Source organism: Aedes aegypti, chromosome 2 (assembly GCF_002204515.2).
Source record: "Aedes aegypti strain LVP_AGWG chromosome 2, AaegL5.0 Primary Assembly, whole genome shotgun sequence".
In the NCBI taxonomy this organism is placed as follows: Eukaryota; Metazoa; Arthropoda; class Insecta; order Diptera; family Culicidae; genus Aedes; species Aedes aegypti.
Window position 1 is genome coordinate 335,978,015 of NC_035108.1, and position 144,179 is coordinate 336,122,193.

Below are 144,179 nucleotides of genomic sequence, written 5' to 3' on the forward strand. Positions count from 1 at the left end.
GAAGTGATAACAGCGCTATGCAAAAACACTTGAGTTAGCTGTCAAAGTGTGTTGTGATTTTAGTTTCAAAATAGAATTCTCGGTTATTTTTTAATTTTTGCTATTCAATTGTTGTCAACGCAAGTTGGTAATGATTTCGATTTCGTACAGTTAATTAAAAATGTTACAAAGAAATCTACGTCATCGAGTGTAGTGTTATATCTTGTTGTTGCACAAGGTCATCGATGCCGGATTCAGGATTTTTTTCGACAAATGATAGGCCTGTGTGCGGTATGTGAAAAAATTGTTGTTCGATGAAACAGTTTTATAATAATTAATTTAGTGTGCGACCCAATGTAGGTATACAATTCGGTATGTATATTTTTATCAACATACAGGTGAACAATCTTTCGACAATGGCTGTTGATTTGATTAAAGCTTTAAATAACCTTTAATCAATATCATTCAGGTTGGCTGAACAAAAATTAAAACTGTAGATGAAAAATAGTTTGTTCAACTCAATATTCAGCTTTGAGTATACTGCTGAATAAGAGTGTTTAATAAGCTTTTCTTCAAATTATTGTTCAGCTGTCACGGTGTTCAGCCTTGTACACCATTGATCAGCCAATATTCAGCAAATACTCTTGCTGTTCAGCTTCATTGTTACTTGGGTACGCATAAGAGAAAGGGTAAATACCTGAATTGACAGCTTGTAACCGGTGGTCACAATATTCCTATTTGTTGCCTCCAGCACAAAGAAAAAATATTAGTAGAGTTTTCCGTGTATCCTATTTGAGAAGAAGTGAGTGGCAGCTCTCACGGGTCAATCCGACAGGTGGAACACTCACGTTCTAATTTCCCCAACATTCCATCTCTAACTTCCTAGTTTGTTGTCAGCGACTTACGCGTAGCGAAGCGAACGCTTGCTCACTACACGCAGAAAAAAATCACTCATAGGGGTCGTTATGTAAATTATCAAGATACTACAACCCCAAGGTAGGAGGTATTAAAAATGTCAAACTTCGGATTTGGTACGAAGTTTGCCCTCCGTATGTTCAACAATTAGATTAAAACTACTCGGCTGACATCGAAAAACCATCTTTTCTGTTTGAACCATTGGACGAAATAGTAGTGCGTGGCGTGATAAATTCTAATTTTTTTTCCGGGTGAGAGCGTTGCCAAAATGGCGTTTAAATAGTTTATTAACTCAATTATGTGTTTTGTATAGAAAAATTCCTAGGTGCTAAAAAGTTAACACCTAAAAATAGTACGACAGTTAAAATAGTACGGCGAAGAAAATAGTACGGTTGGTGTAAATTATCACTAAATATTGTAAATAGTTATATAATAAGTGTTTCGATTGTAGTACGTCAAAAATCGAGTTCGCTATTGTGAAGAATTGCTATTGTGCTAAAATCTTTATTGTGATCAGCAAAATCGGAAAAAGGTAATTAAAAGGTTTAAAAGAAGAATGAGTCAATAGACAGGGAGAATGACGTCACAATAGGGAGGAGACTAATGCCATGTGCCAGGTCCTTATCAAGGGCCTTTTTCTTTTTCATCATTCCGGAACTAGTTCCGGGTATTTCCGTAGGAATCTCCGGTGTCATCAAGGTTGGCTATTTTGCGCACTCGATTGGAAAACCACTAGCCATTGTGGTTGTCCGACCCGTTAGAAGTTCGGCAGAAAAGTTCCCAGCCAACCGATAGGAGTATTAGTGTCGGCCATTTTCTACGGCATCCAGACAATACTCCAGGCCGTGCCCCACATTACTCCATCGTTGAGCTGCAATACCGTGATTCCCAGACCTGTGACTGCAATATCGCCGCTTTGAACCGACGCCCTCTGTAAGCCATCCCGTTCATCAACGCTTGGGCCCCGCCGGCCCGTTTGTCAAGTTTCGGAGTAGCAGCTCCCCCGCTAGACCGTCGCAATCCGCACCATTCATCAACGTGACGGCACCGGCGGCCATTTTGCTAGGATAGCAGCGTCGGAGCATCCGCTCACCTGCTAGGCACCCACAAGACACCACATTCCGTCAACCCACCCTGCATGCATCAAAGCGACTAGGATCCGCACCCAGGCATGACGATGCCCACGGCAAGTACTCCCTTAGAAATTGTGACGTCAGATAGTTGACTTTTGAGCGGTGCCGTGTTATTTATGTGACTATGGCAACGAGTGAATTCGGCATCGCTCAAACGTCAAATTAGTGAACTCGTGCATCGGTCCATTGGGCAAATAAAACCAATAATGTATTAAGTTGAAAAGGTGGTCGCTGTTTTTCTTAAGAGGCGCATCCTTGAGGTAATAAGCTATATTTTGTTGATTTCGTTTCCCCGTGCTCAAAAGGGAGCAATCAATCCTCGTCTTCCTTTGATTTGGCGAAAAGTTGAGTTTTCGAACAGCCTTTGAGAGAAATAGTTGAAATACTTGGTAAGTACAAATTTTGGAGTTTGCATTCCCCCACTGTGAACAAGTGATCCGTTTGCTCGTGTTCCATTGATCAATGATGACGTTTTGAGAGAGTGTAGGGAAAAGGGAACTTCGTTCCAATTGGAAAAACGACCCTGATCTTATTTTCATTGAGCTAGCAAGTTTCAAGCTTCCTTCCAAAAAATTGGATTTCAAAAATGAAAGGAAGAACTTTTCTTTGGGATGCGCGACTCCTTATAAGAGAGAAATGGATAATGTTAAAAATTGTGTTGAATTGATCAAACGCATGAGATACATTTTCCGAACAGCAATCTTGCTCAGGGTTCTCAATTCATGTGAGGAATCAAATACTACCAATTATGGTCAGTATTTTCGAACTTGTTGGATTTGGACAGGACATCTTGACCATAAGGGAATAAAGGTTTCCTTCAAACTCTTGAAGAAGGGAGACTTTGCTTTCTATTTATTTGCAGATTACGAAAGATCTCTCCTAACGCTTCAAAAACTCAATTTATAATATACTGCTTCGCGTTGAAAAATGGGTTAACCAACGTGCGAAGTTTGATTTTTGACCAACTTCGTCGTGTCGAAACTCGATTCTCAATAGTGCGCATAATGCACATGGCGGAGGGCATAGATGCGCACTAAAGCGAAGTGACTCGCGACACGGCGAAGTTGGTCAAAAATTGAACTTCGCACGTTGGTTCACCCATTTTTAGACACGAAGCAGTATATGCCCACATAAATAAACATCTCTTTTTTTAAACCTTTAACTTAAGGGCTTTAAGTAGACATGTTGTGACGATGAGACGGGTTTCAATAAATTGATCTCATGATGTTAAGTCAAGGGGGTGGTCACTCTATACACTTCGTTGGCACATACTTTTTTCATGCTGTGCCTTCAGAGCGCCAAAGTGTGCCAAGCTTGCTATTATTCCAAGTGCTATAAAAATCCATTGAACTGAAATTACAGGAAAACATTCTCAGCAAACATTGACATCTGCAATTTTCTTTTCGTTTGCAGCTTACTCCGCAAAAATTAGAAGCCTTAGCTAGAGTCATGATCCCTTGGGTAGAATCACGGCATAAAAATTAACAAGGCAGGCTCTTTACTGATGTAAATATTAAGTTTTATTGTAAACATGTGACGTCACTCCTATCGTACCATATACCTTCCGGACCACTAGCTCATTTTTTTCGTAAATTTGTTCGAGGTGGATAGGGATGACGTCGTCAAGTAGCTGTCAGTTTTGGGAATATATCACCTTCTTAATATAGTACACCGTGGGTAGAATTACACGGTATTAATTACGATTACTTCGGAGGTAACGGATGGTTTTGCTTCACAAGGAAAGACTTTTAATAAGACGACGGCATTCCGGAATACGTTTCACATAATATCGATCAACTTACAATTACTTGTGTGACACATATGTTACTTCAATGGGAAGCTTTGGGAAGCGGCCCTGTTGTATTGGGCCGATAATGAAAGGGCATGGTGAAAAAGAAGGGGTTGTATGGGGATATGTGAGTGAATAATTGAATAATATCTCCTTTGACTGAGGAACGCAATGAGACGTAAGTCATGTTGGACCACTGATAACCGTTGGACACATAGCAACGTTTATACTCTCAGGGAGGCAAGGGACGACATTCCCATAGAATGATGGTCATATTTGGCCATTCGCCATATTATTTTGTGTGTTTAACTTGGTCTTAGATAACCCCCCGACTTCGGGATTCGATATGAGTTTCATCAAAAGAGAAAAAAAGACTACAGGGAAAAAGTGCAACTGGTGTCTTTTGTTCTCGTTCTAGAATAACTTTTTCACGTTTTAGCCCGCCTATCTCTGTCTGCAAAAGATGTTCTAGTTGCGTCGCTTGCGGTATTCTTCTTCTATAGTTTACTTTATCTATTAGTCTGTAACTTCGATCTGAAATAACAAAAATTGATAAATGGGAAATAAAAAACACAATTCTCGATTACTTTTTCAAATCGACGTAAGAAACTTTTATACGGTTTTGAGAAAATTAATTAAGAAAAATCACAATCTATTTTCTAAAACTGTTTTAAAATGAATCACCTTTTTAACATTTTTTTTGCCGTGTACTTCGCTCAAATTTTGCATATATTCAGCTCACGTGCAAAAACTAGGTAGTTTCTATTATTTCCCACAAAAATAATTATAAGAAAATGATAAGCCGTTTCATTTAGTTACTTTCGACGTTTTTCTACCAGTGTAAAATCGGCTCAAGTACACTGAACGGAATCTCCCGCCACAAATTGAATGATTTTTGACTCATCCGAGCCCCAAACCTATTTTCAGACACATTCAAGATGATTTTCATCTTTGTGGAAATCATCTGTTTACAAATCGCGCTGAATGAAAATCATCCAATCTTGAAAGGATTTTAGGCTTCCTAGAAGATGGATGAAATTGAATGATTTTCATATGAACATGTAAACAAACCCTGCTATGCTTGTTCATCATTTAGAATAATTTGAATTTCAAAAATAATGACCAATATTTGATGGTTTTACGTAAGATTAATTAGTTTATTCTATCGTTAGTTTCAAAAACATCATCTAAAATTGCCTGCAGGAACATAAGTTTTTATGCTACAAACACTTCGATAGTCCAAACACAGCTCCATGATTCAATCCAAAACATAAGCGATTTGTGCATTATCTAAATCAGCGGGTTGTGGGGTATCAGCGAATCTTGTGTCCTATAGGTTGATAAACACATGCTAAGAAAAGATGATTTTGCACAATTATTACAAACAACATGCACTTACCTAGTTATATTCACTCATAAATACCGACCGCACCACGTTGCTACCACCATGTTTGTTTACAATTTACAAGGATGATTTGATAACTTGGATCATTTGGTATCCATATGTTATTTTAGACGAAATATGAATGATTTTCGATATGGGACATGGAAGAAATTAAAATCCTTCATGGAATAGATGTTTTTCATCTGTGTTACCAATATTCAATAAGCTACTTATTTTCATTCGTTTGTAAATTGAAAATCATCCTAGAGTTGGATGATTTTTGTTCAATGGTCGTTGGATGCATCATATGTTTTCACATTCATTCAGTTTGAGGAACATTGAGATTTGCAGCCAAGTGAATTAGGAATCATTCAATTTGCGGCGGGAGATTCCGTTCAGTGTAGTGTTTTGTTTTGATTCGTGGTTAAGTCACTTTGTCTCTCCATACAGCGGGGCGGTGAAAGTAGTGGTTAGGTTGCGAAAATTGAAAATCTTACTTTCGTCGTTTTGTAAATCCGGAAATTAAACGTTCTAAAAGTGAAAAGTTGAGTTGGTACAGAGCGGTACGTGTAGAATTTCGCCTGCTTAACACGTAGGATCGATAAAGTAAGTTTGTATACTTTTTTGACTTGAGTCTGTATGAATAAGTTTTCGAGAATTATCACAATAAAAAAGTAAGTTTTTCCTGCTGAAACCTCATAATTTTTTTCTTCATTTGACGGGAATAAAACAACAAACAAATATCAATGGTTGCTAAGAACAAAATTTCAGTTCACTGTGATTTTTATAGCGAGATTTTATGGAAAACTGTAATATTTTATGGAAGTGCGCCTGGGTGTGCCCAAGCAGCGCCGGGCACATTGTGTAGAGTGACCACCCCCTTGTGTTAAGTATCTACACGCAGCGAAATGAAGGGTTCTTGGTTCGATTCTAGGTTGCCGTGTAAACTTTTTTTACTTTAAATTTTTGGTTTCTTACAGCAAAATGTTGAAATTCGTTTCCTTGTGGCGATTTTTCATAAGGGAATCCTATGTATTCCGATAGTCGATTTTCCTGCATGTAGGGCTAATGTGATTCCGATAGATGATATATGAGTACAGTCAACTTTCGTTCCTTGCACTAAACCTGTAGCCCACTAAGTGAAAGACTTTTACTAATCGGGCGGATTTTCGAGCTGTCAAATAACATAGAACAAAAGAAAAACAGAGCTACCAACATTGATTAATTGCGTCTTATGTCAGAAAATGACGTTTGCTCCCTTTTCAGGTGGGCTATAGCCCACCTAACGGGAGCCCAATTAAAACGTAGCCCACTTAAAGATAGTGCAACGAACGAAATTCGACTGTACTTTACATAGAGACATCGAAGCAGGCTCTGAATGTCAAACATGTTCTGATTTCACAAAAGGTTGATTCAAAATTTCAATTAGCACAATAAAAAATTGCCGTATTTAAATCTGATAATATGACGAAGCCATTTCAAATTGTTTGTGGAATTGGAGCATTTTGTAAGTTTGTTTCATGTTTCCAAATTACTTCGCTTACAGATATTATCTTGTTACAGTTGTGCTTATCACAAGGCTTCAACAAAAATATTTGACGGACTTGCAAACAAATTTAGTAATGAACTTCCAGAGTACACCAAGGGTTGAAAATGATGATTGTGAAAACATCAAGAAAGGACTAACATGAAATAGATGAATTATGAAAAATTTATCAACAACTTTGGAATTAAACTTTTTTTTTGTATTTTTACGTGGTTCTGAAATTCACAATATACGTTGTACTCCTTCAAACTTTCTGAAGGGAATCCCTTTGGCATTTAGTAACCCAAACAGTAGCGCCACCGTATGTGAAATTGAAGATTGTGACATCGGACCAGAGCAGATCTCATCAGAATCTGTCTCATCAACGGAACATCCTAGAATTGGAACTGTTTCAGGTAACACGTCTGCTTTTGATTTTGATATCTTATCTCATCAAATGATTGACGCAATGTTAAATCCCAAACAATGTCTGAGTAAGTCCAAGTTGGGTTAAGAGGCAGAGCCAGAGCAGAGCCAGAGCAGAGCCAGAGCAGAGCCAGAGCAGAGCCAGAGCAGAGCCAGAGCAGAGCCAGAGCAGAGCCAGAGCAGAGCCAGAGCAGAGCCAGAGCAGAGCCAGAGCAGAGCCAGAGCAGAGCCAGAGCAGAGCCAGAGCAGAGCCAGAGCAGAGCCAGAGCAGAGCCAGAGCAGAGCCAGAGCAGAGCCAGAGCAGAGCCAGAGCAGAGCCAGAGCAGAGCCAGAGCAGAGCCAGAGCAGAGCCAGAGCAGAGCCAGAGCAGAGCCAGAGCAGAGCCAGAGCAGAGCCAGAGCAGAGCCAGAGCAGAGCCAGAGCAGAGCCAGAGCAGAGCCAGAGCAGAGCCAGAGCAGAGCCAGAGCAGAGCCAGAGCAGAGCCAGAGCAGAGCCAGAGCAGAGCCAGAGCAGAGCCAGAGCAGAGCCAGAGCAGAGCCAGAGCAGAGCCAGAGTAGCTCATGAGCCCATGAAGCCGGCTCTAGCTCATTTGGAACTTAACGCTAAAGAGAAGAAGACAAACCTCCTAACCGCTGAGCTATGGAAGGCCTCTCTGTTCATAGTTACACAATACCAAAGCATAGATCAAGGAACAAGTTGTCACAATTATTTAACAGCTTCTTCTAAAAGGTAACAAAATAAAGCGACGAAGAGTTACGCTACTTTACAAACAACCTATTCAACCACCAATCCATCAACATCTCAACTCAACACACATCAATCACCAGAACAAATCCGTCCATTCAATCACATTGGACACCCTTGTCGTCAACGTCAAAACGTGGCGTCGTCGTTTCCATTCATCCAGCCTACACGGTAAAAAATAAGCACGATGCTATTAATAGTTCTGCACTTGGATTTGCACTACTGTTAAATCTTGACAATATCAAGGTAACATCACTTGAATTCAACGTTGCATGTTTTGATTTGAAATAAAAAAAAAGTTCAAATAAAAGTTTCCGCCTGAGCCAGATTTGAACCTTCAATCTTCGGAGTGCGAGCCTTGTATCTTACCTCGACACCAACTCGCATCTGTTGAAAGGGGTTGAATTGAACTCAATTAGTTTCAACAACGAGCTGTCAATGATCGCTTTCATACAAAAGACATGATGTTCAAAATCAACGACTTTTCACTTCAGAGTCTAGTGCTAGAGACGGTAGAGCAAATCCAAAGTTAGAACTCTTCAAACCATGGTGATTGGTGTTTTGAATTGAGTCAAGTGATCAATCCATTCAATCGAACGTGCTGATTTTTTACCGTGTAGTTTGTACTTTTACGACGTCAACCGCATCAATGCAACCGAGCAGCCGCACGCCCAACGTAATTAGAGTGCAAAGAGATAGAAATTTCTTCACTTTTCCCGTTTTGCCACATTACCAACGTTGGTGGATCGCATCGTTGAATGTATCAGCGCCCACGATCATCAGTTGAAACCACGATCATAGACAAACAGACGTAGCACTTAGAATGGTTTCGTTTAAAATCCATAGCCAAGATAGACGGAGCGGTAAACGCGCAGATACGGGATGGAAATTTAATCGACTTCGCTGGTAGTCATGTTGCACGAGATACGAATATGTGTTCCTGAAGAGGGCACTAATGTGAAATGTCAAACACGAAGCAAAACGAGGTGCACGCCTCTGGATGTGAAATACGAAACATCAGAAATTCGAAAAGATTGTTTAAAGTCTGGTCGATGGAAATTTGGTCTGCGTTACGTCTGTTTCTCTATGCCGAATTGATCATGGACTCCGTCCATCCCCTTGAACAGTAGACAGACAGGCCATAATTGTGGCCCAGTACACCTGATGGCAGCAACAGAATCTATCTCGTTCGCGGGTGGTTCATACAAAATTGAATCTTTAGCTACGCGAGTTCACGAATTACGATCACGGGTAACACACGGAAGTTGGTTCGATGAAGTTGATATGCTCGAGACAGTACATACGAGAAAAAGTGATCCTAGTCTTACGAACCTCACTTTGGAACTGGCGCCTACTCTCGAGCCTGGAGCGTGCCTCTGCTGTAACGCTGAAACTAAAGGCAAAGTTTTCACAAGGTTCGAGTGATCGGTGTCACGGTGGGTATGAAACAGTATTAACGAAAGAAATTACCATCAATTCTGCACCCACCATTCAAAAGCTATGGTATCCAAGCATTCTCTCCGTGAATTTGAAAATGTTTCTTCAAAAAGAAAGCATATCCTTCATGTTAATAATGGTTTTAGACACACCGTGGTTTGGGAAGGCGGGAAAAGCTCTCGTTGATTTGCGGGGGTTGCTACTCTTGCTTGGTCGGCGGCATGGCAGATGGAAGCGTTTTCCATGCTTTGTTGAAACTGGTGCTCTGCATTGCAGGGGTTTGGATGGATGGGTGTTGTTACTTATCTACCAGCAGATCACTTTCATGTGGCACAAGCGAGGCAGCCGGCCGCCCACGTGTGGATAGTAGTTTGTTGCACTCTCCAGCTCGGCTAGCTTTTGTAACAAGGGATCACAAAAATGATACAATGAGAGAGATTGCTTTCGTTTGAGAGTTGTAGGTATTGACACTTGCTTGATTCCAATTTAATTAAACTATGTAAAACTATGTATTTTATTTGAACTGTTATTATATGGTTATGTCACACTAAGTGACTGAGCAGAAAACAATGTAAACGTATTATTTATCATTTCAAATTTTGCTTAACTTTGGATGAAGGCCCTTGAGGTCGACCACTTTTTTTTTCTATCTTTATTAACTAGATTTTTAGCTCTAGGCTAGTTCATATCGGGACCAACGTTTTTACTTTCCCTCCGAAGGAAGTCGTTACTACAGTCCCTCCATGAGTCGATGTTCCATTACTCGATATCGACTCATGGAACCATACTAAAAACATAAAATCATGGTTACTATGATGGTCCCTTCAACCAGCTTTCCAAAGAATAGCTGTTCCATAACTCGATATTTCCATGAGTCGATGGTCCCTTCAAGATCGACTCATGGAGGTTTGACTGTATAACTTATTTTTGTTCTATTAAAATGCAACACGTAGTGGCCGATAAAATAAATCATTGTGCGCTGATCCGATACAATGATTTATTTGGTCGATTTTGTGCGCTTTTTGAACAGCGCGCCCAAGCCTATGATTTTAGCGATATACAGTCGCCTCTCCACATCTCGATAAGGAAGCGACCATCGAGATAGGGAGAGATCGAGACAAAGAACAATAATTTAATGAACACTAGATTGAAAATCACTCTGTTACTAGGAAATAATAAACAAACAAACTTCATTTCGATTTTCCAAATCGTTCTGAATCGCTCAAATCTGGTCTAGTAACCTTTGATTATGTTCAGATCGACATATAGAGAGAAAATTGAGAACAAACAGTCAACAGGAATACATCGAGATATGGAGATATCGAGATATAGAGGATATCGAGATATGGAGAGAGAAATCGTATGTAGAATGAAGGGACCGCAATAATCATCGACATATGGAGAGATATCGAGATGTAGAACATCGAGATGTGGAGAGTCGACTGTAGTGTGTTCGAAGAAGATGATTGGTATATTGAATTTTATGAAAAAAGTTGTATGATCCATTCACATAGCAATGAGATAGAAAAACTTTTTTTTTTTCATAAAACGTATCTGAATACGAATCTTTGACAATGTTACAATCTGATACAATCTTTGACAATGTTAAGGTGATTATAGAACGAAGCCACACCTCAAATTTTCAAGAGCACAAGACTTGAGAACGAAACAGCGCTCCGCGTAGAAAATCTATCCCATTGGTCACCGCCAGCAAGCAAGCAATTTGATTGGTTTTCGACGCGAACTGTTGTCAGATTCTCTCGTCTTGTGCACTTGAAAATTCAAAGTTTGGCTTCGTTTTATAATCACCTTAAAGAAGTGGAAAATTGGAACAACTTTGCCGAATATACAATTTTCACACTTTTTGCAATATCCTTGGTTTATTCATATATTTCATATATACCCTTGTAACGCATTTTGTATGAATATTTTTCAAATTTTGTATGAGCTGTAACATCTCAAGGACACCCACCCGCCCCCTTGAGCGTTATGAAATGTGTGCCTTGGACAGATTGAATTAAAAAAAAAACTAATAAATCCATGCAAAACAGCAATTTAAATCAAACTGCGGCGTTCGACGGCGAATGAGGCCGATGAGACAACTGTGCAAAATTTCATGGAAGGGGTTAATTTGAAGGCACGGTAGTTCCGATTTGGCTAACCAAAATAATGAACGAACATTTTTCTCTTTAAGTACATGAAGCTATCAAAAGAAAATAACAAGGTTTTTGTATCTTAAATTTTGACTAAAGGAAACGATTTTTTTGCCGTCCAAATTTTGCGTGTTCCAGTCTTTAATTCATGTGCTCCTTTTTAGTACACGCAAAAAAATTGTGTGGTAAAAACTACCATTTTAGGGAGTTAACTTAAGCGCTCGCACCGGCAATTTTCAGCAGACCAGAAATGCGCTTGATTTTACCATGTCTGCTGTCGAAATCAGATTGTTGTAAATTATTTCTGTCAAGTGCACCAGTAATGTGGTGGGATGTACCGTAAACATAGTAAATTGATCTAAAATTCCATGGTAATTTCAAGAATGGGCGTAGTCAGCTACAATAGTAATTTTTACCACAGATTTTTTTCCCGTGTATAAACCTTCTAAAGATTGGACTCGGAAAAAATGCGACACTTCGTTTTGGGTGTAACTTTTTAACGCGTGGGTAAAAAATAATTAAGTTTCGGGTAATACTAGTTAAGAGTGTTATGTTTATATGTGCAAATTTTTATCGCGATCTGGCAAGTAGTTTTCAAGATGCATTCGAAACAAGAAGAGCTACGCCAGCAAATCTTAGGCGCGGTGATCGATAATCCAGGTCAGTCGCACAGATGGATCGGCAAAAGGCTTGGAATCCACCATTTCACCATGTCCCGTGTTGTGAAGATGTTCCAGGAGACGAAGTGGCGCGCTGGAAGGGGCCGAAAACCGAAAACGGAATACCCAGAGAAGGCGCGGAAGATAATGCAGTACCGTCCTGCGGGGTGACATTGGGCCATAAGGGTGACTTTGGGCCACATTTTCTACAGCAAACTAAAACCAAAATCATGAAAACAATGTGACAAGTTTCAAGAATACGTTATGAATAGTCACTGGATAGCCATGGATTAGTTTTTCGATACCCATATTGGCCATGAGATGCATCGAAAAGGGCGGTCAAAGTCACCCCCTAGGTCTAATGTCACCCCGCACGGCGGTACTTTAAGAATAACCCGAACCTTTCCACTCGAGACGTGACTAAAAAGTTCAATTCGGGTTACGTGATTTTAAAGTCAGGAAGGTGCCAAACCAGACTGACTAGAAAAACACAGTGGCCAAATTGCGTGCGTGGAAGCTGTACCGTGAGTGGCTGATCAAACCAGGCTGTTCCTTCATGGACGAAGTGACTTACATCAAGGGGGACACCATACAAATTTCCAGCGTTGAGTTTTTTTTTTGTCGGTACGTCCCGCAGGTTTCGGAAAAGTTCCGGAAGAGAAAGATGGACAAATTCGCGAACAGCAAGCCGTTGGTTACAACCGGCTCCATTATGAGGAAAATAACCATAATCGTTTTTCTAATTTTCGAAACCTGTTTTTTTGCTCAAAAATTTAAGCAATGCTTAAGAAAATCTATCATTGCATTGTACTTGCTAGCTTTTTTGCAATGATAGATTTTCATGGGTATTTCTACAAATTCGAACGATAAAACTGGTTTTTGATAAATTATGATTGCTAATGATTGAATGATGGATTCTTGAGCTTTAACTGGCAGATTTATCGAAATTAATGCTTGCAGAAGCGCTTGCTGCCCTTCCTTCGCTCTCACGGTGGCCCCACGCTGTGTTCCACGGCTGTGCCATTACGCCAAGCCTGTAATGGATTGGTACGAAGCGATGGGCATCAGTGTTAACCCACCAAATACACCTGAGCTTCATCCGATCGAAAAGTTTTCGGCGATAATAAAGAAAAAGTTGAAGAACAGCGGAAAAAACATTCAAAACCGATGAAACTTTGAAGAAAAACATGGAAATTTGTGTAAGAAAGATGGGCAAAGCCTCGCCCAAGATCTCATAAGCAGTATTAAGAGAGAAATGCGAGCATTCAGCTTGGGAGAGGAAATTCAATAAATAAATTATTATAGTTACCGTCGTGCGGGGCTACTTTTGATTCGAGGGGCTACTTTTGATTCGAGGGGCTACTTTGGAAACTTCCTTTCTTAAAGTGTTTTTCTTAAACTAATGCATAATTCTAAACCTTTAATTGTGCTAGATGAATGTTTACGCCCTTAACTTATGTTTTTCATACGCCATTTTTTAAAGTAGATCTTGATTATCTGTCAAAACATAACAAATACCTGATGCCTCGTGTACAGTGATTTTGCAGAACAAGAAAACATACTCTTAGAATACGTGATCTATCTGTAAACTTGTACAGTAAACTCAATACGATTATCGAAGGTAAGATAAATAAGTGGATTTCATGCAAAAATTATCAAAATACCATCAAAAACTAACTAAAAATGCGAAAATGTGTGAACTTCAAATATGGCTGAAATTTTTTTTTTCTGACGACTTTCAGAGTATGATTCGTGAACATGGTACGCTCATACCGGAAATTGAGTAGTTCAAGAGCGTATTCTTTCCTGTCCTCCGAATCACTCAAAGAGTGCATGGATGACGTTACAAAAGGGCGGAAAACAATAGTGCAGGCATCGAGAGTGTTTCGCATAAGTCGCCAACAAACTACAAGGAACCCACGTAAAATCGCCTGGCCATCAGAAAATATTTTCAGCCGAGGAGGAACAATCGTTCGCGGACCATTTGTCGCTGCTGTCGGAATGGGAATTTCCTGTGGGAGCCGACGATCTGCGAGAAATTGTTAAGATCTATCTCACCAAACAAAATCGAACAATTTCAGCGTTTAAAAACAACAAACCGGGCAAGGATTGGGTGAGTCGATTTCTCCGCGATCATCAAGAACATAGAAAGAGATTTGCACAAAACATCAAGATCTGTCGAGCTAGTGTCAACACGAACACAATCCGAAGCTATATGAATCATCTTTAAAAAACTATTGAAGGCATCCCGCCGCAAACTATATTCAATTATGATGAGACTCATCTTGCTGATGACCCAGGCAAAAAGCTGGCGATTTGTAAGCGTGAACTAAAATGTTTCGAAAACATTTTTGAACTTCAGTATATCGGCCACATCAGTAATGTTTTGTGCCAATGCTGTCGGAAATTTGATCCCTCCTTACGTGGTATTCAAGTCGGGACACTTGTGGGATTCGTGGACTTAAAACGGACCAAAGGGAGCAAGATACAATAGAACCTCTTCCGGTTGGTTCGATGAGCATGTGTTTGAGGATTGGTTCACCATGCTCTTCCTGCCAGCAGTTCGTCATCTGACAAGACCCCGTTGTAATTGAAAAGTGTCAGAAAGAAAATATTAGGTTCATATGCCGTCCGCCTAATTCTACACATCTGATGTAGCCCTTGGATGTTGCATTCTTTGGCTCTATGAAACGCGAATGGAGAAAAAATCTTGTCGAGATGGCGTAATTCACGCGAGGGCACAAACAAGTCAACAATACCCAAGCAAAAGCTTGCTTGTTTCATGAAAGAACTTCTGCTGCATATGTCATATCGCCAAAAACAAATTCTGAGGTCTGGCTTCCGTAAATGTGGAATTCATCCATTGGACCAGGAGCAGCTTCTTAGCCGTCTTCCCCGGGCAGAGGTTAACACAGAACTTGTTGGTGATTCATTCAAGGAGTTTCTGGTTCAACAACGAGAGAATACAACTGAACAAGGAAACGAAAGAGAACACAAGAAGAAACTGAAGTCACTCCGGACGATATTCAGAAGCATATCCTAAAGGATCACAACAAGGCTGCTACAGAGAAAAAGCCGCTGACCCGAAAATCAGGAACAGGAAAACAATCCAACAAAAAGTGATTTGCTATAATTGAAATTGATGGAATTGATTTTTTTTTTGTAAATTTCTCAATAATGTAAGAATAAACGTAAGACTAAACGTGAATTACCATTCTGAGAATGAATAAATATGTATTTACCACAAAATATTGCCTTTCGGCATTGTGAGAAGTTAGTTTAGAAAACTGTCCAAAGTAGTCCCATTACTTATACAAAGGTGGTCGTGCTACTCCTTGTTCTAGAGCCAACATTTTAGATCAATATCTTGAGTTGACCAGCTGGTATTAGGATCTTGAATAGATGAATTTATGTATGGGTAAATTTATTTTAGTCAAAAATTCATAGGACTGAAAATTTTAAAATGCAAACTTGAGAAATGAAGAAAAAATGTCAAAAGAAGCCCCGTCTGACGGTATTTAATCCCTGATAAATTCAGAAGTATCCGTTTTAAAATAATTTTTTTGTGATCATTTTTGTGTGTCTCATTTTTTCTGAGTCCAGTCTTTTTTCTTCTTCTTCTTGGCATTACGTCCTCACTGGGACAGAGCCTGCTTCTCAGCTTAGTGTTCAATGAGCACTTCCACAGTTATTAACTGAGAACTTTCTTTGCCAAAGTTGCCATTTTCGCATTCGTATATCATGTGGCAGGTACGATTATACTTCATGCCTAGGGAAGTCAAGGAAATTTTCATTACGAAAAGATCCTAGTCCGACCGGGAATCGAACCCAGACACCTTCAGCATGGCTATGCTTTGTAGCCGCGGACTTTAACCACTCGGCTAAGGAAGGCCCCTATCTTGATATATTGATAGAGTCCAGTCTTTACTGATCACTAGTAATCCTTGGGGATGGTACACAAATTATGTCACGCTAAATTTCAACTTTTTCGACCCCCTCCCCCCCCCCTTTGTCACACTTTTTGTATGAGTCCTCCGAAAATTTTGTAAGGCTTGTCACGCTTGGCTCGACCCCTCCCCCCCTTGAACCGTAACGTAATTTGTACATGACCCCTTGTAGATCTGAAGACCTGAACTCCAAGGCGTTTTTTGGTAACCTTCAATTGTCTTTAAACTCAAAACTCGATAAACCAAACTATGTTGATCAGTGTGGATATTATCCTTAATTGCAAGGTTCTGAAAGGTCACTCGTTGCGCTTGTAGATCTGATGACATGTACCCATTTCGTCTTTGGTGGAATAAGTGGACACTCAATACGACCACTAAAGTACGAAAAGCGGACAATTTACTTGTACTAAAAGTTAGTTTTTTCTTCCTGACATTACGTCCTAACTGGAAAAATCCTACTTCTAATATTATTTTATTATGAGATTTTTCACAGTTATTAACTGAGAGCCTTCCCAACAATCATTAAACTGAAGATATATGTGTATTGCGCCACTATTGTTGAATTACGATTATAAGCATAACTTTAATTCAACAATATTGGCTCCAACATCAATATTGAAAAGAGTTATACAGTCAATTCTCCCTAACTCGATATTGCAGAAACCATCGAGGTAGGGAGATATCGTGTTACACAACACAAAATCAGTGCAACTGCGGGTCAAAGGATAATGAAAACCAGCTTTTTATATGGTTAAAAATTCGATATCGAGATTCAAAATATCCAGGCATATAGTTGATATAAATTATTGTTACCAACGTTCTGAAGTTACATTATGAATGAATTGATTGTATTTGAACAAGGTAACGTGATGATTTCTTTGTTTAACATCAATTCCCTTAGATGAAACGTCACACATAAGAATATAACTGATGTCACCAGATCACATAGTACATCAAAATCAAACGTCTTGAGATATATTTTGATGCATAATTTTATTTTTCACTAAATTTTAGTCTATACTTCGATACTCATACGCTATGCCCAGGAAAATCGAAGACGAAATTCTAATTAGACTGAGGTTCCTAGATCTAACTGGAAATCAAAGTTAACAAATTTTATTTTATCCTCTGCAACAACTTGAATGCAATGTTTTATGAAACTTTTAGGTAAAGTTCATCGCATTCATTTTGTTACCCTTGTAAACATGAATGATTAAATTGTGACGAAATTTGTTTATAGCATTTTTTATATTAAAAGTTTGGATTGGAGATTTCGATACATTTGTTGAGAAGTAGCGAATGTGTAAAATGTGTTTCATGTTTCTTTCAGTCCAACATTGACATGCTTTGGCTATACTTTTTCTTTGAACTACATTTAATAGAACATTCCTTGTGATTACTGTCTTGATATACTTAACACTTTCCATAGTTCAGGACTACCGGCATAAAATGTTTACAAATTTACTTTATTCATCAAGCACAGCTGATTCGATGAATTCATTTACTGCAGCAATGAACCTAACATAAAAACCTGCAGGCTGGTCAGTTTCAGCTGACAATTTGTCGCACCAACACTCTGTACGAGCTCAAGTAGCGATAAGGGTTTCCTCTAATTCATAGCAATTTGATAAAACATATTTTGGTGATAAAAATGAGACAAATTTTCGCATTTCTAGCGTTATTGCTAGCTCTGGTTCAGATTTCCGGTGGCACTCTGACGCCATCGGATGTCAAGGGGAAAGGTAAGAAGGTGAAGGAGCTGAAAGTGAAGCAAGGACCGCAACCGTCCAGTGTCTTTGATCGGGGTCTAATTCAGGAGGAACCATCCGCCAAGGATATCCTGGTGGAGAGTGGTGCATATTACGAGGAGACGGCACTGAAAAACTTCAAGGGGACGGTGTTGGGGTATGTCACACCGGTAAGTGAATATTTATTGATGGAAATGGGGTCGGCTGTCTGAAATAATATTTATGTTTGGATTTTATTTTAGTGGAATAATCACGGATATGACGTGGCCAAAATTTGGGGAGGTAAATTCAACTATGTTTCACCGGTCTGGTTGCAAGTATTGCGGAAAGGACCAAAGCAATACGAGCTGGGTGGAGCGCACGATATCGATGCCGGCTGGGTGAAAGATGTAAAGAAGGCAGGAGAGGCGATCAATAACAAAGGTAAATGTACATTTTGTTTTATCTTTTAGGCTATTGCTAATATTACTGAAGAGATATTTTAAAGTTTATTCAATTTTTATTTGTGAATATTATTCTTAACTGAATCATACAGCCGACCTACATAAATGGATACGACACAGATATGGACTAGAGTTGGATAAAACACTGAATTATGTACTCAATAATTAGGTTTATAACCATGCTAAAAGTTCTTACATTTGTGAAGCAATCAAACACTTTACTCTACTAGATCTCGTCTCCAACCAAACATTGTTATCATCTTCTATATTCTATACCTTGTTTCATTTTATCGTGTGCAAGAGGATGTTGGCTCGACAATACATGTAGGACAGTTGAGCTTTTTTGAGCAATAAATATATAGAAATTGATATGAAGAAATGTTGAAGAAAATGCTCTAAACATTAAAGTACAGTAATGTTAATTCAAACTTATCATCTCATAGTGAAAAATCATCCTTCAAACCATATTTAAGAAAGTTGCCTCTTCTCCCATCCGTCGAATTGAAATGCTTTCTTCAGCAAATAAGAATTTACCATAAGATGATGAATTTGTCCTTTCATTTCAGTACTAATGCGTTTGGAACATATTCAAAATTTCTATAAAGTACTTACTTGATACTTGATGGGCTACAATTCGCTACGATTAATCTGCTCAGAATGGATGAGTCTTCTCCGCTGGATTCGGTCCTGGACCAATCGTTTCCAGTCGCCCTGAACGTTAAGTGCCCTTAAGTCCTCCTCAACTGCAAAAAGCCATCGTGTGCGCGGTCTTTCACGAAGTCGGCGGCCTCGTCCGGGTTCTCTGTTGAATATTATCTTTGCTTGTCGTTCTTCCGGCATACGGGCAACGTGACCAGGCCGACACAGCCTACGCTTGACAATATCCACCTCTGTATACACTTGGTACAACTCGTGATTCATGCGACGCCGCCAGATGCCGTTTTCTAGTTTACCGCCGAGTATTGTTCGCAGCACTTTACGTTCAAACACCCCGAAAGCTCTCCGGTCGACTTCCTTCAATGTCCATGATTCATGGCCATATAGGACAACCGGAAGGATCAGTGTCTAGCTATCATGTACTACGTTTTTGTGGTGTTGATGGCGAGCCCGATCCTCGCTGTCTTCCTCTTGAAAGGCACGAACGCCTCTTCCACTGCCCGACGGTCAATCCCGATGATGTCGATATCGTCCGCAATGCCAAGGAGCATATGAGAACGTGTGATAATGGTACCGCTTCTCTGCACACCGGCTCTCCTGATAGCACCTTAAACCACTATGTTAAACAGCAAGTTAGAAGGAGAAATCCATCTAAGGTTACGAACGATGACGAAATCTTGTCCACCACCCGCACACTTGTTTTCGATCCATCAAGCGTTGCATGAATCAGTCTAATCAGCTTCGCCGGAAAGCCATGTTCGAACATAATTTGCCACAACTCGTTTCTCTTCACTGAATCGTACGCTGCTTTGAAATCTACAAACAGATGATGAGTCTGCAAGTTGTACTCCCGGAATTATTCTAGGATTTGACGCAGGATAAACATTTGATCCGTCGCCCTCTCGAAAACCAGCTTGGTATTCGCCGACAAAGGACTCCTCATACGGTCTCAATCTGTTGAACAGAATTCCAGATATGATTTTGTACGCCGAATTAAGGAATGTTATGTAATTGGCGCACTCCAGTCGATGCCCTTTCTTGTACAAAGGGCAAATGAGACCTTCCAACCAACTTGTGTGCATTTGTTCTTCCTCCCATATCCTCGAAATGATACGGTGAAGGAGTTCGTGCAGCTGCTCACTTCCGTGTTTGAGGAGTTCGGCCGAGAGCTTGCCCTTCCCAGCAGCCTTGTTGTTCTTCAGCCCATTGATAGCTTTCTTTACCTCATCTAGCGTTGGAAGTTCCACAGCCTGTCCATCGTCATCGATTTGGATTCTGCTACCAGATCCACTTCCGTAATCTTCATTTAACAATGACTCGAAGTACTCTTTCCACCTGGCGGCCACCATTGTTTTATCAGTCAGCAAGTTTCCTTCACGGTCGTTGCGCATGGCGGGAGACAGCGCTGTTTTTCTCCGCACACCATTGACGGATTCGTAGAACCATTGTATGTCGTTCTGTTCCATAGCTTTTTGCCCCTGAGCGATTGCTGCTTCTTCATGCTCTTTTGTCTTTCTGCAATGGATCCGTTTTTCGGCTGCCCTTGCTTCCTTGTACCGCTCTCTGCTCTGACGGGTACCAAACACCAGCATCCGGCTTCTAGCCAAGTTCTTCTTGTTCGTCATTCTCTGGCACTCCTCGTCGAACCAACCGTTCCTTGGACTTAGTTGAGCAGGACCTATCACTTCTCACGCTACCGTGCTCAGTGCTCCGTGGACTGACTTCCACAGATCGCTAAGGTTGACGCTTTCGTTGATTTCGCTAATCCGCTCGTCGCAACGATTGTCGATTCCTAGAATTCGAAACGGTTGATAATCGCTGAGTCGATATTAGGACCCCTGAAAGTTCTAACATCGATAACATCGGAAAAATGTCGGCCCGATTTGGTTGCAAAGTTCGTTATTAGGGTGATGCCAGGTGTGCTTGCGGATATATTTGCGTGCAAAGTTGGTTCTACTGATGGTCGCGAAGTTCACTAAACGTAGGCCGTTGTCGTTGGTAACAGAGTGAAGGCTCTCTTTACCAATGGACCGATGCACGAGTTCACTATCTGACGTTTGAGCGGTGCCGTGATATTTACGTGACCATGGCAACAAGTGAATTCGGCACCGCTCAAACGTCAAATTCATGAACTCGTGCATTGATCCATTGATAGGGCGGAAGAAGTCCTCTTTTCCGACCTGCGCATTAGCGTCACCGATGAAAATTTTCACGTCGTGCTTTGGGCATTCTCCATAGGTCTTGTCGAGACATTCGTAAAACGCGTCCTTCACGTCATCGGGTTTGTCGTTAGTCGGTGCATAGACGTTGATCATGCTGTAGTTGAAGAACTTGCCCCGAATCCTCAATACGCAGATCCGCTCGTTGATCGGCCTCCACCTAATAACGCGCTTCACCTGCTTCCCGATCACTATGAAACCGACTCCGTGTTCAGCTTTATCGACACCGCTGTGGTAGATGTTGTATTTGAATGCGGTGTAAGCGACGGGGTCTACCGCTCTGAATTCACGTTCTCCAGATCTTAGCCAACTCACTTTCTGTATAGCAGCCACGCACACGCCAACTTCTCGTAATTCACAAGCCAAAAGGCTCACTCGTTCAGGTTCATTTAAGGTCCTGACATTCCAGGTACCGAGTTTCCAATTATAGTTCATATTTCGTTGCCAGGTCGGTTGCCGAAAATAAAGTTCGTTTTTTATTCTTTCTCCATTTTTCGTGGTGGGTAATGAATTTTATATGCTACCTTACCGGGGTCGCGCTACCTACATCACGTTGATGGGGCTGCCGTAGCTGACGTGATACAGCATTTCATACTCAGCCGCTGGAAGCCAGAACAGACGCTGTTTGAGCCGCACCTCCTGGTGTACAGACGCTCAGAACGTACCTCCTCTCTCTAGCTGATGTCAGAAGGACAACAGCGCCCAGGCTGCACTACCAGCTAAGTACGCAACCCTTAGCTGGCGGTCTTTGTCATCATTTGACCCGTGGAAGCGCGAGGTAGGGACTTGTGAGGACCAGAGCTGTGTTCGTCGCTCCTTCCTGATTGTCGACTCACCATTTTGCAACCATTTTGCAACCATTTTGCAGCCCATTCTATAAAGTCTCGCATACTCTGAGATAACGCCCTAAAAGCCATTGGTAGCCACGTGTGTAGCTCGTTGTTTTTGAGCAAACGAAAGAATAAGCATCCAAACCAACATCACGGGCAGGTAGATAATGATCCTTACTTTCCCATAGCGTTGTTAAATAACATGAAAATCCATTCAAATGCTCAGAAACAACGAGCTACACACATGGTTACCAATGGCTTTTAGGGCGAGATCAGAAGTTATGCGAGAAGTAATTTCTATGCAAACCTACATCGTCTTTTGGTAACATTGAAATGAGGATTGTAAGGAAGATATGGAAGATTGAATCGCCCAAATAGAATATCTTTGTGCTTGCCATACATTATACAAACGCAACAAATGGTCAATTGGTATTGAAGGCTCTCCGTATCAGTGCACACAGAACACTATTGAGCATCAGGCTTTTCCCTTATAGGGACACAACATCAAAAAGAAGAGAAAGATCATCGCTAATGTTCTTCTTTTGGAATCTGTTTGAGAAAAAATCTTGTACTCGACGCACCGCAGGATAGCAGGGTTTAAATGTGAGAGCTTTTCGTGTGTAGACTGTTTGCGCGCCTAGACTGAAAGCTTGCTAGGTGAAAGGTACAGTCGATTCAAGAGAAAATGCAGCTGGATGGAAGACTTGAATGAACAGGCAACAGTCCACTAGCAGACTTCGCGGAGTGATATTCTCGCGGAAAAATCAAAGTTAATAAAGTTAAAGTTGTCTTGAAAATCAACCCACGCGTTTCAGTGCAAGTTAAATTCAATCCGGAGAAAAACCAAATCCCCTGAGCTACCGTCGGAACAGAATCCTTGATCGATTGTTCCTAAGATCATAGGTCGATTTCTCCAAAAGTTGATGATGGGTTACTCAGACGATTTTTCACTAATTTTTGCCCAGATTTGTGGCTTTTTATTTTCGTTCACTGAGGCAAATGGACTATAGAAATACATATAAACCCTTTATGAAAATTTGTCACAAGAAATTTGGTTGAAATTCATAAATTTGCCTTATGAAAGCAAAACATGTTTTCGCTGCATTCTGGAATTTAACCAAGAACCTTGCCATCGATAGGCCAGTGCGTACATCACGCGCCTATCGGCGCATTGATGTTGAGTAGTGTTAGAACGATACATAAAGCGTTCGTATTGCAATAATCGTTCCAGCTTTCATAAGGCAAAATATATGAATTTCGATAGTCCAGTTCGCTGCGTATAAGATAAATCTTTGAATAATGTACCATCTCCAAAAGATACAAAAACCAAAAAAAAAAATCATGTTGGAGATAAATGGTACAGTACTGAATTCGGTTTCATGTTAACTTCTCACTAAATTACTCTAAATTACTAAAGCTAGCATGGAATGTGAGATCGTTTTATGATAATTTTTTACCAAAATGAAGCAACAAATGCAAAAACCTGGGTTATTTTCCAGGGAGCGATGATTTTAGATATTTGATCGCTTTTGTTAGTAGTTTTGATTAGAAGTTTAATTTTAAAACAATGGCAACCTCTTCTTCTTTTTTTTTTTTTTTCAAAAATTCAGATTTTTTCTTCTGATCTGAAGATTTTGGTCAAACTATTCCATACTACGGCTACCATTCATCAAAATCACTTATATCTCGAGACAGTCAGTCAGACCCTTGAATGTGCAGTATGGGATAGTATGTGGGAATGCCATTGACGGTTTGTAATCTTCTACGAGGTTTTTCGAGAACCGCGAAAATTTTGAAGTTTTTGTTCCCCTATGCTTGAACGATGTGAATTATGATGATAATGATCCTTGAAGTGATTCGGAAGAAATTTGATTGTGAACACGCTATTTGAAGTTTATATGGAAATTACTATGGAAAAAGCAAACCTTTTGTATTCAGAGTTACAGTATGGCCCATAAAAAAATGCAAAAGTCGTCATATCATGTTTTATGATAGTTTTTACATAGAAAATGTGAATGAAACATAAATATTATTCATTACTTGTATTGTTTAATCTATTTAAACTCAGTTTATCGCTTTGTACATGATTTTTATCTGTTACTTTCACCTTACCAGAGAGGAATTGGAAGCATACCTTCAAATTTTATCATGTGGACGTCGAGTTCAATATCTGTGTGATGAAAGCTTTTAAAACATCAACGATGGCGTGAGATTCTTCACAGGCCTTGTCTACAGCATACGCTCATATCAAATAATAGAATCGGTTATTTAATAGATACCTGGGTAATTGGAGACTTAAACATATTTTCGAAAAAACGTTTCATATTGGAGAGCTTTGATTGCACCTTCATATAAGTGTGATAAGCGGCTCCGTTTTGCTCAAAACCTATGAGCTAGTATTGATATAAGTTGTCTCTAACCGAAGGAATAAATTTTATCCTTAAAAATCTGTTCTAGGCATCCGTATTTATTTTTTATTCAACTTTAACAAAAAATAAAGGCATATCATACCTGTAAGACGCAAATGCTCTCAAAACTATGACCCTTGCAAAATATTTTATTGTGATTATGAAGAACACGTTCTCTAAGAACTCCTCCATCCTCTGATACTGAACAAACTTAAATTTTCAACAATAAAGTGTGATTTATTAAGGTGGAAAGTTTATCAACAGAGTATACGACAATCACACGCTGTTTCTAGCTTTGAGCGGAAAAAACCCTTTGAACTTATTTTCTTTATTACATTTCTTAGAACAGTAAGAAAAATATGACAAAAATTGTCCTGGATAGCGAAGTTGTGTCAGAATATACAACAATAATCAAAAATTACATTCACTATCAAAAACAATGAAAATAACGTCTGTGGATGCTATATTCACGTTCAAACAATTTTCGCATTTTTTTATTGGCCATACTGTAGAGAACTCGTCATAATAACCTATGGAAAAGTGAACACAATCATCTCATGTGAAATCTTTCCAGCTACAACTTTGCCCAAGACCACATTTTGATGGGACGTAAGGATATTTGTTATTATCGATAACAAAGTCTATATCATGTTGAGATGATCATTCAATTACTTTCAGAGCAACACTGCTTTTTTTGCTGTTGAACATAGTAGCCTGGATTACCGTTTTGATTCATATTACGGACACTTACGGCCTCAGTAAAGTATAACTTAACATAGAGCATACAAAATAAATCATTATGTATGATTCCTCAGCATTATCGGGCGTCGGAAACCCTAAACGTTCGAATGATGGGTGAAGAATACACTTCCGCAAGTTGAATAATTTTTAATAAATCAAAATGTGTGACATTTTCATGATTCTTATTCCGGACGCTTCCTCACTTTTGCCTCATATTCCGGACACTTTGATTCGAAATCCGGACAGCTCATGAAAATCATTAATAAAAAAGTCAAATCATCAATAGAAATCGTCGAACCACTAAAGAGACATCTGAGCCAGTTGGGCATTCTAAATTTGCATACATTTTTATGGAAAAAGCTTATTAAAACGAGCCTTGGAAGTGAGAACTTTTGAACGGCAAAAATTGAAACATGTCGTGTGAAATGTTTCCCATACAAAGTAGAGTGTCCGGAATTTGAAGCTGTCCGTAATATGAATCAAAACCAATCGAAAAGTGGTCTTCGGAAAAGTTGTAGCTGGGAGGATTTCACATTAGAAGAGTTTGTTCACTTTTCCATAAAATATTATGACGACGAGGTAGAGGGCTGAGAACATAAGATTAGCGTTTTCCATAGTAATCTCCATATAAACTTCAAATGGCGTGTGCATAGTCAAATTTATTTCGAATCACTTCAAACTTTGAGAGAATGCTATTTACCATAATTAAAACCGTTTAGGCATGGGAGAGCCAAAAATTAAAAATTCACATCACTTCAATATACACATACCAATGTTAGACATAGGGTCATGGCGAGCATTTGATATGTATGGTAGTGACTGATTTCTACATAATAGGGACTACTCGGACAATTTCTAAACAAATTATTTTAATACATCGGTCTTACGATCCAAAAAGCTCAGCCATGGTGTAATTTCGTTCTTTTGAAACTACTCATCAGTAACTGTTATATACCTGTCGGAACGCAAGAGTGAGTGTGTTATTTTTGGGACATATATGACAGTAAATGGGGCACATGACTTCCTTCAGACCTAGAGCAGTAGTACGACATAATAGGTTCAACTTTACATAGATATATATAACCATATAACATATAGCCTACTTTGTACGAGAATCCGAAAATTGGCACAGAGAGTGTTGTTTGATCCTTCGACCTTGACGCTTGCTTCTGCGGGGGCGGGCGATGAGGGCAGAATCAATCGTGTTGCGCGCTGCTCGCGTAGCACGGTGGAATAGCGTTAGTAGTGTATGATCCTTTGATCTTGTCACTTGCTCCTATGGGGGCGAGTGACAAACACTTGTTCGGCGTTCAATGCGTTTATCGAGTAATATCGTGAATCCGATTAGGTGCATTCATTTCAAATTATATAATTATCGTTTACCAAAACGAATCCTTACCCCATATTCAAACTCCCAGTGTTTACTTGTGGAAGTGCAGAGGAGTCCTCGGCTTCCATAAAGCAAGTAACACGTCAACATTTCCCTCCCATCCCAAATTGATCTGCATTTGAACGCAGCCGGCGCCGTTATTGATTATTATAATAATAAGAGCACCAGTACTTACACATTGAGGATGCTACTTATCCCGAATAGCGTTTGTTGGTTCCCTGTGTAAGTACAGTTCTTCTTTCAAAAACGGAGTAGTATCTGCGGCCGGTCAATCATGCTCATGCCCATGCTCAATCCGAAAATTGGCACAGATTTCTTGTAGGTCGAAAATTGTGCTTTTCCGCTATGTTTTAAATTCCATAATGACAACAAACATTCAATTAGTCAAACAATACTTCATTAAGAAAATTACATTACAGTTCAAAATTCTCCTACATTAACGACAACCAAACTAGACTATTACGACCATTACCTATCCCTGCCCCCGGCTTTGGGCTGACGTGCGTTCTCATTACCCCACCGAACGCTTCAAAATGAAAATGAAAAATGGAGCAATAAATACAAATGGGTTTTCTAGTTTTGCATATGCTACTGTAAAAGATTGTTCAATGCAATCTAAATATGTCCTCATATTTAGGGGTCTATTTTGTAAATCGAGCAAATCCAAGTGACTCATCTGTGGTCACTGTCGATCAAAGTAAGCATGCATATTACAGATGTCACCCGTCGACTCCCATAGTTATCCAGTCACTTAAAGTGACAACTGTCGAAAAACTCGAGTGACAAGGCCGTGTCGAGTGAAATTTTTGGTCGACAGTGACTCCAGTCGAGTCACTTTGGTCGACTCGACTTATAAAATAGACCCCTTAAACAACATTTTTCCCTTTTTTTCAGTCGTTCCCCGCGTCCTGTTCGACAAATTTACCGACAAGGATTTCTCCCAGCTGCTGACCTACAGCGAGGAGCGTACGATCGCAGCCAAGCTGATCCTCAACACGGTCCGAAAGTACAAATTTGACGGAATCGTCCTGGAGGTGTGGTCCCAGCTGGCAGCGCGAGTCGACGACGAATACCTGGTCGGGCTGGTCAAGGAGATCTGCGAAACCCTGACGGGGGCTAACTTTGCTTGCATTTTGGTTATTCCTCCGGCACGGAAGGAAACCTACGATCTGTTCTCCCGGCGCCATTTTGAATCGCTGGTTCCGGTGGTAACGGCCTTTTCGTTGATGACCTACGATTACTCGAGCATCCAGCGGCCGGGTGCTTGTGCTCCGCTGTATTGGGTGAAGAACGCCGTGCAGCACATTTGTCCGGATACGGCGGAGGACGTGAAGGAGAAACGGGCGAAGATTCTGTTGGGGTTGAATCTGTATGGAAGCGATTACACTCCCAACGGTGGACAGCCGATCGTGAGCCATGAGTATTTGGCCTTGCTCAAACATTTGAAGGGTCACCTGACATTCGATGACCACGATGTGGAGAATTTCTTTGAAGTGAAGTGAGTATGAACTAGGGCGAAAAAATTGACAATCCAATCTCCCATAGCTTGCTTACAATCCTTAAGCCTGATTTGCTACTGAAATTCTTTTCAGTAGTTTCGCTAAAGAAATTTCTCGCCGATTCCTTGCAGAAATTTTCTACAGCGACTCCCATTTGAAGTGACAGTTCTTTTCAACTGCGTACTGCGATCAGAAAAAAGCGCATTCTTGATCGATTCCTTGCAGAAATTTCCCATGCATCAAGATAGGCCGAGAAATTACTTGTCAGCAGCGAATCAGGCTTCAAAGCTAAGTATTGTCTGTTTCATTCACAACAAAACGCGCCGCCAACTTTCGAACAGACTGAAAAAAATCATCGCCAGCAAACCAATCAAAGGAGGTGCTTTGCTTTTGTGTTGGCAAGACTGGGGAAACGTCAAATGCCAGAAAATAAATCAAAGGAGGTGATTTGCCATTGTGTTGGTAAGACTGGTGTAACGTCAAATTCACAGCGGTTGCTTGGCTGGCGACGATTTTGGCGACGGTTTCACCGGCGACGATTACAAATCATCGCGTCCGATAGGGTGCAAAATTTACAATATGCACTTCAACAGAAAAGCAATCGCCTATCTCGATCTAAGAATCTCGATGCGTGGGAAATTTCTTGCAAGAAATGCTCAAGAAAAGCATTTTCTTTGATCGCAGTGCGCAGTTGAAAAGAAATGCCAATTCAAATGGAGCTCACTGTAGGAAATTTCTTGACCATTTCTTGGGCAGAATTTTTTTACTTTTCTTGAGCAGAACGGCATACTTAGCATACGATATGAATAGTGTTCTGTGAAGTACCTAATGTCCTACGTGATAAAAAATATGTTCTAATCAGTCCATAATTAACTAAATAACTGAGATCTAGGTTACAAAAGTTAATCATTTTGTATAGAAACGTTGAAAATTTGTCCCATACTGTACATCTCTGCACTGAAACTTCAAAGGCACAAATCTCGCGAAGAAAGCATCCAACAACAGTGAACTTTTTATTTTGGTTTTGTGCACTAGCAGAATGCTTAAAATAAGAAGATCAGAAACGTTTGCCAACTATTTCTCCAGTTTAGTGCCTTTGAAAACGTGAGTAGGTGCACAAGTCGGCCATTGTGACGGCCATCTTTGGATTCCGAGATGTTTCACCTTAAACCACCTATGTGATTTCCGGACGATTTATATAATATTTTTTCCTTTCAGAACTTCCAATGGACGGCATATGGTATTCTACCCGACGTTGTTTTCCATCAACGAACGACTCAAATTGGCCAAGGACCTCGGCACAGGAATTTCCCTGTGGGAATTGGGGCAAGGGTTGGACTACTTCTATGATCTTTTCTAGTCAAGTTGAATAATTTTATACCTACTAATAACGAAGAAAAAAAAACGCAGTAGAAATTAATTTTCGTTTATTTGAAATTACTTTAAATTTTAAAGTAGTTACAGTACGCCTTACTCTCTAGAATGTCGGTAAATAATATTTTAGATTGTTTCTTCTGCATAAAAGATAAAACTCTGTATTACTAGAAAAAATCTTCTTTTTGAGTCGATATTATAAATAATTTTATAAAAAAATCGAAATAAAACTTTGAGCATCTTCGTCTGCGTTCGAGCCGAAGAATCCCGCGAATCTTTAAGTAGCAGCCATAGGTAATAATTTATTTAGGGAAAGAACAAAGTCCCCATCGTTCCCCCCTTAGCCAGCAGTGGCCTTACCCCGTCCGCGGAATCCCATCATCGTCTGGGGTCCCTTCATGATGCGGCTCATCATCTCCCAGCAGACCTTGGCCGGCAGGAGGCATTTCAGGGGCAAGAAGACACGTACGCTGTCCGGCAGGGTGCAGTTAACTTCGTTCTTCAGGATAGACTTGACCATACTGTCGGCAACGTGTTTGGGTTCGAGCATGGGCAACAGCCGCGGTTTGCAGCCGGCAAACATTCCGGTGTTGATGTAGTACGGGCAGACCAACGTCAGGTGGATGTTGTCGTAGCCATGGGTCTACAAGGAGAAGAGAGAATCCGAATATGAGCATAGTTGAGGAGTCATTTAGGTAAGTTAGTTGTGAAAACGTTAGAGTAAGATGGGGTAAAATCAAATTCAAATCAAATATAAAAAAAATTGGGGGTTCGAGTATTCAAGCAAGAAACTTGCACTCCAAAAAATATAGAAATCGATGAGATTTACAAAAGTTAAAGCCATTTGTTGTTGTTTTTTTGACACGAATATTGTTTCGGTTCAACTTCCATGAAACAAAAAGAAAGGAAAAGTTTGTTCGATTTTGTTTTAGGTTAGGGCATAGCTAGGCCTATTGTTAAGATTGAAGCATCTTGACTTAGTTTTGACATGAATTGATGCAGTAGTTCTCAACCTTTTTGAAGCTCCCCCTTAGAAATCCTATAAACAACTCGCGGACACCTAATAAAGGATATTCTTGTAATCAATGTTCATGAAAACCTGTCAAAGATCTTAGAATGATAGGATGACCATGATTGCCCTTCCACATAGCAAGAACATAGGGACCCGACAAACGCTACTCAGGATCAGTAGCATCTTCAATGTGTAATAGATTTAACGGATCAAGCACTAGGGTAACGGTCGTATTTTGGACCCCCTAAGAAAGTGATTTTAGTTTTGTGTCCAATTAATTATTTGCACAGCGTAACCAAGTCAAAGAACATGTCAAAATGTAGAGAAAAACTTCCTCTGCGAGATAAAAATGCCCATACGGTCATGTAGGATCCAAAAATCATCGAAAATAATTGAATTGGGAAGCACTGTTTTTCATTATTTTGGACACACCAATACATTTTGGACCCTTAAAGTATATATTTTGGACCCCCGGTTTTTTTTCGTTTGGCGACAAAGTCCATGACACTGGATGTATAATATGCTTGCCCATAGTCTAATCAATCGATAGACAATGGAAAACCGAACAAATTCTACGCTTTTTGTTCAGAAATTTGAAAAAAGTTTTTGTTTACATTTGAGAAATTTCTGACGGCTTCAATTTCTGTGTGTAACGTGTTGTAACGGTTGCATGGATGCACCAATTAAATTAAATTAATTTCAGATAAAATAAACACATTTGCTTTGTACAAATGGTTGATGCAAGTGCGGAATAGTCCTATCTTTCCAAATGGCATGCAAATTTAGTTGGTCTTTAGATTTAAGGTGAAGATGAATCGAAGCCAAACCTCAAATTTTTAAAAGCACGGATCTGGAGAACTAAACAACCGTTCAAGCTGAAAACTTAATCGATTGGTCACTCGCTGGTGGTGACCAATCGATTAAGTTTTCAGCTCAAACGGGTGTTCCGTTCTCCAGATTTGTGCTCTTGAAAATTTAAGGTTTGGCTTCGATTCATCTTCACCTTAAACTGGGAAAATTGCAGGAAAATGGACAACGGGTCCAAAATATATAGGGGTCCAAAATATATTGGTTACCCTAATCTGTCAAAGATCTTAGAATGATATCTGTTAAATTGGGTAACCAATATATTTTGGACCCCCTTGGCCATTTTCCTGCAATTTCCCCAGTTTAAATCTAAAGACCAACTCAATTTGCATGCCATTTGGAAAGATAGGACTATTCCGCACTTGCATCAACCATTTGTACAAAGCAAATGTGTTTATTTTATCTGAAATTAATTTAATTTAATCGGTACATCCATGCAACCGTTACAACACGTTACACACAGAAATTGAAGCCGTCAGGAATTTCTCAAATGTAAACAAAAACTTTTTTCAAATTTCTGAACAAAAAGCGTAGAATTTGTTCGGTTTTCCATTGTCTATCGATTGATTAGACTATGGGCAAGCATATTATACATCCAGTGTCATGGACTTTGTCGCCAAACGAAAAAAAAAACGGGGGTCCAAAATATATACTTTGAGGGTCCAAAATGTATTGGTGTGTCCAAAATAATGAAATACAGTGCTTCACAATTCAATTATTTTCGATGTTTTTTGGATCCTACATGACCGTGTGGGCATTTTTATCTCGTAGCGGAAGTTTTTCTCTACATTTTGACATGTTCTTTGACTTGGTTGCGCTGTGCAAATAATTAATTGGACACAAAACTAAAATCACTTCCTTAGGGGTCCAAAATACGACCGTTACCCTACCTGGCAAACACACATAAACATCATGCCTGTAATCAATTACAGTTATTGCACTGATCATTGAACCAGGTGTCTCCAAGTGTTTGATTAAGGAACTCTCATAGAGGATCTTGCCAAATTCAACCAAATACGTGCAGGATGAATAGGTACAGAATTATTGTAGAACCTTCAAGATTCACTGGGATATTGTTTTTTTTGGCTATAAGATGCTATTATTGCAAAATATAAGTCCAGTAGCGATAATAAAAGCCCCTGCCAAAGTGAATCGAAAGAGAATAAGACAAGCCTCGCTACTTAAGAACATTCCTACAAAAAACCCTGCCAGCTTTTCGTCAAAAATATTCCCAGGATTTATTTAAAGGTTGGGGTTATTGTTTACAACGTTATCCTCAAAACATTTTACCAGAAATCAACGAAAATCTTTCAATAATAATTCAAGCATATTGTTAGAATACTTTAAGAAATTCGCAAATGGCCCTTTTTGAAGCCATAGCCGTGGAAAGAATTCGTTGTAAATTTATCCAGAAGGTCTCTGAAAACGACAGATACCAATCAAAAATCCTACTTCACATACTGATGATAGATAGGAAGCTGACAAAATCTGTCAATGATCAAATAAGGCTCATATATTTTACAAATTTCTTATGGATATCCCTTGGAACGATCTTACTTTCTTTTCCTATTTCGCACTGGATTTATTAGAGGAATTCTCGAGGTGAACGGATAACCTGACAAAAAGGAACAAGTATCACTTTATTATTTGAGGATTATTTGAGAAAAGTTTTTTTTACCGGGATTACCGGGATTATTTTTATTATTTTTGGAGGAATATCTGAAACTATTTTGACTTGTTTTAAATTATTTTTCAGCAAGTCAGTTTGCTTCAAATGAATATGCTGTCTAGTGCATTGAAGGCAGTTAAGAAAGTAAATTCAATTTAAATAAAGCATAAGCAGAAGCATTGCTGACCGGGCAATTCGTAGTTGCTACTCCGTGATTAACCGGAATATTCAAAATTGTACAGGGAACCAACAGATGAAGCTTGGGAGTAGCATACATCTTCAATGTACAATTTCAAGAACTCCAATCGTCCACGTCCTTACGGTCATCGGGGAAGGAAAGGAATGATAGAGTGACGTCTATTGCTACTAGAGACCGAGATCACCTCTGCATCTCCGTAGTTGCACAGGAAGGAGTATTGTTAGTGGGAGGGTTCAAAAGCTACATGATCAGGATTCACCTTGATAAGTGATGCGATTCATGTAGCTTCAATATGAAAAAAAATTATCTATCTGTGCGTCGACAATTTTAATGTCAATTTAATTTCAAAGGTTATTTTTTGTTTATTGCGACAAATATATAAAAGTAGGTACATGCTCATGCAGCTCAAAATTTTTAAAACAGGAATGAGGGCTTATGTTGACACTTCCATACCATCCATAGTTTGGTTTATGATTGAATAAATGAAACATTACCATGATGCAAATTTTTGTTATCATAAGCATGAAACGAACTGAAGTGCGGAATAATGAAAAGGAATGGTTTTACAAATAATACAACTGACACCTTCAAATGCAATAAAGTAGAATGATAAAAGGAAAGTTATCACCGAATGTCAGAGCATGTCTTCATGGGAAGTTCATCCATTGTAGCTGCCGAAGCTACCTTTTTTCAGCTAACAAAATGCAAAAGAAACCCAACTCGAACAATGCTCTTCTTTATCTCGCGAAGGCTACGATTTCACAAATCTTGACCGTTGAGAAACACTTTTTCTTTTTTCAATTTCTTTTTCTTCAGATTGGTATCGTTGATCTTTTTTCCCTGCATATTTACTACAAAGACGTTTCAATATGTTTACAAATTTTTAATAGAATTACAATGGACCTATGCACGAGTTCACTATTTGACGTTTGAGCGGTGCCGTGTTATTTAGGTGACCATGGAAACGCTAAAATTACAGAGTGAAAATACGTGACAGGAGGAATTTTGCGACTGATTGATAGCGCGGCTTACTGCGATCTCTATTATAAATTATTTTTCTGCAAGTCAGTTTGAAGCAAATGAATATGCTGTCTAGTGCATTGAAGGCAGCTAAGAAAGTAAATTTAATTTAAATGAAAAGAAACACACAAATTATGAATACGGTTTATGTTTTACAAACCAATGAATTTTCAGATCTTCTTCTTCTTTCTGGAATTACGTCCCAACTGGGACAAAGCCTGCTTTCCAGATTAGTGTTCTTATGAGCACTTCCACAGTTATTAACTGAGAGCTTTCTCTGCCGATTGACCATTTTTGCATGTGTATATCATGTAGGTACGAAGATGCTCTATGCACTAGGAATCGAGAAAATTTCCTTCACGAACAGATGCTCGAACAGCGGGATTCGAACCCACGACCCTCAGCATGGTCATACTGAATAGCTGCGCGTTTACCGCTACGGCTATCTGGGCCCCTAATATATGAGATAATATGAAATAATTTCACAACCAAAAATTGGGTGCCCATTAGCCTGGGACACGGTTATATGAAAAATTTAGATTCTCGCTCCAGTCCACTTTTTGGATTGCATTTAGGTCCCATAACAACTGTGCAAAATTTCAGCTCGCTCGGAGAAACTATATTTTAGCGCCAGCTGTTCAAAGTTTGTACGGGATTTAAATACTATGGGAAAACTTACATTTGCAAAGAAAAATCGCCAGGGGTCGCCCATTGACCTCTATAAAAATTCTGAACACAGATCTCAATAGGTATTTCTACGATAAACAATATTGCCGAAGACCGCAAAGCAGTCCGATGCTTGTGAAAAAAGTTATTAAACATAGACTATTCAGTAATTTTGCCCGATTTTGTTACTGTTATTATTCCTTTACGAGTTAATCAACGTCGCGTTGCCAATAGGTTTTCATTGAATAACTTTTTTCACAAGTGTCAGATTGTTTTGCGGTCTTCGGCAATATTCTTCATCGTAAAAATTCGTAAGGAGGTCTGTGTTCAGAATTTTTATAGAGATCAATGGGCGACCACTGGCGATTTTTCTTTGCAAAAGTAAGTTTTCCCATAGTAAATCCCATACAAACTTTGAACGGCTGGCGCTAAAATATAGTTTCTCCGATCGAGATGAAATTTTGCACAGTTGTTATGGGCCCTAAATGCAATCCAAAAAGTGGACTGGAGCGAGAATCTAAATTTTGTCCCACACTAGTGCCCATATCACTCTATTGATAAAACATTGACTCGAAAAATGACATGGTCCTAAAATGTTTAATGAATTCTCGTTTTTATTCAATAATACGAAATAGCATGTTCTTGCAACTACTTTAGCAAGTTTTCCCGCTCAAATAACGGCTATATCATTTTTTAACTTCAATTTTAAAAATGGTTCCAAATATCAACCTTTACACTTGTGATCTTGTTTGACATTCACTTTTTCGAAAAATATAGGGCATATAGTTTAACACTGGGGTTGTTCCTATCTGACATTTCGGAAGAGACACGGAAAACAAAATATACCCAAAATTCGAGTTTAAACCAAGGGGTGTGACAAAATCTCAAAAATCATAAAAAAAAATGTTTTTTGTACTTAAACCAATGAAAATCATTTAAAAATTGAGTAAACATGTGTTTCTGCCCTAAACTTAAGCGTTTGGTAATAAAATTGAGACAGGGCTTTGGGACCCTATTAGAGTACGTTCATACTGGATTATAATATTCAAAAATTATATTTGATACCATTATTAATGACAAACGTTTTAAGGTGAAACAGTTTGGAATCAACTTCTAAGATTGCACTAAAACTTCAAAGGCACACATCTCGCGAAGAAAGCATCCAACAACAGTGCATTTTTTATTTTGGCTTTGTGCACTAACAGAAAGCTTAAAACAAGAAGATCAACTACTTCTCCAGCTTTGTGCCTTTGAAAACGTGAGTAGGGGGGGGGGTTAAGTCGGCCATTGTGACGGCCATCTTTGAATTCCGAGATGTTTCACCTTAAGCGAAGAACCTCCAAAAATCACACATTCAGCTATGCGGCAATGATTGGTACCGTAAATTCTGGTGAAATTGATCAGTAGGGTGAAATTGATCACCGTGTCGCGCGATTTTGTTTCTTACAAACAGTGCACCAAAATGGATGCAACCTGGGAGGGAGAAACCGATACGAAATTTATGTACGTCATGGTAAGCCGAGATTCTGCTATCACGAACTGTCACTGTTAGCCCCGATCTAAAACAATAGACAAACATGATAAAAGCGCGTAATTAATTAAAACACATTTTTGCATTTTATCAAATGTGACAAAAAAATCGTTGAAAAGCTATTCATGCTTATTCAAAAGTAATGTCACAATAGCACCTTTTGTTCTGATTGAATATAAAGTATTCAAGTACGCATCATTTTACTTTTTCCAATAAAAACGAAAATGAAATGCATAGAAAACTTTGGCCCTTTTGCCATGTTTGTTCAGAACAATCGAAGGAACACAACAAAAGAAAACTAGCGATTTTCATCAAGTCGCATCTCGCAACGGCTTCGTGCCGCGAGCCTAGATATGCAGGGATGAGGATAGGAGCATTTTGACGGACGAGCGTGAGGTGAGCGAAAGGTGGAAGCAGCACTTCCACGAACACCTGAATGACGATGAGAGCACAGGCAATGAAGGTCGGGACAACGGAGGATATGCCTTCGTCAGTACTGCGTGCGATGGAAACCAACCAGTCCCATTTTAAGGAGGCTAAGGAAGCCATTCATCAGCATAAGAACAATAAAGCTGTTGTTATAGATGGTACCGGAGCTGAACCCATAAAGGAAGTTATCAAACCGGCTTCGTTGACGGCCGATCGACAACGGACCAGATCTTTACTGTACGGCAAATCTTCCAAAAATGTCGTGAATATCAGGTCCCAACGCATCACCTTTTCATCGATTTCAAGGCGGCATATGATAGTATCGACCGCGAAGAGCTATGGAAAATCATGGACGAGAACAGCTCTCCCGGGAAGAAGCTCACGAGACTAATAAGAGCGACGATGGAAGGTGTGCAAAATTGTGTGAAGGTTTCAGGCGAACATTCCAGTTCGTTTGGATCCCGCCGGGGACTACGACAAGGTGATGGACTTTCGTGCCTGTTGTTCAATATTGCGCTAGAAGGTGTTAGGCAGGCTCAACAGCCAGGGTACGATCCAATCAATTTGTTTGCTTCGCGGATGATATGGACATTGTCGGCCGAACAATTGAAAAGGTGGCACCCGCCTGAAACGCGAGGCAGCAAAAGTTGGACTGGTGGTGAATGCGTCCAAGACAAAGTACATGCTAGCTGGTGGGGCCGAGCGCGACAGGGCCCGCCTAGGTAGCAATGTTACGGGATCCTACCTTGGATCCTTGCTGACGGCTGACAACAACGTTAGCCGTCAAATACGGAGGTGCATCATCAGTGGAAGTCTGGCCTACTATGGCCTCCACAAGAAGCTGCGGTCAAAATAGATTCACACTCGCACCAAATGTACCATGTACAAAACGCTCATAAGGCCGGAAGTCCTCTACGAGCATGAAAAGTGTACACTGCTCGTGGAGGACTTGCACGCACTTGGAGTCTTCGAACATCGGGTGCTTAGGACGATCTTTGGTGGTGTGCAGGAAAACGGTGTGTGGCGGCGAAGGATGAACCACGAGCTTGCCTAACTCTACGGTGAACCTAGTTTCCAGAAGTTGGCCAAAGTTGGAAGGATACGATGGGCAGGGCATGTTGCAAGAATGCCGGACAGCAACCCTGCAAAGATGGTGTTCGCCTTGGATCCGGTCGGTTCAAGAAGTCGAGGAGCGCAGCGAGCTAGGTGGGCGGATCAAGTGCGTATCGATTTGGCGAGCGTGGGCCAAAACCGAGGATGGAGAGATGCGGCCACGAACCCAGTATAGTGGCGTGAAATTATTGATTCAGTGTTATCAGTTTAGATGTTAACTAAATAAATGAAATGAATTATGTGTTGCGGATCATGATTGTTACAGAGGGCGTTAAGTGAGAAATACTCTCAATTTTCTCAATCCTTGCTAGTAGGTTGGTTGGTTTGACTTTATTAACGAGATTTTTAGCCCTGGGCTAGTTCATCTCGGGACCAACGGCTTTACTTCCCTTCCGAAGGAAGTCGTCACTATAACTTTTTACGTCATAAGTGACTATGTCGGGGATGGGATTCGATCCCAGGTCCTCGGCGTGAGAGGCGAGAGTTCTAACCACTACCCCAGGTCCGTCCCTCCGTCGTTGCTAGTAGGTATTAGGCGTGTAAAATACAAGACCTCAGTGGGCTGCTCACTAAGTGCGAATGTCTGAAGAAAGAATTGTGAAAATAAAACTCCCCTAAAAATAAGACCACGAATTGCCTGTACGCAGTGGAAGAGAACCTGGCAACTCTGAACATTCGGGACAACTGGAGGAGTATCGCCCAAGACCGACGAAGATGGAGCTTCCAATACGCTCGCAATGGCGTGACGTTACGCTGTAGCCATCAAAGTACACGGTACACTCTTAAAAATAATGAAAATTACTCTGGACGTAATTCTGGTTATGACTGAATGACACATGATGTAAGTGATGGAACGGCACAAAAACGTGTCCTTGAAGATGTATTGAACAAAAAATGTAATTTTAAATGTTAAAGGACACGAAAACGATGGAACTGTGATCGACATTTGCCGAATCAGACACTAACGCATTTGAAACTCGACACAAATTTACGTCATTCGGCTCGCTTCTTTTATGTGCATCCCAAAAGACGTAAATCACATTATTTTTTGGTACTGTGTAGGTACTACACACTCCGAAAAAATCATGCGATTTTACGTCTTTTGGATGCCTAAAAAAGAAGCGAGCCAAATGATGAGAATTTGTGTCACATTTTAAATATGATGGTGTCTGATTCGGGAAATGTCAATCATTGCGGCATCATTTTCATGTCCTTCATAATGTAAAATTACATTTTGCTTTCAATACATCTTTCAGAACCCATTTTTACCTCATTTCATCATTTACATCATGTGTCATTCAGTCATAATGTGAATTACGTTCGGAGTGATTTTCATTATTTTTAAGAGTGTAGGGTACTAATTCAGCATGACTTGTTCCTGGAAAACTATTTGTACTTGTTGTCATGTGGTTGACTAGTTTCCGAGAACGAGCTTGCCCCGGGATGTTGAGAATTAATGGCTTTCTGCAAATTGTGACAGCCGACGGTATCCTTTCTTTGTAATTTGGAACCTTCTCCCCTGAAAATAATGAGAATTGCAGTGGACCTGATTCACACTATGACTGAATGGCACATGATGTAAGTGAAAAAATGATACAAAAATATGTTTTAAAAGATGTGGTGTACAAAGAATGTTATTTTACACGTTGAGGTTCCTCCCGTGTAAAATTGAAACAATGTCACTATGATCGGCATTTCCACAATTAGTCGTTATGGTATTTAAGATGTGACATAAATTTATGCTTTTTTTATGTGCTTCCAAATGACGTAAAATTACATGACTTTTTGAGTGTGTTTTGAATCCTATAGTAGTGGAGTTTAAAATATCCTGTCTGAGTCAGATAATAAAATACTGATCACTATTCGCAGCATTCTTCGCATTATCAATCAGGCAGGACTAGAGGCTGCTTCGAGTTGTTACTCGGAAAGATGATTGATTTTGCTCACTAATAGTTTTTGAACCCACTTTCTTCAAATAAAGTTTACAGTGAATTCAAAGATTTATATATCCTTTCGTTCATGGTAGCAATATTCAAAAAAGAGACATTCTGCAATTTTTTTTGTTTTGTACAAGACTGGGCTGAATTGTAGAGTTCTTATTCAATCCTAATCCGTCCAACTTACCCTCAATTCAGTAAAAAGCGCCTCGTGGAATCCGACGCAAGCGAACTTGGTGGCACTGTAATCGGTACATCCGTACGTTCCGAGCAGTCCAGCAACGGATCCAACTGTTACGATGTGCCCCTTGTTGGAGTTCATCATTTCCGGTAGGAAAGCTCGCGTCGTCTGAAATGTACGAGAACAAGGTTATCAATACAATACTCCATTAGTCTAACAATCAATCATTAAAACATCGTACTAACCCAATAGTGGGACAAGATGTTCACGGCGTAGGTGCTCTCGATGGCTTTGTCCGACAGATCCCACAGAGTCCGGCAGGCGACGATTCCGGCATTGTTGATGAGGATGTCCACGTTGCCGACCTCCTGCTTGACCTTCTTGGCCACCTCGTACACCTGCTCCCGATCGGAGATGTCCACCAGATAGGTGTGGCAGAAGAAACCCTCGGCTTCCAGTTCGTCGGCGGTGCCTCTCAGTGCTGTGTGAAGATAAACGAGCAAACAAATGCGTCAAGTTAGTTAGTTGCGTTAAGTCATTTAGCTGGAGGACGGACAAAAGGGTCTCTTGAGCATACAGATGGGCCGTTTGCTTATGGCAAATTTGCGCGTCGGACGTTTATTTTTCAGTGGAAAGTCACGTAGTAGCAGCGTGAAGGCGTCGTTGTCTTCGTCTGAAAATGGGGATTTCGTGATCTACAGTTCGGTCCGCATTGATTGAGATATGACAAGGTAGCAGTTTGTTCGAGATGAGTTATGCAAATTGTAATCCTCTGGCAAACACTGGTTGCAAATTCACGTCTTGTTGACTGTTTATGACTGTCCTGATTGTTGGCGAAAAAGGTGTGACGAAATGATAAATGAGTTGGAGTTAGTGCCCAAGGGAAGCGACATTTGTTTTGGAAGTCACGACAATGTCTGAAAATGCTGTGATGAGCTCATGCAGATGTAGCAACTTTTCAAAAGTGTATATTTCTAATAAAAAGGGTTTTCTTTGAAATAATTCAGCGTTAAATTGCTCATCTTGACAAACATCTTGTAAAATTATATAAGATTGCTATAAGCTTGCTTTGTGCCGTACCCGAGCAGAAGAAAATAACTACTGAATACCAAATTGAGGTATTCCATACCAGATAATTTCCAATACTTAATACCTAAATGAGGTATGAATTAGCCCTGCATAAGAGGTAAAATACCTCAAATAATATCTCAAGCATATTCTACGAACACCAAACTGATAACTAGATCAGGTATTGTAATACCTCAATAATACTTGATGGATTTTCATATAAAAATGAAATTTTTCAATTGTAGTTCAATACCTCCAGCAAACCTCAATAGCTGTTTAATACCTCAATGAAGTATTTTTAATTGTTTTAAAGATTTTTTTCAATACCATTACAATACCAAATTGAGGTATTGACAACTGAAAAATACCTAATTTTGGTATGATACCAAAAAATGGTATGCATAAGTTATTGGGGAGTTATTTGTTCCTGCTCGGGTAGCCACTGAACCAGGAATAGAATTCACCCAGAACCTCCAGCGCTCTAGGAGACATATGACGCATTTAGAAAGAGTCGAGTCTAGTACACGACACTGAAGACGGCCTTACAGTTGAGGTCGAAATACGCGTATCTGTCAAAGGATACATACTCTAGTGGAATTAAATGGTATAGTACTAAATTTGGTTTTTTCATCTACTTATAGGTATTCTACTAAACAGCTCGAAGATTGATTATCAGTTTTTTCTTATTTTTACCGAACAAACCATATTGTCTCGTTAGTGCAGTTTTCTTCAAAGATCATTGGGAAATATGTTGAGAATCGATATCGACTCAATTTGGAAGAAAATGCAGATGGTCTGGCGATTATCAGCATATAATGATATGCTGCGCCTGTTCAAAATTCATTTGTACTACTATGTATATCTCACCATCAAGAGATTCGAATCATCCCCAATCCAAACGTTAATGTTTTCTCTCTTACTATTCGTATTAAAAAGTTAAATTCGCTCAAATGCTATAAAAATAAATTAAAATTGTCGTTTCGGCCGTTGAAAGAATGAGTCAACATACCGTTGTGGATCTCAGATTAGTCGATGGACCGGACGGCCACTGATTAGGTAGAAGGTGCACCTTGAGTGTCATCTCGTGTCGTCTGAGCATAAACGTGCCGACGACGGACGCCTCTTCCAGTGTAACCGGTTACACCCATTTTCATAGTGGACACACTTTGGGTTACGGTTCGGGTTGTTGTAGGCTCGACATCACAACACACACATGATTCGGTTGCATAATGAGATTTCGCTTTTGTTTTCTCTTTCGATGATGGGTGGTGGTTGGCAGCGTAAGTATAATGAAGAGCCAAAAGGTGGCTTCTAGAGCAGGTGTGTCGCGCTTGCTTATGCACTGTGTGGAGCACAGTGGCGCATGGCCAGACAAAACCTCAAAAATTGAAGTTCTCAAAATTCCATATTTACATTTTAGTTGATTTTCCCTCAAATTTTCAGATTTATCATCAACTACAGCTGCCCATAACTGCATATTTGTCACAATCGACATTTTTGACAATTTCGAGTTAATACTGGGGAGAGTCATCAAATGATAAATACTTTCGATCAACTTACTGAAATTTGTGAGATTGTTCTAGAAAATTCGAAAAAAATACCAAGCTATTTTGTCACACTGGCAATTGTAACCTTATAACAGTCACATTAAGATTATACATGAGCCTCGTAATGTAGTAGCAACGAAATTTCTATCAGAATTATTTTCTGACTATTCACCTAATATGCGATATGAGTTGTACAAAATTTCAGCTTCAAATAATCACTTTTGAATTTTTAGTGATTTTTAGAAATTTTAGTTTCCTTCCATACTGCAATAGAAACACACTTGGTATCCCAATTTATCAATGCCTACTTTTGTCGAATGTTACAAATATGCAGTTATAGGCAGTACAGTACATGTTTCTTGCTTACTCCAAGCAGCTGCATCTCAACGGAATATCACCAAATTTATTCTCAACTTATTTGTAAAGTATGTCCCATTCCTTTTTTTATGATACTCATACAGTTTTCCACAAGTTATGTACCTAATTTGAACAAAAGAGGTATAATTAAATCGTGTATTAAACTTTCAAAATTCTATCCTTTCCTGACTTGAATCTTCCAACATGATTATAACACATTTCTATCAATAGCAGTTAAAAATAACGGTCGACAAACGTCAACGAGAAGGCCCAGAACGATATGATTCCGAGTATTGAATCAATTTATTGAAACAATATTGAAATCTACTTGCAAAAGATAATAGGGGAACGGGAGGTAAAATTAACACTTTGAGCAATTTTATTGTTTCCTTGCTTATAATGCTGTCAGATTCTTTATAAATTGCTCAACATTGAAGAAGGTTCATTTGACCCCCTGATGAACCAACATCTTCAACACAGGCCTGTGTTTGTAGCAAAGCTCAAAGCTTTGAGCCAACCCTTCTCCAGAAGAGAAGCTAGGTAGAATACAGGACGCTTCGATGCTTACTGACTTTAAAATGGCTTGCTCAACATTCACCTCCCAATAAACTTTAAATCTTGTCTTAAGTGACCAGATGTGATTTTCTTCAATGCGTGACAAAAATAGTAAACTTTTGAAAATTAGTGTAAGGAATGCTAAAAAGTACAGTGCCGGTTCGATTTCATCAACATGACACAAATTTTCATGTTCCTTAAATTGAAACGTGCCAAAATGGAACTTTTATCAACGTTATAATGACCACAAACTGAATTTACCTGTTTTGAGACATACAAAAGGGCCCACAGAAACATTTAGATTAACAGTACCTAAATCAAACAAGCGCTGTCTACACATTCTTATTTTTTTTACGTTATAAAAAAGTAAAATTTGATGTGAATTTTTAAAGGTTTAAGCTATTTATTTATGAAGTTTTAAATTTAGCAGTAATTTTCTAATTTGCACTTTTGCTCAAAATTTCGCATGTGTTTTTCAATATTTAGTTGAATTTCCATAATCTGTTTTAAAAGAGTTAATATATAATATTTAATAGATGAAAAATGACAAAATTAGAATAAATTTAGATCTGGATCGCTTGATATTTTTGAACCAGAATTTTGAGTGAGTTGCAATCAGAATTTTGTAATTGTATGGTGTTTCGAACTGAATTCTTGTAAGTATTTTAGACTGATTATAATACAAGAAAGAATCTAGAAGAGTTAAGGTGAAGATAAATTGAAGCCAAACCTCAAATTTTCAAGAGCACAAATCTGGAGAACCAAACAACCATTTGAGCTGAAAACTTAATCGATTGATCATTTGATGGTGGTGACCAATCGTTTAAGTTTTCAGCTCAAACGGGTGTTCGGTTCTCCAGATTTGTGCTCTTGAAAATTTGAGCTTTGGCTTCGATTCATGTTCACCTTAAGAGTTAAACACGGTGATTTAATTTGCTTAACAAAATCCTTCAGACTTGATTACGATCAAAATTTGTGCAGAAATAGAAAAACCATTTTGAGAACAATTGGAACAATTGAAAATCAAAAGTAGATTCTGAACAGGTTTCTTAACAGTGTCATGGGGAAATTCTGAACCACACCATGAGCTGAAAATACAGTTAATAGAAAATTTATTGTGAATTTTGGGAAAATTTTGAATTTTACCCGAATTATGTAAGGATTCTGATAATAGGAAAATGTGTAGATTCAATAAATTTAGATCAGAAATCGGATATTTTAATTAATTTTGAGTGCGGATAGAATTAAGTTAAGATTCCAATAATATTTTTCAGCATGAATTTTGTTTTTGGTCGGACTATTGCTGAAAAATCCAGTATACCATATTAGGTCGCAGTCCCATAGTTTTTCCTAGGGCTTTATTGCAGACCCATAGGGCCTTAGTACCCTTACTTATGACCTTGCTCAGATGAGAGTTCCAGTTTAATTTCTTATCCAAAGTAACCCCAAGGTGTTTAACATCTTCCGAAAATTTAATTTGAACTCCATTCAAAGAAGGCTGTGTAAGCTTTACCTTTTTCCTTCTTGTAAAAGGCACGATTATAGTTTTTGAAGGGTTTACGTTTAACCCCTCTTTCGTACACCATTTGAGAGTAATGTTTAACGCAGTTTGTAGCCGATCGGAAATCGTGTTATCAAACTTTCCACGAACATCGGCATATCCAATTACCTCAAAACCTTGATCTCTTAGATTTCTAAGGAGTTCGTCTACTACAAGATACCACAGTAAGGGCGATAACTCTCCTCCTTAAGGATAGCTACCATGACCTCACAGTTAAGGATCAAATAGTGCGGAGTCCAACCTATAAAATGCAATAAAACGACATGGAAAACGTAAAATTGTGATTTAAAAGTACGAATTGAATCGTTGCAAACTGGAACTTTGGTTAGTAAACTGTTTTGAGTGTAATATTTACATAAAATGCATAACATCATATTACATCTATATAAATAAAAATGGAGTGATGTTTGTATGTCACGAAATGGCTTGAGAACGAGTCAACGGATTTACCTGATTCTTTCCCTGTTACATTCGTCAAGTGTTCCGACGAGTTTGTGTGAGAAAAAAGTTTAGGATTACTCTGCGTAATAGTTGAAAAACGAGAGAAAACGAATCTGAGACTTTGTATGGGAGTTTTCAAACGTCTTAAAACAGCCTAATTGATGGCAAGACAAAGTTTACCGGGTCCACTAGTAAAAAATAAAAATTTAATCGGTTTCTGAAAACCATATTATGGATCAAACTGGGACATATTACGGATCAGTGCGCAAAATCAAGAGGTTTTCAACTCAATGCATCTGTATTGCATGATTTGGCGAAAGTTAACAATGTGTCACATATTACTGTAAAAAATAGCAGTGTTTGAGCTGGAAACAAGGGTAAAATGCCCTTTTTTGTGATACTGCATTGTAGTAGCTGAGACATGAACTGTTCTCGCTTTACACCAAGTTTTACACCCATTTTTGTCTGCTAAAAATAAAATTTACAAACCTTGATGTTTTATTAGTTTTATCCTTAGTGCTATTGTCTGAAAATGTCGAATCCAATGCTTAAAATGGCAGAAATCTACATTCTTGGGAGTGATCCATGACCGTGGTAAACAATCATTTCCTAGTCCATATTATGGATCACTAGTTAGAAGTGCTAATATTCGGTATTTAGAACCAAAAATTTAGAAAAATATTTTGCAGAGATGAATTTATACTAAATCGAAGCGAATGAGCATGTTTTATGCTATAATTTATGAATTTTAGCACCTGTAGGAGCTTATGAATGCTGACGGCACTTCTTACAGAAAACGACCATATAATGATAGCTGTGTGGTACCATCTAAATATTTGTCAAAAACACCGTTATTTAGCGGTTGAATATTGTGCTTAACATTACAAATGGTAGAAGACAAATAGTATGACATGGGAAAAATACGTTTTACGTCAACATTTATGTTTTGAGCGAGTTATCCAATGTTGAACGCCAAAGTGATCCATAACTGTGGATGATCCGTAACTATGTGAGCAGTTTAAATTAAGTAGCGAGCGATCGGTTGTGCGGTAAAAAAATGAGCTTATCTGAGTGTGTAGCAAATAACCCTTACTTTCAAATATGCAATAGTTTTACTTTCCCTTTTTTTGCTCGAGAGGAGAAAATTTCACATTCGTGTTTCGCTATTGGTACCATATCCAGTGTAAAATGCAGAATTGGGTCCTAAAGCCCTGTCCCAATTTTAGTATCAAACGCTTAATTTTAGGGCAAAAACACATGTTTACTCAATTTTTAAATGATTTTCATTTGTTTAAGTCAAAAAAACATTTTTTAATGATTTTTTAGATTTTGTCCCACACTTTGGTTTTAACTCAAATTTTGGGTATATTTTGTTTTCCGTGTCCCTGCTGAAATGTCAGATAGGAACAACCCCAGTGTTAAAACTATATGCCCTGTGGCATTTTTGTCGAAACTGTGAATGTCAAACATGATCACAAGTGTCAAGGTTCATATTTGGAATCATTTTTAAAATTGAAATTTAAAAATGTTATAGCCGTTATTTGAGTTAGAAAAAATGCTAAAGTAGTTACAAGAACATACTCTTTCGTATTATTAAATAAAAACAAGAATTCATTAAACATTTTAGGACCCAATTGATTATTAATGTTCATTTTTTGTATTTTATTTGATTATTATTTTAAAGAAGCCTTTTTTATCTGAATTTGGAAAAAAATACACCGAAAAATCAAAATTGTTTTTTTGTTTATTTCCATGAAGATTACTTTGAATGTCAAAAAAGTTGGTAATAGTATTTTCTGCAACAAGTTGCTGAATATTGATTTTAACAGCAGTAGTCGTACATTTATCCAACAAGGCTTTCCAAGTTGTATCTAGTACACGATACTGAATACGGACTTACAGTTGGTCGGTGTTCAGACAGACTGGACCAAGTGTGTTCCTGAAACCAGTGAAGCATTTTAAACTCAGCCAAAAGTGAACTGAACGCGTTCCAATTTTGCACTTGAACGCAGCAAACAATGAACTCTCGTGCCAGATTCGAACGCTGCTCACGAACGGCCCGTTCACTTCGAAATGCACAATGAAGCACAAAACTTGAAGAAACTACTTTAAACTCAATTTAATCCATAACATGCATAATATATGAAACCTTGAATGTTTCTTGACATCTTTCGTAAATCGTTCTGCATTGAAATGTGTTTTAAATCTGCCATGAAATCAATTATCCTTAAGCGTTCATTTTTCAGCTCTTTCGGGTTCACTATTGGTGTACTATTCAGGTTTTGTTCAGCCTTTGCAATGAGGACGCGCCACTGTGTGACATTGTAAGAATGTCACCCAAGTCCTTGGCCCTTATGGTACTTGATGAGATCAGACGCTTCAAACAAGGTAATTATGTTTAGGAAACTCTCGGAATTAATTGAGCGAAGCGTGAAAATTTTAGGTTAGGTAACTTTTTCTCATTACGCAACAATTAAAACTTCGCTCGAGTATAAATAATTTAGTTCGCCACAGAGGCGTTGACGAATGCATTGTCTTTGATGTGGCCCTTCACATCAATCTTGGTTGTTGTGCTGTAAGTAGCTTGGTTCGTGCTTACCGTGGAAAACTTAACGAGACAAGACATCTAAAGATTTACAGTGTTCAGTTCATCGTTGCTTCAGTGCACAGCTGCGAGCGGAAAATGTGGAGCCGAACGGTTGGTCGAGTTTCGACATTTTTGCTGTACCACTACAAAAGGTTCAACTACTTTTCCAACCATACGGACTGCTTTGCTCATGTTCGCTATTTTCTTCATTGTTTCGGTAAGATATTCATGAGCGATGTTTTTCCAAAGACTGTCTTTTAAAAGTAAACGGAATTACTGAAACTACATGGTCAAATATTGTTTGACAGAAATTTATGGTATTATGAAATTTTTAAGTTTTATCTAAGATCCTTCAATATTTTTTTACATGTAAATCGTTATAAATTGCTGGAATCTATCACTCAGCAATTTTACTTCGCACATTAAATTAGCAATTTGTATAGATCACTTTTGTTGAAGTGAACTAAATAATATTCTTGAGAAAACGCTTTCCGACGAATGCCAGATTGGATTCTCTTTTTCATAATGATTACTTGGACTGGATTACTTCAATTAAATCATTTATTCCATTTTTAAACTCTGCATTAGACTTAAAGTCACTTGAGAGACTTTTCTAGACGTAAGACGTCATAAGTAAAAAGCTGTGCTTCTTCTCTTCAAGATGTTTGAGAAGAAGTTCGCGATCTTAAAGAGTTTCCGAAAAAACACGACAGTCTCCTTTCTTTGCGATTTGAAGCAAACCTTGATTCTTCTAATGGAGTTCAAGATCTCCTGCCTGAATCCTCTAAATTCGGAACAACTGACTACGATTAAAGGCATTCTTTGTTTCCTCAGTTGAATCAAAAAGCCTGGGCTAGAGGCTGTTACGGTTTGATGTTCGGAAAATTTATCTAGAGCATCGAACTAATTATTCATTTTGATGTAATTAACTGCACATACTCGCATAACAGTCCCATATTCTATGGGATTTCCTATAAAAAATGGAACTATTATGCGAGTATGGGCAGTTAAAAACCTTAATCATTTCACTTTTGTAAAAAAATGCGTATTAATCAATCAATCTAATCCTTGTTTTCAATGACGCAAAGCCATGGACGGCCGCCGCAACCTGCGCTGGATCCTCGTCCTCATCCTCCTATGCCCTCCGGTGATCTTCGTCATCGTACAAATGTCCGGTGAAACCACACTGATAATGCTCGGTTACTGCATCATCTCGCTCATGTCCTACCTTCTAGTTGCGTTCAAGATGACCGTCATTCGAGTCACATTCGACAAGTCGCAAATCCTCATCGACTATTTCAACGCCCATGTCTTCCACCGGGATGACCCCGTTTCGTATCGGCTCCGTCGCAGGACCTACTTCATCACGTGGAAGATTTTCTTCTCCGTCGCCGGCTTCAACGTGTTTTACGTGGTGGCCTTCATGGCTCTCACAAGCCCGACCAGTTCGTACGTGGGCTTTGGGGCGTCGGAGGTCAGCTGGTATCACATGATGCTGGTGCAGGCGAATGCACTTCTCTCGCTGTTGCATCACGGAGTTTACGCAACTTCGATCCTGGTGGTGTCGTTTTTGATGCATTGGTTCCAAACAGAGCTGGAAATTCTGGCGAAGGCGTTTGCAAAGATATTTCATGACAAGCCCCCGATTGCGTTGCGGAGGAGCGAAAGACGTCCGCAGGTTTTTGTGAAAAAGGAGGAAATCTTGTGGACCGGAATCGAGCGGCGGTTGGTGTACTGTATTAGCCGGCATGGAGAAGTTATGGAGTTGAGTTAATTTTAGTTGATTTGGTGGTAATTTTCAACTGATGTGTCAACTTTTTGCAGGTTAGTTGCCCTTTTGCGCAACATTGTCGAGCCCATTTTCTTGGGACTGGGATTCTACATTGTGACGACGATTTCCACCCTCATCTTCGTTATGCTCAAGGACCGCGTATTCAATTATTTGGGACTCATTCACGTGGTGGTTACCATCATCGAGTTTTACTATTACGCCCATCTAGTGGATGACTTGGATGAGAAGGTAAGTAGTACCTACATTAGGGCGATTCAAAATTTAATAATGTTTGAAAATTTAATCTCCCATATCTTCCTTACCATCCTTACCATAAAAATGGTGTTCTGTGAAATTACTATGGAGAAATTTGAAAAAAAAAATCTCCAAACACGTCAGTACTGGAATGTAAGTACAAACTTATCATCCCATAGCGAAAACTCGTTATCCAAATTTTAATGAAGGATGTTGCTGAAGAAACACATTTCTTTTGCGCTAGTTTTGTTTGGGATTTTTGTAGATGTTTGCAGGGCTATAATCGCATATCAGGCTAAATAAGAGCAAACAGACCTATGAATATCTCTTCTCCTATTCGTCATATTGAGTTGCTGTCTTTAACAACTTTCTTTACTATGGTTTGAAAAATGAGTTTTCACTATGGGACATACATTCCAGATCTAACGTAATTAGAACATTTTTCAAAATTTCTGCATAGTAATTTCCATATAAACCTATATTGTCTTTGGGCCACCTTTAAATCACCACCGAAAAAGCTGAAAATTTCACAGAACCCTATTTTTATGATAACGATGGTAAGGAAGACATGCACAAGAGATGACGTAAAACTTATTGCAATTAATTATCATGTGACTTACATAAACTCAAAAATAACTAAATTTCACGTTTTAATTGATGTATTAGAATATTTTAGTGTTTTATAACCCAGTTTTACATTACCATTAAAAAAAGTGTCAGGGTACTAAAAACAAATATTAGAAGCCATTAAAGTTTGTCGTAACACTTAAATTTGAGTAAAACAGAACGTGAATTTACATGACTATCGACTTTGTTGATAGCGTCCTACGAACCGTCAAGTTTGTTTTCGAACATGGCCGCGGTAAGACGTTCTCGAGTGTATCATTTTTTTTAAGCGGAAGTTATTTATCAAAATATCATCATTATTTGTAATAACTTGATAAATATCTGCAAAAAATCATTTCTGGTGATTGTTGTGCTGTTTTTGCTACCGGTGCGCGAGTGGTTAGTGAATACGTTGGAGATTAAATTGAGAAGATTCAAAATTTCGCTTTGTTCGGCTGTAAAGGCCCATGTTGCCCTGTGATGTTGGTTTGTAAAATGTGTTGTAGTGAAGCATTTGGATGCATTTGGATGACCAAAAGAAATTACCAACAGAATTAAAGTGCAGTGTTCTTCGCGAAGACAGATATTTTGTGCATAATAACCGCCAGATCAATGAAGGATCTTCATTTCGAGAAGCCCAGCAAGCGGGTACAGTTTTCGCATAAGCAAAGTGTTCTGGCCTTTTTTTTTTCGATTTTCGAGAAGATCAGCAAGTGGATCCGATTTTCGTACCGCCCTATCGCAGGAGTGGGAGTTTGTTTTTTTCCCGGGTTTTGAACAGTTTCGTAGTAACTCGCATAAATAATACTCAATAGTTAACGGTGGAATAGTTCGACGACATCGTTTTGACGACCAGCTACAAGGATAAAGAAAACCGGTGAGATCTTTTCATGATGAATTGTATTATTTGATTATATTTCCAATGTTTCATGCATTTTGGGTTGGGTGGGACCATCAGGGCACCCGATTGAAGCGAGATGGATAGGAAGAGTGAAACTGTCAACTTCCTATTGCCAACATTTCGTGGAAAAAGGGCGGGCTCTTCTTCCCATCTATTGGGTCATTCTGACAAGCAAGGGCTTGATTGTACGACTGTTTGTGTGAACTTACTTTTGGAAGGAGATTCTTTTTCCCTTGCGGGTTTCGCGTAAGTGTCTCTGCTTACGGGTCTACCATTCGTTTTTGGCCCTTCAGTCAGAAGTATGATTGAATACAAATAGTCATACAATCTTGAACAAATTGTTTTGTTAGAACAGGCCATTGCTACCGGTGGATACCTTGCTACAATAGATGGCAGCTTATATCATCATCATCATCAATAACCGCCAGATCAATGAAGGATCTCTTTCAGTTCCATCTTGATTCGAATGGAAATTTAAATGGTTTCAAATATCTGTTATGTGGTCGAAAATGCTGGGGCAGTTTTGCTAATACAACTCGATAGCTTGTAGCGGATATTAACGGGAGGCAGGATTCTCGTTACTGGTTATTAGTTGGTAAGTTTTTCTATTCTCTGTTTGTACATTATAGTACATTATTTATAAATGTGACTCGAAAAAAGCCTCTAGCTAGAGGGATTACACGTCGTGATGTAAAAGTAAGTCCTAAATCTTACTTTTATGTCTCGGCGTGTATCTTTTTTTTTTGGCTTTTCTAAGTCATGTAATTTCAAGAACGGACGTAAAATAGCGTCAATTGGTTCACTTCTTTTATGTGCATCTTAAAGAATTTAAATTTACATGATATTTTCAAAGAGCGTGGGAGATTGGATTTTCATTTTTTTTTAATTTTGAACAGCCCTAACCTACATGGTGTAGACTTGTAACGATTGTTTTTTTTTTCTTCAATTTCCGTTATATTGTTAAAGTGACACAACAGAGTAGCTGATGTTTCGAAAATACTCATAAATTCCCCAAATATTTCCCCAGAAATACCATTTTGTATTCTTCCAAGATTTTTTTCTGGGAAGCCCTCACGAGAATTTTTCAAAACATGGTGTTCTTTTAAGGATTTAAAAAATCCTCCATAATTTGCACCAAGCACTGTTTCATTGAGTTATATTGCATTACCATGACTTTTTAATGAATTCTTTTTCATATTAAAGGATTCTTTCCAAGAATTCTTGCTGTGATTATTGAAGAATTCAAACGGAAAATTATTTATCCTATAGAGGATTGAATATTTATTTTCTGAAATTTCGTGGGAGACTCTGAAATAGTCCCAAGCAATATTAGCTCAAACGATCTATTCAATAATTTCTTCCGAGATCCCTCATGAGATCCTTCTAGTAATGTTTTTGAGACGCTAGATTTTTTTTTAATAAACACGAGCTTTAAGGAAAATCATCAATAAATTTTCGGGTACCTTGCATTGTCTTTTTCGGGAAGCTCTCCCTTTCCAGAAAACCCGCTATTGCATCTTGGAGGGGTTCTTTTCAGAATCTGTCCTCTGTCCAAAACGCCTCCCAGCATTTTTTGTCATTGCTCAATGTGAAGATATTGAAGTTCTTTCGAAGATTTCGACGAGACAAATTTCCGGTTTCCGGGAAAATTATAAAACTTCCAATGGGTTCATTCAAAATTTCTATAGGGATTCATGCTAAAAGTTTTAAAAATATATTTTGACGGCGTTTACCATTTATTCGTCTAAACAATTTTAAAGAAATTTATTCAGTAATGATTCCCAGAAGTTCCTTCGAAAAACCGTTGCCGATTGCTTCGATGGTCACTTTCAAACATTTTTTAGTGGTTTTTACATTAGAATATATTAGGTATTTTGCTTCATTGCAATTCAATATTATTCCGAGAAACTGTTCTACGTATTTTTGGAACCTCTGTGGATAATCTTCAAAAAAGAGAATAAAATGTAGATTTGAGTATTTTATATTGAAAGGTAATAGGTTCCATATAGAAATCCCTTGAGGAATACTATGTGATGCTTTGCTAAAAATTTCGTCAGTAATTTCTGTTTAACTTCCTTAACCCTCTAATACCCAAATTTTCATTTTCGATCGCTATCTTAAATCGATCTAAACACGTTTTGGACAATGATTTATTTTTATTCGTAAATTTGTGGAATTTGGTGGTTGATTTTTTTAATTGTTATTTTTGAGCATCCCTATCCTCTTTCGTTTTCTATTGAAGCCTCTTCTGGGTACAGGTTTTTGATAATAATTAATATTTGAGTTTTTGCAGTACTTTTGAAAATGTCAATTTTTTTAAACATATTTTATTATCCGTGTAACTAACGAAAGCTCTTCTGCTGTGATAGGGATAGATTGAATGTAGAAAAATATAAAAGGTACAAACGTTTGTATTACATGTTAAATTAGACCCAGGCATTTGTAGGATATAAAATAATACAATTTCACAAACATTTTTCAAAAATACAAAATTGTTTCAAAAGTCGCATACAATTTTTCTTATATGCGTGGTATGGCCCAAAGGCCAATACGATTTTTTTTTTAATTTTTTGTCCCATGAATCTTTGGATGATCAAAGGGGGATAATAAAAAATAGGCAATAAATTGAGGATATATTAAAACTCCTCGGATTTATGAAGCAATATTTTTAAAAACCTTCAGGTTTTGCTAAATGTTTTTTGAACTGCCCCCGCATAATGCCAAACTGGGCCCAACAATGTTGAAGGGGAGGTTATGCAAAAATTCAAAGTTAAATTTAAATTGGCTCTATTTTAAAATTTCATTCAATTCCGCTTTCAAGCATTTCTGTAGGTATTTTCCTAAGATTACTATGAATGTCGGATGTCGTGCACTGGAAATATCATATTATTTGAAAATTTTTCTAGTAAATGGTGTCAGTTTATTATTACGATTCAAGTTTGAAGATGACAAAACATTCTTTTACTATTTAATGAGTGTAACTATAAAGAAAAGCCTATAATTTAAAGAAGGGATAATCTCTGATGGAAAATGTGCCAGTTATGTGTACAATCAAACTCAAAATATGAGCAGCAGTTACAGCGTCGTTCTTATTCTAGGCCCAACACAAGACCTTAGCTTAGTGTTCTAGAAACACCTCTACAGTTATTAACCAAAAGTTTGCTTTGCCAAAGTAGCCATTTTGCATTCTTATTTATGCATGATACATGCGCACGCTTATACTTCATGGCTAAGGATCCTGGGTTGACTTAGAATCGAACTAATATACCTCCAGCATGGCTTCGCTCTATGGTCGCAGAAAGTACCACAAAGCTAATGAAGGCAATTTACAGCATTTTCATGCTAATCATGTAATCAAGCTTTGTCATAGAAATTGCCCTCAAAGAGTTCACAACTATGGGACGACTGCAAGGCAATCGTATTTTAAAAGACACACTTTTGATCTTTGAAGCCCTTCACAATTAGCAAAAAAGTCAGCTCACTTTTCACTCAAAAGATTTCGATTTTCATTTTATAAATTATGCCTATCGTCCATTATGCCTATCGCATTTATGCCTATCGTACTTATGCCTAACGTCCTTATGCATAACGTATTTATGCCTAACGTCGTGTACCCACTGGTAACACTGCTTAAGAAGAATTGAAAAGATCCAAATCATAAAATTTGAGCGGAATATAAAAATAGAATGCTCAGCAATATAGAAATACTCTACAATTGTAGTACACTTTTCCATGAAGGGTGTAAATTTGAGTCGTAGCTGGCAACCAGAGTTGGGAAAAGTTATGAGACTCGCACTATAGGGGACTGCACGCCGCGGTTGCTAAGGTAAAAATTTCTAAGTGTTTGACGTTTCGTGGCCTTGTTGTTTACGGTTCGGACTTAGAAAATTTCTGTCCGCGTTGGTGAAGCAACTTAGCTATGCAACGCTTCCTGAGATGAGATTTTCAAGCGCGTGGGCACATCCACGTGTTCACTTATGTTGATCGGCCTCTATCAGGACAAATGAACTTGACATTAATACGGGTGAAGTAGCGGAAAATCATTTGAACCACTGGTTGGAATTACCAAAATCTTGGAAGCATCCACGCATTGTGCGTGGATAATTCTAGAGAAGTGATGTGCCATTTACATGTTCACTATCGACCACAAAATTTGCCCATCTCCCGCTAGTTCCGTGTAAGCTAGTTACTATTATTGGGGACGGATTCGACCATTTAGATGGGTATTGTCTTCGGGAGAGTTGTACAGGACAGTGCTCGCTTCCTTTCAGAATATGTCATTATAAAAAAATCCACAATTATCTGGCTTTTGATCATGTTGATGCAGACGAGATGTAGCCCATCTACGAGACAATGGGTTGTATGAACAGAAAGCGTTGAACTTTACTACATGTAGCATCTTAGCTTAGCTTAGCTTAGCTTAGACTGACTACACATATCAATGGTTGCTATTCCGTGATTGACCGAAGTCAGTGAAAATGCACAAAGAATCAACTAGAAGTTCGGCTGGGATTGGCCATAATCTTCTTCAGTGTGCATAATTCAGTGCCTCTATTTATACATGGTCAATAACGGCGCCGGCCACGTCCTTGCAGTCAGGTGGGATAGGGGAAAGGAATGTTAGTATGTAACCTTTGCTATTTGGAGACCGTGTTTGCCTCTGCATCTCCACAAAGGTTACTGGGAGGGATGTTTGTTAATGGGAAGGATCGTTGGGTCACAGGATTCACTTTGATAAGCGATTAGACCATAATAAATAATTTTTTGTGAGATATAAACATGCTTATATGTAAATATAATATTTTCATTTGATATGAACAATATCTATGTAGAGAAAAATTATGCCGACACTTGAGGTGACGAACCATTCAAAGTTTATTGAATAAAGTGAACCTTTCGGAAGTCTACACTTGAAGTGTCGAACCATTCAAAGTTTTATTTTTGATTACAAAATTAAGGTAAAAAGAAGAAGGTGTATTGAATAAAAAAAATTTAGACATAAATAATTTATGAATCAGAGTTTATGTCGACACTCACAGTGACGAACCATTCATATTTTTTTGAAACAACATATTTACATCTCACCGTTGTAACGATTAACGGTTCAGTCATACATATTTTATAGAATAGGAACAGTAGCATGAAATGAGCTCACCAATTGATCCGTCATCATTGAGCAGCAACAATCCACTTTCAGCTTCAGTCGTTTGCTCGGCTATATAAAAGCACTCAGAGAAAATAGGCGCGCGACCCGTGATGGAAAACAACTGACGACTACTCGGGCTTTCTTGAAGCACTGCCCAGGATCAAGCGTCAATGTTGGAAGATCATAAAGAACTAATCGAAAGCGGCACTTTTTCGCTTTACTCGATCGACGCGCGACATGTTTGATCCTGCCCTCATCGCCGGCCCGCGCAGGGGCAAGCGTCAAGGTCGGAAGATCAAACACAACTAAGCGATCGCGGTTTTTTTTTCACTTTTACTTGACCGACGCGCGACATGTTTGATCCTGCCCTCATCGCCGGCCCCCGCAGGAGCAAGCGTCAAGGTCGGAAGATCAAACACAACTGAGCGATCGCGGTTTTTTTTCACTTTCACTCGACCGATGCGCGACATGTTTGATCCTGCCCTCATCGACGGCCCCCGCAGGAGCAAGCGTCAAGGTCGAAGGATCAAACACAACTAACGGATCACGCCACTTTTTCACTTTTACTTGACCGACGCGCGACATGTTTGATCCTGCCCTCATCGCCGGCCCCCGCAGGAGCAAGCGTCAAGGTCGAAGGATCAAACACAACTAACGGATCACGCCACTTTTTCACTTTTACTTGACCGACGCGCGACATGTTTGATCCTGCCCTCATCGCCGGCCCCCGCAGGAGCAAGCGTCAAGGTCGGAAGATCAAACACAACTAAGCGATCGCGGTTTTTTTTTCACTTTTACTTGACCGACGCGCGACATGTTTGATCCTGCCCTCATCGCCGGCCCCCGCAGGAGCAAGCGTCAAGGTCGGAAGATCAAACACAACTGAGCGATCGCGGTTTTTTTTCACTTTCACTCGACCGATGCGCGACATGTTTGATCCTGCCCTCATCGCCGGCCCCCGCAGGAGCAAGCGTCAAGGTCGAAGGATCAAACACAACTAACGGATCACGCCACTTTTTCACTTTTACTTGACCGACGCGCGACATGTTTGATCCTGCCCTCATCGCCGGCCCCCGCAGGAGCAAGCGTCAAGGTCGAAGGATCAAACACAACTAACGGATCACGCCACTTTTTCACTTTTACTTGACCGACGCGCGACATGTTTGATCCTGCCCTCATCGCCGGCCCCCGCAGGAGCAAGCGTCAAGGTCGGAAGATCAAACACAACTGAGCGATCGCGGTTTTTTTTCACTTTCACTCGACCGATGCGCGACATGTTTGATCCTGCCCTCATCGCCGGCCCCCGCAGGAGCAAGCGTCAAGGTCGAAGGATCAAACACAACTCTGAACTTTACTACATGTAGCATCTACTCAAAAACGAAATCCACAAAGTTTACTACACTTTTGGTGTGAATAAAAAGCCTTTCGAACATGCAGTACTGATGCTGCATGTAAAGAAAAATCCATTCAGAGTGACGCTCAAAATTAATACAATCATTCATATGGAATGTAATTCGCAGGCATCCCACCGAAATCAGATAGATTGTTACAGAAATACCTTCTCAAAGATACCCACAGAATTCCAAGAGATTTATAACCGGAATCTCATCCCCACCCGAATTGTTTTTTTTTGTTTGCCAAATTTCTAATATTTCCGCAATATTCCTAGAACGGTTTTCAAATTCCAGAATTATCATTAAAAATCCGACATCCCTATTGGAAACCTAAAGTTCCTATATGAATTCCGGATTTCCGAAGGAAATCTGAGATGTAAGAATTTACTCGTAAAATTCAGAATTATTTTATAAATATCTGAATACCCACCGACATCCCTAAATTTCTAAATAAAACAACATAATTATCGTAATTGGCCACATCCCCCGGGGCACCTGGAAGCTACTATAAAGTGGTCATGGCAGCCGGTGATGCTGGAAATGCTTCGGAAAGCATAACCTTTGAAAATCATGAAGTTTGATGCCCATATTGATATGGTTCCGGATATGTTCCTAATTAACCACTTCCCCCAGGGTACCTGGAACCTTCTATAGTGTGGTCTGTAAATCTAATAGTTCTGAATACGCTGCAAGAAACATCATTTTTAAGGTTGGTGTCCGCTTGGATATAGCTCCGAATGATTTCTTGATGGATTCATTTTTGATTTTTTTATTTGGTTATATTTATATTTATTTTGCATAGAGCATAAATAATGATCATACATATTTTAAAAAATTTAATACAACTTATTTCTGCAAGCTATATTCATGATTATTAGACTATTTAAAAATTTATTTCAATATAAAAACACGTTGAAAAAATTTAAAACAAAAATTTCTCTTCAAAAATATTGCATTGTACATTTGGCCCCATAATCCCCTAAATTTCCATCTTTTTATAACGTTCTCTGTGAAACATTGTTGAATGGACTAGAAATGATGGACTTCATCGGAAATAATCTCCACAATAAAACAGTTTTACTCAAAACATCATGAAAATCTAAAATTTTCAAGGAATCGGGGCAAAACGGGCACCATAGCTTATCCCAGAGTGGCCCCACATTCATGAAACCATCACCAATCGATTCCTGAGAAAATTTCCTTTCGAATGAGCTATAAAACTTATTTTTTATCTTTCTATTGTGGAAGTTATCAATTTTTTCCACCTTTGGGGAATTAGTGATGAACTAGCCTTAAACGTTAAAAATCACTATAATAAAGAAAAAAAAAAAAAAATCCACCTTTGGGCTCGGAATTCCCTAATGTGCAGTGGTTCGAATGATTTTCCGCTACTTCACCCGTATTAATGTCAAGTTCATTCATCCTGATAGAGGCCGATCAACATAAGTGAACACGTGGATGTGCCCACGCGCTTGAAAATCTCATCTCAGGAAGCGTTGCATAGCTAAGTTGCTTCACCAACGCGGACAGAAATTTTCTAAGTCCGAACCGTAAACAACAAGGCCACGAAACGTCAAGCACTTAGAAATTTTTACCTTAGCAACCGCGGCGTGCAGTCCCCTATGGACCAATGCACGAGTTCATCTTTTGACGTTTGAGCGGTGCCGTGTTATTTACGTAACCATGACAACGAGTGGATTTGGCACCGCTCAAACGTCAGATTAGTGAACTCGTGCATCGGTCCATAGTAGCCAAGCAAAGCAAATTACAGTCAGCGAAGCCAGTGACACTCATGCGTATCGCTGCTGTAGGAAAAATGCTTTGAAAGTAGTGAAACACCCGTTGCTAAGGGCAACCTAAAGTTGCTGTAGAAAAATGTTCTATTTCCCACATTTACAGCCTGTGATGACACTTCCAATTCAGAAAACTCACGCACTTAAAATAGGCTGCTTGATGAGATTCGCGTTTAAAAACTACTGTAGTGAGGAGTGTCACGTAAGTTTCGCGAAATTCGAGTAGTACTATTCAGTGTTGTGAAAAATTCAATTTCTCATAACTCACGCTTGAAATTTTTCATGTGTAAGTTGTCAATCACGCAACTCAGCAGTCAAAAAATAATGGATGAGTTGGCTCACCTTTTTGACTCATTGTCTCATATTTTCACAGTTTACTCACACACGGCAATAAATTCTTGTTAATCTGGTAAAATTATAGTAGACTTTTCTAACGTAAATAACAACATTCGGGTTTCACAAGTTTTTGGCGGGTTTTGCGACTGAATCATTTTTTACGGTTTGAGTTGATTGAGTGATTTTGCACCAAAATCTCAACACGCTAAACTTCATCCGCTCAAAAATGAGTGCAGCGCGCACAATATCGGCCTCTCCTCATGCAGCACATATTCTGTGTAAAGGGGGCTGTACACAGTTTTGTGCAAACGGTGATAAACAAGTAAATGCGCACAGAGGAGGAACGCTTGGAATGCGAAATTCGCTTCCATTTTTGTTTTGCTTCTGAAAACATTAAAACAACATTCAAATTTCAAAGTTTTTCAGAGATTTTTTCATTCGAATAGTCAAAGCGGAAACAAATGGGGAAAACACTTTTGCATTTGCGACCATCTTCCGGCTTTTCGCTGGAAAAATCCCGAAAAACTCCCAATCTCACCAACGGCTAACTGTTTGCTGCCGCGCGGGAGATGATTGACAGTTCCGTTTCCATCGATCCCCGCACAGCCGAAGGCCAACACGTCGGCTACTCACAGAATGAGTGCGACCTACACAGAATTTTCACTCAGTCAGCCAGTTCTGCATTGGTTGCCTCATTCTATGTAGTTTTAACAAATGCGCTGCGTGGAGCAGTCTTAGCGTGAAGCGTGAGATTTGCGAGATCTCTAATGAATTTGCTCTCACGGGAGAGCGTATTGATTGAGATTTGAGTGTGAGTCTATCAACACTGGTACTATTACCATTCCCAGCCCTGCTTGAAACATTGCTCTACTTAAATCAGCACGACACAATACAGTCATGTTTCCTATTAGACGCTGCTACCCACAATGTATCCATCGCAATTTCTCAGCTACCTCAGCTGTCCTATCGATTCTGATGAAATTTGGTAGGTAGCAACTTGAGCATCCAAGCGATTCCGTACAATATTGGTAGCGGACGACAGTTGGAAAACGTCGCAGTTTGACAAGGAGGTGTTTGTTGAGGCGTTGAGGTTGGAGCACAATGCTCAGCTATTTACTGCGAATGAGTTGACAGCGGCATTAGCACGATCGTACGATGTAATGAAAGAGGGTAAACCGAGACATAGTCACCGTCCAGCCTACTGGTGGAACTCGACTATACTATACTCTATTACTTATATTTCTATGGGGCTTTGCACAAAAATCAGTCCCTCTTTTTCACTCTACCATGACATTAGTAAACAACAAGGCCAATAAACGTCAAAATCCCATACGAAATCAAAACAGTGCAGAGCCCTATAGGCCAGGAGAAGTGGATGAACTTGTCATTCATTTTTCTGTCAAATCTCATACAAAATCTACTTTTTCTTTGACAGAAATTCACTCTAGGTGAACCACTTCCCCTGGCCTATTGGCTAGGAGAAGGATGCAGAGAGCCCGTAACGAAGCTGAAAGAGCAAATGAACTAATCTACGATGACGTCACGCCGCAACTTCCAGCGGGAAGAAAACCATTACTGCGGGGCGTGTTTACAAAAAATGAACAATTTCGCTGCACATTCATCCACTCAATGTTCATCCGGTGAACATTCATTCACTGGATGTTGGATCGGATGTCATTTTATGTAAACACGGCCCGCATTTACAGCGGAAAAGAAAAAAGAAAGTCGACAATAAAAGAAGACCGTGGATAAGTCCATGGAAGACCAGCCTACACGGCGGCAAAAATCGCTCTTAACAGAGAAATCAGACTCAGTAAGAAAGCCTGTCTGAAGGAGCTCTGTCGCAACGCTAATTTTAACCCGTTGGGTGACGCCTACAGTGTTGCAATGACGAAGTTAAGGGGCCCAGCTGTGTCACCCGATAGGTGTCTGGAGAAGATGAAGACTATTATTGAAGCGCTATTACCGCGGAACGAACCGACCAGTTGGCCGTCCACACCGTACGGAGCTCAGGATACAGAAGAAGAAGAAGCCCAGGTAACGAACGATGAACTGATAGCGGTGGCGAAAGCCTTGAAAACCAGGAAGGCTCCAGGACCAGACGGTATCCCCAACGTAGCTCTGAAAGCAGCAATCCAAGAAAACCCGGATATGTTCAGGATCGTGCTGCAATAATGTATCGATGAGGATAACTTTCCCGACATTTGGAAGCGACAAAGGCTGGTGTTGCTGCCGAAACCAGGGAAGCCTCCTGGAAATCCTTCAGCATATAGACCACAGTTGGCAATGTGTAAGAACGAGTAATCCTAAACAGGCTTAAAAAATACACGCAGGGAGAAAACGGCTTGTGCGACATGCAGTTTGGCATTCGGAAAGGTAGATCCACCGTTGATGCCATCCAAAAGGTAGTGGAAGCTATGCAGACGGCTCGGAAGCAAAAGAGAAGAGGTAATCGGTACTGCGGAGTGGTCACTCTGGACGTAAAAAATGCCTTCAACAGTGCCAGTTGGGCTGCGATCGCCGAATCGCTGCACAGATTGGAGGTCCCCGAGTATCTTTGTAAATTTTTTAGGAACTACTTTCAAAACCGTGGTCTACGAAACAGACACTGCCCAGATAACCAAAATGTACGTATAACGAAATCACCTGGAGGCTTTGTATGTGCAAAATTTCACTTATAAGATGTCGCGAAAAGGCCTTCTACGTACGAAAGTGGAGGCAATATGGGTGCATACATTATGTGATGAATAACAACATACAATGCGAGTGTATAAATATTCTACCTAACTAACCTGTGAACTTATGCGACTTAACTTATGATAACAAATGTTGATTTGACAGCTGCTTCGGATTGATTCGACTTACTTTGTACGAGTGTACGGGACGAAACAAAATGTACAAATGAACTCAGAAAAGAAGTGTTTTATGCGAGGAAGCTCATCAATCCGACGAGTTTATCCACGGTTTTTTGCGGGTTTGATGTAATTAGTATGAATAAACGAGTTGAAACGTGAACTTTCATGCGATTTCTGGTTGTCTGGGTGGGCAAAAGTGCACAACAATCACGGCGGGCGTCCCATAGGGTTCTATTCTTGACCCGACTCTCTGGAACGCTATAGGGTAGGTGTACCAGTTATGGCCATAGGGGTTCCCTATTTCGCCATACGTGATATCTTGAATGCCTTCACATTTTGAAAAATATTTTGTGTTTTAGCAGTAAGATAAAGGATAAATCTTGATGTTAAATCATTCAGAAAGATTAAAAATTTAAAAGTTATCCATATTTTGCATTTGGCCAAATAGGGAACCATAACTGGCGATAACTGGTACATTTTCCCTATATGACGGAGTGTTGGAGCTAAACTTTCCCCGGGGTGTGAAGATCGTCGGCTTCGCGGATGACGTGGTGCTCGTAGTCATCGGAATATCACTAGAGGAGATAGAGATACTTGCTACCGATGCAGTAGACGCCGTGGAAGAATGGATGCGAGGGAAGAAGCTTGTGTTAACCCATCACAAAACCGAAGTAGTGATGATAAGCAACCGAAAGGCAGTGCAGCATGCGAGAATCTTGATTAAACAGTGTACCATCGACTCAAAGCGGGAAGTTAGCTACCTGGGAGTGATGATGGATGATTAGCTGAGCTTCAACAGCTATGTTGATTATGTATGTGAGAGGGCCGTGAAGGTAATATCAGCTCTATCCCGGATCTTGCCCAACATTTCAGCGATCAGCAGCAGCAAGAAGCGACTACTGGCGAGCGTATCCACATCGATACTCAGATACGCTGGCACCGTGTAGGTGACTGCACTGCAGACGAAAACAGGCAGTCTTTGTGATTGCAGGATTGATCCCTATAAACCTTCAACTCGAAGAGGACAGCGAGTGTTACAGGGACCGCGGCACGCTGGACAACAGCAGTGAGATAGCGCTGAGAACGGTAGATGGACCCAACAACTCATTCCGTGCCAGGCTTGAGAACTGTGATCACAATTTGCCACAGTTCATCGATTCTGCCAGTCAACCAAAACACAAAGCAGAAGCAGCATCAATACCATCAGGTGTTGCGCTGCCAACGGTTCACACACTGCTTGACTGTTTTTGTCTCTCCACTATGACCGTTTTCGGGCAGCCATCTCGAGGTGAATGATTGGAAAAAATGTAAAATAATTCAATCGCTAATATTTCGCTTCTGTTTTCTACTAATTGATATCTATTAGCGTTAACAGCAAGAGCAATCATTCCGTTGCGATACATATAAACAAGTTCAATTTCATGCTGCCTTTATCTAGCAAAAATGCATAACCCCGAAAACCGGAAAAATCGTGTCACCACTGTGCTCGAGTCATTTCGCATTCGAGTTTGAAAAAACGTTGCGAAGAAGAAGATTACAGTTTTGAAGAGCCGTGACATTTTTTTGTTTTGAACGGTCATGGTTTGCTTCGGATTTTGATGGTCGTGTAGAAAAATGTGAATGTCGAGGTGGTAAATGTTTGCTACAGTACATTTCTCATCCCTGTTCCGTGCCTATCGATGTGGGTAAATAGAAAACACGCAGTTTTTGTCTAGTCATGGCTGCCTCAAGAAATACCTGAATAGGATTGGACACCGTTATGCACCGGGTGCGACGACGTTGAGGAAACCCCTGAGCACGTGGTTTTGAATATCCGCGCAGCATGAGCATGAGCATAAGCGAGCTGAAATGATATCTGTCGTTGGCAATGACGTTTATGTGCACAATATTGTCCAACGAATGTGTGCTGACGAAGAAAAATGGGACGCGGTAAACAGGACAATCATCCAGCTGATGTCTCTGTTACAACGAAAATGGCGAGAGGAGTAGCGGTACGTAACGCAGCGTAGCTTTGAGTCGTTGGGGCAGCCGGAATCCCCGAACCGAACTCGGCACTCGACAAGCCAGTCTGAGGAAGCGAGTAATAATAAGTCGTCGAGGCTCCAGCAAACCGGAAGTTACCCAAGTAACCACGAAGCTGTATATGAATACTTTATGTTTGCTCTATAGTGTGCTATCAGATTTTGTTTTAAAGTTACATAATCTTTAAGAGCTTTATAAAGCATAATTAAAGTGAAAAAGGGCCCCACAACAACCAAATTAATGCAATACTTGGTAAAGCAGTTTTAATGCACAAGCCCTACTAAAGCATTTATGGTTGTATTTTTAGGGTTCATGATGTATATTATCTTAAAATTATGTATATTTAGGGCATGCGTTGAAAGTAAACAACAAAATAATGAGTGCAATGGTTTTGTTACCATCTCAATGATTGTTTTTTTTTGCTGGAATCAGGATTTGAACTCACAACTAGGATGATGGTGTGCTGGATGCCTGGCGCGTTGGTGTCCTGTGCTAAAGCTGCTGATGTGATGAGGTAGGATAAAAGTTCCTTATAAACAAAGCCACTGTATGTGTTAACCATTACTATTCGCCCAGTTTTTACGTATAGAAAGAATTCTCTTCGGCGATTGAAAAACAGTGATTTCCTTTCCTCACCAAATGAAACATCAATAGAAAGAATTTGATCACCATTCTTTCTCGTGGAAGAAATAACAGAACTTAACCAACAAAACAAAGCCCAAGCGCATTGAAGAGATTTCAGGGGAAAGATATTGATCAACATTTCTTCTCGCTCCATATGAATAGAAGAGTCTCATAGATAAAATACAACATAATTCTGAATGAATACATATATCTTTAGATCATGAAATAGGGGTTAAAGATGGAAGAAATTCATTTCATTACAAAAATTGTTCTTTCATATCCCACAAAACGTAATGAGCGAGTGCAAACGTGCTCGATCGTCTTACTTATTTATTACAGATTCGAGTGCGTTTAATGAGGTTACGTAATCTTGTATGACAGCATAACTGTATATTCACTCTAAACGCTTAACATAATGCTGAATTAAAATAATGCCACAAAGCATTTATAATGTTAATCAAATGGGTCATTGCTTGACAGTTATTGAATAAATGCATGATAACATTATTAATGCAACAAATGTTGACTTCCGATCAAATTAATGTAATGATTTAATGCTTGTGGTTACTTGGGTATCCTCCAACCGGAATTTCAGGACCGACCCCGGCACTTAACCGACCAACATCGCATCGGAGTAGGCTATGTCCTTCCGCCGGGGACTAGCTGAGTAAATCGCGAATCAGCACCGGTAAATGGACGTCAGGGCGCATGTGAACCGGAAGTTTCCCTCCACCGGAATTGCAGGACGGACCTCGGCATCTGCCCGGATAGCATCGGTTCGGGAGATCTTCCACCGTCGGGTAAATCGGAGTAGGATAGATTCACCGTGTCAGGCACTATTCTGATTAGTCCATAGCGAGTCACCGGCTTAAGTCGTCGGAGTACAAGTGAACCGGGAGCCATCCTTAAACCGGAATCGCTGGATCGACTTCGACACTTCACCGGTCAGCACCAGTGAAGCGAGAACAAACGTGTTACGTTAACGGTTTCGGGAGATATTCCTACGTCGGGAACTCTTCGCTCTAGCTCCACCGTCGGGGACTATGCCGAGTAGCGATCGTGACAAACCACCAGTTTTGGGTCCTCGGGGCGCCAGGGAACCGGAAGCTACCCTCCAACCGGAATCGCTGGACCGATCTCGGTGCATCTTACTCTCCAATTTGTTTATTTTTATTGCTTCCTATTTCTTAGTTTATCATCTTGTCACTGGAAACTATTCTTGCCCTTTTTTTTTTTTTAAACAAAAATGCTTTTCGGGGATTTGATTTTTCAAGGCATTTTGAAAAAAAAAATGGTTCTGGAAAATAATTTATGCAACATTCTAGAATTAGTAGTATAATAAGTATATAAATAGTGGTATAATAAGTGTAACACATACTTATCGCTCAGTTAACCTAATTTTTCTCCCCAATCTCATTCTACAGAACCACCTGACCGCCAACGCCCTCTACCAGCAGGACTGGCCCGGACAGATGAAGTACCGCAGTCCCATCGAGAAGCACTACCGAAGCGTGAAAACCATGATGTTGATCGTGATCATGCACTCGCAGCGCCCGTTCCGATTCACCTGCGGAGGACTGTACAAGATGTCGGTGCCCGTTTTTACCACCATGATCGAGACACTCTACTTTGCGGTCACTTTTATGATGAGAACGATTAAAATTCAGCGCTAAGTATGGCGACATAGGGAAGCACTTAGAGAGGCAAATCTAGGAGTTCAATGACCGGATTTTGTAGGATGGAATAAATTATCTGTTCGTTTTGGTTTGAGTCATGCCCATTTTCGCTTGGTAGTTGATTATCACCTAGCTGCAGTCGGAGACCGTAATACAGTGACTCAATTTCATAAACGTACAGGGGCATTCTTTACACATGAAGTTGGTTCAAAAAGTATCAAATCTCGCATAACTTATGATCTCGCCCTAAAAGCCATTGGTAACCATGAGTGTTGCTCGTTGTTCCTGAGCATTTGAATGGATCTACACGTTATTTAAAACCTCTATCGTGAAGGAAGGATCTTTCTCTACTTGCCAGTGGTATTGGTTTAGATGCTCATTCATTTATTTGCTCAGAAATAACGAGCTACACACGAGGTTACCAATGGCTTTTAGGGCGTTATCTCAGATTATGCGAGAAATGATGTATCAAACATAAATTATTCTATCAATAATGAAGATCATACACACTAAGCTCATTTTACTCGAATCCGTGAATTTAACCGTAATGGTATGAGGTTTCTTACACATGTTATTTGAAACAAGATTCTAATTTCAAGGTTGTCGATACCAACTCGTAGCTACTCTAAAACTGATTATAAGTTTTTGGAGCTCACTCAGCTTTCGAAGATTTCATTCCTAGGAAAATGTTATTTAAAAAAATATATGTTGCTGTTCGTCTTACTACACTTTATAGATATACTAATTGAAAAATGGTCATACATCCACTAAAGTTTCATTTATAAATCTACTCTAATACAACTGAGCAACGTTACAAAGGACTTGAGAAACCATATGGATCATTGAAATCACGTTTTAAGTGTTGTTTGAATGTTGAATGTGGAATGTGAAATTTGGTAAATTTTAGACACAAATTCATTACTTTTTCCAAAGATCCAAGTAAATGAAAACGATTTGTTAGAATTCGTTATATTATTTTATAGTTTTTTTGTCTCATATACTTCGTATGTACGAATATGAATTTGAATCACTGTATATGCTAGAACATATTGTAGCTAGGTACTTACCATCCTTATTAATATCCCAAATGACGACTCGGGTTCGGAGTCTGGCAAAGTTCTGCGCCAAAATTCGCCCCACTCCGCCGCCTCCTCCGGTGATTAGTACCACTTGGCCGGAGACATCCTGAAACAAACAGAAGAAGATGTTTCATGAGCAAACAGCCGTATAACGCTATGATTATTGTTTGAACAGTTTATTGCATATACATTTATGGCACCCCCATCTCGTGCGGTGCCGTATGTAACCATCAGACCATGCAAGCAACAAGCAGTTGGTCAGTTTTGTGCGATTTTTCTCACGATTCGTTGCATGACTGTTATTAGACATTGAATATGAATAAATATCAATTTATTAATTCTGTAAATGCTTAGACAGGTGCGCTTGAGTGTCAATTTGTCGAACTTGGCTCGAGGCGTTCGATTTGCGGTTTAAATTTGGAAACAATGTTCACACCTTTCCAGTAATTAAAATACACGCATGCAATATTGAGCAGTTTTTATTTTGTTTATTTTTGTCTTTCTAGGAAAGTTAAACAAAGTCTACAGAAAACCTTACCTCAATCAGGAAAAAAAAAATTCCGGTAGGTGTAAATCCACATGGAGTTCGAGTGAGGCAATCGTATCTTCATGAGATTTTTGCGAAAAAAATCTCATGAATAGCACTCGTCTAATAAAGTCCTGCCGTTGGAACGGCTTTAAGATTTTTTTTCACGAGTGATATTTGGCATTTAGACATTTAATCTCCAATGACAAAAATATTAGACTTATTGCGAGTCAATTTCCGCAAGTCAGCTTGGAACAAATTAAAATGTTGCCCACTGCATTTAAAAGGCAAATAGGTAGCTATGAAAGTATATTACGCCAATCTGTGTTTCAACAGAAACATTCATAGTTTCAAAAACTTTGGTTTCAAATGACAAAAAAACTTGAAGTTTAGGCGTATGTATGAATGATGATTGCATCCATACCACATGCTCCATTCAGTCGATCATTACAATAAACAAAACAGTTTGGATCTCTTTTGAGTTCGTATCGAAGTGTCAAATATGTTTCGGTTATAGCTAAGTAGTACTATATGTATGTTATTAGCTGTTAGAAAACTAAACGGCTCGTCCTCTTTACCATTCAAGAATAGAACATTCCAATTAAAAATGTAAAGAAAAACAAATGAATTCATTAGAAAAACGTAATCCAATAACAATTTCATTAGTAAAATTAACACCAACCACAACTGAATCAGCCATAGTGGTGGTTTTGAACATGGCTTCAATCAATTTATTCAATTGTTCAGTTAGAAAATCAGAAACAGAGGGAAACATGTTGTTAGAAGTAGGTAATTTTTTTGAGGATGTTCTACTGATGAAGAGGCGAAATAAAAATTACCTGCGGTTGCATAAGCAGGAGTATTACCATTTGATTTGAAACAGTTTGAATGGTTACCCGTATGAAAAAAGAAGAAAAACAGAAATAACCTACGACAACATTGGTATAGGAAAAAGGAATATGAGGAATAAGGAAAACTTAGACTTATGGTTGCCTCCGCAATTTGCACATACAAACTTTTTGGTATCTTGGTATTAGGACAGCCGTCCTTAGCATGAGAAGAACCTCCGCGAATCATACATTTTGCCTCCATGCGGCAATGTTTTGTATCATGACCCCACTTTTGGCACCGACGGCACTGAGTGGGGTTCTGGAAATTTCTTCTAGGTTTTTGGAATTGATTCCATGTCAAACGGACATCGAACATAAGTCTTACTTTTCTAAAACTTTAATATTATTTAGATCACTTTTGTTAAAGTGAGCTATATAATATTCTTGGGAATGCCGTTTCCAACGAATGTCAGAATGGGTTCTCTTTTTCATAATGAATTAATGATTACTTGGACTGGGTAAAAACCAAGTAAATATTTTATTTCATTTTTAATTTTTTCTCTTGAATCAAAGAACCTCGGCTAGAGACTGATTTGATTTGATGTTCGGGAAATTTGTCTAGAGCAACTCAGATCAAAGCTCTCCGAATGCAATAATCAACACTAGTTATTTCGCCCTTGTCGGTAATGATTGTTATCTAGGCCATTTGCTTAAGCCTCAATGCAATGAAAAATCTCGTCTCATTAGGCAACCAACAAAACTATAGTCACCTTCTTATAACATTGAAGCAAAAACGCAAAGTATGTGATATTGCACTGGCATAAGAAGCCAATGATTAGGCACCGATGGGCCGTGACATCCATACTCAGTGGCTTGCAATAATTACTCAACTTTTTTTGTCTACCATCTAACATTATTTCCTCTTCAATGATACTGACTATGGCTATGGTACTATGATTGATCTTCCTCCTCCAAGTTGTGTTGAACAAAAACCTTACAAATGGTTAGGTGGTTTAACATCTGAATAGTTTATCATAAATTTCCAACCTCTATGGAATTTACGATGGGTGTGTTGTAGGTCATGCTCTGCTTATCTGCCAGCGTTTGGTGTCGGTTTGGCGTTCTTGATCACGTATCTCAGCCGCATTCAAGATCGCTAGTTAAATTTCTAGCACCTCGAACGGAGATACTAACGAATTTTATCACCCACCCCACGCGAAACATGATAGGCGGCTTATTATCTAATAAATCACCGTAGATTATATTCACTCCAACGATGGATCAACTCCGGTTGTGGTTATGAATCGTCAATTTCGCGTTAGAATTGTAAAAATTACAATAGCTTTGCTAACTTCACATTCACCGGCACGAGGTAAGCACTCGGCAAATGGTCGATTGTACTCGCAGTTCGACTCAATTTCGCTGATAGTCGAGCGATTTGAATAAACCACGAACGGCTCTGAGGCCAAATCTCTAGCTAACAATGTCGATAGGGGGACCTGTGGTAAAACGCACCAGTTAAGGTGAAGATGAATCGAAGCCAAACTTCGAATTTTCAAGAGCACAAATCTGAAGAACCAAACACGCGTTTGAGCTGAGAACTAAATCGATTGGTTACTAGCTGGTGGTGACCAATCGATTAGATTTTAAGCTTAAATGGATGTTTGGTTCTCCAGATTTGTGCTTTTGAAAATTTGAGGTTTGGCTTCGATTCATCTTCACCTTAAGGAAGATGTGCCGAAATGAAGTGCATGTTACCTCAGGCACCCCTTCAATGCATTGTGTGTGCGATGCGATCGTTTCCATATCAAGACGCCTTTGGAAGTGAACGACCGCATGTGACGCATGCCCGTGTCTTAGTAGTCGGAGACTTGAGCCGTGGTAAAGCTACGAACCCTCTGATTTGCCTTTCAATTAAAATCGCGGCGCTGAGCGTTCGGATCAATTAGTTGATGCGATACTTTTCCTAAGCAGCAAGTGGAAGTGGCTGTGTGTCTTAAACTTAGGAAATTAGATACCAGAGAAAAAAAGACCAAAAAATGACCTAAAAGGAACCAAAAAGAGGCAGGAATTCTTTCAGGAATTCTCCAAGGAATGGCCAAGGATTTTTGACTTGTTTGATAACGGCTGATGAATAGACTTGAGCCCCTCAAGGAATTTGGGATTTCTGTTGAGGAAACGTGGATGAATTCTTGACAAAATCCGCATGAATAGGCGGAGGAATTCTTGCAGGGTTTCTTAAAAAATAAACCTTAAGCTTTTTTTTTCAAACACTCTGGAATGAACCTTTGTGGGTTTCCTCGGAAGAAATTCTGTAGAAATCATTGGAAGATCTTCTAGAGTAGCAACAACCGAATTCGGTTGAAGAATTAGTGAAAAAATATCTAGAAAAAATTCCAGGATAGTTCAAGGAAAAAAATATTACCTGAGGAAATTAACGGAAGTAGTAGCTTTGAAGTTCTCAACAATTTCCTGGAGCAAATCTGGGGATATTCTCCTAAGCACCAATTGAAAAATTGTTGGAATAATTTCTGGGGAAATTGGTAGAGCAACCTCTAGAAGAAAAAAGTATTCTACATAAAATAACTGTGATGTGATAACTCCTGAATTTTTTCCTCACGTAATCTGAGTCGAAATTCTTTAAGAGCCTATTGAACCCGTTATAGTCTCTGAAGGTTTCTTTTGAACCTGCACTATTTTGCATCAGGATTCGCAGCAAGAACCATTTTGGTTATGATAGGTATTTTAAAAACATCCATTGAAATTAGAGACTTTTTAGAAACTCTATTTTAGACCAAGTCCCTAAAAAGAAACTTTTTATCAGTCCTGTCATTAGGATCATTCATTGGATGAACTTTGGTTATAATACATATTAAATAATATAAATAACTTTTATATCTATAGATTCTATTAAAATCAATTTTATTAAACAAGTTTGACAAAAATCTACCAAACTGTTTGCCTTTGCAATGAGGTAATGTGAAATTGTTCTAATTTCCTCATCTATTTCTAGATAACAAATGGATGAATCGTGGGTAGGACAATCCTTTGACTGTCCTACCCAGGTGTTTTTGTGCGTAGTACATGTCCTACCTGTCCTACCCACTTCCCGCGCCACTGCTTCAAATGTACCGTTTTGATTCATATTTCGGACAGCTTCTAATTCCGGACACTCTACTTTGTATGGGAAACATTTCACACGAAATGTTTCAATTTTTGCCGTTCAAAAGTTAACAATATCGAGGCTCGTTTTAACAAGCTGTTTTCATAGATATCTATGCACACTTATAATGTACAACTGCCTTAGACCTCTCTTTAGTGGTTTAACGATTTCAATTGATGATTTGACTTTTCCATTAATGCTTTTCATGAGATGTCCGGAATTCGAATCAAAGTGTCCGGAATATAAAGCAAAAGTGAGGAAGCGTCCGGAATAAGGATCATCAAAAAGCTATACATTTCGATTTATTTAAAATTATTGAAGCTGCGGAAGAGTATTCTTTACCCACGATTCGAAAATTAAGGGTTTCCAGCGCTCGATAACGCTGAGGAGTCATACAGAATGATTTATTTTGTATGCTCTATGCTGTGTTATACTTCCCTGAGGCCTTAAGTGTCCGTAATATGAATCAAAACGGTATCTGATAGGCATGAATTAGGTGATATCAGTGAAAATTTTAATATTTCCGCAATGTCTAACTGTTAGCTGTTGGGTGTACTGTTAAAATCGTTAATTTAAATTTATTTAGTATTGTTTTTACGCACATGTATGAAACAACATTTTGATTCAAATGCCGAACACAGTTCTCATTTTGTCCGAACACCTTGATTCAAATTCCGAACAGCACGATTAAAGCGTATTCAAATAGATAATTTCGCAAATAAATTTATGTAAGCTAGTTTTACTGGTCTCGAAGTAGAGAATCATCACAACTTCTGAGGTATAAAATAGATTGAAAGACGTTTAAAATGAATTACAATTGCTTGCCATTTCCTTGTAATTTGATGACATATTTCAGTGACACATTTCAACTGAATCCCCACACAAAAACGAAGTGTTCGGGATATGAGTCTGTTCGGAATTTGAGACAAAACGGTACTCTATGCCTAGGGAAGTCAATGAAATTGCTATGGGGCTCTGCACAAAAATGTACCTCTCCCTTTCACTCGTTCATGAATTTTGTAAACAACAAGGCCAGTAAAAGTCAAAATCCCATAAAAAATCAAAACAGTGCAGAGGCCTATTACAAAAAGATCCTGGCCTACTGAAAATTGAGCCCAGACATCTTTAGCATGACTTTACATTGTAGCCGCGGACTCTAACCGCTCGGCAAGGGACAATTCTCAAAACAAGATTTCTCTTCTAGTGATAGTGGCTAGAGATGCTAGTATTAGAAAGTCAGCAGAAATTAATAACGCCAAACAATTTTTCGACTGGGCTGTGTTGCAAAAGGTGAAAGACCAATTTAAAAAAGATTGGGAATTTATCTATGCTACTGAAAATGACTATTCAGAGGCTGAAAAATTTCTTCAGGAAAGATTTTCTAACCTTGTTCCAATTCCTGGAACAAAAAAATATCATTCATTTATACCAAAAGACGAACGAAGCATTTTTGCTAGTGAATTCTCAGATGCACATGAAAACCAAGAAAATGCAGCATGCTTTGTTCTTAATAATACAAAGAAACGAAAATCTTCTGGTGTTAGCAACCAAAGACAATCTTCCCGGTTGAAAAAATAGATAGTATTAAGATGAAAATGTAAGTTATATACTGAATAATTTAATGAATAAATTAAAAAAAAATAATAATCTCATTTGTTCCATAGAAAAGAAAGAATCCCTTTTCAGTGTTATAAAAATTGAGGCAGAAACAGTTTTTTTTTTTCAATTTTTCTTAGCGGTGTAATTTTTCATGAAAAATATCCATTCCGACTTATACTTCATTAAAACCAATCCCATATCTTTTTTTCAGATGTTTTAGAAAATTTGCAATTGCTTTGATAAAAAATCTTTGTTTTTCCGATGCTTCGATTGAAATATGGGTTTTTAAAGAAAAGGCTTATATGGTCATTTTCCACAAAATTGGCCATAACTCAAAAACGAAAAAAAAGTACATTTCAAAAATTTCACCGATTAAAGCTTATGAAATTACCTTCTCAAAAATATATTTTTGAAAGTTTTCCACTAATTGGAACATAGATTTTCCGGCTTTTCTTTACGAATTTTCTCAACGGTGGAAATTTTTGTGGAAAACTGTTTCCAGTTATTTTTTTTTTTATTCCTGAGAAAATTTGCTTTCATTTTTATAAAAAAACTTTGTTTCTACGATGCTTCTTTCTTGAGTTATGATTTTTCAAAGAAAAGGCTCAAAATGGTACATTTGCACATTTTTTACAAAATTGGCCATATCTCAAAAACGATAAAAATACAATTCTAAAATTTCAGTTAAAACTTATGAAATTATCTTGGATTATTGGAAGTGAAGAACTTTGGTGATAAGGTATGGCCAATTTAGAATTGGAACATATAACATTTGGGATAATTCGGATACAATTTATTGAAATTGAATTCTGTTTCAACCAAAATGTTACATTGCATGTACACTTCAAAGGAAAAATAATTAAAAAATATTCATACTTCTTTCGCAGAAATTTTCGAATTTATCCCGGAATCATGATTCGGCACGCAGAATCGAGTCAAATTCGATATGTCGAATCGATTCACCGATTTAATCGATTCATTTTAATCGATGTTTTTGAATAGATTCGATTTTTAAGCTCATATTTAAAATTTACAAAAAAAGTTCTCGAAATAAAATCAAAAGCTATTGTATTTGATCATTTAATTCCTTCTAATAAGGATCATTTAATTCCTTGAATAAGAACCCTTAAAAATCATCTAAAAATTTTACCAGGATTAATCGAAGCATCTTATTATAAATTTATCCATGAATTCCATTTAGATGATTTTTCTGAAATCCTTTAGAGGTTCGTGTAATATTTCCTTTTCAAAGTTGTATGAGTTCTATTAATATTAGAAAAAATGATTTAAGGAGTTGATTCGAAAATTTCACTAGAGGTCGTCCTAAAACAAACAAGAACAGGAATTACTGAAAATGATTCTATCCCATTACCCCGAATGATATTTCCCCGAATTTACAATTATCTTGACATGGTGGCATTGATGACATTTCCACATGATATTGGAATTCGGGGTACTGACATTCGTGGTTAATGACTGGACAATGCGTACCATTGGTACTTCGTGTACCTGCAGGTATAAAATAGATCCCATTTGTGGTCCTTAGCCTCTTGTCCAGTAACTCCTATCCCTACCTCCCCGTGGTACCGCCTGGGGTACGAGTAACCGTAGGGAAGATCGGGTAACCAACCCTGGTGGGACCTTGGTCGTATGCTGACAGGGAAGGGGGGCTCCTCTCTTCTGAGGGTGTAGCTTATCAGAGCGTATGTTCTCCATGTTAGGGGCGGCTCAAAACAACGTCTGTTCTCCATGTTAGGAGCGGCTGATCATCGCCCTAGTGCCAGCGTGGGACTCTGAACAGTGCTGTGCACGATGATCCTTCGGCGAGACAGGGTAAATGTAAATTCGGACCGGAACAATCAGCATAGACCCAGGCATCGAAAACGGACTAACGATTGGAAACTCGGATCATGGAACTGTAAGTCTCTCAATTTCTTGGGAAGTACCCGCATTCTTTCCGAATTATTGAGGATCCGCAAGTTCGACATCGTAGCGCTGCAGGAGGTTTGCTGGAAAGGGTCGAAGGTACATACGTATAGGGATGGTTATACCATCTACCAGAGCTGCGGCAACAGACATGAGCTGGGCACAGCTTTTATCGTGATGGGCGAAATGCAGAGGCGCGTGGATACGACGGCTGCCCAAGCCGGTACCGATGCCCGCCACGGTACAATCTGGAACAACTCAAGCTACCCGAAGTCACAACTGATTACGCGCAAAGCCTTGAAGCAGCGTTGCCGGAAGAGGGAGAGCTCACCGAAGCTCCTCTTGAGGACTGCTGGAGTAGTATCAAAGCAGCCATAAACAACGCATCGGAAGTTGCCTTTGGGTTCGTGGAAGCAAATCGACGGTACGGTTGGTTCGACGAGGAGTGTCAGACGGTTTTGGACGAGAAGAATGCAGCGTGGGCGATGATGCTGCAGCAAGGCACCCGTCAAAACGTGGAACGATACAAACAGAAGCGAAAACAGCAAACTCATCTATTCCGGGATAAAAAGCGCCGCCTGGAAGAGTTGGAGTGCAAAGAGATGGAGCAGCTGTATGGTTCGCAAGAAACACGAAAGTTCTACAAGAAACTAAATGCATTCCGCAAAGGCTTTGTGCCGCGAGCCGAAATGTGCCGGGATAAGGATGGAGGTATCTTGACGGACGAACGTGAGGTGATTGAAAGGTGGAAGCAGCACTACGATGAACACCTAAACGGCGCAGAGGAGGAAGATCAAGACAGCAGGAGGAATGGCTTCATCAGTACGGCGGATGAGGGAGACGTGCCAACTCCCACAATAGGTTAAGTTAAGGATGCTATCAAACAGCTCAAGAACAACAAAGCAGCTGGAAAGGATGGTATTGGAGCGGAACTTATTAAAATGGGCCCGGACAGGTTGGCCACTTGTCTGCACCGATTGATAGCCAGGATCTGGGATACAGAACAGCTACCGGAGGAGTGGAAGGAGGGAATAATATACCCAATATACAAAAAGGGTGACAAGTTAGAATGTGAGAACTATCGAGCGATCACCATTCTTAATGCAGCCTATAAAGTGCTTTCCCAGATCATCTTCCGCCGTCTATCGCCACTGGCAAGCAGATTTGCTGGAAGTTATCAAGCCGGATTTGTGGACGGGCGATCGACGACAGACCAAATCTTTATGTTGCGGCAGATCCTCCAAAAGTGTCGCGAATATCAAGTCCCTACGCTTCACCTATTCATCGATTTCAAAGCGGCCTATGATACCATCGACCGCGAAGAGCTATGGAAGATTATGGACGAGAATGGTTTTCCCGGGAAACTGACTAGACTGATCAAAGCAACGATGGATAGTGTACAGTGCTGTGTGAACAAAGAAGATATCGGGTGCATTATCGGACCCGTTTGAAACACGCAAAGGACTTCGACAAGGCGATGGTCTTTCCTGCTGTAGTGTCTCACTGGACGCTTTCGAGAATGAAATACTTTCAGTGTATTATATTGTATTTCGATTATATTAACTTTACAGTGTATTCAGCTGATTAACGGTGTGCTAATGAATTGTAACGAATTGTAACGATGTTGTAAGTGAAATGGAATAAACAACCGATGAGCTGTGCTCATTCGAGTTCTAGACGTTAACAAAACAAGTCCTTTATTTTAAGACATATCAACTGGCGACGACAGGATAAAAAAGAGGTGCTTTTTACATAGTTCTACTATTGTGTGGAAAATCGTACTTTCCATTGTGCAGTGGATAGTGGCCATCATTTCGGAGGAAATCCATCAAAAAAGGCCTATACTTGCAAGTTGGGACCGGAATTGAAAGAAGAGTAAGGTTAGAAGGAACGTTTTTGGACCTAAGAGGAGTGCTTTGGACCATCCCGAGCCATACTCTTGCGCTTGGTGCCCGTTTGTAAGCTGGTAATGTGAGTATCTAGTTGGTTGGACTTTTGTTCGACATTTTGGTGCTCAAGTTGAAGCTTTTTGTTAGGAAAAGACGCTTTGCTTCTTTTGTTTACCATAAACAAAGGTGACATTGGTGTCTGTAACAAAAGCAGTGAGAATCAATAGACACTTTTGTTAAAAAAAACCCTTGTATTAAGTGAATAATAAGCACATTTGATTAACGTTTGTTTTCTATATCCCGTTATCTAGAATCGAGAATCGTCTGCTAACTGGCACGATACCAGCGGAACAAGGCATTTGTTCGTTAAGCTGAAGAGAATATCCGGATTACTGTTCGGACGAGTGCGACCGTGCGCCCATTACGATCTGTTTTGGAGTTGTCTCTGGCTAACTGGCTTGTGAAGGTTGAACACCGGAAGATTTGGTAAGCTACCCATTTTTTTCTCATTGTCCCCGGTTGTGCCTAGGAACTTTCAAAATGGCTCAGGGTACCCTAGCTACCATTATGGAACCGTATCGGAAAGGAACGTCCTTTTCTGAGTGGATTGAACGATTGGGATCCGTGTTTCGGTTAAATAAAATTAAAGAGGAAGATAAGAAAGATTATTTTGCTACATTATGCGGTCCGTCCGTGTATAGTGAGGTGAAATTATTGTTTCCTAATACTAACTACAGTGATATTAAATTCGATGAAATGGTGACGAAACTTAAAAGTAGATTTGATAAAACCGAATCGGATTTTATCCAGCGGTTTAAATTTAACCACCGGGTACAACAACCCGATGAATCTGTGGAGGACTTTGTCCTCTCTGTAAAGCTTCAAGCTGAATTTTGCTCATTTGAAAACTTCAAACAAAAAGCCATTTTAGACAGAATTGTTGCTGGAGTCAGAGACAAGGCTCTACAACAGCGTCTTCTTAGTGAAGAAAATTTAACCCTTTCAAATGCCGAAAAAATAGTTATTACTTGGGAGATGGCTAGCTCTAATGCGAAGAGTATGAAAGACAACTCTGATCAAATTGGCTTAATTAGACACGATAGATCAGCAGGTATAGCTTATAAGAAGTTGGAGAAAACTTTAGGGTTAGCCAGATCTTTGAATGGAGACAATGAGAGAGGCCCTGTGAAGGACAGGCTTGGTTACCGTCCATATGGTAGACAGCGGCAGGTTGATTGGAAAAGGGACAATAGTAGAAATCAACAGCCATATGAAGATCGCGTTTGTGGATTTTGTGGATTGAAAGGGCATTTAAAACGTAAATGCTTCAAATTGAAAAACCTTAAAAGGGACACCGTAAAGTTTATGGACACTTGGCAAGCAGAGCATGGCAGCAAGGGGCCTTCAGATGAAACAACCATTAGTGGGCTATTCAACAGGCTTAGAACCGACAAATCTGAAAGTGAAGACGAGGAATATGACGCAGGTGGAAATTGGAAGCGTGCAAACCACTGCTCATCGCACACAGATCCGTCTGTTTAATGACCCGGATTCAACAAGACCAAACATCTCGCTTCCTACGCCCAGCACACAAGACATGGCCATTTCAAGTACCTCTCCGATTAATATCGGCAGTGAACATCATCGAGGCCCTCAAGATGATCCTCCCAATCCGGGAGTCAAGCGTAAACGCGAGCAACATCAGTCGAGCTCAGAGCTGCGACGGTCTAAGCGAATAAAGCAGGTCAAATCTGATTCGGATTTTGTATATTACGATCGATAGTAAGATATTTTGAATTCCACTGTAATGTAAAGCCAAGTTCATTCAGAATCAATTATAGAATCACTTCGGAAGGGGGAAGAAGTTGTAGTGTCTCACTGGACGCTTTCGAGAATGAAATACTTTCAGTGTATTATATTGTATTTCGATTATATTAACTTTACAGTGTATTCAGCTGATTAACGGTGTGCTAATGAATTGTAACGAATTGTAACGATGTTGTAAGTGAAATGGAATAAACAACCGATGAGCTGTGCTCATTCGAGTTCTAGACGTTAACAAAACAAGTCCTTTATTTTAAGACATATCACCTGCCTCCTGTTCAATATTGCGCTAGAAGGTGTTATGAAACGGGCGGGCTTCAACATGCGGGGCACGATCTTCAATAAATCCAGCCAGTTCATCTGTTTCGCTGACGACGTGGACATTGTCGGAAGAACGTTCCAGGTGGTTGCTGAACAGTATACCAAGCTGAAACGTGAAGCAGATCGGGCTGGATTGAAGGTAAATACGTCGAAGACGAAATATCTGCTGGCTGGAGGAACCGAGCGCGATAGAGCTCGCATAGGCAGACGCGTGACGATCGACGGGGATGAGTTCGGGGTGGTGGACGAATTCGTCTACCTCGGATCATTGATAACGGCGGATAACAACTGCAGCAGAGAAATTCGAAGACGTATCATCGCCGGAAGTCGTGCTTACTATGGACTCCACAAGACCTTGCGGTCTAGTAAACTTCACTTCCGTACTAAGTGTGACATGTACAAGACGCTAATAAGACCGGTAGTCCTCTACGGGCATGAGACGTGGACAATGCTCGAAGAGGACCTGCAAGCGCTAGGAGAACGATGAACAACGTGTGCTTAGGACGATCTTCGGCGGAGTATGTGAGAACGGCGTATGGAGGAGAAGAATGAACCACGAGCTTGCGCAAATCTACGGTGAACCCAGTATCACGAAAGTCGCCAAAGCTGGAAGGGTACGATGGGCGGGACACGTTGTGAGAATGCCGGACAACAATCCCGCAAAAATGGTGTTCAACTCAAATCCGGCCGGTACAAGACGAAGGGGAGCGCAACGAGCTAGGTGGTTTGACCAAGTGGAGCAGGATCTTGGAAGTGTGGGGCGATCGAGGAATTGGAGGTTAGCAGCCATGGACCGAGTTTGTTGGCGTAACATTGTGGCACAGGTCATGTCTTGAAGGACGTAGAGCCAGCAAAAGTAAAGTAAGTAACATTCGTGGTAACGGGTCGTTCGGGGATTTGGAATTCGGGGTAATGGCATTCGGGTTAGCGGCATTCGGGGTAATGGGGTAGAATCATTGAAAATATTCCCTTATGCGTTTTTAAGATTTCTTGCTTCAGAACTCTTCTGATAGTATCGTTCAATAATCGCCAATAGATGTAAATTCCTCAAACAAAAAAAAACTCCATCTTGAATATCTTTACTTATCTATATTTCGTCACAAATTCCATTAGGAAAAATATTATCTTTTATCTATTATATCATGGCTGAATTGTAAGTTGTGAGTGCTTCGTGAAGCCCAAGCAGAACAGTTCGGTTTTGCGTCGTCCGATTGATTTTGGTGACGGATTCGCGCGTTTTTGTTGCCGGAGAATTTTTTTCCCCCTGTTTTGGAGCGTCTTGCTGGGTAGTGCTTCGTGAAGCCCAAGCAGGACAGTTCGGTTTTGCGTCGTCCGATTGATTTTGGTGACGGATTCGCGCGTTTTTGTTGCCGGAGAATTTTTTTCCCCCTGTTTTGGAGCGTCTTGCTGGGTAGTGCTTCGTGAAGCCCAAGCAGGACAGTTCGGTTTTGCGTCGTCCGATTGATTTTGGTGACGGATTCGCGCGTGTTTTCGTCGCCTGAGATTTTTTTTTTTTCACCTGTTTTGGAGCGTCTTGCTGGGTAGTGCTTCGTGAAGCCCAAGCAGGACAGTTCGGTTTTGCGTCGTCCGATTGATTTTGGTGACGGATTCGCGCGTTTTTGTTGCCGGAGAATTTTTTTCCCCCTGTTTTGGAGCGTCTTGCTGGGTAGTGCTTCGTGAAGCCCAAGCAGGACAGTTCGGTTTTGCGTCGTCCGATTGATTTTGGTGACGGATTCGCGCGTTTTTGTTGCCGGAGAATTATTTTCCCCCTGTTTTGGAGCGTCTTGCTGGGTAGTGCTTCGTGAAGCCCAAGCAGGACAGTTCGGTTTTGCGTCGTCCGATTGATTTTGGTGACGGATTCGCGCGTGTTTTCGTCGCCTGAGATTTTTTTTTTTCACCTGTTTTGGAGCGTCTTGCTGGGTAGTGCTTCGTGAAGCCCAAGCAGGACAGTTCGGTTTTGCGTCGTCCGATTGATTTTGGTGACGGATTCGCGCGTTTTTGTTGCCGGAGAATTTTTTTCCCCCTGTTTTGGAGCGTCTTGCTGGGTAGTGCTTCGTGAAGCCCAAGCAGGACAGTTCGGTTTTGCGTCGTCCGATTGATTTTGGTGACGGATTCGCGCGTTTTTGTTGCCGGAGAATTTTTTTCCCCCTGTTTTGGAGCGTCTTGCTGGGTAGTGCTTCGTGAAGCCCAAGCAGGACAGTTCGGTTTTGCGTCGTCCGATTGATTTTGGTGACGGATTCGCGCGTTTTTGTTGCCGGAGAGTTTTTTTCCCCCTGTTTTGGAGCGTCTTGCTGGGTAGTGCTTCGTGAAGCCCAAGCAGAACAGTTCGGTTTTGCGTCGTCCGATTGATTTTGGTGACGGATTCGCGCGTTTTTGTTGCCGGAGAATTTTTTCCCCCTGTTTTGGAGCGTCTTGCTGGGTAGTGCTTCGTGAAGCCCAAGCAGGACAGTTCGGTTTTGCGTCGTCCGATTGATTTTGGTGACGGATTCGCGCGTTTTTGTTGCCGGAGAATTTTTTTCCCCCTGTTTTGGAGCGTCTTGCTGGGTAGTGCTTCGTGAAGCCCAAGCAGGACAGTTCGGTTTTGCGTCGTCCGATTGATTTTGGTGACGGATTCGCGCGTGTTTTCGTCGCCTGAGATTTTTTTTTTTTCACCTGTTTTGGAGCGTCTTGCTGGGTAGTGCTTCGTGAAGCCCAAGCAGGACAGTTCGGTTTTGCGTCGTCCGATTGATTTTGGTGACGGATTCGCGCGTTTTTGTTGCCGGAGAATTTTTTTCCCCCTGTTTTGGAGCGTCTTGCTGGGTAGTGCTTCGTGAAGCCCAAGCAGAACAGTTCGGTTTTGCGTCGTCCGATTGATTTTGCTGACGGATTCGCGCGTGTTTTCGTCGCCTGAGATTTTTTTTTTTCACCTGTTTTGGAGCGTCTTGCTGGGTAGTGCTTCGTGAAGCCCAAGCAGGACAGTTCGGTTTTGCGTCGTCCGATTGATTTTGGTGACGGATTCGCGCGTTTTTGTTGCCGGAGAATTTTTTTTCCCCCTGTTTTGGAGCGTCTTGCTGGGAAGTGCTTCGTGAAGCCCAAGCAGAACAGTTCGGTTTTGCGTCGTCCGATTGATTTTGCTGACGGATTCGCGCGTGTTTTCGTCGCTGGAGATTTTTTTTTTTCACCTGTTTTGGAGCGTCTTGCTGGGTACGTATTTGGGAAGGCCCAAGCAAGACGGTTTATTTTCGGGACGCCAAGAAGTTTTGCTGTCAGTGTCAGTTTTGTGTTCAGTCGAGAATGGATTACCAACTGGTGAGTTCGTTTCATGCTTATGATAACACATATTTTCTTGAAAGCGTAACTTTTATGTAATATTAAAACAAACTTTGTATGGTTCGTCACTATATGTGTCGGCATTATGCTTTTTTCTTATACAATTTGAATATACATTTGAATTGTTCGACATTGTGAATGTTGACGTATTTCCTAAAACTTCTACCATATCGAGACAAAATGCACAGTAATACTCATATGTAATTTTCAAACAAACTATGTATGGTTCGTCACTACAAGTGTCGGCATTATTCCTGTTTCATATAAGTTAAAATATATACATGTAATTTTCAGTTTTCGTCATTAATAAAAACGTCTTTTGAATTGTTCGACATTATAGATGTTGACGTATTTTTCCAAAAACTTCTCGAGACAAAAATACAAAACTAGCTTTAAATACAAGTCGTATATTGCCCCCTTGTCCATGGATCGCATCACCGACCAGAGGTGACTCCCAGATCTTTTCCTCCCTCACTAATAAACACCCTTCCCGTGGTGATTGTGGAGATGCAGAGGTATTCTCGGTCTCTAGAAGCAACAATCATTACACCCTAACATTCCTTCCCCATCCCAACTGACTGTAAGGACTTGGCCGGCGCCGTTATTGATCAATAATATTAGATCTGCTAAAATTGCACTTCGAGAGTAAGCGGAAACTCCCATCCCTTATTCATTTGGATCGTAGTGCAATTCTTACCAGTTCCGATCAATCACGGAGTAGCAACCATTGACATGTACAGTCAGTCTATGCTATGCTATGCTATGCTATGCTATATCATGGCTGAATTGTAAGTTGATAAACATTTGTAAACTGTAAGTACGAGATTTCTTCCACAGATTTTTTAAGTGTATTCCAGTAGGACATGCTCACTGAATCCCTTGAAAGACTTCTGTAGGAATTTATTCAAATTTCCTGACATTTTCTTGAGATAGTTCAGTTAGTATTACGCAATTCATATTATGCATAATTCTCAACCAAAAAATCCAATTGAAAACGGCTGAGAAATTGCGATGGAAGGAATATGAGTGGCAACGTCTTATAGCGTCTTATACCTAACTGTATCATTCAACAAATTTCAAACATAATAGTATCCTTCTAATAAAGGTAATAATTGCACTGATAGTTGTTCAAAAGTATCGAAAAAGTTAGATTTTATTTACAGAATCCGTAGATACGTAGATCTATACCTATGTCTTCAATTCGTAGATTTATGGAAATTTCGCGTACGTCAAGCATCGCTGCTTATTAGTCGAAGACTTGAGTCACCGAGTGACTAACCATATCGATTTACCTTTCAATTAAAAATGCTCACCAACCATGTGCTGAGCTACGTTCGGACTAATCAGTGATGATAGTGGGGTAGCGCAAGTGCAAGTGATAGCAAAACGATTTGATTGTGTCGCCTAGATTGGCACGAAAAAAAAAAAACGCCAGACAATTAACACACGTAGGAACAATTTGCATTTTTATGCATGAGGCTGCAAACGGATGTCAATATCATAATACGAACATGTGTCAACGTCCAATTAACCCGAGGGGTGTTTGTCTAGCCGGTATTAGGTGAACTGTTGTTGGGTATGGAAAGCAATTATTTGCATAAATTTTCCTAAAGTTCATCCGATTTCTTCAAACTGGTACGAATGAATTATACAGTCTGAAATCGTTGCATAAACGGACACATTAGGCGTGTATCAACTCGGTCAAATGCGTTATCTGATTTCAAAGTCCTCTCGATTGCGAGTTCAGTAATTTCTGGGCTATAGGACAGAAGAATGGGGCCTTAGTCATGCTGAAGGTGTCTGGGTTCGATTCCCGGTCGATCCAGGATCTTTTCATAATGGAAATTTCCTTGAATTTTCTGGGCATATAGTATCGTCGTACCTGCCACACGATATACGAATGCGAAAATGACAACTTAGGCAAAGAAAGCTTTCAGCTAATAACAGTGGAAGTGTTCATAAGAACACTAAGCCAAGAAGCAGGCTCTGTCCCGGTGAGGGCGTAATACCACGAAGAAGAAGAAGAAGAAGAAGAAGAAGAAAAAGAAGAAGAAGAAGAAAAAGGACAGTAGATTAAGATAATCTTGTACATTTCCGATGCCCTTTTCGCCATAAACGCGAACGCCTTCGATAGAAATTACAGCCCATACAAAGCTCAATATCTACCTCTACACTGAAAGAATTTATTTACGGACTTTTGATGCTAATCAAACAGACCTTTAGCGTGGAAAAATCGCCATTTCGGTCGAGCGATGGGTTCGATCCCATCAATATTTATGTAACCATCGAGCGCCGATGGACGAACGATGTCAAATGAGTTCTACATCGTATACAAATATTTACACCCCTAGTTGATTTAGCGTTTGCCGTCGTTTAGGTCCGCCCATGTTGTCCGCTCGGGAAATCTAGGTGAAGAAGCGGCATTCGAGCGGAAAGGTGCGATCACGGTCAATATCTTTCCCACAAACATAAGACGAGGTGGCGACAGTCGAAGGTTGCCAGTTTGAGTGCCCTCAAGTTAGGGGGTTTGGTTGCGTGACCACCGCATGCTTCAACCACAGATAAACGGACGCTGTTCTAAGTGTGATTTTTTTAATTTTTTAATTACCTAGATGAGCTAGCTGTTGATGCATTGAAAAGGCATATAGGCATCTAACTCCCAAGGATTCAAAAAGATTGGTTTCCAATGACAAAGAAAGTTGAAATTTTCAACGCCTTTGAATAAAATGAATTGATCGAACCAAAGACGAACCGAAATGTAACAACTGGAATGACCACTAGGCAACGGTATTAGTACGGTACACGTGTACTGATGATACTCAAATCAGTTTCGCTGTCCAGCGTCCATTTGTCTGTGACAGAGACTTGTGAATTTCACGATGGAAAACTTGAAACATCTCCCGAATGCAGAGACGTTCGAGTTGTTTTTTCATCGATGAACTCGTAAGAAGCTCCACATCTTTTTTTTTTTTTGAGGGGCACGTTTATTGACATATTCGACACAATCGGTCGTGCATTGATAATTCAATTTTGGGCCACACACGCGAGTGCTTGCGTGAAAGCGAAATGAGTTTCATGACTTCGCACATGCGTGTTTTGCATTGGGTGATGGATGGATCGTTTGATTGATGATAATTGTGCTGTTAACATGTAATAATGATTGACAATTGTTCCCGCGGTGTTGGATTCAATTTTTGAACCGTTTATCACAGTCTCAACATTAAATGGGAACTGTGTTTAACCCGTTAACGCCCAAGGTATCTGACAATTGAAATTCAGCTTCGTTTTTGTTATTCATAGTCGTATTCCCATAAATTAAACCTAATTTCACCAAAAAATTTCAAGTCTATGGTGGGGATCCACAAAAATTCTTGAAAGTGTGTCGTCCATATCTAGTTGTTTTATAAGTTTATTTTCAAGAATAATCAAATACATTTTCATGCTCTTCGACCCATTACAATGTGAACGAGTTGAAAAAAACTGCAGTTGAGAGGAAATTCCTAAATTACGTCACGTACAGAAGAGGAAGGAGGGGGTTACAAGGAAACGTGACTACCCATATAAAAATTGAAATCTACACAAAAAGTGTAATATAGAGAAAAATTGAGGAGGATGAATATGGCCAAACTTTGCGTGACGTAATTTATGGACGTATCGTGATAAAGAAATTGCAACATAAAGAATAAAAATTTCAGAGGCGAAAGATGCATGCCAGAACTAAATCATTTAGTGACTTCAATTCAATTTTCTGCTCTACCACGTAAGTAAGATAGAGACATACATACATTTCCATACATGTACATGTACAATTATGCCCACTTACACCCTTTATACCAAAAACAAAATAAAATATTACGTCAAATATTTTGATTATAAAAAAAACCTACATATGTTTCAGAATAGTCTTCAAAAAGATTCTATTAAACTTGCCAGGTGACTATCAAAATATTTTTTCTGGGTCAAGTTATTAATATCAGAATTTTGTTAGTGCTAATCAAAAATTAGTCCAATGACAGTCAAATATTGCACTCCAACTGTTGCATGCTTTACAGACGAGAATATTTGAAGCCAACATTATTCGTCTATAATGTTGAAGTTACTGCATATGGTCTTATCCACCGATAGAACCGAATACACGCGGTCCAAGATTTTTGACACTAGAGCGGGTCAGAATACCTGGGGAGCATACGGAAGCGTGCCCGCTCAAATGTCACAATTCCTGGACCGAGTGAGTTCAGCAAGGGAGGCTCTTAACTGCTACCTCAACGTGTCACTGGTTCTCAAAAGCAAACAACCATACAAAAATACAACCAAACAATGGCGTAATCAATTTTCTCGAACATTCATTTTAGCAATTTAGTAGAATTTTCTGATTAAATTGGCAACAACGCACTGCAGTAGCGTGTAGTAAATAACTGCTGGCAAACAATATCTTTCAAGCGCATTTATTACCCGTAATTTTTGCGAATAATTATTTTTACTTTTCCACGTTAAGGTGAAGATGAATCGAAGCCAAACTTCAAATTTTCTAGAGCACGGATCTGGAGAACCAAACATCCGTTTAAGCTGAAAACTTAATCGATTGGTCATCACCAGCGACTGACCAATCGATTAAGTTTTCAGCTTAAATGGATGTTTGGTTCTCCAGATCCGTGCTCTTGAAAATTTGAAGTTTGGCTTCGATTCATCTTCACCTTAAGCCATAAAAATGGTTCTAGACTTAGGTTGGCGGCTTTTTAATTTTACTCTCATTTGACAGCCGCCCTTCACCCTTACAGTTCAGTTCATGGATGGATAAGTCAATTTATCGGTTTTTTCGTTCTTCACTTCCTTCAAAAGATCACCTTTTTCATTCGACGGCTAGAAAGCATGTGTTTTCTTATTTTAGCCTTCAATAAATGGTGTCAATGTTCATCTAAAAATGTAAGGAGCATTGCAATCCGAAAATCTAGGCAGACCAATTTCTTATTAGTTATTTCCTTGATGTTTTGCACATAAAAGCAATTCTCAGCTAATAAGTTTTTTTTTTGCGAAAATATCTCCTTTAGTTGATCATCGTTTTCGAAGATACCAAATTTTTCATCACTGGACTTCAATATAGGCGAATAAAATATTTGACGACTAGCGCCATCATGAAAATGACTTCCGAACTACCCAGGTAACCATTTGAAGCTGCTCAAACGCTTTTACAACTATTTAAAATCAGCCTTTGTTTGAACAAAAGCTGTTCATAGCCTCCATACACTGTTGTTCAGCTATTTAACATCTAATTCTGGCGATTTTATTCAGCCTTAAGCTTAATTTAAGCTATATGAAAGGCTAAATAAAGGTCTAACATGCGCTTATTCAAGCCCCTTTTAATAACGAAAATTCTATTTTTAGAACAGATGACAACCTTCGAAAGCTTAACAATCGCTTATTCATCCATTATTCTACAATAAACCAAAAAATGTTAAAATATTTACAGATTATAGTTTTGTTTTTTTTTTTTTCAACGCAACTAACAATTTCTTACATATAGTGGAGATATGTGCTGGAATTTAAAGATAAAGATTAGTAAATATGAGCACTTGGGAATTGAACTGGGATTCACTGATTTAAAATCACTTACCTTGACATCTGCTTCACATGAGACCGTGTGAACATGATGAACAGCAAGGGAATAACTTATTGACTTGTCTGAATACAGTGCGCATCGTACCTTCGTGCTGTGCGTACACGAATTCTCTCTGCTCTTGGAAGTTTTCTTTAAAACTACCTAAAGCAACAAAACAGTACTTTTCAGTGCTACACAAACAGTACTTTTCAGTGCTAAAATTAAAAACGGTACTTTTCAGTACTACTTAAACAGTACTTTTCAGTACTATTTTTTCTACTATTGATCCCTTTACGATCCTTGTTTGGACCCGTGCCTTCGATTTTTCGTTGGACCCGTTGGCGAAAGCTAGCGGTGGTAATCCTTCTTGGACACCGTCTAGGGAAAAAACCTCTCGAAGGTCACATCTTTCTCGTTTATTAACTAAACATGGTATCAACAACTAACAAAAGGAAGGGTGAATCTCTGAATTCACTACTTCCTTCCAAAAAAGTGGATCTTAAAACTGTCACTACACGTGGCAAGAATGGAAGAAAGGACGCTTCCCCGGAATGCGAAGTTTCTTCCAAGGGTGAAATGAATAATTGTATCGAAATCAGCAATCAGTTCGATGCTCTAGACAAATTTTCCGAACACCAAATCGAAGCAGCCTCTAGCCCAGGCTAGGAAGCAAAGAGTACCGCCTATCGTGGTCAGTTATTCCGAATTTAGGGGATTTAGGCAGGAGATCTTGAACTCCATTAGGGGAATCAAGGTTTCCTTCCAAATCGCAAAGAAAGGAGACTGTCGCGTTTTGCCGGAAATTATTAAAGATCGTGAACTTCTTCTCAGACATCTTGAAGAGAAGAAGCACATTTTTTTTTACTTATGACGACAAAACTGAACGTTTGTTCAAAGTTGTCTTGAAAGGTCTCTCAAGTGACTATAAGTCACCTGAAGAGATCAAAAATGGAATAAATGATTTACTTGGATTTTCCCCAGTCCAAGTAATCATTATGAAAAAGAGAACCCAATCTGGCATTGTTCGGAAAGGGCTTTCTCAAGAATATTATTTAGTTCACTTTAACAAAAAAGAACTAAATAATATTAAAGCTTTAGAAAAAGCTAAACTTATGTTCGATGTCCGTGTGACGTGGGAACATTTCCAGAAACCTGGAGGAAATTACCAGAACCCCACTCAGTGCCGTCGGTGCCAAAAGTGGGGTCATGGTACAAAAAATTGTCGCATGGATGCTAAATGCATGATTTGCGGAGGTTCTTCTCACGCTAAGGACGACTGTCCTGTGAAAGAAGATACCAGAAAGTTTGAATGCGCCAATTACAAGGGCCCTCACAAAGCTAACTTTTGAGAATGCCCTTCACGCAAAAGAGTCGTTGAGGCTCGTGCCAGGCAGATGAAGGATAATATCCGTTACGATAACGGTCGTTTCCGGAATTTGCCTGGTAGAGTATCGAACAATGCTCATTTTTCAGTTAACGATCGCTTGATTAGGAATCATACCCATCAGGAAGATCATAATCATGCTCATTCACAAACTAATTTTAATCCGTCGGGTAGCCGTTCGAATGTATCTACCCACGGTAAATCCTTTGCCGATATCGTAGCAGGTAATTTGAACTCTTCCCCTATTCGTTCCATGAGTACCCATTCTACTTGTTTCAAATCAAATGGAAAAAAACCCTACCACCACAGGTAACTCCTACCCCGCTTTTTCGTCTACCGAAAATTCCAATGGGAAATCATCAGATGATATGTCTGCCTCTGATTTTAATTTTCTAACTGAACAATTGAATCTAATGATTGATGCAATGTTCAAAGCCTCCACTATGACTGAAGCAGTCCAAGTAGGTGTAAAATTTACAAATCAAATTGTTATCGGATTACGTTTTTCTAATGGATCCAAATAATAATTTAAACATTTTAAATTGGAATGCTCGTTCTCTGAATGGTAAAGAGGACGAGCTGTTTAATTTTCTTACAGCTAATAACGTGCATATAGCAGTTATTACCGAAACTTATTTGAAACCTGGATCTAAACTCAAAAGAGATCCTAACTTTTTTGTTTATCGTAACGATCGACTTGATGGTGCATGTGGGGGAGTTGCAATCACCATTCATAGGCGTATAAAACATCAACTGTTTTCGTCATTTGAAGCTAAAGTTTTTGAAACTTTCATAGCTGCCTATTTGCCTTTTCAATGCTCTGGACAGCAAGTTAATTTGCTCAAAACTGACTTGCGAAAATTGACTCGCAATAAGTCAAAATTTTTTGTCATTGATGACTTTAATGCCAAACATCGGTCATGGAATAATTCTCAAAGTAATTCCAACGGCAGAATTTAATTTGATGAGTGCTCTTCAGGATATTTCTCAAATCAATACCCTGATAGCCCTACATGTTTTTCCTCTTCTAGAAATCCATCTACGATTGACTTGGTCTTAACCGACTCTAGTCATCTTTGTAGCCAACTGATTACTCATGCTGATTTTGATTCTGATCATGTCCCTGTTACATTTCAAATATCCCAAGAAGCGATTCTCAATCCTATCAGCTCCACTTTCAATTATTTACGAGCCGACTGGAATATATAAAACGTATGTTGACTCTAATCTTGATGTTAACATTTCTTTAGAAACTAAACTTGATATTGACAATGCTCTTGAAACTTTAACAAATTCCCTTGTTGAAGCCAGGAACATTGCAATTCCAAAATGTGAAGTAAAATTTGAATCCGTGATTATAGACGATGATCTTAAACTCTTGATCCGTCTTAAAAACGTGAGGAGAAGGCAATTTCAACGCACTCGCGATCCTGCTATGAAAATTATATAGCAGGATTTGCAGAAAGAAATCAAGAAACGTTTTGCAGATTTAAGAAACAAAAATTTTGAAAATAAAATTTCTCAATTGGACCCTGGCTCTAAGCCCTTTTGGAAATTATCTAAAATCTTGAAAAAACCTCAGAAGCCAATACCGGCATTGAAAGAGGAAAACAAATTATTACTAACTAAATGCGAAAAAGCTCAAAAACTTGCTATGCAGTTTGAAAGTGCTCACAATTTTAATTTAGGACTTACTAGTCCAATTGAAAATCAAGTTACTCAGGAGTTCGAAAATATTCTCAATCAAGAGAACGTTTTCGAAAATGCCTGGGAGACTGATTTGGAAGAAGTGAGAACTATTATTAAAAAATTCAAAAATATGAAAGCTCCTGGCGATGATGGAATTTTCTACATCCTCATCAAGAAACTTCCAGAAAGTAGCTTATCATTTTTAGTTGATATATTTAACAAATGTTTTCAATTAACATATTTTCCTGACAAATGGAAAAATGCTAAGGTTGTTCCAATTTTAAAACTAGACAAAAATCCTGCAGAAGCTTCTAGCTATCGTCCAATCAGTTTGCTTTCCTCCATCAGTAAACTTTTTGAAAAGGTTATTTTGAACAGAATGATGGCCCACATCAACGAAAATTCAATTTTTGCCAATGAACAGTTCGGATTCCGCCTTGGACATTCGACCACTCATCAACTTTTACGTGTAACAAATTTGATCCGTTCCAACAAATCTGAAGGCTACTCTACTGATCTTGCATTTCTAGAAATAGAAAAAGCATTCGACAGTGTTTGGCATGAAGGTTTGATTGTAAAATTAAAAAACTTTAATTTTCCAACATACATTTTTAGAATAATTCAAAGTTATCTGTCAAATCGTACACTTAATTATAATTAATAATTAATATAATTATAATTAATTATATTAATTATAATTAATTATAATTAATAATTAATATAATTATAATTAATTATAAGAACTCCAGATCTGAAAGACTTCCTGTAAGAGCTGGTGTTCCCCAAGGCAGCATTTTGGGACCAATATTATACAATATTTTCACATCTGACTTACCTGAGGGATGTCAAAAATCTTTGTTTGTGGATGACACAGGCCTCTCCGCCAAAGGACGAAGCCTGCGTGTCATCTGTAGTCGATTGCAAAAAAGTTTGGATATTTTTTCTTCATACCTGCAAAAATGGAAGATTTCTCCTAATGCTTCCAAAACTCAACTAATAATATTCCCACATAAACCAAAAGCTCTTTATTTGAAACCTTCAAGTAGACATGTTGTCACGATGAGAGGGGTTCCAATAAATTGGTCAGATGAAGTTAAGTATCTAGGGCTCATGCTAGATAAGAATTTAACTTTCAAAAATCACATTGGGGGCATTCAAGCCAAATGTAATAAATATGTAAAATGTCTCTATCCCCTTATTAATAGAAAATCAAAACTTTGTCTTAAGAACAAGCTGTTGATATTCAAACAAATTTTCAGGCCAGCCATGTTGTATGCTGTACCAATATGGACTAGCTGTTGTAATACCAGGAAGAAAGCTCTGCAGAGAATTCAAAATAAAATTTTGAAAATGATTCTGAGGCTTCCTCCCTGGTATATACCTCAGAATCATTTTCAAAATTTTATTTTGAATTCTCTGCAGAGCTTTCTGCCTGGTACTATATAGTACCAATGAGTTACATAGAATATCCAATGTTGAAACATTGGAACAAATGTCAAATAAAATAATCAATAATTTCAGGCAAAAATCGTTACAATCTTCTATTGCCACGATTGATGCGTTATATGTTTAGGTTAAGTTAGGATTAGTATATTCAAAGCGTTTTTTTTTTCTCTTATAAGCAGGTGAAATCAACTCACCTGTAAAAATTCTGAACTGCTACGGCAAATGAAATGTAATATGTTATTAACAAAATGTTAATAAAATCTTAGATTTGTTTTACCAAATAAGGATGATAGTGTTGTCTAATAACACAGAACACCTAGATATAAGAAATAATGAATGTAATGTTTGGAATGATACTAATAAAGAAATTAAAAAAAAAAGCTTGTCTAAATAAAGGCTATATTAAAGGTTGCATTGAGGCTGGAGAAGTGATAATAGTGCTTTGCAAAAACACTTCAGTTAGCTGTCACAGTGTGTTGTGGTTTTTGTTTTAAAATAGAATCCTCGATGATATTTAATTACTGCTATTAATTGTTGTCAACACAAGCTGGTAATGAATACGATTTCGTACAAGTAAATAGAAATGTGACGAAGAAATTTGAGTGATTGAATGTAGGTTCTATATCGTTGTTACCCAAGGTCATCGATGCCGAATTCAGGAGTTTTTTTCGACAAATTATTGGCCCGTATGCGGCATGTCCGCTTTGGGATGTGAAAATTTGTTGTTCGACGAAAAAGTTTTATAATAGTTAATTAAGTGTTTGACCCAAACGTTGGTGTGTATATTTTTGTCAACCAATGGTTGGAAAATGTTTCGTCAATGGCTGTTGATTCAACAATTACTCTTGCTGTTCAGCTTTCATTGTTACTTGGGTAAGAAGGATTTAGGCGAATAGCTTTCTTTGGATTTAATCAGTGGACTGATATATAAGCGAATAAAACGTGTGTCCAGTAGTGCCATTTAGGTGATTTCCGAAGTAATAAGTTTCCAGACGAATAGGTCTCATTTAGTTCTTCAACTTTGTCAAATACACTAACTTTGTATCCAATCACTGGATTGAGATATAAGCAAATAATATGTTTGTCTACTAGCGCCACCTTGGGAGAGTTTTTCAAACCTATATGTTTCGGGCGAATAGATCGCATTTAGTTGAACACTTTTGTCAAAGACACCAATTTCGAATTTCATCGCTGGACTGAGATATAAAAAATATATTTGACCACTAGCGCCACCTTGTGAGTGTTTTCCGAACTAATAAGGTTCTAGGCGAATAGGATTCATTTAGTTGTTCAACATTGTCGAAGATACAAACTTTGTATCTAATCACTTGTCTGAGAGCAAAATAAAATCTTTGCCCACTTGCGCATTTCTAGTGAATGTTTTCCAAACTAAAAAGTTTTCGGGTGAATAGATCTCATTCAGTTGAACGCATTTGTCGAAGACACCAATGTTGTATATCATCACTGAACCGAGATATGAACAATCAAAATGTACGACCACTAGAGCCATCTTTTGAGTGTTTCTGAACTTATAAGGTTTTAGGCGAATAGGTGTCATTTAGTTGATCTACTTTATCGAAGACACCTATTTTGTATCTTAAAACTGGACTAAGATGGGGCCTTCCTTAGCCAAGTGGTTAGAGTCCGCGGCTACAAAGCAAAGCCATGCTGAAGGTGTCTGGGTTCGATTCCCGGTCGGTCCAGGATCTTTTCGTAATGGAAATTTCCTTGTCCTTCCTGGGCATAGAGTATAATCGTACATGCCACACGATATACGAATGCGAAAATGACAACTTTGGCAAAGAATGCTCTCAGTTAAAAAGTGCTCATAAGAACACTACACTGAGTAGCCGACTCTGTCCCAGTGGGGACGTTAATGCCAAGAAGAAGAAGAAGAAGAAGAAGAAGAACTGAACTAAGATATAAGCAATTAAAGTTTTGGCTCACTAGCGCCATTTTGGGAGTGTTTTCCGAATTAATAAGGTTCAATGCAAATAGGTGTTATTTAGTTGTTCAACTTTGTCGAAGATACCAATTTTGTATCTCATCGCTGGACGGAGATATAAACGAAGCAAATATTTGTACGTCGGAAAGTTGTTTCATATGTTGCTAATAGATGCAACATTTGTTGGCGTCTGTGCGCCACCTGGTAAGTTAATTCTGAATTAAAATAGTTACCAAGTGGAAGTCAGCAGTCCTGTGATCAACTTTGCAGAAGACAGTTTTCTCGTAAACCATTTTATTTTCAAGATATTTGCTTTACAAGTACTGTCCTATTTATAGGACGCTGGGCGTTCGGAGCTTCTGTCCTATTTTTAGGACGCTGGGCGGATATGGGTTAATTGTGTCCAATAGGTTACGCCTTTGGTTTCCATCATATGGGCTAATGAATTATGCCCTCCCATCGCGGCAAGGTCACATAACCAAGGGGAGGGATATCAGTTAAATATCTCACGAAAAATCCTGCTGATGTATTCGTAATGATTGTCAAGAAACTTTTCATGGATCTCGCCAGAAAGTTGGCGAGCTCCGCCAAGTTTTAAGCCGAGAACATGTCTGAAATTTTCTATAGATTCCCTGCTCTAATCATCCCATAAACCATTTAGACATAGGTTGTAATTATAAAATTTGGTTTTTTTTTGTAATGAACACGATTCATACAATATTCACACTGCACAGGAAAAATCCCCCCTTTGCAAAGTGGCAACGCTGTCAAGAAAAAAAAATCCATTAGTTTATGATTTATAGGACATAACTCACTATGTCACCGACTTAAATATTTTTTATGCAACACAATGCAGATATTATGACTAATGGTTTGCCGTAAAATTACCCAACGTACTCCTTGCTCGCTTGTGATATTCAAAGCCAATTTGCGAACACGAGTACTTACACTTTGAATGGCAGGGAAAAAAAGAAAGGTCATTATGTCCTCGAACACGAAATGTCAAGGGGTCACCATAAAACCCCGTTCAAGATTGAAAAGCAGGTGACGCAATCATAACTAACGGTAATTTAATGATTTCTATGGCGTGTCGCTACGGAGCACACATAGAATTATATTCACGCATGACTTCAACATCATTTGAATTTGGCAAACCTACGCTAAAATAGAAAAAAGACAACTTTTTGGGAGAGATGCCTCGTGGCTATAAAAACAGCGAACCGACTCCCATGGCGAACCGCCACTTGACCCGGGGGAGCGGAGAAATCGACGTGGGGTCTGACATTATTTTTGCATAACTCTCTGCTGCGGAAAGCACAAATCGAGCACGAAGCAAAAACCGATCGTGCAAAATGCCACAGGGCTGTCAGTTTTGCTGCGGTTTGACGTTAAAAAGTAATTGGCTGATCTATAACAAGAGCCTAATAAAATTAATATGTATCCACCCTTTGAGGTACATGCGAGCAGAATTGAATTAGCTTTAGGCTTTTTGCGCGTGGTGAGTAGAAAATGCACAGTGGTTCGTTGGCGGTTGAAACTTTAAACATCGAAATTATTTTCTCCGAACGTAAATAGTTTCTTGTTAAGTAAACTTTCGTTGTAAACTCTGAAAGACCGTTTTACCCAAACGCGAGTTCCCCGAACGACCCGTTTTCCCAAAAAGTAATGTAGTTCAGAAATGTACCAGAATAGTCTTCAGTGACATGTTGGCAAACTAAAAAGAACGATTAGCAATTAAAAGAAATATATCTTTCTGGGACAAGTCCATATATAATAATATGGCAATTTGTTTTTGTAAATAATATCAGTTTAACAAAGTCTGAGATTTAAGCCGATATATGTATATTATAAATCGAACCACTATGCAATGCTTCCAGCGTTTACCTCCGTGGAAAGTAAGCATTCACCCAACACTGATCGATGAACGAGTTGATTCGTTCAAACGAAAAAAAACAAATGCTCAGAAACACAACAACACAATCGAAATCAAACGACAACGGTTCGAAAGATGTTGGATAAAACTCCGAAGAAACTGGGTCATATCCACTTAACGGCTGCCGTCCATCAAACATCAACTGTGCAACTCGTTCACCTCTTCCTATACCTCCCCGTCCAGTTTTCAGTCCCGATGATCGCAAGGTTTGTTGAACTCATCGTTGGACGTCATAGTTTTGTCTTCACAGTGGTTTGTCAAACTGTAATCGAGTTATGAAACACTGGTGAGAAAAATGGACGATGACTGAAAAGAGCTTCCGTATAGTTGTTCCTAGCCTTTGAAGTTGATCTAGATATTTAGTTCTTAATCACTGACTTCTTGCAAAAACTGTACTTTCAGAGGAAAAAAAAAAACAGAAATTCAGAAGTTTTCATTCTATGTAAAGCCATTCCTATTTGTCGTAAGACAATTCGCACGCTTTGAATGAAACAAGTATGAAAACATAAAAACCAAAAATTAACACTTCTCCGACAAATATGAAAGTGCAAAAAGTGCATCATTTTACGGGCCACTTTCTAACGCTTTTTTCTTCTCGATCGCAGCAGAGGACTAAAACATATATTGTGGATGTTTTTCCTCAGATTGTTAGTGACGCTGTGTGTCTTTGGAGGGACACAGCTGGTGAGAGAAGGCGCTTAGGTGCACCGTTCGTTCACTAACCATCAAATTAATTGAAAGCGGTTTTTAAATGACTCATAATCAGCTTGAGTTAATTGAGGCTATATATAGGGATCGGAAACTAAGCCAATTGGATGACATATTCAATAAGATGAATGACATAATCTTGTCTACGTTTATGCAGCGCCGGATTTTAGTTCCGGAGGGCCCAGACCAGCATATGAGCATAGATGACAATACAATTCATAGGGGTCATCCATTAATTACGTAAGGGTTTATGGGGGAAGGGGGTTTGAGATTTCTTATGCGTCATACAAATTATTTTTTATTTCCATACAGAAAATCTTATTATGGGGAGAGGGGAGGTCTAAAAACCGCTAAAATTGTCTAACGTAATCAATTGACCGCCCCCGTGATTGGACGGAGCAATCGAAGTTGCATAGAGATTTAATTAATGGAGCTTGAGATTAGCTTACAATTCCAAATGTGCAAAAATCGAGAGCTTCAAATTTAAAAATCATTAACGCTGACCACGTCCTTACGGTCATCGTGGGGGAAGGTAAGAAATGGTAGTAAGACAACCATTGCAATTAGAAATCGAAGAATCATCTGCATCTCCACAATTATCATGGAAAGGATATTGGATTAGTGGGATAATATATGGATCTGGGAGTCACCTATGGTTGGTGATACGATCCATGATATATTACACACACTTAAACAGACTGTGAGTGTTGGGTAAACAAAACTACCGAAACTGATCGGTAAATATTCAAACTACCGATGTTTCGGTAAACGACTACATGTTGACAGCGCGTCGTCATTGAAATTTGAAATTTTAATTTGCTTAAAATCGGCTTTTATATACGTTCCGTCGTCCATCACACATCATATTTTGTCAGCTTTTTCTCGTAGAGCTATCGTGCCCGAGTTTTAGCCGTCGATTGTTGCCGCTCATCGCGGTTTGGGAAGTTCTGTACCTTGTATGTATGTAGTCCAGCTCTCTTCTTAACATTCTGGACGTAGCGACATGCCGATCTTTTTAGCCAAATTACGGCCTGAGACGTTGGGATTTGCTTTAATCATCCGCTTCATCTTTCCATCCATTTTCTTCCAGCTCCTTTGTAGTGGTCCAACTTCAACCGCTCCTGGAACCGCTTCAACACTCTGGAGACGGTTGAATGGTGAATGTTCAACATTTTTCCCAACTGCCGGTGCGACAGGTCAGGAAATTCCAGGTGTTTGGAAAGAATTTGTTCTCTCGACTGAACGCGCCTCCATTTTCGTTGAATCGAAAAACAGGACTTCGAGTTTGACAGCATGTAAACAATACACATCAATGAGAAAGTGTGCAAAATTTGGATGATTTTTACCCAATGGTAGAAAAGTTATGCCGTGTTGAATGTGTTGCAATATTTTCGTGTTCGCCCTTTATGGAAATATTAGCCTTCCTTAGCCGAGTGGCTAGAGTCCGCGGCTACAAAGCAAAGGCATGCTGAAGGTGTTTGGGTTCGAATCCCGGTCGGTCCAGGATCTTTTCGTAAAGGAAAATTCCTTGACTTCCCTGGGCACACGATATACGAATGCGAAATGGCAACTTTGGCAAAGGAAGCTCTCAATTTGGAAATGCTCATAAGAACACTACGCTGAGAAGCAGGCTCTGTCCCAGTGAGCACGTAAATGTCAAGAAGAAGAAGAAGAAGAAGAAGAAGAAGAAGAAGAATTGTGAAGAATAATAGTGTACCTATCATGTGATAATTTCCTATAGAAAACCATGAAATCATTTCAAACGACGGAGGGTTTGATAAATAATTTATTATTGCTTTACGGATACCTTCGAGATAGGAACAACCTCCAAACAGTTTCAGCTCATATTTTCGTGCTATCAACTGTTGCACCAAGTTTGAATTCTGTATGGGTGTAGAGATTCAAAAGTAATGGAAATCATACCTTTTGACGCTGCTAATCGCTTTAATTTAATTAATTAAAGAAAAAAATACGGGTGTATATATAATGTTTATATAAAAGACAGTAATCAGAATTCTGCGGAATGCGGGCAAAATTCTAGGCAAATAGATCACTACTTCAAAAGTTGTTGCAATGTTTTCGTTTGAAATCCAAATATTGTAAAATTAATTTTGACAAGATCAGTACTTCTTTGATGTTTATCACTATATGTAGTCGATTTTATAAGAAACTAGTGGTCCCGGCAAACTTCGTCTTGCCATCAAGTAGGCTGTTGAAAAATTGCACGAAATCTCCCATACAAAATGACAGATCAATTTTCTTTCCGAACTTTCCGAAGGAGCTTCTGGAGTAATTCCTGAGAAAATCCTAGGACAAATTACTAAACAAGTTCGTGGAGGAATTCCTAGAAATATTGCAGAAAGAATTTCTGGACGAATCCCTTGAGGATCTCTGAAGGAATGCCATGAAGAATTCTCGGAGGAATATCTGGACGAATAAGAAATTTCTACAAATTGATATTCATATATTCATATTTTCTTTCATTCATATATATGTCCTGGCGAATTCTTCGAATGAATAGCAGAAATGCCTGACTTATTTCGGGAAATCACTGTAGGAGTTTGTAGAGGAAATCTGTGGAGGAATCGCTTTGAGATTTTTTTTGAAGAAATCTTCGAAAGAATTACTGGAGGTTTCCTTAGAAGAATTTCTGGCAAATATCTGAAATATTTCTTGGCGAAAACTTTTAAGGAAATCCTTGGAGAAAGTACTGTAATCTCTGAAGAAGTTTATTTCCCTACCTGGGAAAATGTTACTAGAGAAATTCGTTTAGAAATCTCTGAGCTCAGAGAAATTTCTGAGGGAATCCTAAAATAAATTCCTGGAGGAATCCTTTTACTAGTTCGTTTATTTGGGGCTCAAGTGCGTGTAACGCTTTACGGAGCCGAAGTTCATTTTTTTACTATTTACAATTTATTTACTTTTTCATTACCAAAGTTAGTATGGGATGGAGCCAGGGTACTCGTGGCAACTCGAGGTTAATGGTCACAATTTTGAAAGGGAAGGACATGGTAAGGATTGGGTTTAGGGTTCTCTGCAGCTCATCCGGGAGGTATAGCGTGGTAGCTCTATTATCGTGTCATGGCGTTGGTACCAATTTCTTGCCGGTATTCGTCTGCCGGATGGCCAGGATCCTCAATCCAACACAAAAGGGACAACACAGAGAAAAAAAAACTGGAGAAGAGAACACAAGAGAATTAAACTTTTATACAAGACAAGCGAAGGAAATCGTAAATTACGACCATATAAATGAAATCGCGGGTACCCAACACATCTCTAACTGGAACATAGGGTTGTCTACCTCGGGCCGCAAGGGTATCCAAAAGTTGCGCTCTGGAGGCATCCATATCCGGGCACTGCCAAACTACGTGATCGATGTCATCATAACCGGAACCACATCTACTACAAATATTGCTCAGCGCGAGGTTAATCCTGTGTAGATGTGCATCTAGCGAGTAATGGTTGGCCATAAGTCTTGACATCACGCGAATGAAATCTCGACTTATGTCCAAACCTTTCCACCAGGCTCGCAAGGAAACTCTAGGAATTATGGAATGTAACCACCGTCCCAGTTGGTCATTTAGCCAATCGCTTTGCCAACCGTGAAGAGAACTTTGACGTACTAAATGAAAAAATTCATCGTGTGAAATTCGTCTATCATAAATCTCACCTTCCTCAGCGCCCACCTTTGCGAGAGAGTCCGCCTTCTCATTGCCATAAATTAAGCAATGTGAGGGGACCCATACAAAGGTAATCTTATATGATCTTTCGACCAGTGCACACATCTGCTCTCTTATTTTTGTAAGAAAGTAAGATGCATGCTTTACAGGTTTCATCGATCGGAGAGCCTCAATAGAACTGAGGCTATCCGAGAAGATGAAGAAGTGGTCTGCGGGCATGTTTGAGATCATCCCCAAAGCGAAGTTGATTGCTGCCAGCTCAGCAACATAAACCGTGCAAGGTTCCTGAAGTTTTCGGAAGGCGGAAGAGTTTTCATTGAAGACACCGAAGCCAGTGGATCCATTTATACGGGACCCGTCAGTGAAATATCTCCTGTAGGAATCGACATTCTGGTACTTTGGTCATTGGTGAAGCGTACACGTGGGGGGTTGTAACATGGAAGGCTAATGTCAGATGACATGTAGTAGAGATAAACTCTCATGAATTTTGACTGAGCATTCAGTTTGAGCAATTCTTCGAAATTTTCGATAACGAGTGTGTTGCTCACTCCACACTTAATCAGTATTCTTAGCGAGAGCTCCCAGAATCGGTTCTGTAGCGGTAAAACCCCTGTCAGAACCTCTAGGCTCGCATTATGTGTTGAGTGCATACACCCTAAGGCGATACGCAAACAACGATATTGAATTCGTTCCAATTTAATCAGGTGGCAGTTTGCTGCTGAGAGAAAACAGAAAGAGCCATACTCTAGAACAGAGAGAATGGTTGTTTTGTAGAGTTTTATGAGGTCTTCCGGGTGAGCACCCCACCATGTTCCGGTAATTGTTCGTAGAAAATTGATCCTTTGTTGGCATTTTTCCGTTAAATGCCTAATATGGGTTCGCCAAGTGCCTTTTGAATCAAACCAGACCCCAAGGTATTTTGAAGTCAAAGACTGGTCGATGTCTGTTCCCAAAAGCTTAAGCTTCAGTTGGGCAGGATTCCGCTTCCTAGAAAATACAACCAGTTGAGTTTTTTGCGGAGCAAACTCGATCCCTAAGTTTCTAGCCCAAGTGGATAGATTATCAAGGGAATTTTGCAATGGTCTTTGCAGGATTTCCGCTTGTGGACCCTTCATAGAGACCACAGCATCATCTGCAAGTTGTCTAAGCGTGCATGGTTCTTCCAAACAGTTGTCAATATCTTTAACATAAAAATTATAAAGCAAGGGACTTAGACATGAGCCTTGGGGAAGACCCATATAGCTAATTCTGGAAGTTGTCAGTTGACCGAGAGTGAAGCTCATGTGTTTTTCTGACAACAAATTGTACAAGAAATTATTCAACATTCCAGGTAGTCCACTATTGTGCAGGCTTTCTGACAATATTTCTATGGAAACTGAATCAAAAGCGCCCTTAATGTCCAAGAAAACCGAAGCCAATTGCTCCTTGTCCGCAAAGGCTAGTTGAATATCTGATGAAAGCAACGCTAGACAATCGTTTGTTCCTTTGCCCTTGCGAAAGCCAAATTGTGTACTGGAAAGCATGTTGTTTGATTCGACCCAGTGATCGAGTCGGGATAGGATCATTTTTTCTAACAATTTCCTTAAACATGATAACATAGCGATCGGGCGGTACGAATTATGATCAGACGCTGGTTTCCCAGGCTTTTGAATAGCTATTACTTTGACCTGTCTCCATTCAGGTGGAACAATGTTGTGTTCCATGAATGAGTTGAACAGGTCAAGCAACCGTCTTTTAGCGATATCAGGGAGATTTTTAAGAAGATTGAACTTAATCATATCGCGTCCCGGAGAGGAGTTGTTTGATGAAAGAAGAGCCATAGAAAATTCCAGCATAGTGAATGGTCTATCCAAAGAATCGTCTCTTGGAGTTTCCCAAAAAGGCGGATGAGCTGGAACTGAGTCTGGACAGACCTTTTTTGCGAAGTTGAATATCCAACGATTGGAGTATTCGTCACTCTCATTTGAGGATGAGCGGTTTCGCATGTTGCGAGCCACTCTCCAAAGCGTCGTCATTGAAGTTTCTCGTGAGAGGCCATCGATGAAACGTCGCCAATAGCTACGCTTCTTCGCTTTAATAAGATTCTTCAGTCTTTTTTCGAGCTTCGAGTACTCTAAATAAAGTTCTGAGGTACCATATCTACGAAAAGCTTTAAAGGCATTAGATTTTTCTCGATACAACTGAGTGCATTCATCATCCCAACCAGGTGTGGCTGGTCGTCTTTTGAAGGATGCACTTGGAACTCGTTGTTTTTGGGATTCTAATGCACTTTTATAAATCAATTCTGTTAGGAATCGATACTCATCCAACGGTGGGAGTGTGTTGAATGTTTCGATACCAAAAGTTACCGCTGATGCAAATTTTTGCCAATCGATATTCCTAGTGAGGTCGTAAGGAACCTGAATTGACTGTTCTGACCTTTCACAATTAGTTCTGATAGAGGTTATTATGGGCAAATGATCACTACCATGGGGATCATCGATAACCTTCCACATGCAATCGAATGATAGTGAGCTTGATCCTAAAGACAGGTCAAGACGGCTTTCTTTGCCGTCGGATGAAATACGTGTCACTTCACCTGTGTTCAAAATGTTCAAGTTGAAATCGTCGCATAAGTCATAGAAAATAGCCGCTCTATAATCGTCATAAGATTCGCCCCATCCAGTACCATGTGAGTTCATATCACCCAGTATTGAAACTGGAGATGAAAGCATAGAGACTGCATTCCAAAGGTGACGGCGGTTTATTGAAACTCTTGGAGGAATATAAACAGAAGCTACGCAAAGATCTTTACCCTTTACGTTTATTTGGCAAGCAACGATTTCTATGCCTGGATGAGTCGGGATGGGGATTTTGTAGAATGAATGGCACTTTTTGATCCCTAAAAGCACACCCCCGTAATTATCATCTCGATCCTGGCGTATAATGTTAAAATCGTAGAAGTTAAGATCATCTTCAGAAGAAAGCCATGTTTCACAAAGTGCAAATATATCACAATCTGAATTGTGAAGCAAAAACTTAAATGTGTCTAATTTAGGTTTTAGACTATGACAGTTCCACTGTAACACAGTGATCATATCTTGTACCTCACTCGATGAATTATCCATCGAAAGATATGATCGAAGCAAGGAGGGGCCACGAGATAGTCAATTCCCTGAGATACTCTTCTATTGCGGGGAGAAAAAGGTCGAGTATGCCTCTGAATGAGTCTGAAACTCCGAGGGCATCACATATGCGATCCACAAGGGCCGTAAAAGTTATCAGTCCTCGCTTGGCCCGGGGGGTTTTCGAGGAAGAGCGAGGAACTTCAGTAGCTTTTTTCTTGCTATCTTGTCTAGAGCTTCTTTTCGAAGTATATTTAATCGGCGGAGGCGGGGGCGGCAGATCTTTGCTGCAACACGGAACGGAAGCAGCAAAGACCTGTTTCTTCGGCAATTTCAAATTTGCCCCACCTCCTTTAGAATTCGGCAAACTTTTGAGGGAAGATTTCATTACCTTACGGCGCAGTCCCGGAGAAGATGGAGACTTTCGTTTTCCGGGTGCGTGTACCTCCGAAGAATCTCCCCCATCGGTTTCGTCGTCGTTCGCTTCGTCGGAAGACAACTCTTGAAAAGAGTTACCAACTGGGATGGCTGATGAAGACTCTTTTGCAGGCGGATTTAAAGCTTTCACCATTTCCGCATACGTCTTCTTGGAGCGCTTCACAATGGAGCGACTCTCATTTCGAATGCGCCTTTTGTATGCCGGGCACTTCTGCAAATCATGAAGATCCTCACGACAGTAGCTGCATTTTTCAGCTTCCTGTGTGCAATCATCTTCCAAGTGAGCTTGGTTGCATTTGCCACAACGGGGCTTGTTGTCGCAAAAGCTAGCACTATGACCAAGCTGTTTGCAGTTGGTACAATTGAATACCTTCGGCACGTATAGGCGCACTGGGTAAAAAACATTATCAATGCAAACAAATTTCGGGAGAACGGAACCAGGAAAAGTTACACGAAACGAGGCTGACGGCGAAAACACTTTTTTATTTCCTTCCATGGAAACTGATTGTAATTGTTTACAATCCAGTATAGCCACATCATGAATGGACCGGTTCTCAAAAACACCTTTGCCAGTCTTAATGTCTTCGCATGTCAGACTCTCGTCGATAATTTTCCCTTCCACCTCGACCTCTCTGGCAGGTATGTAGATAAAATACTCCACAGTAAAAGCCTCATGCTGAGCAATCTCATTCGCTGCTTTGTAACTAGGTGCAGTTACACGCAGCTTGGATTGCTTCACTTGGTGAATAACGGTCCCAGGATATTTACGCGTCAGCTCTCTAGAGATCGAGAGCACATTCAAAATCTTATTTTTGCGCCGGAAATAGACAACCCAAGGCCCAGCCGAAGACGGTTGATAAAACCGCGTTCGAGCAACGAGATCTTTAGGAGGCGTATCGCCTCCATCCGATTCGTCCATGCGGGATAAAAATCAACCGCAACCAAACAATTATAAAAAAAAAAACAATAAAGTAAAAAAAATAATAAAGTACAAAAAAAAAAACAAAAAAATGCTTAAAGTTAACTTATCAGTGGACTATTTTGTACACACCTCCCCTATACGGGCAAAAAAAAAATAATACAAAAAAAAAAATTGGAGAGTCAGGAAAATCTGGTAGGTGGATTAGCCAATAGGAACGTTTGGCGCGCAACGCGGCGGTATCACGCCACGCGGTGCACCAATCAGGTGTTAGGCATAGGAATGTGCAAGGTGTGCACTAATTCTTAATAAAAGCGAGCCAGCAGCGTGGCTCGGTCTCTTGTTCTTGCTAGTTAGGTGTACAAGTAAGGTTACTTATATCAATAGACACTTTTGTATTTAAAGTTTGTGCTTTTTAAAAAGTGATCTAACGTGAAGAATCCCCTGACTGGTGTCAGAAGTGGGATATTTATAAAGTGAGTGTTGTTAAAGTGCTTAGTGTAACAGCTCCAGAGGAATCGCATCACGCTCCGCATCAGCACGAGGAACCATCCTTCGAGCACCGCAGCGACATCGACCAGACGGACGACAACATTTAAGCCGCTCACAGAACCGGAATAGATGCTACGGATTTTATCGTAAGTAATAATTCCCGCCTATACCAGCCTTACTTTCTATCCGTAAAAATGCCACGCGATCGTGACAACAGCAGTGAACTTGAGCAGTTGAGGGATCAGATCGCACAGCTTCAAGCCCTCGTTCAAGGGACGGGAAATGCTTACCATATTCCCGACCCAATTAAACAATTGTCCGAATACACAGGCAATAAAAAAGAATTAAATGCCTGGCTCCAGGAAGTAGATGAACTTTTCGAAGAGTTCAAAATTAAAGGAGAGAATGGTGCTCCAGATTCTATAAACGCCCACTACTTAAGGGCTATAAAAAATAAATTAAGAGGGGAAGCCCGTACAGTTGTTTGTGCAAACGGCAATCCAGACACAATACAAGAGTTGAAACAAATTCTTCGGGACAATTTTGGCGATCAAAGAGATTTCGTAACAAATCTTAACCAATTGTTTCATATACGCAAGGGTGATAGAAGCAACAGCAAGTATTTTAATGAGATAAAAGAATTAAATACGAAGCTGAAGTCAAACCTACAGCTCCACCCATTAAGCACAACCGAACTGCTGGAGATCCTTACAGTGACCAAATTTTTAGATGGGATCAGTGAACCATTAGCTTCAATTATCCGCAATTCTAAACCAAAATCCCTTGACGACGCTTATCAATCCGTCGTTATCAATCAAAACGCCGAAACTAGGAAACCCATTCAGAAGCAAACGTATTCAAGCAAATTTACTCCATACAAATCACAGAATGCACAGGCAAACGATTCTCGTCCCCCACAAGCTAGCGCTTCGCAACCCAACACCTTTCATAAACATAAAAAACCGTTCTACAGTAAGCCCAGGGCCGAAACTAATCACACGGAGGAGAATGATATCATAAGTGAACCTGAAGAAGAGGAACAGAAGGAAGAATACGATACATTGGACAGTGACGCAGAATGCGATGAGCTAAATTTTCAGAAGGTCAAGAACAAGGAACGACCGATTTAAACTTTATACCATACCTGAGGTTTCCTACCACAAAAGGGTACCTCAACTTTTTAATCGACACTGGGGCTAATAAATCATATATTAACCCCGAACATGTTAAAAAATCTTCCAAAGCGAAGTCTCCTTCAATTGTTTCAAATAAAAATGGGAAATTCCTTATTGACAAGGTAGTTCACGCTAACCTCTTTTCGGAGGCATTCAGCACAAAGCTCCCCTATCATGTCTTCAAATTTCATCATTTTTTCGACGGCCTAATCGGGTATGAAAACATAGCATCGATGAAAGCCTTGATTGACTCCAAAAACCACCAGCTTGTAGTAGGTGATAAAAAGTATCAACTCGCACGATACTATCCCTCTTCGATGAACTTTCATGAACAGACCGATCAGATGGTAACCATTTGCACTACGGCAGATGGCACATTTCTAATCGAGGATGAAATAAACCTCACCCCAAGCATTTCGCTGAAACCTGGCTTATATTCCGCCAAGGGACACCAAGCTTCTGTCCACTTATCCACTGTTAAACCAGGTGTGAAAGCCAATATGAAACCATTTGCAAACGAAAAGTTTCTTTTGAATCAGAATGAGACTTGTTGCAAAATTAACTTCAACGCAAGTCACATGAACGAGGAAGAAAAACGTGAGCTAGTAAAAACGCTCAAACCTTTCAAGGACGTTTTCTTTAGTGAAGGCCAAAAACTGACGTTCACGCACGAGGTTAAGCATCGAATTGAAACTAGCGATGATAAGCCAGTGCACCAAAAAACCTATAAATACCCTTATCATCTAAGGGATGAAGTATCCGATCAAGTTCGAAAGATGCTTGATTCGGGTATAATTAGAGAGTCATCGTCTCCTTGGACATCACCCATCTGGGTGGTACCCAAAAAAATGGATAACTCCGGAAAAAAGAAATACCGGATAGTAGTAGACTACAGGAAGTTAAATGAGAAAACTCCTGCAGATCGATACCCTATCCCAGAAATCAGTGAAATACTAGACCGGCTCGGAAAGGCCCAATATTTCACAGTATTAGATCTGGCCAGTGGATTTCACCAGATCGAAATAGATCCTAAAGACATCCCAAAAACTGCATTTAATATAGACCACGGCAAATTCGAATTCGTTCGAATGCCATTTGGCCTAAAGAATGCCCCTGCAACATTCCAGAGGCTTATGGACTCTGTCCTTCGGAAACACCTGGGAATAAGATGTTTTGTCTATATGGACGACATCATAATATTCTCATCCTCTCTGAAGGAGCATGTTAAGGACATCGCGAAAGTCCTAGAGACATTACGCGATGCAAATCTAAAGGTGCAATGCGACAAGTCGGAATTTCTCCGCAAGGAGGTCGAGTTCCTCGGTCACGTTGTTACCACAGAAGGGGTGAAACCAAACCCCAGTAAGATAGAGGCTATTCTAAATTGGCCACTACCAAAAACCCCAAAACAACTTAAGTCTTTCCTTGGAACCGTTAGCTATTATCGCCGCTTCATACCGGGATTTGCTAACATTGCCAAACCACTCACCAGCCAGTTGAGAGGTAAAAGCAAAGTCATAAACTATGAAACCAAAGACTTTGAACATTCCTTCAAAAAGCTAAAGCAAATCATGTCTACAGATTTGTTGCTAGCTTATCCGGACTTCAATAAGCCATTCATTCTTACGACAGACGCCTCCAACATTGCCATTGGAGCAGTACTGTCGCAATTAGAAGACGGAAAGGAGAGGCCGATAGCATACCTTTCACGCACGCTGTCCAAGGCAGAGGAGAATTACTCCGCGACAGCCAAAGAACTGCTAGCTATCTATTTTGCTGCTAAAAGATTTCGACCATATCTCTATGGCAAACCTTTTACGATTTACACTGATCATGAGCCTCTGACCAAAGAGCTCAAGCTCACCGATGCCACTGGACGAGTCACTCGACAGAGGCTTTACTTGGAGCAGTATGATTTCAAAATTGTTTACAAGAAGGGTAAGCAAAATGTGGTAGCTGATGGATTATCGCGAATCCCACCAGTCGAGTTAAACTTACAGGAACTCTTCAGCGAATGCTACCCAAATGACGCTATCTATGGTCCTGAAATAATCAATAAGTTTCAAAACCAATTGATTATTCGATTAGATAGCAATGACCGGAAAAGCCCGCATGTGATGTGGAAGGTCTTCCCCGGCCAAAGAAGGCATATCTTTCACAAGTCAAATTATTCAAGAGATGAATTGGCGGCTATAATCAAAAAATATTTAGATCCAGCCGCAAGTAACGGCATTTTTGGACCGTTAGAGATAATTAAGATTTGTAAGGAAATCATCGAAACAGATTTTAATAAAAATTTAAAGATACACTATTCTAACATTCTATTACCTGATCTCATTTCAGCCATGGACCAACAGGATTTTATACGCAAATCGCATAATTTCAACCATAGGAATTACAAACTAACGTACGAGGAAGTGAGAAAATCTGCTTACTTTCCTGGGATGTTGGGTAAAGTCAAAACCTTCGTAAAAAATTGCGAAGAGTGCAAATTCGCAAAGTACGAAAGAAGACCATTCAAAATTCCAATTTCGAGAAGAATATACGACGAGCCTTTTGGAAACGTCTTTATTGACGTATACGTTAAAGAGACTCAGAAATTTCTAACCGTCGTAGATTCCTTCTCCAAATTTGCGCAATTATATCAAATCTCCAGCGAAAGCACTGAAGAGCTAACAGAAGCACTAATCGAGTATTTCAAAATCTTCGGATTGCCGAAAATGATTACTTGTGACCAGGCAACAGGATTTAGAAATGCTCGGTTCAAAGAATTTCTGGAGAGGCAAGGAGTCGCTCTGCACTTCGCTAGTGACAGTAGAGGCAATGGGATTGTGGAACGATTCCACAATACATTGCTTGAAATGTACCTAGCTAATCGTAGCAAAGTCGAAAACTTGACTCTCTACGAGGGACTGGCAATTATAACAGCGCTCTATAATGATACGAAGCATAGCGCCACTAACCTGAAACCCCGCGAAATTATTTTCGGAACGAGTTCATCCTTGATCCCTGCAGAAATTAATCTCGCGAGGCAAAGGAATATTCAAACCGCTCGGGACAATATCAAGGCAATGGCCACAAAAGAGAACGACAAAACTAAAGCAGATGAAAACAAATACAAAATTTTAAGTGAAAAACAAGTATTGGTCAAAGGAAAGGCTAAGCCACACCCTTCTGGCAACCGATACAGACTGATAGACGTAACGAAACAGACGGACAAGACTGTCACCGACGGACATAACATAAAGACACACAAGACTGACATCAAACTTCTCTGACACCCAACTATTTTACTTTCAGACTATGTTTTTTGGCGACGGTGGCTTCAAAATTCTTACATGTCCACGACCTTGGGCAGAACCCCCTTGCAGTGGTAATGATGGGCGACGCTAGAATCAGCAGCAGTAGCCTTAGGATTCTACACAGAATAAACCTAGAGGGCATAGAGGAAGCGATCGAGCAGATTAAACTAGTAGTCGAAAATAGGGTTTGGAAAGATGATATACTAGGGCCATTGATTAATCTAAAATTAAATAAACTAACCGAAACTTACACCAAACTAAGGCCAGTTACGTCGAGACGTAGAAAGAGATGGGAAACCTTAGGTTCAGCTTGGAAATACATCTCCGGTAGCCCTGACGCGGAAGACTTGAGAATCATTAATAGAACCACAAATTTATTGATAGACCAGAATAACGAACAAGTCAAAATTAACCGGTACTTTGAGAATAGATTTCAAAATATGTCTACATCTTTATCAATGTTCATTTCAAATGTCTCTAACGAAATTATTGATCGGATGAGTTCAGTCAACTTGCTTTTCAACATAGATGAATTAACAAAACACTTAGAAACAATAGAAGAGGCCATTGCATTGGCTAGGGCAAATATCCCCAGCAGCCGTCTCATCACCGCACAGGAGCTGCAGCTAGCCAGGAATTTTATCTCGGATAACCACCTTGGCTTAGACTCACCCAATGATATTCTCGACATCGCAGGCGCCTATATCCTACACAATGCTGTACAAATAATCTACGTTCTTAAGATTCCCAAGATAAAAGCCATCAACTACGAGTTATACTACATAGAGCCCATCATCAATAATGGTTCGAAAATCCACATCCAGTCAAATTATCTCCTTAAAGGCATCAAATCATACACAGTTCAATCACCATGTCCAAAGTTGAAAAACCTTTACATTTGTTCCAACTCCGACCTCAAACCGACAGATGAATGCCTTACGAAATTAACTAGTGGAAGCTCAGCCGATTGTCCCATAGAAAAGGCATACAGCAAGAACCACATCAAGAGAATTGATGAAGTCAATGTCATCATCAACAACGGAAACACTACCATATCATCAAACTGTTTGGATGAACCGAGAAGTTTAGTTGGATCCTTTCTAATCCAAATGTCAAATTGCTCAGTATACATAGACGGAGAGGAGTACGTCAACCTGGACACCATCATACCAACCAAATCATTCTTACCAACGACCGGACTAAAGGTAAATGCTACCAAAATTATAGACCGTATACCCCTAGAGTATTTACAGACATCTCACCTGGAGCATCGAGAAACCCTTAGGAAGTTGAACCTTACCACGGAAAACATTCAGTTAAGGCTCAACATCTTCAAATGGCTTTCTTTCGGGTCAACCTCTACTACGATGATCATATGCATTGGAGTCTTTTTCATTTGGCTATTCCGAGGTATTATCCTACGCATTAGTGACGCCAACAAGAAAGAGATGGTGCCACCAGAATCGAGAGAGGAACTTAGTACCATTTCCGAGCCTAGAAAACCGAGGTTAATCCCGCAACAATGAAGACCCTGCACACCGACGAACGCCCGGAGCAACGGAGGACCGTAGCTGCCGAAGATCGCGAAAGCCGAGGACGGCTTTCAAGTAGACGGGGAGTAGTCAGGAAAATCTGGTAGGTGGATTAGCCAATAGGAACGTTTGGCGCGCAACGCGGCGGTATCACGCCACGCGGTGCACCAATCAGGTGTTAGGCATAGGAATGTGCAAGGTGTGCACTAATTCTTAATAAAAGCGAGCCAGCAGCGTGGCTCGGTCTCTTGTTCTTGCTAGTTAGGTGTACAAGTAAGGTTACTTATATCAATAGACACTTTTGTATTTAAAGTTTGTGCTTTTTAAAAAGTGATCTAACGTGAAGAATCCCCTGACTGAGAAAAAAAAAACTTAACCGATTAGGGCTGTTTTGTACAAGCCTCCCCTATTCGGGCAAAACTGGCACCGGGAGAGAGACAGAAGTGAACCGAAAAACAACCTTGAACTCAACCTTGTTTGTTCGGAGATGCGAAAGCAATTCCAAAGGATGTGGAGTAGGTTCGATGACCGCAGCTGGTCTTCTACACCGTATGTAGGCAGAAAAAACGTGTCGTCGTTTTCGCTGCTGATGCAAACGGGGGATCCAATCACCGGGGGATGATGGTGACAATATCTTCTCGTGGCACGATACCAGTTGACCCTTGCCAATCTGGTTCGCTTCCTTCACGATGCGCGGTTTAAAGCACTACGGTACAATACTGCACTGGTAAAAACCACACGGGCGGTGGAAGAAAAAACCAAAAAACTACCGACTGCCAAAAACTGAACTGGCTTGTTCAAGCGCACAGCAAGGAATGATGGAGGAATCCTTATGAGATTTTTGTTTAGAGTAACTGAACAAAATAGAGAAATTGCAGATGAAACTCTTGAAGGAATCTTTGGAGAAACTCTGGAGGAATTCTTGGAGAAATTTCTGAAGGAGTCTCTGGAAGAACCCATTGAGAAATTTCTGGAAAATATCTGAATTATGTCTAGGTCTAGGTGAAATCTTTGAATGAATTACTGAATTCCTTGGAGGAGTTTTCGAAACATCTCTGAATTATTTTGTGATAAAATTTCTCTAGAGAAATATCTTTGAAGAAAATTTTTTGATACATTTCTGAGGGAATCACTAAAAAATCCAGGAAGAATCGATGGGGACGGACCTGGTGTAGTGGTTAGAACACTCGCCTCTCACGCCGAGGACCTGGGATCGAATCCCATCCCCGACATAGTCACTTATGACGTAAAAAGTTAAAGTGACGACTTCCTTCGGAAGGGAAGTAAAGCCGTTGGTCCCGAGATGAACTAGCCTAGGGCTAAAAATCTCGTTAATAAAGTCAAACCAACCAACCAACCAGGAAGAATGCTTTGAAGATTCTCCTTAGGAATCCCATCCAAATAGAAGGAGTAAATCTTGGATGAATCTCTAGAGGTATTCCTGGTGAAATTCTAGAAGAATTTCAGAGAAAATTCTCGAAAGAATCCTAGGAGAAATTTCAGGAATATATCTAAAATATGTCAAGTTGAAATCTGTGAAGAAATTACAGAAATCCCTGGAGGAGTTTTCAAAAACTTCTGAATTATTAAGCGGTGAAATTGTCTTGGAGCAATTTCTTGAAAGATCGCTGAAAGAGTTTCTAGACGAATTCCTGGAGGAATATAAAAGAATCCCGCAAGAAATTGCAGGGCTCCCTGATGAAACCCTGGAAGAGTCTCTTTTTGATTTCTTGGAAGATTCTCTGGAGAAATCTGTGGAAGAATTCAAAAAGGAGTCTCTGGAGAAATATTTAGAGATAATGCTGGAAAGTATGTAAATAATGTAAAGGTAATTTTTTTAAAAGAATTACTGGAATCCTTAGAGAAGTTTTCGAAAGAATCTCTGAATTTTTTGGCGGCAAAATTTCCCTAGCTAATTTTCTAGGGAAGTCCCTGTAGGATTTTCTAGAGGAATTCCTGAAGAAATTACAATCCTTACATTTAAAAGGTGTAATCACCGCATGACTTAATTATTATGCAAATTTATTGGCTTTTTTCGGTGAATACAATACCTATACTCAGAGTGAAAGGGAGTAACGAAAGTAATGAAATGACAAGATGGATAGAATCGCAAGCGAGCGACGAGAGAAATGAATAGAAGTTGAAAATTTGTTTTTTTTTTAACATCCATCCCTATGTGTGAACTACACAATCGAAACGACAAATCATTGCCTAACGTCCTGGTGTTGAACGGCTAGATGTTGTAGTGTTGGTCACTACAGTAGAAGCATTAGCCTTAGAATGCTAATGTCGCTAGAGAAAATCCTTGATAAATTCCTGAAAATTTCCTGAGGGAATCGATGGACAAATTTCTTAGAAAATCTCAACAGGACTCTCATGAGGAACCCCTGCAGGGCTCTGGTGGAGTACTTTGTAGAAGGAATGCCTGGAGGAATCCCTGTTGGAGTTATCGAAGAGGTTCCTGGAATAATTCGTAGAGAAATTAATGGGAAAATGACTGAACTATACTGCCGTGAATCGCATTTTCGTCAATATTGAGTTAAATTCAGTTTTCAACATATCTTCCAATGCTCTTTCAGCTGCCCTAATGAGATAATAAGATTTGTTCGAAAAAAGTAGGAAAAAAACAGCAAGTCAAATTGTCCCATAATGAAAAGTAACCGCATGTCAGTCACACTACAGATTTCTGCACCGTAGGGGGATTAGGGGCATAATGAACATACGGGGCGAGATGGACACCCTCTCAATATCTGATAATACACATATTTCATCAAAAGTTCATTCACTGCATGAAATCTGTAATGCATTTGAAATGCTTGACGGTAAAAAAAATAATTTTTTGCTTCAATTGTTCATTAAAATTTGACTTAAAATTTTTCTCAGTTTCAAATTGGCATATAAGCAAGACCGTGGAAGAATCTAATTTTTGAGCAAAGTAACGAACCCAGAAAGGTTCTTTTTAGCTATTATGATTGAGGGAGAGTCCTTTTGCATATCGGAATGATTGACAGTCATTGAATATGTTGGAATAACTAAATTTCATACAGGTGTTCATTTCGCCCCGATACCTTTTTACCAGCCTTGTTTTCGACCCAATTTTCTATCTCGCTTTTCTGACATATGATATGATTTTTATCACTATGAATGAATGTGGTACGTCGTACTAACATCAAACTTGAAAACTAGCCGGGGGTAAATTAAAAACATTGCCATTTAAGGGTCTTAAAACGAACATTTGCTTAACGTGTCCATTATGCCCCTAATTCCCCTATAACACAAAAAGCGACCGTGTTTTGATCAATTTTATATTTTTTTCAGAAAGATATCGTAGTGAAAAGCAAATTGTGGAAGTTTCATTTAGATTTGAACATGTCTCAATCCTCTGGATTTTTTTGAATATTCGTACGGAAAACGAGTATGGAAACTTCACACCCCATTTTCTCAATGCCTACTTTTTAAAGATGGGAGCTTTTGAAAAAAAAACCTCTTAATTATTTCGTGGTGAAGTTTTCTAACAAAAATTCCTGGAAAAACGGCCGAGAATAATACCTTGCAGAAGTTTATGAAAAAATGAGGCGTTTTTTGGAAAAACAACAGGAGGAATCCCTTTGAGAATTCTCGTAAGAATCTTTCGATGAATCTGTGGAAGAATTCTTAGAGGGATCTCTGGAGGTGTCATTGGGAGAATTCTCTGGACGAGTTTTTAAAAAATATCTTTGAGCTATAGTCTGCATAAGGTCTCTTGAGAAACTCCCTGACAAAATCTTGGAGAAATGCGTTTTTCTCTGATATGGTTTACATTTACTCTTCTCAGCTATTGTTGATATGGTAGAAAGCAAAACGTTCCTATCGCCCAATGCATTTTAATCTAAAATATGCAAGATGTCCAACTTTGGAAGTTGAGATCCCCGAGCAGAAGAAAATAACTACTGAATACCAAATTGAGGTATTCCATACCAGATAATTTCCAATACTTACAACCTGCATGAGGTATGAATGAGCCCTGCATAAGAGGTAAAATACCTTAAATAAAACCTTCTGCATATTCTACAAATACCAAGCTGACAATTAGATCAGGTATTGTAATACCTAAATAATACTTGATGGATTTGATTATAATCAATCACAATCACAATTAAATCCTATAAGATTGATTTTTTTTTCAATAGTAGTTCAATACCTCCAGCAGTCCTCAATAGCTATCGAATACCAAAATGGAGTATTATTAATTGTTTTAAACATTTTTTTCAAATACCATTTGAATACCAAAATGAGGTATTGATAACTGAACAATACCTAATTGTGGTATGATATCAAAATATGGTATGCATAAGCCTTCCTCTTCGGGTCATGAATGCATATCAGAATACGAAAAAAACGCATCGCTTCCGAAGTTGGACACATCGCAGAATTTGAGAAAATTCATTCTTGGTTGATAACAAGCAATAATCACCCTATTAACTATCACAGATCAAACTGCCGCGGAAGCGGATGAAATTTGTTCTATTTTTGATGGTTTATTTGTTTAGAACTAGGACCAGAATAATGGAGCACCGGTGAAAATGAACTAACTGTGGTATGCTCCATACTGCCATAAATCGCGAGTCAGTCCCATCTGCATTTTTGTCAAAATTGAGTTGAGTTCAGTTTTCTACATATTTTCCAATGCTCCAAGTTGCACTAATAATACTATGATTTGTTCGGAAAAAGTAGGAAAAAAACAGCATGTCAAATTGTCCCATAATGAAAAGTAACTGCACGTCAGTCCCACTACAGATTTCCGCACCGTGTAACATAAAAATGAACGCTTCTAGGGATATAGTGGACATTTTATTTCCTAGGAACGAAAAAAATATGCTTGAGTATATTATAATTGATTGATTGTAAATATAAATTCAAGTTTCACCTACGTAAAATGTGTTTTGCGCAATTGCAACTCTATTCGATGAGATATACCTAGTCCGTGTCATCCAACTCTGATCCATATCAGTTTGCTATCCATAACTTTGAGGCGACTGTAAATGACTTGAAAGAGTTTGGCCTTTATATTTGACCCCATGGTCTATGATTTTAGTTGGAAACGACATTTTCAACAATACCGATAATTTTTACATGAGTGATCGATGTTACCCCATATCCACTTAATCAAAAATCGCATAAAACATTTTTTTAAACTTTCAAAAAACAAAATACAGTAAAGTCCCGAGTGATGTGTAGCAGTGCTTGTTTTAAAAATATAAAACATACAACATTTATATTGGATTACGGTACTCAATTGAAAGTTCAGTTTACAAATAATAACACTTACCTTCAGCTTCCGGAATCGATAGGGAATACAGGATAGCACGCAGGTCTCCAAAGTGTAGTAGATCGATTTGCAGAAGAAGATAAAGAAATCCACAAACAGCGTCAGAAAGTGATCCAGCGGATTCTCGTACAGCATGTCGTTCATCTGAATTGCCATTTTCCTGCGCGTGTTTCGGCTTATCAAGCAATGCAATGCAAAAAAAAATATTCCAACAAAACAGAAACCACTTTCTTCGCCCAGAAACGGCTCCTATAACCTTTATTTCCGATTGGACTGGAGATGACAACGTAGCAACCACAAACACCACAACTTGATTTAAGAGCTTTGGGAACTTTCTTTTTCTTCGGCTCACGATTCACACACAAAACCCGAAGTAGGGGGCAGCACCTTTTCTTCGTCTCTTTGAATCAATAAAATCAACAACGCTTGCTGCGATGCACACGACGGTCTCGCAGAAGAAGGCAATCGAAGTAGGCGAAAGGAAATGAGCAAGAAGATTCGGAACGCGGAACAGTTATGGCAAACAGCTCACTACTTTCTTCGAGGCCCGCGGTTGGCCTACACTTGCGAGTAAACTAAAAAGGGTTACCGTTCAGCACCCGGTGGAAAGAGCGGTGAAACGACCGATCGCTGGAAGACGTTGAAGCGAACTGACGAAGATCGACCGTTTCTTTGGCCGCGGTTAATGGCGGTGGTGTGGAGAGTGCGCCACGTGCTTGCGACGCCGACGCGTCGCGACGCTTCTCCATCGACATGGAAGCATTCGAAATACAGCCAGGTGGGAACAACCACGTGGTGGTGCACTATCTAGTCGAGGATGAGGTCGGTTAGCAATACAGCTGAAACTTGGTGCTTGTCTAAATCGAGCAGATGCTAATGATTGATTGAGATTACTTTAGGAATCAACGTCAAGCGACATTATAAAAGGCGAATGATTGCCAATTCGATACGAATGACATAAAATTGTGAACGATCGATATTTGCAGTCGTTATGGGCTTAATTTATTTAAATTTTATTGTGTGAATTTATTGTGTGAATTTTTTGTATCGATAATACTCGATAACACTCGAGAATGAAACAATGACCAGTTAGTAAACATTGAAATGTTCAAATTGTATATGGATAATTGACTATAAACAAGGAATGCGTATCGATTTATAATTAATTGATATCGGCGAATTTATAAGATTAACTACAGGCAACCAGACGTATCACTGACGAAATGTCCATCGAATACGTTTCAAACGAACCTTTGTTATTTCATCAAAAATTTGCTTGAATCCAAACAAACTAAGAGGTTTCAATAGAAACTAATGAACTTTCCTAGTAAAGAAACACAATTCTCCCATGCATCAATAAATAAATGAACAAATTACGAATTTCTAAGGTCCACGGAAAGCCTCTAACTTTAGTCTTTTTTGTCAGAGGACTCAACCTCAGAGCGCAAACTTCCGCACGCTTTTGCTAGGTTCGTCAGCCCACCTAATGAAGCTCTCTCTAATTATAATAGGTATTTTTATCTCAGAAACTTGCTTGACCAAGCATTGGTAATGGTGGATCAACCAGTACCTTACGCATTTGTGAATTACGTAGGACTTGTAATTTATTTCCATTGTGAGGTATAGATTGCACACTAAAGATCACCCCATAATGGACCAATGCACGAGTTCACTAATTTGACGTTTGAGCGGTGCCGAATTAACTAGTTTCCATGGTGACATAAATAACACGGCACCCCTAAAACGTCAAATAGTGAACCCGTGCATAGGTCCGTATATAACAAAATCGGGACAATCAATGACATTTCGAATCAGTTTGGTTTGGAAGATTAATAGGAATCACTGCCATACATTCAGGTTCAGACTTGATTTTGTATTTAGAAATCCTTTTCACTTTATAATTTTTTCAATTGCTGATCCTGTTTTATCCACCTAAAAAACATTAGCATTAGAGTAAACGACAAAATATAACAAGAATATAAAATATGAAACTATTGCAGTTCCACGTACCGAATTTTCAATCGCTAGTCCGTTTGCGTCGCTGTGGTCTTTGCCGATTGTTCCGGTCCGTATTCTCTCGTTGACGTGCTGATGTGTTTTTACGGTTGGCTGGTATCAACCCCCTAGATTTCCGGAGGACCATTCCTCCTAAATGTTCGGAAGTCCATAGTGCGCAATATAGCTTAGAGTCCTTATCTGGCATTCGGACGATGAAGTAGAAGCATAAACCTAAGAATGCTAATGTCGCTGCTGTTCGTGTTACCAACATCTAGTTTGCCACGAACTGACAGCTTGAGTACCGGGCCTCAAAGTGTCAGATTAATTTTAAGAACCAAAACAACATCATTGTATATAACAAACAATGAAAAACCATAATTAAAGGTAATACAAATTGAAATCAGTTTTGTGACAACAACGCCATTAGCGTTCTACTACTAATATTTCTATTGACGATGATCAGTCGCACCCCTGCTGGGGAACAGACGCTGTTGTGAGCCGCTCCTAACATGGAGTACAGACGCTCCAGGTTTGCAGAAGCAAAAGCAAAAGCAACCCCCCCCCCCTCCCCGTTCAGCATACGACCAAAGATTCACCGTGGTTGGTTACCCGATCTTCGCCAAGGTTACTCGTACCCCGGCCAGTACCACGAGGAGGTAGGGATAGGAGTTGCTGGGCAAGAGGCTAAGGACCACACAAAGGGGTCTATTTTATTCCTGCAGGTACGCGAGGTATCAATGGTACGCCATGCCCAGCCATTTACCGTGCCATCTTAGCTCATATTTTGCTTATTTTTTCATTACTTATTTTCACGTGCTGCACAGAGTGAGCTGAGATAGTTGCGTCCACTGCCAGGAAGCTACACGTGAGCATTTAGATACGGGGGATAGTGGCGGGTTAAAGTAAATAATATTAAAAAAACCCAAAAAATATCTGCAGAATTCAAAGGACATTTCTCAACATATTGTTTCGAGGATTACAAGGGATGTAATAATATCCTGGAGAATTTCTTGGAGGTGTTCCTGAAAGAATTTATGGAGTTTTTTTTTAAACACGAATCTTCGTAGCATTACTGGGAAATTGTTTTGTAGCAATCTTTAGATTTAAATTCTGCAGCAATTCATTTGAATTATATGTAAATGGGCTGTTGCGAAATTTATTGTTAATATTTTAGAGGAAAACCTAAGAAAATCCGTGGGTAAATCTTTGTTAAATGATGATCTGAATGAAATTATTAGATTTTTGTTTTACTTGCTGATTTTAATTTTAAAATAATCGTATAAGGTATGCCATGAAGGATCTCTTTATGATATACTTATAGAATACAGTATAATAAAATGTTTAGTGATAAATAATACAGTTAAATTTACAGTATTCTTGAATCAATCATTAGAAGACGTAGTTTTCATAAATTTGTATTGATGTTATTTGTTTGTGTTTTAGTCTCATATCACTGTACAGAGGTAATACTTGCAAATTTCAATTTTACTACAGAACATATTAATTCTTTGTGTAATTCAGTAAATCACACCTTCAAGAATTCTTCCAAACAACTCACAAGGAATATCCCTTCACAATTCTTCCACTATTTTTGAGGTATCGAAGATTTCTTTATGAATTATTTCCGTACTTCCCAGTACATTTTCCAAGAACTTATTCACTAGTTTTCAATGAGTTCCTAGTAGTTATTATTCAACAATGAGTTCCTTAGTAGTTTTTATTCAACAGATTTTTTTCCTGAAGTTTCTTCTGGCTTACGATTTTTTTTAAAGATCTGTATCAAGTTGCTCAAAAGAACCTCTAAAAGAATTTCGAATATAAATAAATTGTAATTGTTAGTTTAAAATATCATCCAGTTGTTAAAAACCACCGAAATCGTCTTCAAGATCACAAAACAAGGGTTATTTCCACAAATTCTTCAAAGATTGCTCCAACAGTTTTTCTTCCCAAAGTTTATCTTCAAATTTCTTCAACAAATCTTTCCGAATATCTCTCAGAAGTTGTCCAAAGATTGCATGAGCAATTCACAGCATAAATTATCCAAGACTCCTGCAAAAAAAAATAAATAATTCCTTCAACTCATTTTTAAGATTTTGTGCTAACGTAAGAACTTTAGTACACTCACAAGACGCGACGCGAGACTGGACACAACACTTATTGTTCTTACAAACATAAAAAGGATTTAAACGAAAAAGGTTAATGTTTAAATCCTTTATATGTTTGTAAGAACAATAAGTGTTGTGTCCAGTCTCGCGTCGTGTCTTGTGAGTGATTCCTTCAAGTTACTCTAAGGATTCTTCCTAATATTCCACAAGATTTTAGCAACCAATTGAACAAGATTCATTTGGAAAAATTATCTTAGCGATTTCTCAAAGAAGTTCTCCACGAATCTATCTGTTTTTTTCTCACAGAAAATTTTCTAGGTGTTTCTTTGGATTTATCTATAAATCAATTTGATATTGCTGGAATGCGTTCAGAATGCTATCTCGATAATAATATTTGAGAATTTCTTCAAAAATGACCACCTCATTTTTTTTTAAAATTTTAAACATATGTATTAAGTTCTAGCGGAAAAGGTTCTTTCATAAGCTTTTCCGTGAAAATACTCAAAAAAAAAATCCATACAATTCGTTCAGTATTTTTTTCGGAGAACTATATTATTGTTTCCCCTGGATAAAATCCGAAAAAATCATCAAAGTTCCTTACAAATATTTCCCAGTTATTTTTTACTTCAAACAGCATAAGCAGCATTAATGATTTTACTGTAGATTAAAAAAACTGAACTAGAGGATTTTGCAATCCAATCTCGATCTTTTCGATAAAAAAATCTCCAGAAATTTCATCTACTATTGTCAGGCTCTGTCCGAATGTTAATTCAAAGATTCTCCCATAAATAATATCTACAAATCCATCCACTCTACATATTTGGTTCAAAATCTACTCTAGGAATACATCAATATTTCTATACGGGATTTCTTAACACCACATCCATTATATTATCATATTCATCATGTTTCTACAGAACTTTTTTTTTGATAATTTTACTTTAAATTGAACTTTGAAAATAAATACTAATTTCTTGTCAGAAAATTTAAGAATTCGCCATAGAATTTCTGAAAATTGTTGACGAAATTATTGACGATGTACCTCACAATTGTTGATTTTTATTCGATTCATGTGGATGGAATTTTACTAAAGGTATTTGTATCTAACATATTAATAGTTGTTTTGCATGAACTCCAACCAAAGCTAACAGTTTAATGTAAACCCCGATTTCTTTCTACTTGCAGAAATTCAAAACAATTTCTTGACCAGACTATATTCGCCTCCCTGGCCCCTCCTGTACCTACGCCAATGTACGCCGCAATTCTTGGAGGGACTGTATGACATCCTTACCTCTCGCTTCAGTAATTCGCTGGGGTTAACTTTCTGGTAAATAGGAACTTTACCAATCGAATCTTTTGACTTTCTCCAATAGGGAACTACTCAGCAAACTTAGCAACTTAGTAAACAAATTGAATCGAATTGCCTGCTATGAGAAAAGGAGGGATGTATCCTGTTGTACCCATTATAGTTTAACATTTCATGGAAAAAGCGTGCAAAGGTTGTGTATAGTGATCGTTTTGCGTAAAATTCGTGAATGAACTTCTGAGGTCGCTTGTCCCTACCTGATGAAAGTCCTGGCTACGCCCATGATTGCAGGTGAATATCTTCGACAGCTCCATATCAGCCGAATTTTGAGGCGAATTCATTTGAATTGATCACAACTTTGGCGGAATTGTTTGTTCAGTTTTGGAAATCTCGTCAGTGGGATGCTGACAGAACAAAGAATCATCTGAATGTTTTCGTTGGTGATTTTTATACAAAAATACGTCTCATAAAAAAGCTTATGTGGCTTCATCCAGAAAGCTTCATTGCATTCTGAGAGGGTGCTGCCAACATCTCTGGACAAACATTTGAAAAGGGCCCAAGAGGTCTTGAGCCTTTTTTAGAAACGTTGCTGTTGAGCCCTTCTTAGCCCGCCCACGCAAACTAACACCACTATCAGAAAGATTGGCGTTAGCTCTTCCTGATAGTGGTATTGGTGAGCGTGATCGAATTGAATTGGGCTCAACAGCGTCTTGCAAAGCCAATGTTTACCAATGTCGATGTGCCCTTTTGAAATGTTTGTCCAGATCTGTTTGATTTGTCGTGAAATGCGTTTGGTGTCAAATACACCTCACTGATGCTGTGTACTAAATGCGGGTTTTTCCATCTGAACTATTCAAAATATGCGCGATCATTGAAGTGTTAAAAAAGCTTGAACGTTACAAGCTCGTTTGAATACAATGCAAATAAGATTGAAAACCATGTAATGTACAGCTGAAATTGAATTTAATATTACCACATTTTCTTGGTTGGTGTTAGGTCTTGCAAGCCAGACGTGGAAATCCCAAACAGCCAAAAACTAATGTTCCCAATTACATAATATTGTTATGGTTTGGGGAACATTTTCTATCTTATGTATTGCTGTGTGCGTTTGAGATGCAAATATCAAATGCGGAAACACCAAATGCGGTAAGATTTTTCACAAGAAATGCGATGTCAAAGATAGATTTTTCTTGCTAGGGCGGCGGGGATTTCTATAATTGTTGCTAGGTGATTGTTTTGTGTTACCGCATTTGGAGGACGTTTACTCAAGATTTGCGTCTCAAATGCAAACAGCAATAAGATGATCGCCTAAATGGCGAATTTTTATCATCCTTTCTGGCTTTGCGGAAAATTATCGATTGAAGTATATTGAACGGCCTCTTGACCCATATTACTCTCACGGATTGTGATAAATATTTGCTTCCAATCTCAACTCAGACATGTTCTTATGTCTCGCTCGAAACTTTGTCGTCTAAACAAAATGGTAATTTTATTTGCACTTATCATAATCACTAAACAACGCACCCAAGTGTGAAGACTAGAAACCACGATTCCAGCCTATACAGCATACATCACTTCAAGGGGGTCTGTGTAATGTAATGTATGCTCAGTAGTAAATTGCGATACATTGTCAAAATAAACTAGCATCGCGTACATTTAACACCGCGCGCCGATAAGGTCGGTTTCGTTTTTGAGCAAATAATGACTTACACCTTCCTGCGGCGTGTTGTTGGTTGTGGGATCGTAAAACCGGCACCATAAATATTTGGAAACGATCATGAGAGTCAGCGAAAATTTGTCGGGACCACATTTTACAAACGAGTGGGAGGGCAGACGGACGGACGGTTATTCCGACGGAACATGACTTCAAGTACGGACGAAGTTACTGCCAATCTACATGACGTAATTATTTAATTCAATGTACAACCATCAGGTAGCACGCCTAGAGGTACCGTAAAACGGGGTATCTTCGGTAATGCAGGTAAATAACTAAATTAAATAACATAATATCTGCTAATCAGTTAATCAAAACAAATGAAAAAGTAAGGAGTATTAGTATGACACTTCATGTCAGAACTATTTTAGTTTGAATCAAGAACATCTAAGGCTTTATATTCAAATAAAATTGATGAAATTTTAGCATTTTTAAAACACTTACAAACAATCTGTCTTACTAACACTATTCGATGAAGTTTCAAAAAGTTTTTAACAGTTACTGTAATCGAAGCCAGAAATTTTAATAAAACATTAAAAGTTTCATGTTTTACAACGTGCCTTAAACCTCACGTAATTTAATCGTTTTCGTTCGAAATATACTTCTCATATTAAAAAAAGATTGATTAGTATTTAGAAATATAATTTTATACAAATTACCCAAAAAATCGACTTTTAGGGGGCTATTTTGTAAATCGAGCGGATTCATGTGACTCGTCTATAGTCATTGTCGATCAAAGTAACCATGCATATTTCAGATGTCACCTGTTGACTCCCATAGTAATCCAGTCACATAGAGTGACAACTGTCGATAAACTCGAGTGACAGAGCTGAGTCGAGCAAAAATTTTGGTCGACAGTGACTCCAGTCGACTCGTTTTTGGTCGACTCGACTTATAAAATAGGGCCCTTAATTATATAACAATTTATAGACACATTCAAAATGAATCGTTATGCATTTTTTCAACTGAAATCGATAACTAAAAACAGTCTTGAAATATAAAATATAAATCTTTGAAACAGAATGCAGAAATTATCAGATTTTCTTCAAAAAAAGCTATCAAAGTTAGCACCGTAAGGTACCGTAAAACGGGGTATCTTTGATAATGCGGGTAACCTTGATAGAGCGCGACCATTCACATACTAATTCATACTACTATCATAATTTCTGTTAATCGGTTAAGCAAAACGGATGCAAAACTAAGGAATATTAGTATGACACTTCATATAAGAGCTGTTTTCATACGAATCGAGAACATTTGAGGCTTTTTATACAAATATTAAAAATTAATACTATCTTAGCATTTTTGAAACGCTTACAAACAATGCTATTTGATGTAGTTTTGAATAGTTGGTCATTTATCTTTGACAGCCTAGTCATCATAGAACTTGGATATGGTCTTAAATGTCTTAGCGAAAAACATTTTCATAAACTAGGGCAATTTTAGTAATCTAAGTCTGAAATTTCCATATAAGTTAAACGCACAATGCCCTATAAATGTTACGCAGTAACCCCAAAACAGAAAACCGACTTACGATTTTATGAAATATCAGATCATTCATTCAAAATATATCTTTTAGCAATCTATCAACTGCAATCAATAGCTAGGATACCGGTACTTGTTTTAAAAATACAGTTATCTCTCGCTTACTCGATATTCCGTATCTCGATATCGAGTTAGAGAACCATAGTAAAAGTTGGTTTGTATGGCTAACTCGATGGTCCCTTGGATCGCAGTTGCACTGGTTTTGTGTTCTGTAACTCGATACCTCCCTAACTCGATGATCCCTTTAATATCGAGTTCGGGAGAGTTGACTGTATAAACTATAATTCTTCGAACAGCATGCATAAATAATCAAGTTTTCTTCAAAAAAAAAACTATCAAAGCTACCCCGTTTTACGATACTTGGTTTTCTCCCATATTCCAAGTGAAGGAACAAGAAACAGTTTGGCTCTTTCACTTTGCCAAGGCCATCGCGGAACGCATTGCTCACTCTGCTGGCAGACCGGTTGTAAGAAGTAAAAGACCGGATGGATACATCGCCAATATGGGTACTTTAATGTAAGCAGTAACTGCAAAATGGGACAAGCAAGTGCCTCTACATCTGGTCTCATTGAACGTTCGTTACTACTTTTGATACCTTTCACTCAAACTGGATGAATGAAATCGAATGGGTTATTCCAAAACATTTTGGGATTTTTCAAGAGCGTGTCTGAAAAACAACAACAGCTCAATCTGAAATGACTGAAAGTTAATGTTCTGGAAGTTGCTTCGACAATACATACCGACTAGATGAATTCTCGATGGAAATCAATATTTTTGACAATAAGCGTTTTGTTTCAATAACAGAAGATGCAACGATAGGCATTCACTTTAGAGTTTATAGCATAGAACAGGACGACTAATTTTAAAATTGTCATTCCACATTGTACGTGCACAGCCACATCCCGACAACATTTGTCACAATTGAAAATGTTGTCCGCAAGCCTGTTCGACAAGTGGTGGAAGTGATTGAACTATGTAGCTGAACTACGCATTACTGATTTATCGAAAATAAATAATTGTCATTTTGAGGGTAGATACCAATGTTAGAGTCTTCTAACTTTCAATCAGTATTTAACAATCTAAAAGCATTTTCCCGGAAAAGGAAGAAAAAGTACTGTGGCAAGAACTTGAAATAGGGGGCCTATTTCCTAAATCGAGCAGATTCAAGTGACTCGTCCGTAATCACTGTCAACCAAAATAAGCATACATATTTCAGATGTCACTCGTTGACTTCCATAGTAATCCAGTCACATAGACTGACAACTGGCGAGAAACTCGAGTGACAGAGCCATATTGAGTGAATTTTTGGTCGACAGTGACTCCAGTCGAGTCGAGTCGAGGTCTGGAATTTAGGGGTCTATTTTATAAGTAGACAGGAGAAGGTATCGACCGTGATTGTTTTGTTTTTATTTTGTTTTATGGTAGTAGCGATCATGCGACTCAAAGCTAAAGGGTCTATAGAAGCAAAATTTAATGATGGAAATGAATAGGTGGATAAGCGTCGCAAGGGAGCGACAAGATTGAAATTTAATCCTATATACCTATTCATTGCCATCATTTGCTTCTATAGACTCCCTTTAGCTTTGGGTCGCATGACCATAAAACAAAATAAAATTTATAAGTAGAGTCGATCAAAAATTACTTGACTAGAGTCATTATCGACCGAAAAATTCGCTCGACACGACTCTGTCACTCGAGTTTTTTGACAGTTGTCCCAGGTCCGTCCCACTCGGGCTCTGATTGAGTACCACTTCTAGTACTGCATTTGGTCCCTTGTCACGGCAAAAAGTACCCAAGTTTGACAAATTACCTTATGTGCCATAAAATTTTGGGCAACTGCATCGACAGCGGCTACAGACAAGTCATATGAATCTGCCCCTAATATAAATAAACCCCTTAATAAGGGGTCTGTTTAATAACTCGAGTCGAACAAAATGACTCGACTGGAGTCACTGTCGACCGAAAAATTCGCTCGACACGGCTCTGTCACTCGAGTTTCTCGACAGTTGTCACTCAATGTGACTGAATTACTACACGCTATGTCTAAACCAGCAGATTATGCCAATCGAATGTACCTCGGATTTTTTTCCGCTAGAGTTCAGTATTTGGGTTATATTTTCATAATCGGAAGGTTTTAAAATATTCCATCGGTGAAATTTTGATTTTTTTCACTTTTTAGCTATTTTTTCATATAAAGACTATGAAAATAAAGAAAATTTCAAGAATCAAGGAGTATTACCGGATAAATGGTGGAGATATGTCGACGACATTTTCAGCGTTATTAAGCGGAACGATCTGGCTAAAATTTTGGATACAATCAACAGCGTACACAAGGATACCAAGTTCAGCCATGAGGAGGAGAAGGATGGAAAACTACCATTTTTGGATCTACTTGTCACCAGGGAAGAAAGTTTATCTTACAATTTCGAAATCTACAGGAAGCCTACAAACACCCAGCGAGTTATTTCTTACACATCGAATCATTCGTTCCAGCATAAGATGGCAGCGTTTCACCACATGATCCACAGGATGCAGACTCTACCCCTCAGCGAAGACGGAAAGGCCAAGGAACTGGAATATAGTTACGAGACGGCAAGGATCAACGGATACAAGGAAAGGACGATAAAAGCCATCATCGACAAAAAGGAAAGACAGCAAATTCGGAATGCTTTGACGACACTAACCTCTATCACCGAACCCATGAAGAGAGTCTCCATCCCATACGACGTTCACATCAGCAAACAGCTCCGCCCAAAGCTAAGGAATTTCGGAATCGATTTGGTATTTTCCAGCAGAGACAACCAACTTAGGACTTCGTTAGGCTCTACCAAGGATCCGGTAAACACATTAAACAAGGCTGTTGTTTACAAAATCAGCTGTTCCCACTGCAGCAAGGTCTACGTTGGTCAAACAAAGCGGTCTCTCGAGGTTAGATTCAAGGAACACTTAGCGGAAATAGGAAAAGCTCAGAAGACGATAGACAAGGGGATGACATACGATTTCAAATCTAAGGTGGCAGAACATATCTTTTCAAAAGGACATACAAATACGACGGCCGATATCAAAATTTTGAGAAATGTTTCTTCTCCTTGGAAACTGGATGTGGCGGAGAGTCTGGAAATTTGCAAACAGGTACCTACGACGCTACTCAACAGAGACAACGGCAACGGCAATGCATGGCTATTCAACTTGGTAACCAACTAATCGTGCCCGTGATGTACCTTTCAGCATTTAAAGTTTCAACAAAAGAGGGAAGCTCATAAATTTTAAGTTATAAAAAACTAAATAGGGAATTACGTTTATACCTAGTTTTAATATATAATGTGTGCATACGATGGTTTTCTTCAAGTCGAGTCTAGTACACGACACTGAAGACGGCCTTACAGTTGAGGTCGAAATACGCGTATCTGTCAAAGGATACAAACTCTAGTGGAATTAAATGGTATAGCATAGCATAACTCTAGTGGAATTAAATGGTATAGTACTAAGGGGCCTATTTTGTAAATCGAACAGATTCATGTGACTCGTCTGTATTCATTGTCGATCAAAGCAAGCATGCTTATTTCAGATGTCACCCATCGACTCCCATAGTAATCCAGTCACATAGAGTGACAACTGTCGAAAATCTCGAGTGACAGCGCTGAGTCCAGTGATTTTTTCGGTCGACAGTGACTCTAGTCGAGTCATTTTGATCGACTCGACTTATGAAAAAAAAAACAGTTATTGAATATTACAACAATATTAAAAAAAACAGTTATTGAATATTACAACATTTTTTGTAAGTATGCATTTTCAGATATTCTTTTTCTTCTAAAAGAATACAATGCAATATTGCATTTGGAATTAATGAAATCAAATTTCTTTTTAATGTAATAATAAAATTGACTGGTATGTTTTATCTGAAACGCTTTCTCCATGCCTTTTGCAAAAAAAAAATGTAACGTTTTGATTCATATTACGGACAGCTTTTAATTCCGGACACTCTACTTTGTATGGGAAACATTTCACACGAAATGTTTCAATTTTTCCCGTTCGAAAGTTCACAATTTCGAGGCTCATTTTAATAAGCTATTTCCATAAATATCTATGCAAATTTGTAATGCACAACTGCCTTAGACGTTTCTTTAGTGGTTTAACGACTTCAACTGATGATTTGACTTTTCTATTAATGATTTTCATGAAATGTCCGAAATTCGAATCATAGTGTTCGGAATATCAGGCAACAGTGAAGAAGCGTCCGGAATAAGAATCATCAAAAGGCCAAACATTTCGATTTATTTAAAACTATTCAAGTGGCGGAAGCGTATTCATTACCCACCAACCGAATGTTAAAGGTTTCTGGCGCTTGATAACGCTGAGGAATCATACAGAATGATTTATTTTGTATGCTCTATGCTGTACCATGCTTCCCTGAGGCCTTAAGTGTCCGTAATATGAATCAAAACGGTATGCCTCATTTGTACAAAAAAACTGATTTAAAAATTTCAAGATATCACGAACGGATTATTTTGACTCTCGATATTTTGTAAATGTGAATCGCATCAACAAAACTAGGAGTCAACCCAAGCCCATCAGTCTTAGAATTTTGATGAAAAAGTAGAAGAATATTCATAAGGATTCTTCCATAATTAGGTGAAAATAATTCAGGTGAAAATTTGACAGCATAATTAGGTTAAAATTTTACAGCTGGAACAACTCCTTTTCCTATGAATATGAAATCATGACATTTATTGGTTAATCATACAACTTTCAAGTCCATTGAGAATCCTTTAGATACCCGTCCTTTCTGAAAGTTGGGATCATAAAACTCGATGAAAAGGACTTCTATGGGTATAATACTGTTGATTTATTTTTTCAAACAATGGCGTGAATAAACGTTGCTGACTTTTATTGGATCGAGTGTCGTGTAGATTTTTTTCCGTTGGAGAATGTTTATTTCTATGAAAATAATGTAAAATTCAAGAATCATGTACGGTACGATATTTACAAACATTCAAAAACAGCCTGAAAGTTTGTTAGGATGCCCAAAATACATCACCAAACTAGATTTCACCAACAAAACTCGTACTAATGAGCTCATTTTGTTGAAATAATTCAGTATCGGTTAGACATCAGGAAACTCATTTATAAATTGCCTACATTGAGGCGTTTACCGCGAAATTCTAGATTTTTTTTTATTATTTCCAGAAATATAGTGTATTTTTTAATTTGGAAAGCATATCATGTTGAAGGTGTCTGAGTTCGATTCTCGCTCGGTCCAGGATCTTTTCGTAATGGAAATTTCCTTGACTTCCCAGTTTCACAAAAAAAAAAACAAAATCTCTGGGATTCAACCAGTCACCCCCTAGTCCTAGTTGCAATACTAAAACAAACTACCAGACAAATTTTCATCCGATTTGGAGAAGATTAGGAGGTGCCTCAAGTTGAGTTTGTGTATTTGGCTATTTTTTGCATTAAAAAAACTCTAACGAGAATTCAAAAAAACGAAAATTAAAATAAATACCACTAGTTGAACGTTTTATTAGTACTTTACAACTTTTGAGTACACTGTATGCCGAGTAGAGATGGTTTTGACCTCATAAAATTGATTTCTGTTCTTTAAAGTACCTGTAATACATACATTTCTCTACAGTTTCTTTTTTTGAAAGATTCTTAACCTCATGCCGAATCATAAAAGTTCTATCGTAGTATCATTCATTTGTCATTTCTGAACATTATTGTAGTACATTATTTATGTATCCAAATTACAGATAAATTATAAAAAATCGACGGTAATACGACATTCCTCATTCCCCTGCATTTAGAGCTGCTGCCAAATGGCGCAATTGCTGACATGTTACAAAATTGAACATAGTAGCTTTGCTTTTCCAATGATGGATGATGATTGAAGAAAACAGCTTTCAAATGTCATCAACGCAGTCGTGTTTCAAACAACATTCGCATTTGATGCCAAGCAATTACATATGAGATATAGCCCCGAGGTCAAGCTTCTCGACTACTGATCTTGAGGATCAGAGTTTGATTACGGGAGTTCATTTAGAGTCATTGGCGTAGCTAGGATTTTTACCTGGATGGGGCCTAGGGGGGGCCTAGAAAATTCTTGATTTACCGAAGTAATAATCATGATTTTTGATTTTATCTGTTTGTGTTTTTGTCTCATATCAGCTATTATCTCTGAATATCAGTAATGCTTGTAAATAACAATTTTCATTACGGAAAATTTGACACGAATGCCACACGTTTGGTAGTGTCCTAAATAAATAATAATAATAATAATTACGGAAAATATCAATTCTATGTCTAAAGAAACTATATTTTACTATCTGTAAAAAAAATCCTCGGAATTTCGAATTTTGAAAATATGATGAATAAGGCTCCAAGCGCTACTTTAGGATTTTCATTAGGAGCTTTCCTATACTGATGTTAAGAATCGCAGAATGAACACAAAAAATTCCCCAGATATTCTGGAGATTCTTCTGAAATTCTTAAGTGTTCAATCTGCGATTCTTTGCAATTTGTTATGTCTGGATCATCCCCGCTATCATAAATTTAATTTTATTGACAATTTCATCGGCCTTTTCCGGTGAAATTAAAATTGTAACATTTACCGAACGTTTATCGAATTCTTGTAAATCGAAATTTTAGTGCTTTTCCCCTGCTCCAAGATTTTTAAGATACCAGAAATTCTCTAAATAGAATTTCGACTATGATAGATTAAAATTTTGTGAGATTTCTTGAAGATACTCTTAGAAGAATCGATTATTGAATTCGTGGAGCAGTTCCTCACAGCATTGCTGGATACACGACAAGTTTTTATTAGAACAATAATAAATCCCTGAATGGTTTTTAAAGCATCTTTAAATGAATTCTTCGGGGAAGAAAACCAAGGCATAATTCATATGGAAAGTCAAAATTTTTATTAAAATAAATAAATTGTAACAAATCTTCGCGAAGAATTATTTGAAGTACCTATTCGAAAAAAATGAATTCATTTTGAGTGAAAAAAAAATTGAGACTTGAAAAAAACTTCCTAAGTATTGTTGAAAAAATATTCGCATTAGTTTATGGGGGAATAATGTAAGATTTTCTGTTACGACCGAGAACTGATACGACTGCGAAATAGTACACTTGGCGTTTCGGAATCAATAGTTAGCATATACGTCTTTACCATAGGGCTTTCAACTTAACACTGAGTGCTAATCTTTATTTGGCTCTCGGTAGGAGAGATGAGCAAATGTGCTCATCTCCCCCTTTAAATTAATATAACCTATTTACAATGTTTGTTTCTACATTTCATCAAAAGCATTTGCATTATGACATTATATTGCAATTCACGTTATTTCATTGTTTAACTTAATATTTATAAAGTTCATTTTCTTTTTCATTTAGACTAATTAGAATACATGCAAAAAAAAAATCATAAGAGTTTGCTTATAATTACATATTATTATTTTTTTGCTTCTTTTTCTTCAACAACTGTCCAACATTTAAGTTTTTGTATTTTGATTTGTAAATCCTTGTTGACCTACGTAATACTTGATTTGAAACAGATTTTGTTGTTTTTTTGCTCGATTTCCGTTCTTTTTTTGATTTTACAGTTGTTGCTACTGAGGGTTTGTCATGCAATTTTTGTTCTTGTTCATTTTTATTGCTATTTTTCAAAGCAAATGGTTTTTGAAGAATTTTTTTCAATTGGTTTCTATGAACTTTACGATTTTCCCCTTTTATATCAATTACATATGTCATATTGGATAACTGTTTGACGACTTTTGCTTCCGTACTATATGCTCTGCCGTTTGATTTGTAAGTGTAAATAACCATGTTATTAGCTTTTAAATCGTTTTTTTCCTCAGATTGTACTACTTCACCGAATATTGATTTTTGCTTTCTAATTCCTGTTATTTGAGAGCGTGGAATAAAAGAAAAAATACGTTCATTGGGTATTATATTATCCTCTGTCGTAGGTGTTTGATGATGGTGGAACAGGAATTTGCTGATTTCATGATCGATCTGTAATGATGAACAAGAATCGTTCTCTCTTATTAGCTTCCCCAAAACAGCTTTTGTGGTTTGTACTGCCCTTTCTGCTAATCCATTGCTCGCTGGGTGATATGGAGGACATAATATATGTTCAATATTTCGCGCTTCGCAAAACTTTTTGAAGCCGAAACTATTGAACGGAGGCCCATTATCACTTACAATAGTAGTTGCAAAACCAAAAATGGTGAAAATGCTGTCGAGCTCATGCGCGACGTTATCTGCGTTTGTTTTGGACATCCTACGAATTTCTATCCAACGTGAATAAGCATCGACTAGTATCAAAAAAGTTCGATTAAATTTATGAAAAAAATCTACGTGTACTCGCTCAAAAGGTTTCTTAGTTATAGGCCAATTTCCGTATACTCGTGGTGTTCTGTCAATTCCTAAGATTTGGCATTGTTTGCAAGATCCAACATAGTTTTCTATATCAGTTCCACACCCATCCCAATACAAGTACTTGCGAGCAATTTGTTTCATCTTTTGGATTCCACGATGATTAGCGTGTAACAATTGAAGGGATGGTATTTTAAGTGCGTTTGGGATTACTATCCGTTCGCCAAAAATAAGACATCCGGATTCTACATCTAGTTCATGCCGCTTTGCGAAAAAATGTTTCACTAATCTATCTTTTATGCTATTTGGCCACCCATTTCGGACGTAATTTAAAACTTTTGAGAGAACCGTGTCTTCCATTGACTTTTCCGCAATAATTTTAGAGTTGATATTGATTTTCTGATCATCAATTAAGTAATTCAAACAATTGAATGAGCTTCGCCGACTTTCTTCTAAATCCGCCAAACTCATATCTTGGTCTATTGGCAATCTTGACAAGCAATCAGCTATTTGATTTTCTCTACCTGAAACGTGTGACAATTTGAAATCGAATATAGATAGCCGTAGGAAATACCTTTGTAGTCTAGTGGCAATAACAGAAGGTCCTCCCTTTTTATTATTGAATATACCCAATAAAGGTTTGTGATCCGTAATTATTGATACTTTTTGACCTAAAACGTATTTATAAAATTTTTCCATTGCAAAAACAATTGCCAATGCTTCCCTATGCAATATTGGATATTTCTTTTCAGCATTAGACAATCGACGAGAAATAAAAATACAGGCATTTCCCTGTTGTTGATTTTGTGGCTGAGGATTCCAGAGATTCCATCGTTACTTGCATCGCATGTCACTGTGATGGGCTTCAACGGATCGAAATGTGTAAGTACTTGAGCACTACATATAGCTGTTTTGCTCAGTTCAAAAACGTTATTACATTTTGCGTCCCAACACCATTTAGTATCTTTTTTTAACAGGTCGTACAAAGGTAAAAGAATTAAGCTCAATTTAGGAACAAATTTGGTATAGAATGTAATCATGCCGAGAAATGTTTTGAGTTGTGTTTTTGATTTTGGTTCTGGCACGGCCGTAATCGCCCTCACTTTCTCCGGATTTGGCGATACTCCCGCCTCCGACAGAATGTGACCCAAATATTTCACATGGGAAACAAACCATTTGCATTTTTCGGCATTTATTTTAACATTATGCTCTTTCAGCCTATTCAGTACGACTTTGATGGAAGCTAATAATTCTTCGTCCGTCTTTGCCCAAATCAGTATGTCATCGATGTAAGCCTGAACGTTGGGGATGCCTTGTAGAATTTTATCCATGACCGATTGAAAAATTGTGGCTGCTGGTTTTACTCCGAACGGTAATCTACGATACGCATACAAACCTTTATGAGTGTTTATTACCATTAGCTTCTTAGAAGCTTCTGATACTACCAGCTGTTGGTATGCTCCTCTCAAATCGATAAGAGCAAATTTTTTTGCTCCGCTCTTATTCGTAATCAACTCATCTATAACCGGGAGAGGGTAATGATGTGTAATAATGTGGGGGTTTATCGTTTTGGATCCATCCATACAAATTCTAATATCTTTTTTATTTGGTTTTACTACGACTACTATAGGCGATGCCCATTCCGCATACTCTACCTTCTCAAGAATGCCTTTAGATTCCAACTCATCTAAATGTGAACTCACCATTTCACGGTGTTTGAATGCTACAGTGTATGGCTTATGAACAATTGGTTTGGCCTGATCATCGATCCTAACGTCCACTATTACATTTTTAATTGGTTCGGTAAGATCATCATCGAACACAGATGCAAAATCTGATTTCAATTGCTTTACTGTGCGGTGTGCCCACTGATCTCTTTTTGCCTCATGGAGAGAATTGAGCGAAAAAATACTTCTCCAGTGTGGCCAAATTGCATTAAGCCAATCTCTTCTCAAGAGAGATACAAAATTTTTGGGAGATTTGATCACCAAGAGTGGTAATGTTAAAACTCTCTCCTGCAGTTTTACTCGAACTATAATTTTACCCACTACACTCACAGTATCGCCGGAGATTATAAAAAAGTTTCGTCTGTCCTTCATTAGCGAACACTTACTAAACCTTTCTTTATATGTATTAAAAGAGCAAATAGTCGCGCATGCGCCCGTATCGCACTCCATCAACAAATTTCCCCCGTTTACATTCAATTCCACAAAAGCTGGTTTTGAGTCATCTGACTTACCTAACAACACGTTGTTCATGTAGTTAGATTGTTGCTCTTCATCTGACGGTTCTTCAACTGATTGGTCATCTTCGCTATCAGTTTCACCTGCTAAGCTCATCTTCAAATCTTTCATCGCAGCAGACAGCTGATTAATTCGATCTTCGAAGGCTCGTTTCCTATTCGAACCACTCCTTGGATGTTGTGCTCCATAACGCGGTTTCTTGGCCTTTGGAAACGTGCAGTGGTAGGACAAATGTCCTTTGTTGTAGCAGTTATAGCACACCGTGTCTGAACTGACTTTTTGATTCCCTCTGTAGCTTGAAATTTCCTTCTGCGTTTTTCCACCCCATGCACTATCGTCAAATTTTCCCGGTTTCACTACATTCTTGATGCGCGCTGAGCTCATCGGTCCCACATAGTTCACATGTTCAACACATTGCTTAGACATTTTTCGCGACTCCTCGATCGTCTTAGCCTTTTCCAGAAGTTTGGCTAGATTTAAGCTGTGATCTGCATCTCGTAACATCGACTCTCGCGTTTTATCATTTCTTATACCCACAACGAACACCGACTGTACTAGTGTAGCCTCTGTTTCAGCACTAACACTACAATGTTCCACAATGTTCTGCAAATCTATAGCAAAATCATCTAGTGATTCGCCTTCTTCTTGCTTACGTGTTATTAAACGGTGCCGCTCGGCAAACACGTTTTTATTCTCTTCATGCAAAATTTTGAACTTTTCTACTATTTGCGCATATGTTTTATTTACAATTTTATCCGGTTTGAAGCTTCCAATAATACGATTGGCCGTTTCTTGGCCCACACTTGTGATGAACTGTAGCGCTTTCTCGTCATTAGGAGTTTTATTCAACGCAAAAAAAATATCCACAGTTTGCAAGTACGAGCTTACATTTAACCCCGGCACATACACAGGAAATCTTCCTTTTGTTCTCTTCTCCATTGCACCAACCATCACCTTACTGCCACTTTCTTCAGCAAACGACATCTTACAACCACGCTACTACTGACACCTCCGAAATCGCGGAAAATACTCGCTTTAGCTCGCGAATTGAACACCCAACTATGTTCTTATTAATTTTTAATCCTCGTCGCCAGAATTGTTACGACCGAGAACTGGTACGACTGCGAAATAGTACACTTGGCGTTTCGGAATCAATAGTTAGCATATACGTCTTTACCATAGGGCTTTCAACTTAACACTGAGTGCTAATCTTTATTTGGCTCTCGGTTGAAGAGATGAGCACATTTGCTCATCTCTCCTCTCAGTTTATGAAATAGCATCTTCTTATATTAAACAAATACATGTAGAGACAAACATTGTGAATTTGAAATCCTGAAGATTTTAACTGAGTATGATTAGTAAGTAGATGACTCAGGATTTTGTGGGTATCTTCTCAGGTTTCACTATTTTTTGTGTCATACGAATCTTTAAGCTTTGAAAGAAAATACTCAAGTAATCAGTTTAATCATACTAGCTTTAAAGCACGCTTTAGAAAATTATCTAACAGTTGTATTCGAGTAAAGTGAAAGCCTTTGCTAAACTGAGCGAAAGCTTTTTCTTTATACGACCTATTACGGTCCAAATAAAGACCTTAATTTTCCTTGTAGTTGCTCAAAATTTGACGGCACTTGAAGTAATACATCAAAATCTAGAATGTCGTAGAAAGTGTACAGCGATATGCCAAACTTGGTAAACAAAATAAAGCGCTGAGCTCGACAGCTATATTTTTATTTCGTCTTTAAACCAAATTCAGTATTTTGAAATGTTTCTGAAAGATTACTGGAAGGTCGAGGAAAGTCAGGGAATTTTATTTTCCAAATTGAGTCGACACCCTGTAGAGGATTGCTTGAAAAATTCACAGCAAAAATTATTGATTCTCTCTTGATTTCTCCTAATATTCCACAAGGTTTTCATAAATAATGAAATAAGATTTAACTGGGAAAATATTCTTAGTGATTTCTCAGAGAAGTTATCATCAAATCTATCTGCATTTTTTCAAAGAAAATAGTCTAGTGTATCTTTAGATTTATCTAAAAATCAATTTGATATTAATCCCCAAAATCCTTACCCATATTTTTTCAATTCAACCATTTCAAAGTTTTTAGTGGAATGGGTTCAGCTATTCTTTCATTAACTCTTCCGTGAAAATATTCTAAAAATTTTCGAGAAATTTGTTCAGAAATTTCTCTTTTTTTTATTATTAAAGTTCAAATTGAATTTGGAAAAATATTGAACTCTTATCGGGAAACTCAACAATTAATCGTAGAATTTTTGGAACTTTCTGACGTCCTCACGATGTTACTCACAGAAAAAGCTTTGGCATTTTTTGTAGGATTAACTACAAAAAATCTTGTTAATTTTTATCGTCTTTATAATAGACAATGGTTTATGTTAAAACAGATGGAATTTTTATAAAGGTGTTTGTATCTTATATTTTAGAAAATGTTTCGCATGAACTCCAAAGCTTTAATATGGCAAATTAATCTAAAAACTTTTAACTATTGTGGTAGAACTGTAAAAGTTGAAGGTGAAAATATTGGCGGTTTTTATCAAGAACTCTGCTAAAAATGTTTTATAACAAAATTCATAATTTAAAACTTGGAGTAAATTTTTGTTTAACTTTAAAAATTCGTTGAGGAATTCCTGATGAATTTTCAAAAATCAGGAGCCATACGTATAAGAACTCTGAAAAATTTTCAAACTCCTGGAATTCATTTTTCTCCTTTATGGAGTACGAATATTTGTACGAAGGTGCCTAAGAATACGTCATGTGAAGGAAGGAGAAACAACAAAATGTTAAATCAGATCGAAACAACCAAAGATAAGTGATAATCTATATTTTTTCTCTAGAGGTGAATCAATGGGCTGGATAAATAAACAATAAACTGCAGGATAATTGAAATCACTCAAACCATTTTGAAAAAATAAAAAAAAATATATTCAAGGAGCTCCATCAGAATCTTCATAATTAAGCCAAAAAGCCTCTAGGAATTCCGCCTCTAAAATGTACAAGTAGGGTAGAAGTACCAATTATGGCTATAGCACCAATTATGGCAATAGTGGGAACAAAAAGAGATTTTTCTTATTGTTTCACTAGAATATAAAGGCTAATATTCACAGGAATGATAAACCTATTTGTATTTGATGGTAACTAAACCTTGATGAGATCATTCGTGCAATAGGCTTCGAGAAATGAACATTTGAAAATTTTTCCTCACACATATGTCACCTTCTTAGCAGTTTGTTAAAGAACATCCGTTACGAAATTTATGTTTTCATCCGGAAAAACTGCTTCAGCTGATAAACGTATATTGCCTTGTGAAAACAAATGAATAGATTTAGCTGGTGAGCAATCAAATCTACTGTTTTAAGTTGGAAATCGTGTTATTTCCACTATGTCGATAACTGGTACAAAGAGTGTATGAGAGCCCAATTATGGCTATACTCTGGAGGCAGTTTGTTTACATTTTTTGATCAGTGAAATAAAAGAAGTAAAGCTATTTTACGGGTGACTTCCACGACGGGACGGTTCGGTAAGGCATTATCTTCATGTTTTGTAGTCAATTACTAAGATTTTTCAATCACACGTTCGAAAACGTTCGCAAGCGGAAGATGCTAATTTCATGGTAGAGAGGGGTTTTCAGCGACACTCGATTTTTGAATTTTCCCTACTTTTTCGTTAAAATTAGGCACTGGAAAGGTAAAATGAGTTCAATAATGCTGTTTTGTATAATAATTTGCATTTTCACTACATTTAGACTCATTTTCAAAAAATAATTTGCTCACATGAACCCATTCAAATAAATTGATTTAACATCTATTTAACACATTTTTTTTTTTGAAAATTTTATGTGAAATTACTTTATTACATATTAGCGTTGCATTATCATTCGCTCTGGATGGCATTTGAATTCATTTCGTGCAATTATTCGGTAGTCCATAATTGGTACACTTTTATGTCGAATGCTAGGAACACTATTGCCATAATTGGTACAAAGACAACGTTTTTTAAAACCAATTTTTTGAAGCTAAAAGTAAATTTAGTACTAAAACTGTTTATTTCAACTGTTTCGCAAGGCTTCAAACTAGTAATTACCACCAACAAGTCATGCTTACGTTCTAGAAAGGCGGTTAAAACTTGATTTTTATCCATCCAGTTGACATATTGCATCCATAATTGGTACACCTACCCTATTCAATTTCAGAATATATTTTTTTGCAGAATTTATAAAACAATTTCTGAAACATTGTTTTAAGGAAGATCTTCACAAATTTCTTCATGAATTTCTTAATTATTCCCTGCCCAGTTATTTTGGGATTTTTCAATAAATTTCTTCTGGAGATTCAAAGCCAAAAGACATTCCAAAAATACTTTTCGTATATAATTCCTGTAAAATCTGGGGATTTGAAGTAGAATTTACAAAAAAAAGCAAAGGAGAATTTGTAACGCAATTTACAATGCAATTTATAATGAACTTTGCAAAAAAGTTTTTAATAACTTTTTTGGGAAATCTAGGGTCATTTACGGCTTCGGCACCATTGGACTATTATCGGCAACCAAAATTTTAAATGCCAGATACACAGATTTTTTTCTTCATAACACATCAATGAAAACATTCAGATGTTTCTTTGTTTTGTCAGCTTCCCGTTGACGAGATTGCCGAGACTGGACGAACAATTTTATCATAGATGCCATCAATTCAAATGAACACGCCTCAAAGTGCGACTGATTTGGAGATTTGCATACAGTTCTTATGGAAAATCAGCCGAAGAGAATATTTAAGGCTGCCGACATTAGTTACACGGATACTGGTTATTCGAAGCGTTATAAATAAGTCTCCAAGAAGGTTTTAACAAGTCGGTGTGAATTGATAGAGGATTGAGCAGCGCATACATGTAAACAGGCAAAAACGTAATTTGTCTGCTGATGTTCGCAAAAGAAGCGCGACATCGGTTTGGACTGCCAAGAATACGTAAATTTCCCTATATGAAGGAATTTGACAGAATCAACGATTATTTAGAAAAAAAAATGTTAGGGCTTTTTCAAGGTTTAGCAATTTTTAGCAAATCTCAATATTATTTGACTACTTTCTAAAAGATTTGAAGCAAAAGGTATAAACTCTCTTCGATATACATTAACGGATTTGATCACTAAAATTCTTGAGACTGTAAAAAACTTACTTGGTAAAACGTAGTTTAGAGATAAATTTAAAAGTTCATTCATACGAAATTATTAAAAAAAAAGAAGCGAACACAGAAAAAGAACATATTGCTGGAATCAAAAATTATGGCCGATTTTTTTACTTTTTTTGAAGCCTCAGGTAAGTTTGAAATTCTCTGAAGAGATATGTTTTGAATTAGGCCTTGTTTTTGCCAATAATTGCAGCTACTTTACGTCTTAGAAGTTCCCTTAGTAATTTTGCCTATTTATTTTTTTGCCGAGACCTTTTTTATCAATGAATTTCTTTAAAGAAATCTTATGGAGACAATCATCATCACCGGACACCTTGATCAGGACACCCTCCAAGAACACAGGAAATCGTAATTCAGTTAAAAGGTCACACTATGCTAGAACATTTGAAATAGTATGGTTTGCCCTACTCAGAAAATACGAATTTAAGGAACCGATTTTCTAGGATACTGACGCTTTTTAGTATTTTTTCGATGGTCGCACAATTAAACGAATTCAAAACCGCTACACTAATGCTGTGAACGACAAGCTAGGTTTTCCCACTATTATTGAACAAAATAAAAGAACGTACAGTGACCCCACGCAGTTGAATCACCCACAATTTATGAATCAGCTGACTTCAAAAGACAAAATTATTATCAAACTTGTCACAAAACATCACAGAATTATTTTTACACATAGTTTCTTATCAGTAAAAATAATTCTGTGATGTTTTGTGACAAGTTTGATAATAATTTTGTCTTTTGAAGTCAGCTGATTCATAAATTGTGGGTGATTCAACTGCGTGGGATGACTGTAACTACTGAAGAATGTTTATCAATAAATTCAGAAGATTTTACTTCACTATAGAATTATGTAAACATTTTTTTTTTCATATATATTTTCATTCAAAATTCTGGAGGGGGCCTGGAAGACTCTGGGGGGGGCCTGGCCCCCCCTGTTCCTACGCCAATGTTTAGAGTGTTGTTTTTTGCCATGGACCAAATGACTTGAGGCCAAAAAAAATCATCACGATTCATTGTTCAAAAGTGCATCTTGTGTCTGAGGCTTAATCAATAGGACTCACAA

The 144,179-nt window shown here is 38.8% G+C and overlaps 2 protein-coding genes and 2 long non-coding RNA genes across 4 annotated transcripts; 3 read left to right on the plus strand and 1 right to left on the minus strand.

Annotated features, from left to right (window-relative positions):
• Nucleotides 1-6,586: 6,586 nt before the first annotated feature.
• Nucleotides 6,587-6,948, plus strand: LOC110675835. The gene is made up of 2 exons (XR_002499835.1): nt 6,587-6,707; nt 6,764-6,948. It is a non-coding gene; the product is annotated as an uncharacterized LOC110675835 (long non-coding RNA).
• A 10,676-nt stretch (nt 6,949-17,624) lies between these two features.
• Nucleotides 17,625-29,427, plus strand: LOC5574881 (chitinase domain-containing protein 1). Its single transcript, XM_021846026.1, has 4 exons — nt 17,625-18,009; nt 18,082-18,262; nt 27,422-28,025; nt 29,245-29,427. Exons 1-4 carry the CDS (start codon nt 17,743-17,745, stop codon nt 29,384-29,386), a joined length of 1,194 nt encoding a protein of 397 aa, XP_021701718.1. The 5' UTR covers nt 17,625-17,742; the 3' UTR covers nt 29,387-29,427.
• Nucleotides 29,428-29,467: 40 nt separating this feature from the next.
• Nucleotides 29,468-119,288, minus strand: LOC5574879 (estradiol 17-beta-dehydrogenase 11). Its single transcript, XM_001661639.2, has 5 exons — nt 118,637-119,288; nt 68,587-68,704; nt 40,270-40,505; nt 40,031-40,192; nt 29,468-30,043 (listed from the first exon to the last, which is right to left on the minus strand). Exons 1-5 carry the CDS (start codon nt 118,790-118,792, stop codon nt 29,741-29,743), a joined length of 975 nt encoding a protein of 324 aa, XP_001661689.1. The 5' UTR covers nt 118,793-119,288; the 3' UTR covers nt 29,468-29,740.
• On the plus strand, nt 78,130-80,146 carry LOC110676809. The gene is made up of 3 exons (XR_002500742.1): nt 78,130-78,613; nt 78,843-79,017; nt 80,018-80,146. It is a non-coding gene; the product is annotated as an uncharacterized LOC110676809 (long non-coding RNA).
• Nucleotides 119,289-144,179: the final 24,891 nt, after the last annotated feature.

Coding starts and splice junctions, on each gene's coding strand:
- LOC5574881 (XM_021846026.1), top strand. CDS start 17,743: ATGAGACAAATTTTCGCATTTCTAGCGTTATTGCTAGCTCTGGTTCAG. Junction 18,010..18,081: donor TGTTGGGGTATGTCACACCG/GTAAGTGAATAT, acceptor ATTTTATTTTAG/TGGAATAATCACGGATATGA. Junction 18,263..27,421: donor AGAGGCGATCAATAACAAAG/GTAAATGTACAT, acceptor CCTTTTTTTCAG/TCGTTCCCCGCGTCCTGTTC.
- LOC5574879 (XM_001661639.2), bottom strand. CDS start 118,792: ATGGCAATTCAGATGAACGACATGCTGTACGAGAATCCGCTGGATCAC. Junction 68,705..118,636: donor ATCGATTCCGGAAGCTGAAG/GTAAGTGTTATT, acceptor TGTTTGTTTCAG/GATGTCTCCGGCCAAGTGGT. Junction 40,193..40,269: donor ACATCTTGTCCCACTATTGG/GTTAGTACGATG, acceptor CGTACATTTCAG/ACGACGCGAGCTTTCCTACC.